General features: G+C 44.6%; 2 protein-coding genes, 1 long non-coding RNA gene and 1 other non-coding gene across 5 annotated transcripts; 1 reads left to right on the top strand and 3 right to left on the bottom strand.

Moving 5' to 3' along the window:
• Positions 1-1,143: 1,143 nt before the first annotated feature.
• On the bottom strand, positions 1,144-55,477 carry CSNK2A1 (casein kinase 2 alpha 1). 2 transcript variants are annotated; one of them, XM_022592784.3, is made up of 13 exons: positions 55,328-55,476; positions 25,014-25,223; positions 22,890-23,001; positions 18,236-18,337; positions 17,671-17,721; positions 15,579-15,638; positions 14,057-14,140; positions 9,433-9,543; positions 8,419-8,520; positions 6,816-6,916; positions 5,837-5,985; positions 4,724-4,810; positions 1,144-2,530 (listed from the first exon to the last, which is right to left on the bottom strand). In XM_022592784.3, the coding sequence occupies exons 2-13, from the start codon at positions 25,112-25,114 to the stop codon at positions 2,415-2,417; spliced, it is 1,176 nt and encodes a 391-aa protein (XP_022448492.1). In that variant the 5' UTR covers positions 25,115-25,223; positions 55,328-55,476; the 3' UTR covers positions 1,144-2,414. The 2 variants fall into 2 exon arrangements, with proteins under 2 accessions (XP_022448492.1, XP_089752792.1); XM_089896666.1 differs by lacking the exon at positions 1,144-2,530 and adding an exon at positions 2,543-4,258 and having other exon boundaries at positions 55,328-55,477.
• Positions 9,658-9,730, bottom strand: TRNAK-CUU (transfer RNA lysine (anticodon CUU)). The gene has a single exon. It is a non-coding gene; the product is annotated as a tRNA-Lys (tRNA).
• LOC149747473 (uncharacterized) lies at positions 55,217-70,505 on the top strand. Its single transcript, XR_016387902.1, has 3 exons — positions 55,217-56,009; positions 62,665-62,774; positions 68,136-70,505. It is a non-coding gene; the product is annotated as an uncharacterized LOC149747473 (long non-coding RNA).
• Positions 70,506-105,431: 34,926 nt separating this feature from the next.
• TCF15 (transcription factor 15) lies at positions 105,432-111,966 on the bottom strand. The gene is made up of 2 exons (XM_022592786.2): positions 110,903-111,966; positions 105,432-106,237 (listed from the first exon to the last, which is right to left on the bottom strand). Exons 1-2 carry the CDS (start codon positions 111,419-111,421, stop codon positions 106,163-106,165), a joined length of 594 nt encoding a protein of 197 aa, XP_022448494.1. The 5' UTR covers positions 111,422-111,966; the 3' UTR covers positions 105,432-106,162.
• Between the last annotated feature and the right edge of the window lie 9,930 nt (positions 111,967-121,896).

The following is a 121,896-nucleotide window of genomic DNA, read 5'->3' as shown; positions in this document are numbered from 1 at the left end:
TTTTTTCATGCTTCTGCAGTGACTCCTTAAGTAGCATTTTAAATACTTCTATTTCTTTTAAAAGGCTCTTGGGTGGCATTTCAGAGTCCTCTGCATTCACCTTACGTTTCTTGCAAGGTCTGATGCATGTTAGGAGGTCCAGCTGTTTGCAGCTCCCCACATCAGCCTCAGCTACACCTAGGTTCTCTGAGCTACAAGGGTGGGATGTGAAGTCTTGATTTACAGCCCTCCTCCCCACCTCAAAAGAAATAATTCATCAGTCATAAGTGTCCTGTTCAAATCACAATCCAGTGCAAACATAATCTCAAACTGCATCTCTGGCACATCTGGTGCTTTGAGGTTCTGCACAAATTCAACATGGTAACCCCCACAGCATTCTAGGGCATAAAAGGGTCGAGAACAATAAATATCCACTGTAAGTGGCCACGAAGAAGAAGATCACCCTGCCACATAGAATGTTTTCCCTATGGTTGAGAAGCACTATAAAAGGAGGCTTTAGCTTCCTCTAAAGTTTACCATTATATTCACTAAAGCCACCACCTTTGATAAAGTTACTAGAGCTAAGATGGGTTACAAAGTTAGATAAGTTCATTAAATTCAACTCCTCAAACAATTATGTTTATCTATGATGCCCAGGTGAGAAAGACGTGTGAATCTATAAAGGTAGGAGAATGGGGAACTAAGACTTCAGGCCTTAAAATATGTTGGAAGAATTTTTCCTAGTCCCCACAAGCAGCTACGGTAATGAAGCAACAGGAGAAAATACAGAGCTGATGGTTTTGCTATTGTGCTTAAAAAACTAGGCTTCCTCAGTGAAGCACCTGATAAACTTAGGTGGCTGGATTACAGTGGAAAATCCACTTTACACACACAAACACACAAAAACTGGCGACTTTTCCCATCCCCAATCCCTGCACTGCTGAGACACAAAATGAATTTATGGCAAAGGATCCTTAATCCCCAGAGACGCTTTGGCTTGTGGAGCTTTTTTAAGGCCTCTCTGCCTGCCCGGTACCATGGGTTGAACGAGGGTTGTATAAAAATGGGGGCCTTGGGAAGCCTCCACGGTACAGGGCTGCAGGCCCCTCAGATGTGAACGTGAGCCACCCACCCAGCGAGACCTTTACACAGGGAACTTAAATCTAACCTTGATAAATAAAACCAAACGTTTATTTACACCAAAGAATTCCAACACTGGATCTTTCACATATGAAGGACAAAGTATTATATATATACACACAGCAAGGGGTGGCAGGGCTGTAACAAGAGAGTTTAGTTTTCCCACAATTACAGGTCTACCATTTCAGTTTCACTGGAGATAGTGGCTCTGCTCCTACCTCTCAGGTACATTTACAAGACTGAGGGGCAGGTCTTCTCAATGGATGGCATGTGAGGGAAGGGGAAGGTAGGAGGAAAAGGTAGAAAGCTTAAAATAAAATGCAGTGGCCACATCTCTCACTAGCTCTTCAAGAGTTACTAGCATGAAACCAACATAGACAATGTTCTTTTCTTTTGTAAAAAGCAATAATTATACCCAGTAACTAACTGAATTCAAAAGGGCCAAGTCAAAGAAAACTGAAAAAGACTTTGCCTTCCCCCTCCTACCAGCTATAGAGCATGTTGGGAGATGAAAGGGGAAGAGGACCAAGGTAAGGAGCCTGGGAGGGACTGTATTAAAGTTTTAAACTGAACTGAAACTAAATTATAAGTGAGTTGGATTTAGGTTAGGTCAATAAGACATGATTCATACTGAACAGACGTTTTCAGGACCTGTCTGCACTTTGGGTAGATTTTCAGCATCTCAGTGTAACTAAGACATATTTCCACTAGATTCACCAGTATAACCCCACTGAAGCACTTTTGGAGTAAAGTGATATAAGTGACTAGCAGTACACTGCTCTTATAGGTTGGGTCCTTCCTTCCTCCTTCCTTCCCACCTCCCTTCAAGAAGCTACATTTTTGTAATCTCTGGAGGAGAGCATGAAATACAAACCCCTCAAAGTGTGGGATGGTAGGGGAGCAATGGTGGGCATGGGAAGAAATCTCCACCCAAACGCAGCAGCCAGAATTGAGGCTGGTTTATCTTTGTTCTTTAGTGATGAGGAACCGAATTTGGAAGGGGAGAAAAAAATTTGTCCGTGAAATATTCCACCTGCAGATAATTTTTCAGGGAATCCCCTGAGTTATGAAAAGTTCGAGTTAAAAAAAAAAAAGAAAGAAAAAAAAAGAAAATCAGCCTATTATAATTTTTTTTTTTTTTTTTTTTTATGACTGAACTACTATAAATCCACAAGCAACGGTTCAGACACGGTGCTTCTGAAGTATTTCACCCCTCCCCGCCAGGCGCAAGCTGCATCAAGGGAGTGAGTGGACTCCCCAACCTCTGCTCAGGCATCAGGAGACAGAAGGGGCCATTACTGCTGAGCGCCAGCGGCAGCTGGAACAGGCATCCCGAGGGGGTTGGCAGCAGCAATCACTGGTGAGCCTGCCAGAGGTCCAAGGGGTGAAGGGGTTGGCACTGAAGAAATCCCTGAAAGACAACAGCTGACAGTGAGCTAGAGACACCATGGAAATCTTAGTCACCAGTTTTTCAGAGCACCTATCGCAAAAGTGACACCAATTCTCATTTTATTAAAGGCCTCTCCTTAGATTTTTACAAAGTAAATCTAATTTCAAATTAAATCTTCACAAATTAAAATGACAAGCTCCAATAAATTTAGTAGACAGGTAAAGAAATCTAAGTTTGGAGAGTTTAAGAGGTTTGTCCAAGGTGCATGGCTAGTAAGTGGCATCTATGCTTAGATTCCAACCCAAGCCTGTCTAGGGCAGCATGTCCAACCAAACTTTATGCCCTGTAATCTGTACTAACGTGATGGCCACTAGCCATATGTGACTACTGAGCACTTGCAATGTGGCTAGTGTAGCTAAGCAACTGATTTTAAAATTTTATTTGATTTCAGTTAATATAAATAGCCACATGTGGCTAGTCACTGTGAACTGAACAGTAGAAGGCTGGAGTCAAAGTTCATGCTCATGACCACATTCCCTTGTTAGCCAGCATTTTCAGTGCAGAAAGGATCATTTCTCAACTGTAAGCTAAAATAGTGTTTTAGGATTTACTTCCATTTAGTTTCTTCCACCCATGATCAGATTACCTGTTAGACTGCCCTCAATCAGCTAGTTCTTCACATTTTCAAAATGTTGTATATTTTCTGAATAGCTAATATAGTTACATGACTTAAAAATAGCTGAAAAGAGTATACAGTGAGAACTCTGCCTTGCCCTGTCACTTGGCCAACTTACGGCACCACTTTTGGGGTGTATCCTTCCAGAAATATTTTATGCATATACTTAAATATAATTTTATAAAAATATGCATATAAGAATCACATATAAGAATGTGATTATATATTCTTGCCCATTCCTGGTCTTGGACATGGTCCTGCATCTTGCTTTCTTCATTTCACATTACTACTTTGGAGTTGAAACTAGACAAGAACACGAAACACTCATTCTCTTCTCTAGCCATATAGCATTCCACTGAATGGATGCCCTGTAATTCATTTTATCAGTTCCCTACTCTACACGGAGCTGTTTTTAATGTTCTTTGATTACAGATAAGGCTAGAATGAGTAACCTTGGACATATATCATTTTGCACGTTGGCATGATACCCAGAGGATAAACTCTAGAAGGCAGCTAGTTCTTTAAAAAAAGAATTCAGACAACAGCAATTCTTTGAGGGTGTCTAAGCACCCTCACGATCACGAGTATATCCATGTGGATGCTGCCTACATATATAATTCTTAGGGGACAGGCCTATGGCTTCTTTTCGGTAACTGTGGTTTCTTCTGGGTAAAAACTCACTCTAAATCATAATGACTCAACAACATTAAAGATAATTTCATATAAACCATTATAATTTACTAGGTACACTGTAGTTGCTCTGGAAAAACTCAGAGAACCATTCTTTTTTTAATTAATTTATTTTATTTATTTTATTTTTGGCTGTGTTGGGTCTTTGTTGCTGCGCGCGGCCTTTTCTCTAGTTGCAGCAAGCGGAGGCTACTCTTCATTGTGGTGCACGGGCTTCTCATTGCAATGGCTTCTCTTGTTGCGGAGCACGGGCTCTAGGCACACAGGCTTCAGTAGTTGTGGCTCGCGGGCTCTAGAGTGCAGGCTCAGTAGTTGTGGCACACGGGCTTAGTTGCTCTGCAGCATGTGGGATCTTCCTGGACCAGGGCTCGAACCCATGTCCTCTGCATTGGCAGGCAGATTCTTAGCCACTGCACCACCAGGGAAGCCCGAGAACCATTCTTATACGCATATATACCCATGTACAAACCCCATCTCTACTCTCCCTCATGTTCTTAATCTTGTTTCTGAGGACAGCATCACCTACTGTCACTCTAACCTGTGAGATGAAAGGATCTCTTTGCTCCTCATGGCTTGTTGAGACTTTCAAGTCCCAAATAATTTTTGTGATTCTGGCCTAGAAGAGACTGTTGATACTCTTACTCAAGGCAGGGCCATTAAGGTATACCAGGTTTCAAAAGCATCCTGAAACCTGGTGGGGAGAGCCATACAGGTCAGTATGTCAATAAGGTAATCATTATAGAGAAGAGGGAGGGCCACAGAAATCAGGTCACAAAGAGGGAGCAAAATTAAGAATGATAACTGACTTCTATCTTTTCTTAAAAAAATAAATTTACCAATGAACTGACCTGACATCATATTGGCGCTGCTGACAGGCGTACTGCCCCCTGGCATGCTAGATGAGCCCATTCGAGCCTGGTCCTTCACAACAGTGTCTAGAAAAGAGACAAAAAGGTTAGATTCTGTTATGCTTGAAGGATTAAACTAATGGGCTGGGGCCTTAAAGCTGTCATCCTCATTCTTTACATTTTATTTGTATTCCATATTATTCCCTTAGTAATAGAATTAAGGTGTCAACTGCCTTCACTATGAATTGAACAAGTAATACAAAATAAAACTATCTTTCCTGTCAAACTGTGGTAAAGGCCAACTACTAAACTAAATAGTAGGAAAAGGAGGTAATTATCACTAGTAGAGCTAATTTAAAACAAAACCAATCCTGTTAGAATTTAATGACATAATACAATTTACCCTTACCCAAACAGAAATATATTATCGGAGTGAATTGGTTTTACTTCGGTTTACAGCTTGGTGCCAAACAGGCCAAAATTACAGGCTTGTGCAAATTAGTGCTATGACCACAGACTTCACTCTACATCTCCATCAGCCTTTCAGTCTGCTTTAGGTACAGGAGACTGAGCAAGAGTGTAATTGATTCACTAAAATACCACCCAACCACTCCCCAAGGAATAACCCAACACAGTGAGGATGGGGTGCAGCTAAGTGGCATTTTCACTCATGACAACAGTTAGCTATACTCACAAACCTAGGTCAAGGTGTTCATACAATAAGGTTTTCAAGCCTTTTTGGCTCTCTCCAACAAATGATTAACAAGAGACGGGACAGATACAGGGCTGTATGTTCTAATCCAACCACTCCAGACTAGCCACTGAGAAGTGTCACCCACACAGTAAGAAAAGCAATTTATTTAGGAGTGATCATAAGTCAGGTACTCTGTTAGATAAGAATCCTCTCAACAATCATGGTCCCCACTGAAGAAACCAAGGCTCACTGTGGGTGAAGTAACCTTGCAGCAAGCTAAGTACAGGAGGTTGGAATTCCAATTCTGTTCTGTAGGGCTCTGGGCCCAGGGCTTTCTTCACAGCATATATTCTCCCCTGCCTGGTACAATCTACTGGGCAGGCCTGCACAGGCTCTGTGGACTGAACAGCTGGACTCACAGAAATAGGGGTGCTCCATGGCCTCTCTTGCGGTGAGCCGTGACTGGTGGTCGTACCGCAGCAGCTTGTCCAGGAAATCCAAGGCCTCAGGGCTGACAAGGTGCTGGTTTTCACTGTGGACAAAGCGTTCCCATCGCTTACGGGAATGTCTGCAGAGCCAAAAGGGGGAATGAGAAATGGACCAAGGGGCAGAGAAGCCCAACATTTCACTCCTACATTTTCCTTAGTGGCTAGGATTCCAGCCAACCACAAGAGAAATAAAAACTCAAGAGACTAGTCTTATACCGCTCTGCCACTGCAGAGACAACAAAGCTAATTGGAGAGACTGGAAATAGCAGTGTTGCAGAAAAGAGAAATCTGGGTCCCCACAATTTTATGAAACATAATTCAGGTTACTTTACAGGACTGAATGCTCCTGCACAGCAAGGAGGGCCAGGTGGCTGGGCTAACCAGACCTCCCTCCCCATCCCCCACACTCCCTTTCCTGGCATCACTGCCACTTGGCCAGGAAAAGCCTTTGTATCAAGAAAGTTCACCTCTTCCTGTTAAGTGGTGAATGAGTTAGTGTTGTGTCTAGTCACTATTTTTAGAGTCTGTTGTCTGCACATCAGTCTTGAAGCATGTACTTATTCTATGACTATTTCTTTCTCTTAGAGACAATTCTGTCATTTAGAGAAGCAAGTTGAATCAGGAGATTTTGATTTCTGACTCAACTGTAACCCTTCTACTAGACTCTACATAGTCAGGAATCTTCTGACTACAACCTCCACACTCAGAATCCTGTAAGTGAATCTGGGGAAATGGCCATTCAATCCAATGCTTTTATCACAGGCCTGCCTATGCAGCATTCTGTAGCAGTGGACCAGAGATACCTCAGCAGTGTTGGCAAAGAGAACATAACTATTCTGGGGATCCAAAGTACCAGTTTACACCCAAACTGCTTAAGGCACAGATGCACAGATTTAATTTTGTGACTTACCTGCCCAAGATATCGTTAAAACGTGGATCTAATTCAATGTTGTATTTGTCAATATAGTCATATAAATCTTCTGTCCCCAGAACCTTGGCTATCCTCACCAACTAGGATTGAAGAAGACAAAACCCACACCAAAAGCATATTACATGATTAAATCAACAATTAACCATGACTGAATTAACAGAACGGATCATCATGGCTACAGGTATGAATGTTACAACCAATTTACTTCAAATTTTTTTGCACAACATGAATGGATTTCCACATAACGTTTCCTAAATTATTACTGATGTGAATGTATCAAACAGAAAAAGCAAACCACTTTATAACCTGCTTCCTTCCTTCTGGTGAAGTCTTATTTTTTTCCCCCTTACAACCCAGCTGAAGATGTCACTTCCTTTGGGAAGCTCCCCCCCAACCCCATATACTCAGACCACTCATTCCCATTACAACTGTCTTTTGTATCTTGTCTACACTTCTACTCTGACATTTACTACTGTAACTTACTTTCTTATATGTTTGGTTCCCTTGCTAGACAGACTATGAAGGACTTTTGAGATGAGGGGCTATTCTTTCTTTTTGTCTATATTCCTCAATTCTGCATGGCACCTGATAAAGAGTTGCTGATTTTAACCGAATTCACACGGTATTCTTCGACTCATATGAAAAATGGTCATCATATGTATATAACATTCTCGAAATGATAAAATTGCAGAAATGGAGGTTACAACAGAGAAGCATGAAAGGGGGGAGGGGAACTTAGTGCGACTATAAAAGGGCAAATGAAGGATCCTTGAGGTGACAGAGATGTTCTGTACCTTGGTTATATTGATATCAACATCCTGGTTGTGATACTGTACATAGTTTTGCAAAAAGTTATGTTAGGGGGAAACTGGATAAAAGGCACACCATATTTCTCTGTATTAATTCTTACAACTTCACATGAATTTACATTACCTCAAAATAAAGTTTAATTAAAAAAAAAAGTCATTGTGCTCAAACAAGGCAACAGTACCTTCCACAAGGCCCTAGAATCATTCCAGGTTCCCTTGAATGAAATGGCCCCTTGATCTACAAGGGGAAGTGCAGCTAGTATAAAAAATACCATCTATATTTCTACTGACATGCATCAACTCAATCTGTATGACGAGACAAAAGGATCACAGAAATACCACATATAAACCAACATGTTGGAGAAAACATTCCTAACCCTAATAAAAGCTCACATTAGGAGATTCTAAGGTAATATCCTACATTTTAAACTATTATTCTTTGAACTGTAAAATATTTCCTAAAACATGTATATACAAGTATATCTCACAATTAAACAAGCAATGCAAAGGAAAAACTCTAATTTCAAAAGCTAAACCAGTAGTTCCCAAGACACCAATCTGAGGATCAATGTCAGGTTGGCTGACAAGCGAATATTTGAAAATTATTCTAGGGTCCCACTCTCAGATTCTAACTTATTAATTTAATAGCTCTCAGGTGGGGGGGCCAGGCATCTGTATTTTAGCAAGATCCACTGCAGTTTCTAATGGGTAAGCAGATCTGGCCGTCACTTGGTAAGACCAGTAAATTTCCTAATAGGAACAACATATATCACCTGATCATAATTGTCATGTCCATGGAAAAATGGCTCCTTCCGGAAGATCATACTTGCCAGCATACAACCCAAGCTCCACATATCCAAACTATAATCATACATCTGCATTAAAGAAAATGTCGTCATCACACATGAAATGACAAGAGTGAATCCTGTCACTTCAAATTTTTTTAGAAAAGCTTTTTATTAAAAACAAACCACTCCACTGACTTAAAGTCCAAATACCAAAAACATGTTTTTCTTCTATGCATTCCCACCCATGCTCCCCCACCCTCTCATTTTAAATCTGTACATACTATTTTGAATTACTTTCTTCACTTACGTAAGAACAACCCAATTGTCAGCCTATGGAAACCTTCTAACGTGTATCATTTTTTTATTGCATGAATGCTTCAGAATTTAATCTTTAACTTCTCCTACAACAGGATAGTGTTCTGTTTTTCACCATTATAAATAATGTTGTAAAGAATATTTTTATGTATAAAATGTTTTTTGAACTCAGGGTTATATCCTCAAGACCCCAGAAAAGGAATTTCTAGGACAGAGTCTGAACTTTTTAAGGTATCTGATAACACGTGGGAGGACTGGGGCAGGAAAGGTATTCCCAAGGATTTTGTTTCCGTGAGAAGAGTGCTTTCTTTTCTTTTTTGGTAGGGGGAAGGTCTTTATATCTAGATATAATTTAAGAAGAGAACATTTTTTTCAGTTTACTTTTAAGGTTGGTTAAATCTAGCTTACAATTCTCAAACTAGCTGTGTAATTTCTGATTAGAAAAAGTGTCTTTCTCTTCAGTTAGGATCAGATGCAGATCTATTCAAATTCTACTGACATTATGACAATACAAACATAAGTTGTGGCAGATGAACTGAAGTGATTCATATTTTACATTCATATAAAAGGGATAGCCATGGATGTGCATAAATGGCCTACTCAAAAGTGCAAAATGACATTTTTTGCAAATTATGTGCAAAATAAACACAAGGACCAAAATTTTATCTGCCCTCCTCTTCTCACCTGATAGTCTACAAGTAGCTCAGGACCTTTGAAATATCGGGAAGCAACTCGGACGTTATATTCTTGGCCAGGATGGTAAAACTCAGCCAAACCCCAGTCTATTAGCCGTAGCTGAAATAAAAAGATAATAAATAATGAGTGACTTTATCTTTTAAGTTACCCCTCACACTGCCATTAGAAGTACTCTTTTTATTTGGCTGCGCTGTGCAGCTTGTGGGATTTTAGTTCCCTGACCAGGGATTAAACCCGGGCCCTCGGCAGCAAGAGCGCAGAGTCCTAACCACTGGACCACCAGGGAATTCCCTAGAGTAATATTTTTAAAAATAACAGCCATGTCACTCTCTATTGAAACCCCTTCAGTGACCACCTATTGCATTTAGGATGAAAATAAAACTTCTTAGCTTGACATACAGGGTTCTCTCCAGGATCTAATTCCTTTGCTCTAGTGAGACTTACAGTTCCTGAAAAATACAATCTCATTCTGTGCTTTTGCAAATTTTATTTTTTAGTGATTTTTTAAAAAACATCTTTATTGGAGTATAATTGCTTTACAATGGTGTGTTAGTTTCTGCTTTATAACAAAGTGAATCAGTTATACATATACATATGTCCCCATATCTCTTCCCTCTTGTGTCTCCCTCTCTCCCATCCCTCTAGGTGGTCACAAAGCACTGAGCTGATCTCCCTGTGCTATGTGGCTGCTTGCAAATTTCTTAAACTGCTCATCTGACTAGAATGTCTCCACTATTCAATATAGACTCCTACTGTGGTGAACACCTCATCTTTTGAGTTACTTAAGTTAGCTCCTTTAATGAAGTCTTTTCTAATTATGCAAATAGAAGCAACTATTGTCTTTGATATGCCCCCCTACCCAACCAACCTTAAAATTTCTTTAATAGAACCTACAGCTCTTTACTGAATATCTGTTTGCTACCTTTTAAAAAAAGATGGACTGGGGACTTCCCTGGTGGCACAGTGGTTAAGAATCTGCCTGCCAATGCAGGGGACATGGGTTTGATCCCTGGCCTGGGAAGATCCCACATGCCGCGGAGCAACTAAGCCCGTGTGCCACAAGTACTGAGCCTGCACTCTAGAGCCCTCAAGCCACAACTACTGAGCCCGCATGCCACAACTACTGAAGCCCACGTGCCTAGAGCCCACGCTCTGCAACGAGAGGTCACCGCAATGTGAAGCCCGCACACCACAATGAAGAGTAGCCCCCGCTTGCCACAATTAGAGGAAGGCTGCGCGTAACAACAAAGACCCAACGCAGAGAAAAATAAATAAATAAATTTATTAAAAAAAAAAATTGAGTAAAGAAGAAAACGTTTTAAAAAAAAATATGGACGGTAAGATCCTTGAGGGTAGGGACTGTTTTATTCACCTTTGCTAATTTTTAGAATTCAGTGTAATGCCCAGTACACAGGAGAAAATCTAAAAACATTTACTGAGTGAATGCAGTAAGAGAAAAGCCACACAAAACAGCTCTTACCAAAATGTATCCTGAAAGTGGAAACAGTAGTAGCAAGGACAAGAGGCAACCTTAGCAACTATACCCCAATTAAAAAAAAAAAAAAAAAAGGCAACCTTATTTGCCCTTTGTGTGCAAACCATAACCATGATTTGAAGTGTGAGCAGTAGGGTCTGAGTAATGCCTGACTGCTCCAGTACTGTCTCCAAAAGTTCACTGTTAATTAGGTTCAGTGTCTTCTTTTAGTAAACAAAGGGAAATATAACAAAAGGTATGAAAGAAAATATAACTTTTTTATCACTTTCTCTTCAACCTCTTAATATCAGTGCTCCAGAGCTGTCCCTGAGCTTCCTGTCTTATCAATAAGTATTCCCAGATGACCATTTCTGGTCTTGTGGCTTCACACACAGTATCTCTGCTTTTCCCACCTATACTCTCTAGCCCACACATATCACCAGCCATCTCTCTGTGATCACCTAACAGACATCTCAAAACTAAACCTCTGATAATTCCCTGCAAAACCTGTTTCTCCCAGATTCCTCCTCCTCTGTTACCTTCCATTTATCCTGTCATTCAGGTCAAAAACTTTTCACCCTGGACTCTTGTCTCCCTTTCACCCCAAGTCTAATCTGTCAACAAATCCTGTTGGCTCTACCATATTCTGACCATATCATCACATCCACTGCCATTGCTCCGGTCCATGCCATCACCAATCTCTGATTTATTGCAAGAGCTGCTTTTCTTAACTGGTCTACCTTTCACTTTTACCCTCAATTCTCCACACAGGAACCAGAATGATCCTTTTAAAAAGTATTTTTATTTAAAAATGATTATAAATTCATAGGAATTTGGAGATGTTCTGTGTACCCTTCACCAGTTCCCCTGATGGCAATATCTTACATAACTATAGTACAATATCAAAACCAGGAAACTGACAATTCAGAGACCTTTCTTTTTCAGCAGTTTTGCATGCATAAGTGTGTACAGTACTACACAATTTTATCACATGTGCAGCTTCACATAGCTTACACCACAAGATGAAGGACATCACCACAGATGTCCTTTGTGCTATACCTTCCTCTCACTTTCTAGCCCCTGGTAACCTCTCTGTTTTCTAACTATCGTTTTGAGAGTATTATAGAAATGGAACCATCAGTTTAACTTTTTGAGGCTGCTTTTTTTCACTCAGCATGAGACCCATCCAAGCTGTTACATTATCAATAGTTCTTACTAATCAGTAACAATACCACATAGTATAGATACACCAGAGTTTGATGAATCATTTATGCACTGAAGGTTTTTGTGTGGACCTAAGTCTTTGTTTCTCTGGGATAAATGTCACTGCTGGATTGTTTATAGCTTTTAAAGAAACTGACAAACTATAAAACAATAGTTTGACATTTTCCAAAATGAGTATGCCACTTGACATTCCCATCAGCAATGTATGAGAGATTGAGTTACCCTGCATCCTTGTCCGTATTTGGAACTGTCACTATTTTTTATTTTAGCTGTTCTAATAGATGTGTAGTGAACTTTTAAATACTCAAGTGAGAACTTACCAACCCTCTGCTCAAATCCTGCAAAACCCCTGTGTCTTCGGAGAAAAGGCCTGACAGTGATCTTCCAGGTTTTGCATGATCTGGTTCTATTTATCTCTCTGATCTCCTTTCCTTCCCCTCTTCCCCGTGTTCATTCTATCCCAGCTCTATCCTTGTGCTGTTCCAACATGCCAGGCACATTCTTGTCTCAGGCGTTTGCATCTGCTATATCCCCTTCCCGAGACTGCATGGTTGATTCCCTTCAAGCGTTCTCCAAAATGTCACCTTCCTAATGAAACCTTCTCCTTACCACCTTGTTTAAAACTGCAACACCCTCTGCCACTCCCTATTCCTGTTTTATTTTTTCTTCCACATCACTTTTTTTTTTTTTTTTTGCAGTACACGGGACTCTCACTGTTGTGGCCTCTCCCGTTGCGGAGCACAGACTCCGGACACGCAGGCTCAGCGGCCACGGCTCACGGGCCCAGCCGTTCCACGGCATGTGGGATCTTCCCGGACCAGGGCATGAACCCGTGTCCCCTGCATCGGCAGGCGGACTCTCAACCACTGTGCCACCAGGAAGCCCCTTCCACATCACTTTTAACTTTCTATCCTACCAGTCTCCCCCAGATGTGAACTCCTATGGACAAGAATTTTTAATCTATTTTTGTCTCACACATATATCCCCAGCCTCCAGAACAATACCTATTACATAGTGTGTGCTTAAAAGAATACTAACTGAATGAACAAATCACCTATATCCCCAAAGCCTACAACAGAGAGCCATCACTGCATAAAAGGTGGGCTTGGGTCACCTTAAAAAACAGAAATGTAACACTGCAGCTTTCATTAAAAGTACTTGTAGAGCTCAGGGGCCTCATGATACTTGCTAATAAACAGCAGCATTTTCTGAATATTTCATCCATTTCACAACTGTACACACTTAATTCTCACAATAACCTAGTGGCATGCAAGACAAATATTACTTGTATACCCACTGTATAGGTTAAAAAAAAAAAAAAAAGAGGCAGATGAGGAGAAAGGCATTTCCCAAGAGAGTAGTTTTTAAGACTAGAAACCAGGTTCCCTGCCAAAACTAATGTTTTACCCACTACACTAATGTTTTCTTTTTGATAGGAATATGAATGAATGAATAAATAAAGTTTTAATCATTGTGATTTTTTAAAAAAATTTATTTTATTCTAGTTGATTGACAATGTTGTGTTAACTTCTGCTGTAAAGAAAAGTGATTCAGATATACATACATTCTTTTCCATTAGGGTTTATCACAGGATATTGAATATAGTTCCCTGTGTTATAGAGTAGGACCCTGTTGCTTATCTATTCTAGAAACTCCCAGTCCATCCTTCCCCCACCCCCCTCCCCCTTGGCATCCACAGTTTGTTCTCTGTGTCTGTGAGTCTGTTTCATAGATAAGTTCATTAATGTCATATTGTAGATTCCACACTGATTTGTTCATTCATTCATTCATCAAATATTTATTAAGTGCCTAACAGGTACCACGGACTATGACAGATGCTAGGAATAAAATGTTGAAGATGGGTTGTTAACTCCATCATGTTGATAAATAAGACTTGTCCATCTATCACTTTACCTTTCTGTGCTCATGATCAATCATGACATTATGGGGCTTTACATCTCTGTGCATAATCCCCATGCTGTGACAATAATCCAGGGCCTGTGGGAGGAACAGGTAAGAAAGGAAAGCGTTAGCTTGCATAAGAGTGATTTTTTAGTTAAAGTCCCTTACCTTTTCCTCCACGGTTTTCCTTCTAGCCTCACAACACTCCTGAGAGTCAAAGTAAGGACAATCACTTCCGCAGGTACTTTTTAGAGACTTGTGCAAACCCATGCATGGCCTCTAAACTTCAAATCCTGTTCTTGCACAGTTGTTTCAACATCCTTTTTGTTAAAAAGACTCAAAGCGTATACCAATTACATGACTTCCAATTTCTCCCCCTTACCCAAAGCCTGGATTATTTTCACAAACACGAGCCCCTCAAAAGAAGAAAACTGATCTATACTACAAACCTTGTATTCAAAGAACAGTAATTCTTTAGCAGCTAAGAGTATGCAGTAGAGGTCGGCAAACCACGGCCCATGGGCCAAATACGGCCTGCTGCTCGTTTTTGTGAATGCTTAATTGGAACATGCTACAACATCAGAGGTGAGCAGTGTGAGAAAGACCCTATGGCCCACAAAGCCAAAAATTTTACCATTTGTCCTTGTAAAGGAGTTTGCCAACTCCTGATTTATGACATCAAACCCAATTTGAAAACCATGTCCAATCTCAAACTAGTGAGTGGCATAACCTCTGGGGCTTGCTAATCCAGGCCCTCAAGTCAGCTGATGTCATTGGCCAAGTTCTTGTCCTTTCTGAAGGGCAACTTGGGTTCCTATGGTTCCCAGGATTAGGCAAACATATCCTTAACTTTCGGAAGTCCTGCTTGCCACAAGAATGCATGAGCCAATGGAAAGATCAAATATTTCTGCTGGCATAGTCTCTTCAGGGTACTTCTAAGGTTCAAATGCAGACTTTATGTCAATCCTCATTTAGTAAGACACTAGCCAACTCTTAGCAATCTTCTTATCTATAAAGCTCATCTTCTGACTACTGGAAGCAATATATTTGGTGATCCCACTTCAGGAATCAAAGTTCATTCTAAATCACCAATCTCTAAGCACAGATTTACATAATCTTTAGGACAATGGCCCTTTGAGGGCAGAGTTAAAGTTTACTGCTTTACTTGTTCAATTTTAAGTGAAATAAAGTACACCAGAAGCCATTACACCAGGAGTTATTTTTTTTTTTTTACAAGTTTTGACAATTTAACTGTAACTTTCGTAAGAGCAAGATACAGATATTTGTTAAGGAGTCCCACCTCTCTTCTAAATACCCCTTTCAAAGCATTATAAATTATATTCTTACTAGACCCTTATTCCATAACCTTTACATCAGCATAAGAATTCTGATGCTACTAATTTATTAAAAATTTATATAAACAGACCCCCAAACCCCATATTTTACAAAGTTAACCCACTGGCTTTTCTAGGGTCATTTCGATTATTTAACAAAGGAGAGATCTAATGATATTTAGTATTCAAGGTTCTCTTACCTTCAGAATCTCATACATGTAAAATCGAATATCATAGTCTGTTAACGTCTGGTACAATTGCTGTTAAAGACAAATGCAACATTTGAGCCATGAAATAGTACTGAAAGGAAGGAAATTTCTCATCCTCATTTGTAGTAATTCAAATCAAGACTGGGCTCATTTACCACTGTTCTAAGATCTGTCTGTTCACCACTCTCTACTTCTCCAATATAAAACGAAAGAGACACTTTGGGTCTTTAACTCTATATATAAAAGTGAAGAATTACTTAAGTTCATATTGCTGAAGCTATAATCTACTTTTGGGAACATACCAATTTACATATGGAACACGCACTGATATACATTTGTAGTTTTTCATTTACCTCCAGATCTTCTCATAAAACACGTGCGCAAACACATAGCCTCCTTAGTAGGGAATTAATTCCCCTTTGGCCTACAGTTACAGGCAATGCAGATCACCAGTGGGTATGCAGATGGACTGCTGTCAAATCTGCTGAGCCAATTTAATAGAACTGTCCCAATTTGCAAGTAAACTCTGAACATGTCATGAAAGTAAACTCTGAACATGTCATGTATCTTTTCCAGTTTCTAAAGAGTTTCGGACTTTAAAAAAATGTACATATCATTAAATGGTCAGTGGTGTCCTCTGACAACATTTTCCTTGAAATTATCATTCTGATTCTAAAACAATTCTTCTTCCTTTTTTCCTCCACTCAGCAAAAGAATTCACTCATTTATTGATACCTAACATTTCTTTTTTAAAAATTTATGTATTTATTTATTTTTGGCTGCATTGGGTCTTCGTTGCTGTGCACAGGCTTTCTCTAGCTGCAGCAAGCAGGGGCTACTCGTTGCTGAGTGCGCGGGCTTCTCACTGCAGTGGCTTCTCTCGTTGCAGAGCACAGGCTCTAAGCACGCGGGCTTCAGTAGTTGTGGCACACGGGCTCAGTAGTTGTGGCTTGCCGGCTCTAGAGCACAAGCTCAGTACTTGTGGCGTACGGGCTTAATTGCTCTGTGGCATGTGGGATCTTCCTGGACCAGGGCTCAAACCCGTGTCCCCTGCATTGGCAGGCGGATTCTTAACCACTGCACCACCAGGGAAGACCCATATACCTAATGATACTGGCCTGGTGCAAAGGCAAGTCAAATACCTTTACAAATTAAAACCCAAGAGAGTGCCTACATTCTTCTGTTGTGCTGGAGTTGAGAATTGTTGAAATTGGCCAGAAGTCAGAGTATCTGTTGCAGAGGTTTGCGCTTTACCAGAATTTACACTACCCTTCCCCACCCATCTCTTTTTAAGATCTAGAACCCAAAGATTCTGAGGAATCCTAAGGTATAAGCAAGCAGTCCTTGCTTTTATATATAGACAATACATTTCTTCTTGAACTTTGTCATTTTAAAGAGAAATGTCCTAAGGCCGGATCCTGACTAAACATGAGCTGTTGCTTTCATTAAGTATGACATCACCGGAAACTGTCAAACGAATGGTAAACTGTCAAATGGTGAGAAATAAAAGTACTGGTCATTAGAAAGAGCACTAAACAAATAAAAAGGCAAAATACCAAGATATGGAAAGTGAGCACTGTTTGTACAAGAGTATGTCTATATTTAAATTTAGCACTGTAAGGGGACTTCCCTGGCAGTCCAGTGGTAAAGAGTCCGCCTTCCAATGCAGGGGACGTGGGTTCGATCCCTGTCAGGGAACTAAGATCCCACATGCCTCAGGGCAACTAAGCCCGCATGCCGCAACTACTGAGCTTGCGTGCCTCAACGAGAGCGCCCACACGCCCTGGAACCCGTGCACCACAACTAAAGAGAAAACACGCACGCCACCAACTAGAGAAGTCCGTGTGCCTCAACGAAGATCCCGCGTGCCACAACTAAGACCCAATGCAGCCGAAAGGAAGGGAGGAAGGGAGGAGGGGAGGGAGGGAGGGAGGGAGGAAAGGAAAAAAAAATTAGCACTATAAGGATGAAAAGCTCTTTTTAAGTAAGTTAGAAGGAAGCTCTTCTAACAGTAACATCCCTGAAAGACTTTCTATGTGGTCTAAAAACCCAACAGCTTGAAATGGTTGGTTATACATTATACCTTGAAGTCTGTGTTGTTTACGTGTTCAAAAACCAAGGCGGGAGTTCGTGACTAGGGGAAAGAAAAAGAAAACACACATTAGTAATAGCCCTGGCAGCTTTAGTGGGCACAATGTTTGCGGACACTACGTGGTGAATTTGGCAGTCCTTGCCTCAGTAGTAGGAAACCCTCTATTGCTATAAGCCCTCCCCACTCTGATCATCACCACACTTAGGTCATATTGGGGATGGATTTCAAACAGAAGACATGGAGCTGAAGTCTCACCAGGCTCTAGGCAGCCCAACAATGCGCCCATCGCCCATCGGCATCGGACCTGAGTTTGCAAAATGGATTAACACATTTCAGTTTCCAGTGCTATCAGTCTCTTAGCCTAGAAGAATAAGAAATAGTCTGTGGGTGGAGATCTCTTTGAAAGAAAGACCCAAGCTAGTTAAGTGGTGTAACTGATTAAGCACTTTTAAAGCAGGACTTAATGGTAGAGGGAGGAACAAACAGAGGCCAGTTGTGCTCAGGGTCAAACACCACCTCAGCTCTGGTGGGCCTTACTAGCACCTATTATACTCACCACAGGGTCTTTTACAATGTCTGCCAGTGTGATGATGTTGGGACCGCCTCGCAAATTCTCCAAAATCTTTATTTCACGCTTGATTTTCTTCTTCTTTACTGGCTGAAAGGGTAAAAGTACATCATTAAAAAAAATTATTTCAGGATATTTCAACAGGTAATGTAATACATGAATGGCTTACTTATGAGCTCCTTGAAGGAAGGAAATGTGTCAGAGTTATCTCTGAATCCCCCTTCTCCTAGCCCTGTACCAGGTATTTTGCAGGTACTTAGCAAGTACTGAATTGAAAGAAAAAAAGATTTCCACTCCAAAGACCAAAATTCTGCAGAATTACCATTTAATTCCAATCATCAGTCCTAATGTGTTAACTTTTAAAAACTATACAAACTAGGAATGTAAATGTAATACTAAGATATATCTAGAAAAATCTTTTTATTAATTAGCATGAAGCATGGGGCTCTTTCCATTCCTTCCTCTAAGTCTTATAAACACCCTACAGAAATGAAGGAGATCAGGACCAACAGCAAAGATGGCCACACCATCTTTTTTTTTTTTTTTTTTTTCTTCTTCGCTGTATGCGGGCCTCTCACTGCTGTGACCTCTCCCGTTGCGGAGCACAGGCCCCGGACGCGCAGGCTCAGCGGCCATGGCTCACGGGCCCAGCTGCTCCGCGGCATGTGGGATCTTCCCGGACCAGGGCACGAGCCCGGATCCCCTGCCTCGGCAGGTGGACTCTCAACCACTGCGCCACCAGAGAAGCCCAGTCACACCATCTTTGTGCAGTATAACCTTTTGGGTTAAATGTGTGCCTAATGTGAATCCTTCTTTCATTGCCTGCTAGCTGTGTGTCTATGGGCAAGTTATATAACCTCTCTAAACCTTTCATTACGGGTAAAACGATCAACAAGAGTACTTATCTCATAATATTATTGCAAGAATCAAATGAGGTACCTGAAAAGACCTCAGAATATGGCTGAGACATAACACATAATATCTGTCTAGCCTTATAACCAATATATCCTCCACATTCCTTTATCTTCACCCATCATTTCCACATCTGCTCTGGTATAGAAATCTTTCTTTTTTTTTTTTGAGAAGGGCTTTGGTCCAAATGCACCTCCTCTACAAAACCTTCTTTCTAAACAGTCTAAAACAGTGCTGGTCCAAAAGAAATACAATGCAAGCCACATGTGTATTTTATTTTTTATTTTTTTGGCCACGCCTCACAGCTTGTGGGATCTTAGTTCCCACACCAGGGACTGAACCTAGGCTGTGGCAGTGAAAGTGCCGAGTCCTAACCACTGGACCGCCAGGGAATTCCCCACAGGTGTATTTTAAATGTTCTAGTACCCTCGTTTAAAAAATATAAAGAAACAGACAAAATTAATTTTAATAATACATTTTAGTTAACAAAAATATAACCAAAATGTTATCATTTCAACATGTAAATCAATATAAAAAATTACTAATGAGCAATTTTATATATATATATTTTTGTACTAGGCCTTTGAAATCTGCTGTACTTTATGCTTACAGCATATCTCAGTTTGGACCAGCCATATTTCAAATGCTCAATAACCACGTGTGACCTGTGTCTGCCACACTGGACCAGGCAATCTTTCCTATTGGTGTTGGTCACCTCAGACTACTGACACACTGCATACGCTTCTTAGAAACTGTTGTAAGTATATACCATCTCTTCATTAACAAGACTACTGGTTACTAAACTTTGATTATCAACCTGGGTTTTTTAATATACAAACTGTAAAGATCTGCTGAATCAGAATCTTGAGAACAGAGCTGGAGATCTATTTTTAGATGCTTCTCGGGTTGATAATCCAGATCTAGGAACTACCAAACAATACTGTAGACTCTTTTAACCTTTTCTTGAGTCCTAAGCACATGGTACAGCAGGAAGCAAGCACATTTTGGAAGGACTGTCCTCAAACCCTGGCTTTGTAGCTGTGGAACTTTGGGAAAAGCACTTAAGTGTTTCTGAACTTCACACTTGCTTTGCAGAATTGTGATGTAAATACTACAGCTACAAAAGGGCCCAATGCAAAGTAGACAGTCAATAAATGGAAGCTGGGAATTCCCTGGTGGTCCAGTGGTTAGGACTCCGAGCTTTCACTGCCGAGGGCCCGGGTTCGATCCCTGGTCCGGGAATTAAGATCCCGCAAGCCATGAGGTGTGGCCAAAAAAAAATTAAAAAACACATTAAAAGTAAATAAATAAATGGAAGCCGTTTTACTAATAGTGAATTCCACATTTAATTCAATCCATGGTCTCAGCCTTGCTTCTATTAGAACTCACTACACTGGCTAGGAAACAAGCTGATCACAAGTTTTCTATTTGCTTTGACTACCAGATCTTTCTGATCTGCTGGAGCATCTAGGAGATGTTTCTACTCTTCAGGAACTAATCCATCAATCTCTCTCCTGTTTTCTACTGAATCACTATATCCCAACTGCTGGTTGATGGCAAAAAGCTACTGGTTTACAAAACTTTTATTCTACAGAATCCTTAAAATCTATAAACTTACAAAAGCTAGACAGACCAGGCAGGTCACTTAAATCCTAATTTAATGTGATCAATGCAAATTTTGTCTAATAAATGGGGGGAAATTAAAAAATTTAAATATAGTTATGAGTGAGCTTTATCTATAATTATACCATCTAGCTACACAGTTACAGTAACATATACAGTACAGTTAGGAAAAGACTGAGCTAGGAAAAAAAATCTTTCCAAACCACCCATCACTCAAGACCATCAATGGCTCCCAACAACCTAGATGAGATAAAAATCACAGTTTGCAAGGCTGGAAGGAAATGGAGATGTTATCTTTTCCCAGGCCATCATTAATTTAATCTCCTTTTCCAAGTTTACTTCCCATGTATGATCACATGACAACTTCCACATGAAACATTTCTCTCACTTATTTCTTCCTCTTTTCTTAATCTTGTGCATTCTAGAGTATGCTTCCCTTCCATGCTCCCATGCACACGAATCCAAATCCTTCTCCCACTCAGGGCCTGAAAACAGTTCCAGGGAGCTTTGCCTAACCATCACTACTCTCTTCTGAACTGTAAGACTCACTATTTATGCCTTTCAGATGACTCTAAATAATATATCACTTCAGTCTATCATATACTTTTCCATAGGAATATCATCTTACAATTACACAGAACTTCCGTTTCCAAAGTATATATCTATATACAATTTTGTATTTGATCCTGGTAACTCTCATTTTCACAGATGAACCAATATGTCTTAAATAATTAAAAGGACTACCATGGCTAATTACTTTTAGAGTTTGGATTAGAATCCAAATGTCCCGATTTCCAGCCTAGTTCTCTTTCTACACAAGATAAGATATAAATACTTAAACTCTGGTTCCCGAAAGGTATGCCAAAACAGGTGTTCTGTGGGATTTTTACTTTTTGAAGGAAGACGCCAATTAATACTTGCTGTCTGTCAGTCAATGAGTGCACAATCAGCCTGAGGTAGTTCAGTTTCAATATTAGATTGCACTATATTCTCTTTAATGGCATATTTTTGTGAAACTGGGTTTTCAGCAATTGCTGTGACAAAAAGCAAGTATTGTGCAAAAATCAATGTGGAACAGGAAATGAGGCTGCTGGTGTCCAATCTGATTCCAACATTTGAGAAGTTGTGCAGTGACTAATAGGTATACATATCCCAATAGTAATTAATTATGGTTATATAAGAATAAAATAAAATTACTTTTTCCACTTATGTGTATAAGTTTTTAAATGGCTACCAGTTGAAACACAAATACTTTTTTTAGTTATCTGGACTTAACTACTTAATAAACAAAACTGTATTTCTTTTGGCTTAGGGGTACCATGAGAGTCACTGAAGCAATATGGGTGTTATAAATTGAGAAAGTCTGGGTCCCTCTGCTTCTCGTGTCAAATATGGAAAAGTTCCTGTGGCAAGGAACTGTATGCTAGGTTCCTGGTATATGGCAGTGTACAGTACAGTTACAACTAAATCACAATTTGCATACAGGCAGCCCATTGGCCAAATCTGGCCTGTACGGTGTTTTAAAAAACTCAAGCCAACATTTAAAAACCAGGGGAATTAGTATACAAATATAAATGTCTAGCTTCTTTTTGCGAAACAGTACCAAAAAACATTAGACTTGCACTACTGCTGGGCAATCATCAGCTGGAGCTGGAGCACATGCCATAGTACCCATCACTCACATCTTCTAATCATGGGCACTTAAATCAGACTAGCTGCATTAATGTGATCCACCTGTCCTCTAAAAGTCTGCATTTGTGGCTCCTCATCTTTACACAGTAGAGCTAACAACTCATTGAAAACAAAAGCATGGATTAGAACTAAAAATGTAAGAAATAGGAAATCAGTGTTAGGCAAGATCTAGGACAGAGAAGACTGAATCTTTACTCCCTCCCTCTGCCACAATCTAGCTGTACGATTTGAGTCAAACACTTCTCTTGCTTCAGTTTCCTGATCTGTCAAATGAAGATAATCTCTTCTATCAACTTCAAAGGAGCAATAAAATCAAGGTGTTAAAGCACTCCAAAAACCCTTTCAAGCGCTACTTTAAAAAAAATTTCTAAACTCCAAAAACCTGTGAAGTTATAATCTCTCTTCTTGTACTTACCTTGAGAATTTTAACAACAACTTTTTCATTATTTGTGATGTTGATGGCTTCAAATACTTCACTGTATTTACCCCGGCCTAATTTTCTAACCAGCTGGTAGTCATCTTGATTTCTGGGAACAAAAAGAGTCAGTCACAATGATTTTAAAAGTTCAAATTATCAAGCACTAATTCAACTTACAAAACTATAGCCAGTAGAGTAAAAGAAATAAAACGTATTTCAAATAATTCCCAATTGGCTTCTTTGTATTTTTTAAAAATTTGGCCAATTTAAAATGTGTGTTCCAAATCCTAGTGTTAAAAAATTTAAGACTTTCAGTTATTCTTTCAAATCCCAAGTTGTTCACATCTCTATTGACATACCACACGCAGATAGCTTGTATTGGGGTTTGTTATGTATGTTTGTCTCCAACAACAGACAGCTTTCCCTTGGAAAATAATTTATATATATTCCTGTCCCTCAGTGCCTGGCTCAGTGTTGGCATCTTACAGGAAGTCAATACAAGAATATTTCAATTCAGCCACACTTTGGGAGCAGCCGATTTCTAATGGGTCTCTTTGCAGATAAGTGGCTTTCAAACATATAGGTTTGACCTCCAACTTGCCCTCCAAAGCTCTGAGGACAGTCCACGTAATGAAGTTTGCAAACCACACTACAGATCATGAACCAGTTAGGTGTCCCTTCCCCTACTTTTACCCATATTCCAAGACTACTAAGCAACATCAGAGGTGAAAAAGAGTAAGGGAAATGCTAACATTTTTCTCCCTGCCTCTGCTTACAACTTAGAGGAATTTGCTCTAAAGAATGACAGTCTTTTCAATAAGGCCTAAATGCTATTTACTCCTGCTGGAGGCACTGAAAATTCAGTGTAAAAAATCAGCCATTCATTTTCCTCAAGCAAAAAAAAAAAAAAAAGGAAAGTGAATGAACAGAGAAGGTAAAAGGTACTAAGGACAATGGACAATGTAATAATCATGGCAGGTCTAGGGAAGGAAGCTCTTAGTTCTGGTTGAGCTCTTTTCCTGTGGGAGGGCACAGAAAACAAATGCAAGCAAGCAAATAGCACCACGCCAAAAACTCAAAGGGTTGTTTAGTGCCATTTAAGCAGAACTAAGCTCAAAGCACTTAATTTGAAGAGAGCTGAAATTTCTGCAGTAAAACTCAGGTATTCCTAGAGTCCAAAGCATGTAAGAGGAAAATTGTTAGATTATCAATAATGGTAACATTTATTGGCACTGTACCATGGTTCTTGATGGTATCTTTGAAGCACACTGTGCCTCCTTGTGCAGAGATAATGTACTTACCGTTAAGAATCATGGCCCAATCAGCATTAAAACACACCCTATGACAAATTTTGAAGACCATTTACATGCTATGAAAATCACATGTGGACAGATATAAAATACAGTGTATGGGAGCTGCAGCTTTACCAAGTTTTCAAATTGCTATCTTTTGCATTTGAATATCAAAATAATTTTATCACAAAAGGTACGACCTGATCAATTAAATACATACTATGTTGGGACAAGAAATGCAAACATCCAAATGAGACTGCACAGAAAATTAGGAGGGCAAACACAGCTGTTCAGGCAGACTGCAACTGTTCAGGATGGAATTTGGGCTGAATTCCACGTTACACATGGCTAGCCTCATGATAAGGGCAAATGTTTTAAGGGTTTAATTTTGCTTCTCATCAGAAAGAGGACACACCTTTCTGGAGAACTGTTTTATCCTTCAGTATCATCATGGGACAACATTCTCTGACCTCAAAAATACTTTATGTAACAGCCTGGTGTTTTCAAAGTCTCTCAAGCATTAATTCTCACCTAACTGCAAAGCCCTTAGCTGAGCAAGCTAATAGATAACTCTTTGTTACCATACAGAATATACACATTGGAGAAAAAAATAAGAGACCGAAATGTTTTTAAAATGTTAAACCCATCAGAACTGTTAATTGACCAAAGCCAATACCCTGTTTCTTTACTGTAGAAGAAAACAAAAATTGCGTTCAATCTTGAGGTTTATAACTGTACAGTCAGGGAAGTTTCCTGTTGTAAATTACTCAACAAATCCACAAGAGTCAGCCCTTTGGGTGAGTACAGTGAAGTAAACGGAAATTATTACCCCCATTCCACCACATGTGACTCGTAATCCCAGTACTCTCGGGGTCTGTGCGTATTAACATCTGTGTAAACTCTGGCCCTGCTTGGCACGGGTCCCGACATGTCAGACAGGTTGGCGGACAAAGCTGGACTTGACGTTTGGAGAGATGGCAATCACTGTATTGAGAGGCAGCTGGGGGTAAGACCTCGTTTCAGAACTGTTTTCTTCAAACTGCAGAAACAAAACACACAAAGGCCAAGGAACCATTTTTAAAAAGCATATAGGAAGAAAAAAAATCATCCTGAGTAATGGCCTCAAACATACCTCTGGCTCTCCTACCTGTTAACCGATGAACATATCCCAACTGTGCCAATCACAGTGTTTCCTGAAACATGGGGAAAAATTAAAACAAAACACCCAAATCCCAAGAAATATACTTAAACGTATACTGGCCCTAATCCTATTCTACAAAGTAGCCTGTTACCTCTTCATCTAAAGTTTGGATGCTCTTTAAAAGATAGCCTGAAAGGGAAGAATGGCATTGTGGATAAACCCATCAGCATTACTACTATTTATACATTCTACAACAAGTATTAGCAAGGGATTCCCTAGTGGCACAGTGGTTAAGAATAAGCCTGCCAATGCAGGGGACATGGGTTTGAGGCCTGGTCCGGGAAGATCCCACGTGCCTCAGAGCAACTAAACCCGTGCGCCACAACTACTGAGCCTGCGCTCTAGAGCCCACGAGCCACAACTTTTGAAGCCCGCGCACCTAGAGCCCATGTTCCGCAACAAGAGAAGCCACCGCAATGAGAAGTCCGTGCACCGCAATGAAGAGTAGCCCTGGCTCGCCGCAAGTAGAAAAAGCCTGCGTGCAGCAACGAAGACCCAATGCAGCCAAAAAAAAAAAAAACCAGTATTAGCAAGAACAGCACTTTCCTTTCAACAGCTTTCTACAGCTCAAGTAAGGGTGCTAAAACACTCTAGAATGGTGGCAAAGTCCAGAGTACAAACCTTAGCCTGACTAATATTTGATGAAACCAGGAAGAGAATAGACTTGTTCTCATACAACAAAGTTCAACGTCATTTTATTATTTGGGTAACTTTACATAATAATACGTAGGCCAGTGATCACCATTTGAAAGATACACTTGATTTCATTAAAAAGAAAAAGAAAGAAACCAGTAGTTTCCTCCTGATTTATTTAATATAGGAGCAAGCTTAATAAAAACTGGTGGTGGTCTTCCCTGGTGGCATAGTTGTGAAGAATCCGCCTGCCAATGCAGGGGACACGGGTTTGAGCCCTGGTCCGGGAAGATCCCACATGCCGCAGAGCAATTAAGCCCGAGCACCACAACTACTGAGCCTGCGCTCTAGAGCCCCGGAGCCACAACTACTGAAGCCCGCACGCCTAGAGCCCGTGCTCTGCAACAAGAGAAGCCACCACAATGAGAAGCCTGTGGACCGCAACAAAGAGTAGCCCCTGCTCGCCGCAACTAGAGAAAGCCCGAGCGCAGCAACGAAGGCCCAACGCAGCCAAAAATAAATAAAATTAATTAATTAATTAAAAAGTAAGTAAATAAAAAAACTGGTGGAATACAGTAATATATATTGGCTGAACTAACGCAGAATTTGACACTGAGGAAAAGCTGGTAAAATTTTAGAAATGTGCTTTCTACCAAATCAGTAAACTAAGTCTCCTTCATCATGCCCCCCCACCCCCCCTCCAATCTCGTTATCTCCATTCTCTGAGATTCCTATAGCATTTGTAGATTCCCTTTACTCTGCATTTAGTTACAAATGTATTGAGGGAACACCCTTCTTCTGTTTGTTTGATAGGATGCTGTCTGATGCATAAATCACAGAATAAAGCCAATCATATTTTAAAAAAATACATTGAATCTCCAGATGTTATAACCTGAGGAAGACACATCACCCATGCATTTTCTGGCCAAGATTGTGTAACCTCAATCTAATTACAAGGCAAAGACAAACAGAAAATGAGGAAGCTTCTATTAAAAAATTCAGGGGTGGGGAGTAATACACTGTGCTCTTCAAACATGTCAATATTATAAAAGATAAAGGAAGGCTAAAGAGACATGACAACTAAATACAATGTCCTACTCTAGACTGTATCCTGTACTAGATGGGGGAAAATGCTATTAAAAATACTATCAGATCAAATGACAAAACTGGATTTAGATTAGGTGTATACAAGAATGCACTCACACATGATAAAGCAAATGGGGTAAAATATAACAGTAAGTAAATCTGGGTCAATGGGGATACAGATGTTTCTTTGTACTATTTTAATTTTGTTGAAACATATATTTTTAAAAATTGTGGTAAAATATAAATATAAAATTTACCAAAATTAACAATGTTTAAGCATACAGTTCAGAGGCATTAAGTACATTCACATTCTAGTACAACCATCACCACATCCGCCATCTCTAGAAAATTTTCATCATCCCAAACTGAAACTCTGTACCCATTAAACACCAACTCCCTCCTCCCCCAGCTCCTTATATAACCATCATTTTATTTTTCGTCTCTGAGTTTGACTACTCTAGGTACCTCATGTAAGTGTAATTGTAGAATATTTGTCCTTTTACACTTGGCTCATTTCATTTAGCATGTCTTCAAGGTTCATCCATGTTTGTAGTATATGCCAGAATTTCCTCCCTCTTTAAGCCTGAATATCTCCATTGCATGTATATACCACATTTTGTCTATCCATTCATTCATCAATAGACACCTGGGTTGTTTCCACCTTCAGGCTATTGTGAATAACGCTGCTATGAACACTGCTGTACAAATATCTTCTGGAGTTCCTCCCTTCAATTCTTTTGGGTGGAATTGTAGGTCATATGGTAATTCTATCTTTAATTTTTTGAGGAACCAGCACACTCTTTTCCACAGTGGCTGCATCATTTTATATTCCCATCAGCAATGCACAAAGGTTCCAATTTCTCCACATCCTCTCCAGCATTTATGTAATTTTTTTTTTAATAGCAGCCATCTTAATGGATATAAAGTGGTATCTCACTGTGGTTTTGACTGGTACTTCTCTAATGATTAGTGATGCTAAGCACTTTTTCAGGTGTTTACTGGCCATTTATTTATCTTCTTTGGAGAGATGACTATTCAAGTCCTTTATTTTTTAATTTTCTTTTCTTTTGCTTGTTGAGTTGCAGAAGTTCCTTATATATTCTGGATACTAATCCCTTATCAGATATGTTATTTGCAAATACTTTCTGCCATTCTGTGGGTTGCCTTTTTATTCTGTTGGTGGTGTCCGCTGATGCACTAAACTTTTAAATTTTGATGAACTCTAATTTGTCTATTTTGTCTTGTCTGTGCTTTTGGTGTCATATCTGTACTATTTTTATTTCTGTCTCTTATAAATTTGAAGTTACTTTCAAGTAAAAAGTTTTTAAAAAATGGGTATAAGGAAAAAAAAAAAAATGGGTATAAGAAAACTGAGGCCCAGAAAGAGGAAAATTTACCTATAATCACATAGCTACTTAACAGGAGAGTTAAGGACTGGAAACCAAACTTCTGATTCTTGTGACGATAATCTTTTTTGCCATGTAATCATAAACTAGTTAGACAACAACAGCTAACATCTACAAGCATTCACTATGTGCTTTATGTGAATTATTTCATAACCCTTACCACACAAGGAACTGATAAGGACAGTTACCATTACCCCCATTTTACAGATGAGGAAAATGAAGTAAAGAAAGGTTAAGTAACTTGCCAAAGGACACACAGCTAGAAGGAGCTGACGACATTTAACCAGACTACAAAATAGAGATAACTGTATTCACCTCTCAGGTTTGTGGTGAGGATTCAATGAACTAATAAGTGTAAAGTGTTCAGAACTGTGCCTATTTGAGACCTCTATGAGACTCACAACCATCTACATGTTCTTTCTAATGCTGTATTTAAGCTGGAGCTTAGCTACTACACCAAAAAGTAAGCCAGAAGAGCTGTCTCCTTATGCCCACAATTTCAGCGGCTTAAAGCTTTTAAAGAGCAAGAAAGACTAGGATGGGGGTTAATGCTATCCTCCAAAAGTGTGACAATGATACTCCCACCTCCCTCCCCAGCAATATATGAGATCAAAAGATCCATTTGTCTACCTACGAATTCTCCAATTCATAAAAGCCCCTATAACTTGCCTCTGTTCAACTCTGGGGTCCCATATGTATACAACTTAAATGGCCAGAACACAATAAAATAATTCAGATTCTTACTAAAAAGTGGACCAAAACTGTCTTTAAAATTATTTCCAAATATTTATTTCTTTGGTTTTATAAAACCACCTGGGTGATAATAACCTAATGTATCTTTACCTAATATCGATTAATTATAAACACACACACACCCCCAAACAAGCAAAACACCAGAAAGCAGACACTTTTATTGTAACTTTTCTTCTTCCCAAAGAAACAAGGTCATTTGTGCTTTAGGATTGCTGGCTTTTTTGGTGACTATTATCACTGCACTAACAATAGCAAAAGACGCTAGGGAGACGGGTAAAGGTGTGTGTATGTGTGCAAACAGCCAAAATGGTATAGACAACAGCATTAAACCAGTAGAAATACTGTCCCAGGAATTTATGAATTTTAATGATACTAAACTCTTAAATTCTTACCTTCTTCTCTGAAACAGTATCTTTCTCTTCAGTCTCTATATTCCTTTATAGGTATTTTATTCTTTCTGTTGATATTCTGTAAGACACCCTGGGTCTCAAAGCTCTTCCCCAATGAACTTAAGAAGTTTGTAAAATCAGCACAAATTGAATAAATGGGATTAGATGCAATATGCAATGTGATGAAGCAAGCAGTGGAGTCCTGGGTTCAAATCCCTATTTGGCTACAGGACCTCTACTGGGGTTCTTCCAGCTTTGATTCATCATTTATAATAACTGCACTTGCAGACTGAAGGGAAGCTCAAGCGAGATGATCTTCCAGAAAGGGCTCAAAAACACCGAACACATGTAAATTATTATTAAATGATTACTATGCCATTGCTCCTTAGTGAAAACGAATAAGCAGAAGCCTAACCTTAAAAGGCTGTGGTCTTCACTCCTAGTTTTCTTCAAAGTACAGAAATTATAGGAGCTGTGGTTAACTCCCAGCCTCTGAGGGCCAACTCATGGGTGGACATGCCATTACAAAATGAGACCTCATTTATCTGTGGAAATCATCTGACTCACATGGAAAATATTCCCCAACTCCCACTTATTAGCCCATGTATCAATCACACTCTTATCACCCAGTCTTCTGCTCTCATAAGGCCTTGGCATTCTCTGAGAAGCGTAGAGCAAGGCTATTCACTAATGAAACTCCTGAGATTCTCAAGTACTTGTTTGACTGGTCCTTGCAGCTTTGTGCCTCATCAACTGGGACCTAATTTATGAACTGGTGAATTTGATTCTCGACTGGGAGGACAACGAGCTATTTTTGCAGTAACCCAAAGAGGTGCTTCACTTTACTGTCATGCATACCAAATAATCTGCTTAGAGTAAGAGAGTCATTCACATGAATTCCAAATAGTTGGCTTTCATTAATTATGCGGGGAGAAGAAAACAGGGGTGGGGGACGGTGGGGTGTGTGTTCTTAAACTATAGCTTAGCAACTTCAGATAAATAAAATGGTGCAGGGAGGGATGAGGGAGGGTGATGGAATGGGGTAAAGAGGGGATGTGAAAAGATAGAAAAAAGAGGGCTTCCCTGGTGGCGCAGTGGTTGAGAGTCCGCCTGCCGATGCAGGGGACACAGGTTCGTGCCCCGGTCCGGGAAGATCCCACATGCCGCGGAGCGGCTGGGCCCGTGAGCCATGGCCGCTAAGCCTGCGCGTCAGGAGCCTGTGCTCTGCAACGGGAGAGGCCACAACAGTGAGAGGCCCGCGTACCGCAAAAAAAAAAAAGGATAGAAAAAAAGATAAACATTATTCTATTCAGAAATACTACTTCACTTGTACTGCTGTAAATGTGTATGTATATTCACATGCAGCCTAACAGGAAGGAAATACAAGGACAAGCCTAAATCTCTCAACCACAGATTTGGTTCTTTCAGACATTCCTTCCTTTGTTCATCCCTTAAATATATGAGCATCTACTATGAAAAAGTATTATGCTAGGCTTTGGGAATACAATAATGAGCGAGGCAGAACAGTGAGACCAATGTGCCTTTAAGATTTTATCTGCAGATTAAGGATAATGGAAATTCATTGAAGAATTTTAAGCAGAAAAGTGACCCATATGTACATTTTGAACAAGTTTACTCTGGCTGGGTGTGAGACAGGCAAGAGAGAATACTTTCAGCGAAACAGAAAGCTATCAACAGTAGCCTATGTAAGACAGATGATAAAGGCCTGACCTATGGTGGTAGCAATGGAGATAAGTGAACTAATATGACGAACAAAATTTATGGTGTAAAATCAATAGCTCTGGGTGGACTGGATAATGGGGTAAGGAGTGGAAGTGACTTTTAGATTTCTGGCTAGAGAGACTGTTGATGCCATTCATGGAGACAGAAAACATTTTGGAAGAGCTCACAAGTCAGGTTTTGAACATAAGGTTAAAATGGCTCTTTGACATATTAAAAAGGGTACTGAATAGGCGATCAGGTATTACAAGTCTGGAGCTAAAAGAGTTTTTCAGTTTTAAATACCTGCCCCCCCACACCTCTCCTCCAGAATTCTATGTGGCAGGCATTTCTTTTCCTAATCTACAGATAAGAAAACAGCCAAAGTAAATTCAGTAGCTTTAGCAAGAATATCCAGTAGAGATGGAGCTGGGATTCAAAGCCAAAATGGCTGGCCCTTAAGGTTCATGTCTTTTCATTCCTATCGAACTGAACTTATCACTTTCTACATCATGCCTTAATTTCCTTATTAGACCCTTAGCTCCTTGAAGTCAAGATCCATTATCTAATTAATCTTTTGATTTTACAGTACCCAGCTGAAGTCTCTGCATTTTGTATGATGTCCAGTAAATATTATTTATCAATCAAATCAATGTTGGTTTATTTTCAAAAAAATGAAATAAAAATGAAGTTGCCTCCAAAAGGCAGAGTACCCCTAAACACTTCAGGTCATCTGGTACATAGCTAGGAAAACTAAAAGACTAACTCAAGAGTTCTTGAGTAATTTTCTCTTCACTCCCCGCCCCACCAATATAGCTTCTTCTATTAAATAAGAGGGCCACAGTTAAGATTGGTATTTTTCTCCCACAACAATTAGAATTAAAAGAATACTGAAGAAACTCTAGTTTAGCAATTTTTATAATGGCTTATCTGAAAGTTGGGAAAAGTGCTTGAGTCCTGAGTATACTGAAGGTCAATTCTCCTATCTACCATTCACAATAGAAGTATACCTTAAAAAAATATAACTTACAGAAAAAGTATTACCATTTATTTATTTATTTATTTGCGGCACGCAGGCCTCTCCCGTTGCGGAGCACAGGCTCCAGACGCGCAGGCTCAGCAGCCATGGCTCACGGGCCCAGCTGCTCCACGGCATGTGGGATCTTCCCGGACCGGGGCATGAACCCGTGTCCCCTGCATCGGCAGGCGGACTCTCAACCACTGCGCCACCAGAGAAGCCCTAATTTCCATTTTAAATGACCTTACTTAGTTCTTACTGTCCTCGTATTGCATAAAAGGAGATGTAACTTTCATGGCTAATAATTTCAGATCACTAATTCTATTTTAAAAGCCCTCAGACTGACTCTGAAGTCATGGCTAAGTTTTGTTTGCTCGATGCTTAGCCTAATAAAAGCCAATTAATCAACTATGAAAAATTATCTTGTCAACAAAATTTTCCCTACTAAAGTCAGACCACACCTGCAACCAAAGCCAATTATTAATACATGGCTCTGCTTGACCTATACTTTAATAAAATGCAAGGAAAAGAAAACTTCACTAAATCATCAGGCTAAAATATGTACTGTGAAAGTAATAAGTTTATTGACATAAATGTAACAGAACTAATTAATTTCAATAAAAACTCCTTTTGTCCTCTTCAGTCAGTCTCTCCCTCTAATCTCTTCTACTCCATGTGATTTCTGTTTTTCAATCTGGCAACTAAAAAAGAAAATCAGAGGCTTAGTGAATGGACCAATATCAGAAAATGCACAATCAGTCATTTGTACTAATGTAGTTTTATAGATCAATTTTCTAGTATTAGAACCAGAAAAGATTATTCTGGAACTCTAAATTTAAAATATTTTCAAATTGTGCAACAGTTTTATTATGTCTTTTAACCCTAATATTTATTAGGGTCTCCATCTTAAGAAAAAAAAAAAGTTCCCCCTCCCATCCCTAGATCAACCATAGTTAATGAACAAGAGCTCATACTCGTCCAGGCAGGACAAAGAGTTCTACAGTAAAGAATGCGAATGTGCTTATATTGCACTGACTGCGTGATTTAGGACCACTTGTTTAGAGGAAAAGCAGTTGTATGAGGCAAAACACCTTTGAAGCACTGCAGCAGAGAATGAACTCTTCTTAGCAATAAGGCAGCAAAAACTGGTAAGAGGATTTGTGGAACAAACTACGTATATGTTTTTGCCTTGTCGTAGAAGCAAAGACAAACATTTAGTCATACAAACTTGTCCTTTCCCCTTTCAAAGTGGCACTGTTTAGAAGGTCAAATGAACACAAAAAAAGCATAAGTAGTTAATACTATCTGAATCACTTGTTTCAAATGTCCATAGTTGCCCTTAATTTCCAATTATCTCCTCCTTTCAAAATCACGAGCAGAATGTTCATTCATTAAGCATTTATCTAATACTTATTATGTACCAGGAAACATGCTTGATTGCCAGGAAGGGATCCTTTCTCTAGGCCCTGGAGAATAAAGAGAAAGTAATTCTGCCCTCCAACAAAGAAAACAGACTATTAAAATCTCTGATCAGTGCTTGAAAGAATTAAGTCAGGGTGCTCTGCAGGAACTGAAGGGAACTTAAGTCACCCACCAACCCATTATCATCCATTCAATAAATATTTATGGAGTACTTCAATGTTTGGGGAAAGGCAGTTAGGGAAGAAATAACATCTAAGCTCAGTTTTGAAGGGTGCACAGGAATTATTCAGATGAGAAACACCAATACAACAAATTGTAAAGCACAATTCTTTAAGTTAGGAATTTTAAAGACCTATAACTTTGTATCCCCAAATGACCAAAAGCTGGCACACCCTGTTATCCTCTATAAGAAGCACATCAGATCAACAACCTTTTAATGTCTACGGTGGAAAACACTAGTGCATTCTACTCAACTGTTACTATATGTGGCCCTCTCCCCCGAAACAATGATTAATTCACAACCACTGCACTTTAGATCTCATTCTCTTCCTTTCTCCACTCCTCTAACAAATCAGTTCTACTGCAGAGGTCACAAAGCAAAATGCCTAGAAAGGACAAGTAGCTAGAGTTTGTAGACAATCCCTGAAAGTGTGACTGCTTCTCAGTTTTCAAAGTGAAGATTTCTGCAGGTAACTTTCCTGTCTTCAGTAATGGCGGGCTAGGTTATTTAGGTCAACTCTCCTAGTGAGAACCAGAGAATGGATTAAACACACACACACACACACACACACACACACACACCCATCTCTCTCTCACATTCTTAAATAAGACCGACAAGCATATAGCCAAAAGTGAAGAGAAAATGAGAGCCCAGAGAAGTAAGCAAGCAAGGAAGCCCAAAGCGTCTTTGTTGATCCCTGAAAATTAGAATTTTGTTCTGACAGAAACCAAAGCCCAGGGCTCTCACAAGGTAAGGAGTCCCTCCTCATAATAAATAAGTTGAAGGTAAGAAAGAAGGGAGGGAGGGAGGATAAAGACAAGGCCCTCATCATAATAAGCTGAGACTTGAGAGTTACAATCTTAGGGTGGGAGTGAAAAGGGAGTAGAAGATCCAGGGAAGAATTATAGCCCTATAGAGGGAATGTCTGATCTGAAGCTTGTTTTAAGGTGGTCCCTGGACCAGTAATGTCCACAGATACCTGACATGAACAAGCTTGCTGTGGGCTTCAAATGAATCCTACAAATAATTTTTCATATACAATATCCAACTTGTAATCAAAGACAACTAGGTGTTGAAGACTCCAATAGTTAGACTGGCAGAAAAAGAACAGACAACAGAAAAAAACCCACAGAGACTTAACAACTATGTTGACTATGCTTACAGAAATAAGTTTCAGAATATCTGCAGGGAACAGGATACTTAAAAAGTAACAGCAGATTTCAAAACATGGAAGAACAAAACAGAACTTTCAGAAATAAGTAACTGAAATGGACTGATTTAACAGTAGATTCAGGGAACTCTCTGGTGGTCCAGCGGTTAGGACTCCATGCTCTTGATGTGGAGGGCGCTGGTTCAATCCCTGGTCAGGGAACTAAGATCCCACAAGCTGCGTGGTAGGGCCAAAAAAAAAAAAAAAAAAAAAGGTAGATTCAAAAGGATGAAGAGAAAACTAAGGAACTGGAAAACAGGCTAGAAATTATCCACAGTGTAGCAGAAAGGTCCAAACTATGAAAAAATAAGAGAAGAATAATACTGTGAAGTGGTTTGATATACTTTTAATTGGAACTAGAAGACAAGGAGAAAATGGGACAGGGCAGAGGCAATAGCTGAAGAGGTTAAGTTGAGAAAGTCCCAGAAGCAATTAGACACAATCACATTCCAGAAGCCAACAAATACCAAACAAGATCAATAAAAAGAAATCACAACTAATCATGCAATAAAACAGAAGAAAAACTGAAGATAAAGAGAAATTTGAAAAGCAAGCAGAGAAGACAGACTGCATTCAAAGAAGCAACATTAGAACAGTTTTCTCCAAAAGCAACAATGAAGCCAAGACAGTTTAATACCTATAGTGTGCTGAGGGAAAAACCCGCTACATTAAAATTCTACATCCACGGGCTTCCCTGGTGGCGCAGTGGTTGAGAGTCCGCCTGCCGATTCAGGGGACGCGGGTTCGTGCCCCGGTCCGGGAGGATCCCACATGCCGTGCAGCGGCTGGGCCCGTGAGCCGTGCCGCTGAGCCTGCGCGTCCGGAGCCTGTACTTCGCAATGGGAGAGGCCACAACAGCGAGAGGCCTGCATACCGCAAAAACAACAACAACAACAAAAAAATTCTACATCCAGTAAATATCTCTAAAGAAAGAAAATAAGGAACAATAACCCCATTTGGAAGGTTTGAATTGAAAGAGAAAATGAAGAGCAAAATTTATGGAAAAGTTCAAAAAAACAGCTTTGATAAGTTATGGCTCCAAGTTACAATATTTACGATGGTATCTTACTGATAGAAAAAAAATACCATGTATTTCCAAACTAGAAAGATTGGCGGTGGGGGGGAATGGAATAAGAAGAATCCAAAGAAAGGTAAGAAAAAAGAAGAAAAAAAACCCAGAACATAAGAAACAGAGAAAAAAGTTACACAAATATGACTAATTAAATATAAATGAAATAAATCATTCTGGTAAAAGACAAAAGACTGTCAGACTGGATTAAAAAAGAAATCCAAATGAACCAGAATAACCAAACCAGTCTTGAAAAAGAAAAATAAAGCTAAAGGAATCATATGATCTAACTTTAAGTTATTTATTGCAAAGCTTACAGTTTTTAAAACTGTGTCATTAGCAAAGGGATAAAAAACATAAATCAATAGAACAGAATGAGGTATAGAAACAGACCCACACAAATATGGCCAAATGATTTTTGACAAAGGTGGAAAAGCAGTTCAAAGAAGAAAGGATAATCTTTTCTGTAAATAGTCTTGGGAAACTTGGACATCCATATACAAAATCACGACCTTCAATCTAAACCTCACACCTTATTAAAAAAACAACTCATAATGGATTGTGGATCTAAATGTAAAATGATCAAACCTTTATAAGAAAATCTTGTGATTTGAGATTAGGCAGAGTTCTTTACATGACACCAAAAGCACAATCCATAAAAGTAAACCTGAAAAATTGGACCTCATCAACACTAAAACATTTCTGCTCTGTAAAAGACACTGTGAACAGAATGAAAAAAATGCCACAGATAGAATATATTTGCAAATCACATACCTGATAAAGGAATTGCATGTATGAAATACAAAGAACTCAACAATAAGAAAACACTCCAATTAAAAAACAAGCAAAAGGGGGCTTCCCTGGTGGCGCAGTGGTTGAGAGTCCGCCTGCCGATGCAGGGGACACGGGTTCGTGCGCCGGTCCGGGAAGATCCCACATGCCGCGGAGCGGCTACACCCGTGAGCCATGGCCGCTGAGCCTGTGCTCCGCAACGGGAGAAGCCACAACAGTGAGAGGCCCGCGTACTGCCAAACAAACAAACAAACAAAAAACCAGCAAAAGATCTGAACAGACACTTCACAAAAGATCAAAATGAGATCCACTACAGAGTTATTAAAGTGGCTTAAAAAAAAACTGACGACACCAAAAGCTGGTGAGGATGTAACAGAAACTAATTCGGAGCAACAGAAACTAATTCATTCTTGATGAAAACGCAACATGGTATAGCAATCTTGGAAAAATTTGTCCACTGATTATAAAGCTAAATAAACACCATGTAACTCAGCATTCCCACTCCTAGGGATTTACTCAAGTGAACTGAAAATCTATGTTCACACAAAAACCTGTATGCAAATGTTGACAGCAGCTTTATTCATAATCGCAAAAAAACGGAAACAACCAAGATGTCCAACAGGTGAATGGATAAATAAATGGTGGTATAATCATACAATGGGAAACAAACTATTGATTTGTACAACAACATGGATGAATCTTAAATATATTTTGTTAAGGAGTCAGATCCAAAAAGCTAGATATCGTATGTTTCCATTTATGTGACGTACTGAAAAAGGCAGAACTATGAAGACAGAACATGAGTGATTGACACATGGAAATGCAACTGTTCTGTTTAATACTGCAGAGGTGGATTTATTACTCTAAGTATCGTTAGAACCCATAGAACTGTGCACCACGAACAGCGGACATTTCTGGATGCAAATTCCTAGCTCTGTCCACTAAGAGCACCTAGAAGTAGTGTCAATGAGTAGCAACAAGAATAACTAGTGTCCAAACATTGGTTTCTCAATACCTTTATCCAATAAAAGGAAGGAGGGCTCTTTAGAGAAATGGCTGATTCTAGGATCGAGGCAGGGAAAATATAAGATAGCCTGGCAAATCTTGTAGTCAAAGGGACATGGGAGCCAACCTGAAAGAGTTCCAAGTGCAAAAGCTTGAACAATTTGAATAAAATATAATGACAGTATTAGACAGTAACCCCAAAGAATAAAATAAACATCCATGAGTCCACACTATATAAATAAATGATTTAATAAATTTAAAAAATCTTCCTTACACAAGAATTCAACTTACACATGTAGAAAGAAAAAAAGAAATAGAAAATTACCATTAGATCAGCACAGTAATTGCCACAGGCAAGATCCACTGACTGATGCTAAAACTGGTTAGTAAAATTTTTAAGAGAACAGGATATTTGCATAGCCTCTAAGTATCTCCTCCAGGATACTCACTAACTACTATGATGGTTTTAACATATGTCCACAAATTATTTGATATGCCTCCCTCGAGGAGGTGGAGCTTAATGTTCCTTCTCTTGAAGGTGAGTTGGACTTAGAAAAAGCCCTTCTAATGAATAAGTATGGAAAGGGAGAAATAGCAACTCTACAGTGCAGAAACCTGGTAGACACTATCTAAACATCACTAAAGATAGGTTATGTTAATATCATATACCCTAAATATGTAATGAGAAGAGCACATCACCTCTGTGGCATTCTCAAAAAGCCATAACCATAATCTAATCATGATTAGAGATTAGAAAAAGATTAGAACCTAAATTGAAGGACATTCTACAAATCTCACCAGTCTTCTCCAAAACTGTCAAAGTTTTGAAAATCAAGGAAAGACTGAGAAACTGTCACAGACTAGAGGAGACAAAACAACTAAATGTAATTTGGTATATTGGACTGGATCCTGGAACAGAAAAAGGACATAACTGGTAAAATCCAAATAAAGTCCACAGTTTAGTTAATAGTACTGTATCAGTGTTAATTTCTAAGTTTTAATAAAGTGTCATGGTTATGTGATACGTTAACATTAGGGGAAGCTGGGTGAAGGGTATATGAGGATTCTATCTTTGCAGCTCTTCTGTAAATCTGAAATTATTTCAAATTAGAAGTTAAATGTGAACAATACTAGGTGCTAGAGAGATCTTACATTGCTAGTAGGAATGCAAAATAGTATAACAAAGCCCTTCTGGAAACAGTTTGGCAATTTCTTAGGAAGTTAAAAATTTTCACGTAACCCAGAAGCCCCACTCACTGTTCATAAAAGCCTATACATGTAGATTTACAGCAGCTCTGTTCATAATCACCAAAGAATCTTAAATGGATAAGCAAACTGTGGTCCATCCATACAATGGAATTCTACTCAACAATAAAAAGGAACTAACCACTGATACACACAGCTCTGATGAATCTCAAAAGCAATACTGAGTGAAAGAACCCAGTTTCAAAATATTATATATTGCTTGATTCCATTTATATAACATTTGTGAAAAGATAAAACTATAGTAACTGAGAATAGAACAGTGAGAACAGAACAGAACAAAATTTGCCAGAGAATAGGGGTGGGAGGCTGGGTAATATGAGGGAGGTGATATAATTGTTCTGTCCCCTTGTTGTGATGGTGGTTACTTGACTCTCTGTGTGTCAAAATTTATAGAACTGTACACACAAAAAGGAATCAATTTTACTGTACACCAATTTAAAAAATAAAATTAAAAAAAGGGGAAAATCCTATCATATGCTGTATCCTAAAACATAGGATAACATGAAGAACACATCTGAAATATTTAAGAGGAAAAAGACTTAGGAAAACTGATACAAGAGGAAATGAAAATCCTGAATATTTAGCCATTTCCATTTCAATCACTTTGTAACTGGCTATCAGTTTTCAACCTCCATTCTATCCTAATGTCTTCCTACTGCACAGCTTAGTATTTCCATAACACTTTGTAAAAAGTTTAAAACTTTTAAAAATGTTAAGCAAATGAGTACTGAACATGCTCCCCTGCCTTTTCTGTGCCATTATACTTTATGCCCTCCACAATACAGCTTGCTAGGGGAAATCCTACTCACCCTTCAAGAATCAGCAACTTTTACGTCCACAATGAAGCCTTCCACAACTCTCCAAAATGAACCAAAATACTTCCTCTATGGTGCCAAAGCACCCCTATATACTCATTACATTATCACATGTGTTTTGTTTACATACTTCTCACTCATTAAACTATCAATTCAAGGACCTGAACCATGGTTTATTTCTCTTGGTATATACCCTGTGTTTATTACGGTGCCTAAGCATGTTGATATGTTCCATAAATGTTTGATGAACTTATATTAAGACAGTAATAGACAATATTTTGGCAAAAATCAAATTTCCTTGCATATGGACCTGCTCCTGTTCAGAACTGAGAAAAGCAGTTTGGCTGTACAGGTATAATGGATATTTGATGTGCAGCCAATTTTAAAGATGCTCTTTGGTCTTGCATGTAAATTTTATCACATAACAGTCATACTATCACTTCCCAATGAGATGTGAAGCCAGTCAGTATGTGTGAGAGATGTTTCTTTGGAACCACAAGTTTTATGAGGCCATGCATTTTACCCAGGTGATGAACACAGTGCCGTACAATCCTTGATAGAGCTACAGAAACAGTTCAGTACTCTATAACTGAAAAATGTGAACCTTGGATTTAAAAGAACAGGAACACTGGAGCCACTAGGACCAAATATGACCTTGGATCTGTCGTTTAACCTATCTGATTACAGTGAGGAAGCTGCAGAATATAAGGCGTAATATCCTCTCCCTCTCCCTCCTTTACTATCATGGAGATAGGTTACCCAGGAGATACTCCCTGCAGGTGATCAATAAGCAATAATTAATAGGGTGGGTTGTCCTAGACTTGCCAACAACAAATAGGCTGGAACAGAGGGCAGCAAACATTTTCCAGCTTCCAATTCTAAAGAAATGTGAACGCCTATGCCTATACTACTCCTTGGGATTTATATTTATCACTTTTAAACCTAACAAGTCTAAGACCTAGGTAATACCTTTCCCATTTTACAGAAGGTGAATCTGAGCAATTTTTACAGTGTCACAATGAGGTGGTGATTTTAAAATATTCTGTCTAGATTCACAGCCTATTCGTTCTGCTTTATAGCAAACATATATGTCCTATTTGGCTCACACAGTATTTTTTCTTCCAATTTTTAAAACAGATAAAATCCACACAACATCACATCCATCATTTTAAAGTGTACAATTCAGTGGTTTTTAGTATGTTTGTAGCATGCAACCATCACTACCATATGATTCCAGAACATTACCTTCACCTCCAAAGAAAATGAATATCCCATAGCAGTCACTCCTAATACCCCCTCACCTCTTAAGAACCACTAATCTGCTTTCTGTCTCTATAGATTTGCCTATCCTGGACACTTCATAAAAACAGAATCACACAATATGTATCCTTGTGTATCTGGCTTCTTTCATTTAGCATGTTTTCAAGGTTCATCCATGACGTAGCTTTACAGTAGTTCATCCCTTTTTATGGCTGAATCCACTGTAAGGATATACCACATTTTGTTCATCCATTCATCAGTTGATGGACATTTGTTTCCACTTTATGGCCATTATGAATAATGCTGCTATGAACATTCTTGTGCAAGTTTTCCACAGTGTTTTTAAAAAGTGAATCAGATATTAAGTTCAATTATTTGTTAAAGATTTTCATAATAAATATTTCTAAGTGTGACTTGGTTGCCAACACTAAAAAATCAACCTTCAGTTTCTCTTAAGAAGGAAGGAGAAAGATCTGTCTTTCTGGTAACAATGATTCTGCATTCCTGCACTGACAAAATCACTTGGATCTGCTAACGGTGATTATCCAACAATGGGCTCTAAAACCAACCTACTGGAAGATGCCACAGGTAAACCTGGACAACTCTATACATTTATCTTACTGGCTCGACTCCTGCAGGTATTTCAGTTAGCAATCCCTGCTCTATACTACATATATAAATTTATAAATACATAAGTAAATTAAAAGTGATATATTTTAAAAAGGTAACTGGGGAAAAATATGGGCAAAGAAGACATTCAGCATTATCAGATGCAAGAGCAAAAGCCGGTTTAAGCTCTCAACTTAACACCATTTGCTCCTTGATTTAGTTTCCATTACTAGTCCAGTTAGAACTTAACAAAAAACACCTTGGAGTCCTTTGCAGTATGCTTTTTGCCAATTAAGAAATACAGACCTAACCACAGATTTACAGAAAATTTCTAATGACCGAGACCCCTCCTCTGTACTCCAACAGCACACTTTGCTTACCTTTTCCATCTAGCAGTGTCACTGTACTGTTTACACATCTGTTGCCCTAGCTAAACAAAGCTCCAAAAGTAGAGAATAGTGCCTTTGTATCCTGAGGAATCTACCACAGAAGCTGACATAGAATACCGTTCAGAAATATTTGTTGAAAGAATACCGTGACACCTGAGGAACAAAAACAAAGCAGGAGGTATAACTCTCCCAGACCTCAGACAATACTACAAAGCTACAGTAATCAAAACAGTGTCCTATCGGTATAAAAACAGACACACAGATCAGTGGAAGAGAACAGAGAGCCCAGAAATAAATCCACACACCTACAGTCAATTAATCTTTGACAAAGGAGGCAAGAATATAAAATGGGAGAAAAAGACAGTCTCTTCAGCAAGTGGTGCTGGGAAAGTTGGACAGCTGCAATGTAAACCACTGAAGTTAGAACACACCCTCATACCATACACAAAAATAAACTCAAAATGGCTTAAAGACTAAGACATGACACCATAAAACTCCTAAAAGAGAGCATAGGCAAAACCCTCTGACCTAAGTCGTACCAATGTTTTCTTAGGTCAGTCTCCTAAGGCAATAGAAATAAAAACAAAAATAAACAAATGGGATCTAATCAAACTTACAAGCTTTTACACAGCAAAGGAAACCATAAACAAACAAAAAACAACAATGAAAAGACACCTTACAGTCTAGGAGAAAATATTTGCAAATGATGCAACCGGACAAGGGCTTAATTTCTAAAATATACAAACAGCTCATATAACTCAATAACAAAAAACAACCGAAAAATGGGCAGAAGACCTTAACAGACATTTCTCCAAAGACGACATACAGATGGCCAGGAGGCACATGAAAAGATGCTCAAAATCACTAATTATTAGAGAAATGTAAATCAAAACTACAATGAGGTACCATCTCACATCAGTCAGAATGGCCATTGTTAAAAAGTCTACAAATAACAAATGCTAGAGAGGGTGTGGAGAAAAGGGAACCCTCCTACACTGTTGGTAGGAATGTAAGGTGGTACACCCACTATGGAGAACAGTATGGAGGTTCCTCGGAAAACTAAAAATAGAATGATCTAGCAGTCCCACTCCTGGGCATATACCGAGACAAAATTATAATTCAAAAAGATACATGCACCCCTATGTTCACAGCAGCACGAGTCACAATAGCCAAAACATGGAAACAACCTAAATGTCCATTGACAGATGAATGAATAAAGAAGATGTGGTACATATATACAATGAAATACTACTCAGCCATAAAAAAATGACAAAATAATGCCATTTGCAGCAACATGGATGCAACTAGAGTACAGTTATCATAGTAAGTGCAGTAAGTCAGAGAGAGGAAAGACAAATACCATATGATATCACTTATATGTGGCATCTAAAATATGGTGCAAATGAACCTACCTACAAAACAGAAACAGACTCACAGACATAGAGATCAGACTTGTAGTTGCCAGTGGGGAGAGGGAGAGGAATGGTTTGGGAATTTGGGGTTGGTAGACACAACCTATTCACTTAGAATGGATAAACAACAAGGTCCTACTGTATAGCACAGGCAACTATATCCAATCTCCTGGGATAAACCATAATGGAAAAGAATATTTGAAAAAGAATGTATGTATGTGTATAACTGAGTCACTTTGCTGTACAGCAGAGATTGGCACAGCGTTGTAAATCAACTACACTTCAATTAAAAAAAAAGAATACTGTGACAAGTCATGCAAGTGTTACTGTATTAAAAATAATAAAAAGGGGAAACTGTTATTTGGACCATACAAATTATTTCAAAATGGAGTTTATCAATGGGGTCAGAGGTCCATTAACTCCCTAAAGTATATACAAAGTAGCGTTGTGCAGGTACATTTTTTTGAAGAAAAGATCAGGAGCTTTCATTACAGGCTCAGAGAAATCTGTAAACCCCAGGAAAATTAAGAATCGCTGAATTAGACAAAAGGAAAGGTAAATTTTTCACACTGCAAAATATCAATTTTAAAAGGTTAACTTGATGGGAATTCCCTGGCGGTCCAGTGGTTAGGACTCCGTGCTTCCACTGCAGGGGGCACAGGTTCGATCCCTGGTCAGGGAACTAAGATCACTCAAGGCAAGCAGCAAAAAAAAAAAAAAAAAAAAGGTTAACTCATAATTTACATAAATACTAAACAATTAAATTTCTCAAGTTACGCATATCCCATTTTTTCCTGAAGGAAGAGAGGAAGACAATGTATCCTAGGCTTCAATTTATATTCCAGCATGAGACCCATGCTCGATGAATGATTAACAAAATGTCAGCTTCAGAAAAGATACAGTGGCATTCAGAGTCAGGTGAGGACACCAGTTTTACACAAGGGAACTTCAGTTTTGCCTTCCATTACTGCTTAAAAAAATAAGAAATTGAATTTCTTTACAAGTGTCCAAACTTTAATCGTTTAATCTTACACTTTAAAGTATATCCTGAGGGCTTCTCTGGTGGCGCAGTGGTTAAGAGTCCACCTGCCAATGCAGGCGACACGGGTTCGAGCCCTGGTCCGGGAAGATCCCACATGCCGCGGAGCAACCAAGCCCGTGAGCCACAACTACTGAGCCTGCGCTCTAGAGCCTGCAAGCCACAACAACTGAAGCCCACGTGCTGCAACTGCTGAAGCCCGTGTGCCTAGAGCCCGTGCTGCACGACAAGAGAAGCCACCACAGTGAGAAGCCTGTGCACCGCAATGAAGAGTAGCCCCCGTTCGCCGCAACTAGGGAAAGCCCGCGCACAGCAGTGAAGACCCAACACAGTCAAAAATAAATAAACTTATTAAAATAAATAAATAAAGTATATCCCCTGAAATATACATGGAAAGAGAACTGCTTGAGGGTCAGAGACTTTAAAATGGTTTTTTCTAAACTTAAAGCCAAGACTACTTTAAGATTGGAATCCCCTAGAGTCTTAAAACTGTTAAGATACTCAATTACTGAACTTTCTGAATTAGGGCTTACAGCTTTTAAAAAGTCAAAACACAAAGAGAAAATATTTATATGGCAGACTTGGATAAAGGATCAAGACCTCTGGACCTAAGATCATTGGCTTGGAGGCCCTGTCCCCTGCACAAATGGCCAGAAGTCTGAGGGGACCAGAATCTCAGCACTTCTGTAACTCTCCCTGATATAGTCCATTGGCTGAAAAATTCTGATTTAATTAACCTAAAGAGATCGTAAGCCCAGTAGTCAAAATCCATGCAAGTAGGCTGAGAAAACTATTATTATTTCATAGCTCCCCTTTATTTCAAGAGATAAGCAATCACCTTTTGCAGTTTTCAAGTATAGTTCACTAATATACTACCATTCCTTCTGGGAGATCATCTATTTGGAGGTCATTGGCACAAGAAAACAAAAAACAGCCTAAACTTCCTAACCCTATAGCTTGAAATAAATCAAAAGAAAATAGATTAGTGGGGAAAATGAATGTAAGATTAAATGAAGCTATCTTTTTTTTCCTCTACTTTATCAAACTAACGCCATATAAATAATGTTTTTTTTTTAATTGGGGAAAAATACACAGGCCAAAAAGGTTAACAATTAGCTCCTTGACAGTTCCCCATTCCCAATCCAACCCTCAAATCCCAAGACTCCAAGTGCACACTGAATAAGCAAGAAAACTACCTGTTCAAAGCCAACAGTATAAGTTTTTTCGGGCCCTGTTAAGGGTCTGAATTCAGAATATAAATATTCACAATAACACCCGATAACTTCATGAAGTTATCAAGTTACTGCTTGCATAACCCTGCAGGATTTTCAAGATGTTATAATCTTAATATATCACTGGGCCTTATGTTTATTCCCATCTGCAAAACTTACAGGATTCTTGCTCTAAAGACAATACACTCAAGCATTTCCATAAAACAAACCAGCAAGTACGGAATCACAAAAAAACATTAGCATTTGGGCCTTCTGTGTGAATTTCATTTCTCCACCTTTAAGCCAGAAAAGGAATCAAAGTGTCAGTGTTACATAAATAACATAGCAACAGTGGGAGGTCTTCCAGTGAAGGGAAGAATTAGAAGAAAACCTAAGCATGGTAAAGAATATGAAAAAAATTATATATAAATAAATATTATATATTATATATATATACATCTCTGAATCACTTTACTGTACACCTGAAACACTGTAAATCAACTACACTTCAATAAACAAAAAAACCCAAGCAGTTTGATTTGAATTAACAGTTATATCTCAAACACTTGACATTTGTTTGAAGTACAGTAGTCTCCAATAATACAAAATATAATAAACGATGGGCAAAGAAGCTATCATCTGTGTATCTTTTTACCAGGCAACACGAGCGAAATAAAGTCACAATCTGAAGCTTTATTCCACTGGCCACAACCCTCTGGAAAAAAAAAATTCATTTGCGACCTAGAGTAATCTAAAGTAGAATCCATCTATGTATGTAATAACTATCATTTGAATGCCTCTTATAAACCAGATATGGTATGAGATGTAGATTCTCTTTTTAGAAATAAACATAGATTCAGAGGTTAAATAACCTGCTAAAAGTCACAAGGATACTAAGTGGCAGAGGCCAGATTTGAACTCAAGTCAAATGTTAGGTTTCAAAGCCTAAATAGGTTATTTTCACTAATTCAACATATTTCCCCAATTCTGCACACTGATTCAACAACAGCTTACCTTTGTAACATGACAATGAAATGGATTGCTTTAAATCTGGAGGCAAGGTGAGGTGTGAGGGATATGAGTTTCAACAATCTGGAGTCTTCATTATTCTCCTATCTGAATGGGCTGGCCACCAGGTCACAGTGGTATACAAAATCACGTTTGAAAAGATGGAAGAACAACTCCCAAGGCAGATGGCTATTTGTATTCATTCTACAGTCATAAATACAGAGTAAAGTACTGATAAAGACAGGTTCCTGCTCTGCCTAAGCAGTATATGTATGATTTAAGAATACAGAGCAAAGAAAGCAAGTTAGTGGATTACCTGAGAGAGCAAGACACAGAGAACATGTTAATGCAGGAAAAAGTTCTCCTCCAAACACACAATACAAAAGTTAATTCCCAAACTGTGATCAAAGAACCACTGGGAATAAGGCCTCTGATCCCAGGTTCACAAGTCTATAGGTGAGCAAAGCTTGAACTTCCCCCAAGTCTGCGATGGGAAGATTCACTTCTCTACCTAGAAGCAAGAGAACCCTAGATTCACCAAGACCAGATAACCACTTTGGCAATGCACACTGAAGGTGAGTAACTGAGGCAATCTACACTGGACATGAGTTACATACTGACCCACCCCTAAGCTGCAGCAATTCAGTACCTCACCCACCCAGCAGGCCACACCAGAAACAAGTACAGGTCAAAAGGCCTCACTGAAAAATAAGAACTCCTGGCAGCAAAAAATGAAAATAGAGTAAAGCGTAGCAGCACTGGCAATGAACACACCGTCTTCACTGACAGGGAAAGGAAAGGCACCTGGCATTTTATAAATTATCTCCTTTAATCCTCAGAGTTACCCTGAGATAACATTAGCTGGCACTTTAGCTATTAATCCTCACAAGAATATTCTGAGGTAAGTACTGACCCCCATTTTACAGATGAAGAAACAGAAGGCTAATAAATAAGTTGTGCCGGGCTTCCCTGGTGGCGCAGTGGTTGAGAGTCCGCCTGCCGATGCAGGGGGACACGGGTTCGTGCCCTGGTCCGGGAAGATCCTGCGTGCTGCGGCTGGGCCCGTGAGCCATGGCTGCTGAGCCTGCGTGTCCAGAGCCTGTGTTCCACAACAGGAGAGGCCACAACAGGGAGGGGCCAGCGTACCGCAAAAAAAAAAAAAAAAAGTTGTGCCCAAGGTAGTTGTTATCCTAACTGCAGAGATGACAAAATCCAGGCTTAAGAGTAAGTTAAATAACCTTGGTTACTCAACCCAAACTTGGTCTATCTCACTCCAAAGCTGGAGCTCTTTCCAACTATCCTGCTGCCTCCTTCCCCCAGTCCTCCCAGTAATCTGTTAAAGAATTCCATTCAGAATGAGGAATTCTCAATCCACTGCCCACCAAATTTCTGCAGCTGTTTCAGAAACTATACCTAAGATACAAAGCCAAAGGAGTTTTCATAAGAAAACACTCCAGAAAGCTACTAAGTTATGGAATGATGCGTTATTACAAAATGTCACTGGACAAATTTACAATGTCTGGGATAATTTAGCCTCAGCACAGCACCTACCTGAAATGTAGCAAGAACTCAAGGCTTGTTGAAAGAGTAACATTGTTTAAAACTGGTTATAAATTCAATAAAGCCAAATGGCTAGTTTGTACTTTCTGATATGACATGATTAAATTTTTAGGAAAATAATTTACACATTTTTAACAAGGTTGCTTTCTTAAAAATTATATAATATTAATGAGCTAGCTAAATTGAGAAATGCCCATTAGTGCATTAGTCATAACTTCAGAAAAATTTCAAGTGTTCACTTTCCCAAGTAGATTAAAATGTTTCAGCTAATAAAAACCTGTCAGAAAATCCACAAGACCAGAAAGTATGAAAAGAAAAAAGTGGCCAATATAAAGGCATTTAAGATGTGACACATAAAATTATAAAACATTATTCTAAGTGTACCCTGGTATTTAACCCTAAAACCCTCACTTCAGATGACACATATTTTCTATGCAAGAAAACACTATCATCATTAATGTAAAAAAAGCTTGCCCACCACAGTAACCATTGCTAAGTACACTTCTTATATCTAAGGCTGAAAGACACAGAATTTGTAGAAACCAGTGAAATCTCACTCCTAGTACAATACTGTTAATTCTTTCACCTTAAACTTTTAAAAAGACTCAGTCTTTGGGCTTCCCTGGTGGCGCAGTGGTTGAGAGTCCGCCTGCCGATGCAGGGGACATGGGTTCGTGCCCTGGTCCGGGAAGATCCCACATGCCGTGGAGTGGCTGGGCCCGTGAGCCATGGCCACTGAGCCTGTGCGTCAGGAGCCTGTGCTCCGCAACGGGAGAGGCCACAACAGTGAGAGGCCCGTGTACCGCAAAAAAAAAAAAAAAAAAGACTCAGTCTTTGATTTCTATGATGTAAAGGAAAAAAAGTTTAGTCAACAAATTGGTCAGCTGCAATCTACCCTGGGTCATACCAAATATTTAAGAAAAACTACCAGTTGTCTATAACCCAATGTAAATATTTGCTACAATGACAAATGACAGCAGTTCCTTTTCTTAATAATCCTAGAGAAATTTCTTCATTTGAAAAGCTAGCTGGCCTAGATTTCTCTCTAATAAGAAACAACTAAATGATATAGTACTCTTTTGAAATTATCCATCTTAGGAGTTCAAAGAAATTTAGGCGTATGAACACACTAACACCCTTGTGAAACAAACTTGGCCCAAGTCACCCAATGAATTGTGATAGACCAAGGATCAAATCCAGTTTCTCATTTTAAACCAAGTATCACAAGCATTACCTTAAAACACTAAGTCCTTACCTAATCCAATGCCAAATCATATCATTCTCAGTTTCTGAACTTGTTATAAATTGTACTGTAATATTTATGTAAAAGCTGTCATACAGTTGTCAAAACAATTACCATAAATGTTATAACAGTGAACATCTTTTGGGCATTTAACTGTGTTAGGTACTCTGCTAAATGTGTTACGTGCACTATCTCAACTAATCTTCACAATGACCCTCATGAGGAAACTGAGGCACAGAGAGATAAGCTACGGTAAAATCTAAAAAAAGGACAAGGCAGGGGTATACAGGGAATATAGTTTAAAAGCCATGAATCCCCATTGCCTGGACCAGGATTCTAGGCCAGCTGTAGGGCTGAGATACTTGGTTTAGTCACTTAACCTTCATGTGGCCCAATTTCTTTTACTCTAAACCTAAAAGTCAAACAGATAATCACAAAAGTCCTTCGTACCCTGAAATGCTCTAATTCTGTAATCATCCTTCTATTCAGGTAACTAACTCAAAGAGAAACTGCCTTATTTCCTCCATCCTCTGAAGTTCTCTTCACTAAAGTTGAGAGTCCACATTTTATAATCTAATCAATAACATACAGATAAACAACAAAAAAGCCTTTCTTAAAAGCTAGAACTCTATTCTGCAGTTATGATCCCCAAACTTTATTCTTTTTTTTAAACTGTATTGGCTTTTTTAGAAATTGAAGTATAGTTGATTTACAATATTGTAATAGTTTCAGGTGTACAGCAAAGTGATTTAGTTATACACCCAAATCTTATTGACCTCAAATGACAATGACAGGGAGAAAAGACCTTACAACAACTTTGGGTTGGGGTGGGAGGTATGAAAGACCAGACAGACTACTGTATATAGTAGTGGTTATCCATTCATAAAAAATAATCACTCATTTCCATCTCTTCTAAAAAAACAGGAATTAAGTCTATAAAGAGTTGTCAAATAAACTCAATGCCTTATTCAGCCGATAAAAATGAATGAAGGAATTATCCAAGACGTTTATTATAGGCATGGAAGAATTATCAATTTATAGAAATTCTACCAGAATGGCCTAGAGCTCTATAATCTACGTTTTACTGAGCTGGTCATTTAGCCCCTACAAATTGCATCTAATGACAGTAACAGGATGCTTAAACATCTAGGGAAGAGGCCTAGGTTCCACTCAACACCATTATTCTGTGAAGTCTTCCAGAACCAAATCACTACAGAATAATCTTTGCTGCCTTTGTTCTCTAGAAAATAATCCCCCAAAGATTCTTAAATAAAATCAGCAAAACCCCTCTAATTAGTTTTCTTTTTCTTAAAATTTTTATATTTTCCAATTGGTTTTCTATTGTTGCTGTAACAAACTACCGCAAACATAAAACAACACAATTTATTATCTTACAGTTTCTGTAGGATAGAAGTGAGGTAGACTTGGCTGGATCCTCTACTTATGGTCCTGCAAGGCCAAAAATCAAGGTGTCCATAGGGCTGTGTTCCTTTGTGGAAATTCTGGGGTGGGGAATCTGCTTTCAAGCTCATTCAGATTGTTGGCTGAATGTGGTTCCTTGCGGATGTAGAGCTGAGGTCCCCATTTCCTTGCCGGCTGTCAGCTGGGGCTGCCAGCACTCCTTCTTGTGCTTTCCACGTGGTCCCCTCCAGTAATGGCAGGGTGAGACCCTCTCCTGCTTCAAATCTAACTCCAGCTGGATAAAGTTCTCTGCTTTCATGTGCATAGACTGGACCTACCCAGAAAATCCAGGATAATATTCCTATCTTAGGATCCTTAAACCACAGTTACATCTGCAAAGTCCCTTTTGCCACAAAACAGTAACAAATTCAGATTCCAGAGGTTAGGGCACATATATCTTTGGGGGATCATTCTACCTAACACAGTCCACCCTATGGGCTCCAAAGACTCATATCTCTCCCAAATGCAAATATATCCATTCTATCCTAAGGTCTCATTCCATTAAAGTCCAACTCAAAGTCCAAAAATCTCATCTAAAGCTCATCAATTCAAAACTCCCAAATCTCACCATCTAAATCAAATGTGGATGAAGCTCTGGTTGTAATATATTAAGTGCAACCCCTGGAGCACAATTCCTAGGGAAAAAAAAAAAAGTTATCTGTTCCCAACATACGACGGTGAGACCGGCATAAGGCAACTTATAGACATTCTAGTTCAAACAGGGAAAATATAAAAGAAAGTAGGGAAAATATAAGAAAAAGCAGATCCATCGGTCCAAAGCAGTTTCAAAATGTGGGCAAACTCCATTCCATTTCAAAGCCAGGGTAAACTCTTCTGCAGCCTTCGACTCCACCTCTTTGGGCTCTTGGTTCCACCCTCTGAGTCATTCTTCTTTTTTAATGAAAAGGAGCACATTCACATCTAAGTAGTTTTTTTACCAGCCTGCTTCCTACCAGTAAAACTGGGGGTGGGGGTTGGGGGGGGGGGTTGAGAGCTCTCCTTAATTTACTACTTTGTGTTTTTCAATCCAAGCTGGCACTGTTTTTGCTAGTATAAAACGCTCAAGAACCTAGTGGGCTTCACATGAGCTCACTGAGACTCACACCCCACAAATAAACCAGGCTGTACCTTCAATACTTTGCTTGGAAATCTCAGCTAAATATCCAAGTTCATCACTTATAAGTATTCTTTTCCACCTGACCACAGGTCACAATTCTAAGCTTATTTGCCACTATGTAACAAAGATCCTCTTTCCTCCAGTTTCCAATGCACACCTCACTTCCGCCTCAGCCCTCACTACTTCTACTAATGATCTGTTCTAGGTCTTTTCTATTATGCTCCTCAAAAATTTGCTGGCCTCTTCTACTGCCGCTTTCACATTTTTAGGTAACAGTACCCCACTCTTGGTACCAAAATCTACACTAGTGTTCTACTGCTGCCATAACAAAACCACAAACGTAGTGGCTTTAAAACAATAGAAATTTATTGTCTCACAGTTTCTGTAGTTCAGAAGTTGGGTGGGCTTGGCTAGGTCTTCTGCTTAGGGTCTCACAAGGCCAAAATCAAGGTGTTATCCTTGCTGGAAACTGGGGAAGAATCCACTTTCAAGCTCATTCAGGTTGTTGGCCAAATTCAGTTCCTCGTGGTTGTAGGACTGAGGTCTCCATTTCCTTGCTGGCTGTCAGCCGGGGCTGGTCTTTGCTACTAGAGGCTCCCCGCATTCCTTCTCATGCTTTCCATGTGGCCCCCTCTAGCAACAGCAAATGGAGTCCCTCTCATGATTCGATTCTGATTTCCCCTTCTGCCCCATCTCTCTCGACTCCCAGCTGGAGAAAGTTCTCTGCTTTTAATGGCTCATGTGATTAGATTGGGCCTACCCACTAAATCCAGGATGATCTTCCTATTTTAAGATATTTAACTACATCTGCAAAGTCCCTTTTACCAAGTAACATATTTACAGATTCTGGGAATTAGAGTTTGGACATCTTGGGGGTGGTGGTGGTGGTCATTCTGCCTACTACAAACCCAAATCCTATGTCAAGTTTTAAACTTAGTTACCAAAGAAAACTTCTCCTTTCTCCAAAAGAGTATGTGAAGTAAAGCTATATGTTCAGAGACAGAGACAATGGTAAAATCAAGTACTCTCACCCTGGAAGAGTGTGGCTAAGCAACAGAACCAAAAATACACTGTAAAAAAGAAGCTACTTGTTTCATCCCCAAACAGCTAGGCAATTAAACCATTAGGTAGAAAATAACCTATTGCTCCCCCTTAAATGTGTGCTCCTCTTCTCTACTGTATTCCATATAACAGGATATAACTAGGCATGTTTGGTTTTTGCATTTAAACAAAAGTTACCCCAGGGTGACCTAATTTTGTAATCAGCTGATAAACCAATCTAAGCAAACTTCAAATATTTTCATTCTTTCTTCAAGTCATACACCCTCCCCCAATAGCAAATGAAAGGCAAGTATTTCAAAGTCACAGAAGGATACAACTACCCAGGTAAAACTGCTGGTGAACTTTTAAAAACGACACAAGGCAGAACTAGTATTGGTCCTGGTCTTTCAGCTCAAGGTCCACCAAGCCAGTTAAGCCAACTGACTTAACAACAAAAGAAAAACACCTCAACAACTACAAATATAATTTTCTGAAGCCTTGCCTATTGTCAGATTATTGACCATAAACTTTACCTAGACTGAAGGAACCCCATATATACCAGCTAGTCCCTTTAATAAAAGTGACAGGTAAGGTCTATGGAGCACTTACTACCTACCAGGCACTGTGGTAAGCACTTGACACAAATTATCTTATTTACTCCTCACCATAAACTTACCATCTAGGAAATATTATCACCCCCATTTTACAGATAGGAAAACAGGTTTACAGAAGTTAGGTCACACAGCTAAATAACCATGGCACTTATATTTGATAATCCAGATATTTACTGCCACTTCTTAGATGGAATGGGGTCTTCCAATTCATAGAAAAATCCTCCCTTTCTAGCTTTCTTTTCATTTCCTCTCCTCACACCCACTTCTCAATAGAATTTAGCAGCTGAAAGGTAATCAGGTCTTCCTCAATTAATTTGCTACCTCCTTTCCAGAACTCTTTCCTTCCCACAATATCAACAGCCAAGAAGCAACTTCTCCTGACCCTTCCTTCCCAAAAACAAACTACATAAGCTCCACCCATCACCTGCCAAGGTTAGAAATGTTCCAACGCTGCAAAAATATAAACAACAACCGAAAAACAAAAACAAAAGTCTTACTCTTCAAAGGTCACAAACTAACATGCACACTCTTAGCCAACCTTTCATTCTACATACCTCTCCTCTTCCGTCCAGGCTCCCAACTAACCCTTAACTCCAACTCCACCCGTTCTGCCCCACTTCATGGTCCCTTCCCCTTTATCCTCAGCGACCTCGCCCCGGGTCCCCTTCACCTTGCACCCCAGGGTGCAGGTGGGAAGCCCAATTTCGCCTAGAGGGGCCTTAGAAGGCCCCCACTACAGCTGCTCTGCTCCGCGGGAGGGTCCACCCCAGCCTACACTGCGGGCACCACTCCCCTAGGCACCCTCCCCCAGCATCCCCCCCCGGCGGCCCCACCCCTCCAGCTCGCTTCCCCCTCTGCCGACCTCCTCCACCAACTTGCCCCCTAGTCCCCGCCCCAGCCCAGCCCTCTCCCCCGCAACAAGCTGGACTCTCGAGAGCCAGTTCCCACCCTATCAGCCTCTGCCACCAAGCCTCACTCCCCGCCCTGGGGGTTAGCCCAGGGCCTCCCCGATGGGCTGCAAGAGCCTCGGCTAGTGTGTGTGTGGTGGGGGGGGCAGGGGAAGGCGAAGGGCCGCTCGGGAGTCTGCTGGAAGCGTTAGAGGCGGCCGCGCCCCGCTGCCCCATCCTGGGCCCACCCGCACCCCCAACGACCTCGCCTGATGGCTCCCACGGTACCTGTGGTGGAAGCTGCAGCGGCGGCAGCCGCTCTCCCCACTCTTCACACAGACAATATGGCGGCGGCGGAGCAGGAGACACACGGCTCGGCCGCCAGCCGCAGGGACCAGAGCGAGGCTGCAGCCGCCGCTGCCGGAAGCGGAAACCCCCCTCCGACCGGGAGGCGGGGTGGGACCGCTTCCGACTCCTCCCCCAGCGGAATCTCGCAGAGTGCGGTGCCATGCTGGGATGTGTCATTGTATCCCTAGGAGTTCAGTTCCGGACTGGGGCGCAAAATGGAACAAGTTCTCAACGTAAAGCGTAATAAGGAGACTTGCAGTAATTAAGCGCATTTTATTTCAGTACCTGTACGAACTTACGAGAGAGAGAACACGAACCTCCCACTAAGTGTATAATTGGTTTGACCCAAGGTAAGATGGCGGTCCCTAGGTTTCCCGCACTTCACCCAGCTGGCGAGTTCTACCAGTCGGCAAGCCGGCCCGCCTTATTTGGAAAGAAGCATGCGCGACCTTCAGAGCTGGAGAGCGAAGCGTTTTGGGAGTTGAAGTCTGCTGCTCAGGCCCCTCGTCTAGGGTTGGGGTTCCAGCAGCACGTTTTTTTCTGCTCAAACTTCGAGTTCCGGAACAAGTGAACGAAAGTTGGACCCCGGGAGTGGTGTGGCGCAGCAGTCGAGGAAGTGACGGTACTAGCCCTCTAGAGACTGAGACCCAATTCATGCCTCTTACAGGAGCCCTTTGCAGAGCTGCCCATCTAGAATAAACTGTTTTCTCCCTTCGATCTGCCTCCCTCCACCCCGCTTGCCTGGGCAACGGCTCCAGGGCAGCTATAGGGAAGTTTCTGTCGTGCAAAACTGATCATGACGTCCTCTTGGTTAAAACCTCCCAAGTCTTTCCTTTGTGCACCAAAGATAGCCCAAGCTCTTCTCTTGACATCCAAGTTCCTGCATAATTTGGATACTTCCTTCGCCCCCAAGCCGCGTTTTCTGCCCCTCTCATTTCAGTTTCATGATGCTCCCACCCACTAAAACTGCAGACTATTCTTGGAACTTGTCAGCCTCCCTCTCATTGCACTGGCAGTTACATCTGTTACTGTCACCTCCTGGACTGGCTAACTTCTGTATGTCCATCGGGCTAATCCTTTCCTCTCGGGATCTTCCCTACCTTTAGTTCCCTCAGACCTAGACACCATCCCTCAGCAACCTGACTGGTCCCTAGCCTGCCTGTTGCATCAGACTATGAGCCCCCAGTGGACAGGGCTGAGTCTGATGATCACCCTGTTCCCTGCAGGCCCTGCTAAAAGCTTGTGTGTGTGTTACTGAGAGGAATTAAAGTGTTAGCCTCACCTCTGGTAGGGCAGAGGTGTGAGGTCTGGAACAAGTGTTAGAAGGTTGGGTTATTTTGGTACCTGCTTTTATCCCTGAGCTGCCTCAGAATAGCAGCTACCCAGGATGGGCCTCCCCACCCTCTCTAGCCCTCCTTTCACAGTTCATCAGCTGACTGGCACCTCTGCTCCCAAAGAGACAATCTCCTCCCCTGTGGGATGAGGTGGTGGCAGCTGCAGACATATAGTGATGGTCTCAGGGAGGTGGCCATGACCTTTTCTGAGCCTCATCTGTCAGGCATGTCTGTGGCATTTGACCCCAATGGGCTGAGAGTCCACAGAAATGGCTCTCTGGGTGCCCACAGGCTGGTTATTTCTCCATTATGGGTCTTGGTTTCCCCACTTGTGGACTGAGAAGGTTAGACAAGATGATTCCAAGGTTTCTGTGAGGCCGTCTTCCAGGAAATGAGGCCTTCACTTAGCTTTTGGATAATGTCTTTTCAGCTCTTATGGCTCCTTTTCCCCTGTCTTTAGTCACATTTATTCAATTCACAGCTGTTGATCACTTGCCATGAGCCAGACAGTGTGCTAGACGCTGGGGATGTGGCATGAGCAAGACAGATAACAGTTTCTCATGAAATTCACCTAAAGTGATAAACATAATGCACAGATAGAAAAATGAATAAGTACTGTGAAGGAAAAATATAAGTAGCTGTGAAAAAGAATGAAAGAGGGGAGAACTTTAGCTTGAGTGGTTCAGAAGGTCCCTCTGAGAAAAAACAGTAAGAACAAAGGTCCTGAGGCAGGAAAGAGCTTGATAAGTTTGAGGAAGGAGGCCATGGGGGGCTGAAGCACTGTGAGTGAAGGGAAAAAGGGTAGGAAATATGGTGGGAGAGGTGGCCAAGGCATTCAGGCCATGATTAGGGGTCTGGAATTTCATCTGAAAAGAGTGAATGTTCTTTCCTATGATCTTGGCCCCTCCTACAGCCTCAGTTCTTCATTCTTCTACCCAATTCCATCCTCCATCCCTGACATCATTCAGAGGGCTCACCCAGGCACAGACATACAACCCTTTGCACTTTGTAGGACACAGTTGAGACCCAGCCCCTGCCATTTCTCAGGCTAGCCTGGTATAGGTCTCTGGTTCCAAAAAGCTATCAGTCTCCAGTGTTCATTAGTTATGGAGCCTCCAAAGACCAGCTCAGTTATCTTTAATACTAACTTCCTGACCCCCATAGCACAACTCTCAGGCTAGACTTCCTTCAAACAACAATAACAACAGCCACAACCACAGTTAAGATGTTCACAGTACTTGTCCTGTGCCACACATTGAATGTTCATCTCATTTAATCCTCACGTCAGCCGGATGAGGTAGGAACTAGAAGTATCCCACTGTACAGACCAGGAAACTGAGGTTCAGTCAGATTACAGGACATGCCCCAGGTCACATACAAAAGATGGAGCTTGCATTCCAACCAGGGCCATAGGCACTGCGTAAGAAGAGCCTCAGCATATCAGCTTTCTGTTATTGCTCAACAAATCACCCCAAAACAGAGCGGTTTAAAACGACAATAAATTTTTGGTTATGTTTGTGTGGATTGGCAACTTGGACATGTCTCAGCTGAGACAGCTCTTTTCTGCTGTACATGGTCTTGCCCAGGCTTACTTCTGTATTTGCAGTCAGTTAGCAAGTCGGCAAGCTCACTGGTCCTATATGGCCTCATTCACAGGTCTGGCAGGTGGCTGGGCCTGCTGGCTTGAGTGCCTAGGTTCTTCTCCATGTGGCTTCTTCAGCAAGCTAGCTCAGGCTTCCTCATGATGGCGTCTGAAAGGAAAAGAACGAAGGCAGCAAGGCCTCTTGAGGCCTAGGCTCGGAAGAGCTGTAGCATCACTTTCACTGCATTTTATTGATCAAATCCTGTCAGATGGCCAGCTCAGATTCAAGGAGACTAGTAATAGACTCCATCTCTTGATGGAAAAAACATCAAAGTCATATTGCAAAGAGTCGTGTGGGGGTGGGGGGATCATTGTGGCCATCTTTGTAAACAACATAGCACACTAAGTGACCATGGGTACAGAACTGGTTAAGTAAGTTATGGTACAGCTAAACATGGTGCTATTAACAGGGAGAGCACTTAGTATGTGTCAGACACTATACAAGATGCTTTATGTGTGTTAACTCATTTAATCCTCACAATAGCCCTATGTGACAGTTACATGTTTATCCCCATCTACAGATTAAGCATACCAAGTCTCAGAGAGGTTAAACCATGTGTGCAAAGTCACACAGCTAGTAAGTGGCAAAGCTGTTAAAAGTGATGAGGATCATTTAATTTCTGGACATGGAAAGCTGGCCTTGCCATACTATTATGTGAGAAAAAGCAAGAGACAAAACAAAAGTTTGGTGAGAACACAGTTTAAAAACACTTAAAAATGGGTATATGTAAATGTATTATATAGTTTTAGACAAAGTTCAGGAAGGATTTACCACAAACTTTTTTTTTTAATATTTATTTATTTGGCTGCATCAGATCTTAGTTGCGGCACGCGGGATCTTTAGTTGCGACACGTGAACTCTTAGTTGTGGCATGTGGGAATCTAGTTCCCTGACCAGGGATCGAACCCAGGAGTATGGAGTCTTAGCCACTGGACCACCAGTGAAGGCCCCACAAACTCTTAATGGAGCTTATCTCAGGAGACAGGAAGAGAAGAGAACTTTAAACACTTCTGTCTGCCCTGTGTGAACTTTTTGTTTGATTTTTTTCTTTTTGCAACACACATGAATTTTTATTTCAACACTGAACAAAGAAAAAAGCATTTTTTAAATGTTCTTCAACTTGTCTCTCACTTCTGTCTATTTGGTTTTTACATTTACTGTTTTTTTTGTTTTTTTCTTTTTGACACTACCCCAGCCCAGCCCCTTTTCAATTCTGGCCTGAAGTTTTGTGACTACTGTAGGGGCCCCCTCCTTTCTCCCCCTCCCATGTGCTCTGCACACTGCTACTGGAGGAAAGTTTATTAACCACCATGTACCTTTCTTGCTCAAGAGTTTTCAGTGGCATTGCATCACCTTCAGAGAAAGTCCAAACCTCTTGGCCTTGTGTATATGGCATGTGTAAAGTTGACTCCAGCTTGGTTGGATTCCAGCTCTGTCATTTACTAGCAGTATAATCTTGGAAAAGTTATTGTATTTGACCTCTCTGAGCCTTAGTTTCCTTACCTGTTAAGAAAAACAGAGAGGGAGAGAGAGAAAAAGAAAGAGAAAGAAGAAAGAAAGGGGAGAGGATATGATACTGAATATAGTTCCCTGTGCTATACAGTAAATCCCTGTTGTTTATTTTATATATTTTAGTGTGCATCTGTTAATCCCATACTCCTAATTTATCCCTCCCCACTTCTCCTTTGATAACCATAAGTTTATTTTCTATGTCTGTGGATCTGTTTCTGTTTTGTAAATAAGTTCATATGTTTTATTTTTTAGTTTCCACATATAAGTGATATCATATAATATTTATCTTTCTCTAACTTACTTCGGATCCATTCATGTTGCTTCAGATGGCAATATTTCATTCTTTTATGGCGGAGTAATATTCCATTGTGTGTGTGTGTGTGTATACACACACACACACACATACTATTCACAATAGCCAAGACATGGAAGCAGCCTGAGTGTTAGGCTGCCTAAGTGTTAGGCTGCTTCCATGTCTTGGCTATTGTAAATAGTGCCACTGTGAACATTGGGGTGCAGCATGACCTATCTTGCAGCAAATTAGATTACTATTCAATGACTCAGTCTCTCCTGCAGTCAGGACTGATTGATACTCCCTACTCCGTTGATAATAGATACAGCCATGTGATTTGCTTTGGCCAGTGGAATGTGGATGAAAGTGACAGTGTGCAAGTTCAGCCGAGGCCTTAAGAGATCTCTCATGTTTTCAATTGCCCCCTTGGAATTTCCACCTCTGCCTTAAGGATGGGGCTGTCATTAGTGCATTCCATCTTTTGAAACAGAGTTCCCATCAAAGTTTCCATAGCAAAGTCTGGGATAAAAATAATTTTGTAGTTTAGTGTTTAGTTTGTATTATTATTATTTTGGCCAGCTGCACCACGTGGCTTGCAGGATCTTAGTTCCCCAACCAGGGATCGAACCTGGGCCCCTGGCAGTGAGAGCGCAGAGTCCAAACCACTGGACTGCCAGGGAATTCCCTGTATTAAATTTTAAATTGTATTTTTTTCATGAACTCTATCCCTTTTGAATGTCAGGAAGCTAAAGAGGTAGGAATAGAGTGCTCTGTGTCAATTTAGGGAAGCAATAGCTTCCATCCAAATCCCCAACATCAAACAGGCTGGTCCAGAAGAATGAGAGACACACGGAGTAGCCAAACCCAGCAGAATCCAGGCAAGATCAGCCAGACCCCAAATGGTTTGGGGGAGGGACAGGGAGAAATCAATATTTGCTGCTGTAAGGCACAGACATTTGGGGTGGTTTGTTATGTAACATTATTATTATGATACACCATCTCATAGGGTCCTTGTTGGGATTAAATAAGTGATACGGTAAAGCCCTTAAAAATATGCTGGGGGCTTCCCTGGTGGCGCAGTGGTTGGGAGTCCGCCTGCCAGTGTGGGGGACGCGGGTTCGTGCGCCGGGCCGGGGTGATCCCACATGCCGCGGAGCAGCTGGGCCCGTGAGCCATGGCCGCTGAGCCTGTGTGTCTGGAGCCTGTGCTCTGCGGCGGGGGAGGCCGCAGCAGTGGGAGACCCGCGTACCACAAAAAAAAAAAAAAAAAATGCTGACATAGAGCAAGGGTACAATCAATGTGAGTGATTATTATTGGGGGTGCAACTGTGAACAAAACAGTCCCTGTTCTCACAGGTCTCATGTTTTGTGGAGAGATGTGTCAGATGGTATCACATCTGACATGTGGAGAGTTGTTATGCTCTGTCAGATGGCGATGAGCGCTATGGAGGAGGATGAAGCAGGGAAGGAAGAAGGGGATGCTGTGGTGTAAATTCAAATAGGTGGTCAATGAAAGCCTTGCTGGGAAGGTGATTCTTGAAGAAACACCTGGAAGAGGTGAGGCAGGGAGTCATGAGGGTATATGGGAGAAGATTGTTCCTAGTAGAGGGTGGGCAAAGACCATAAAGTAGACTCATGCCTGGTGGGTTTAAGGAACAGCCAGTAGATAGGGTAGCTGAGCTGAATATGACATCAGGGAGATTCCCCTGGGACTAGTTCATGTACAGTTTGTGGGTCATTGTAAGGACTTTGGCTTCTGCTATGAGTGAGGTGGGCCGTATTGGAGGGTTTTGACCAGAAAGAGGACAGGACCTGCTTTGCATTTTTACAGGATCTCTGTAACTGCTGGGTGTAGAATAAATGGAATATAAATGAGGGCTGAAGCAGGGAGACCAGGTAAGAGGCTACCGCCACAATACAGACAAAAGATGGTGATGGTTTGAACCAAGGTTAGACTTTGGGGTTATTTTGAAAGTAAAGCCAAAGGGACAGATTGAGTATGGAGTGTTTGAGAAAGAAAGGAATTGAGGATGACTCCAAGGTTGTTGCCCCGAAGAATGAAAGAAGGAATTTGCCATTCACTGAGATGAGGAAGGCTATAGGAGGAGAACTTTGTTTCAGGGGAAAGGAGGGGAGAATTACCGGTTCCATTTGGAACTTGTTAAATTTGAGGCACCTATCAGACTTCCAAGTGGAGATGCCTAGTTAGAAGCTGCGTGTATGAATCTGAGCCCAAGCTGGAGTTGTAATTTTGGGAGTTGTTATGGACTGAATTGTGTCTCCCCAAAATTTATATGTTGAAACTCTAACCCCCCAATATGACTGTGTTTGGAGATAGGGCCTATAAGGAGGTAATTAAGATTAAATGAGGTCACAAGGGTGGGGCCTTAATCCGATAATCCTTATAAGAAGAGGAAGAGACATCTGAGTGCCCCCCATCTCTTTCTTTCTCCCTGTGTGTATGTGTGTGTGTGTGTGTGTGTGTGTGTTTGTACAGAAGAAAGGACATTTGAGGACACATGAAGAAGGTGGCAAACCAGGAAGAGAATTCTCACCGGAAACCAACCCTGCTGGCACCTTTATCTTGGACTTTGAACCTCCAGAACTGTGAGAAATGAAAAATACATTTCTGTTTTTAAGCCACCCAGTCTGTGGCATCTTGTTATAGCAGAGTAGATTAATACAGGAGTCATCACTGTGGAAATGGTTTCTAAAGCCATGAGTCGGGGTGAGATCTCCAACAGAGTGAGCATAGACAAAGAAGAGGGCAGGACAAAGGACTGAGACCCCGGCCCCCAACGTTAAGAGACAAGGCAGTGGCCTGGGAACCAAGTAAGGAAAACATTTCAAGGGGGGAGAATTGCTGATCTATGTCAGGTGCTGCTGAGAGGTAAGGGAAGATGAGATGAGGACCAAGAACTGACTCAGCCAAGTGGAGGGCATTGTTACTTTGACAGGAAAGAGTTTAGGTTAGAATGGTGGGAGCAGAAGCCTGATTGGAGTGGGATTAAGAGAGAGTATATAAAGATTAAGATATAAATACATACATACACACATAAGGGGAAAGGAAAGCTCTTAACAGTAAAAGGACAACTAATAAATACAGAAAAAGAGGAATTAGAAATTTACCATTTGGCAGCCACCCTAGTAATAATTGTTTCAGGAGAGAATCATTAATGGATGCTGCAATAGTGGATTAAAGTTTGACAAGAAACAGGATATCTGCATAGTCTTAGAGTATCTCCTCACAAGATACTTATTAATTACAAAGAGTAAAATAGTAACTTTACAGTGGAGAAACCCAGCAGACACCAACCACATCAACCAAGTGATGAAGTGAGCATGGCCAGTAATGGGGCAAATTGACCTCATGCCCCGCCTCATGTGATGCACTGAGGGGATCATAGCATCCTTTCAGTGGTGTTTCTGCCAAAAATGTATAACTGATTCATGAGGAAACATTAGACAAACCCAAATTGAGGGATGTTTCTGCGGAATGACTGGCTTGTACTCTTCAGAAATGTTGAGCTCATGAAAGAAAGACAGACTAAGGAGCAGTTCTAGATTAAGGAGACTAAAGAGACACAAGAACTAGAATGTGATGTGAGATCCTGGACCAGGAAAAAATTTTCACTTAACTGTAGAAGATATTAGTGGGACAACTGGTGAAATTTGATTAAGGTCTGTAGATTAGATAATTGTATCAATGTAAAAATTTCTGATCTTGATTATTGTAAGAGAATGTCATTGCTTTTAGGAAATACACACTTGTTTTTATGGGTAAAGGGAATCATGTCTGCAACTTACTGTAAAAGAGTTCAGGAAAAGGAGGAAGAGAGAGAGAGAATGATACAGCAAAGGTGGTAAAATCTGGGTGACTGGTATTTGGTTATTCTTTGTACTATTTATGTACCTTTTCTGTAATGGAAGGAGAGACATGGAGGCAGTGGTATGGACAATTTTTGAGGAGTTTTGCTGTGGGACTGAGGATGGGGTGGTAGGTGGAGAGCAAACTGGGGTCAAGAGAAGTTACTCAAATGCAGAAATACTAGCATGTTTTTATGTTGATGAGAATGATTCAGTAGATTGGAAATGATGAAGCAAGAGGGAGAAGAGAGTGGCTAGAAGGGAGGAAGATGGTGGGATCTGTACACAGTGGAGGGTTGACCATGGCTTGGAGCACAGGTAGTTGGTCCCTGGTCACAGAAGAGAAGGCAGAGTATTTATAAGTGGGTACCAATGAGGGTAGGCAGGTAGCTGTGTAGTGGAAGTTTGTGGAAGTATTTTCTAATTGCTACAGTTTTCCCTGTGGAATAGGAAGCAGGGTCCTCAGCTAAGAATGAGAACGGAGGAGAAGGTGATAGAGGTTTGAGGAGAAAAGAGGAAGGAATTGCCTGTGGAGAATTAATGGACAAGGGAACTCTAGCGTAATTGTCTGGCAGAGCTAAAGACCTCATTGAGACTAGCCATCATGTAAGTAAAGTCAGACGAGCCCACGTGGTGGTGTGTTGATCCCTAGCCACATTCTACCGCAGGAGAACAAGCACAGACGGACAGAGGGTGTCAACTGGTGGGTGTTTAGCCAGAGAGGGGCAGGGCCATCTCGGGTGTGCAGTGCATGGGAATGATGCTGCCCTGTGGCTTTACTCAGCAAGAAGACAAATGAGGACACAAGGGAAAAGGTGATAGGCTCAACGGATCAGAGCTCCCAGTAGGGCTGAAGGGTCGTTGGCATTGGGGTACTGGATAGAGTGAGCTAGAAAGATAGGAGGCAACTGTCATTGAGCTGGCTGCTAGAAATTGAGATAAAGGAAGGGGTGCAGGTAACGAATGTGACACATTGCCTTCCCTGGGCCACCATGGTAGAAAAGCCACCTGTTGGTGCTTCCAGCCGGCAGCCAGCCACTGAGCCTTCGGATAAGCATGGCCCCTGCCAACATCTGACTGCAACCAAGCAAGAGCTGTCCAGCTGATCCTTTCAAACTCCTGATTCACACGATAGTGAGGAAAAAATGGTTGTTTTAACCCACTAAAGACTGGAGTGGTTGTGATTCAGCAATAGTAACCAAACAGAACTGCTGGGTCCACTGGAGTGTCAAGGGCGTGTTAAGTTCTAATGCCCTAAGGCATGGGTTTTCTGTAATCAAGTAACTTCTCCTCTTTGGTAGTTGGGGACACCAAGGTTCAGAGAGGTTTAGTGACTTGCCCAAACTTGCACAGCTAGTGAGCAGTGAGTTGGGCTCTGAGCCCAGGCATTGCAGCTCAGAGCTTGTTCTCTCACTAACCCAGCATACATACTGTCCCCAGCACACAGCATGGCATCTGGCACACGTAGGCTCATGCTGAACAGTAGACTGAGCTGTGCCTGGGATTTCCTCTGCCTTCCATCCCCAGATTCTCTCTCCTCCCCCACATTCTTCTTCAAGTTGTCCTGGGTGTCTTAGTCCACTTGGCGGAGGAGATGGGCAACCCTATCCTTTGGGTGGCCATTCATGCCTGCACTCTACCATTCAGCGGGTTTTCCTGAGTGCCAACTCTGGGCAGACACTTCTAGGTTCTCAGTACACAAGGGAAACAAGTCAGTGTCCTTGGCCTGGTGGACCTAAGTCAAGCGGGGAGAAGATAACCAGATAAATCTACCATCACAAACTGGGCTTATTGCTAGGCTATGAGTGAATGGTGTCTGAACATGCACAGCAGGAAAAGCTGTCTTAGGTTAGGGAGGGAGGAAGAGTTTGCCCAGTGAAGGCAAGGAGGGATCCGTGACTGGGCTGATCAAGGAGGAGGAACAGCTTGGCCACAGATCCTAAGAGAGGATCATGCTGTTGCATTAAAGGCATGTGGAGGTGGCCAGTGGGACCTGAACATACATGAGGCAGGTGGGAGAGTGGAGGGAACATTGGGAGAAATGAGATGAGGGAGGTGGGCAGAGGCATTTGGCTTAAGAACAATAGGGAGCCATGGAAGGTTTAAGCAAGGGGGTGATTTTATATGATTTTTCACTCATAAAAGATCTCCTTGGCTTCTAGGTGGGGAGCAAGGAGGAGGGGAGCAGGGGGTGGGCTGTGTGAGAAGTGACGGTGTCATAGACTTGAGTAGAAGCAGTAGGGGAGACGGAGAGGAATGGATTGATTTGGGCTGTGTTTTGGAGCTGGAGTCCAGCACAGGGAAACTGAGGTCCGGTGCTTCCACAGACAGCCCCCCAGCTCTCCCAGCCCATTGGGGGCTTTCAGATACTTTTACCTTGTGGGAATCACATGTGGGTTGTTGGATTGGGGAATGGGTGCCTAGGGCAGGTGACCCTGACCTTTGCCTGGTGACCTGTGAGTCTTGAATTGGGCTTTGAAGGAGCCATGGGGACCTTATGGGGCAATGGAGTGTGTCCTTAGAGGACAATCCCATCATCCCTCATTTCACACTGGGTAGGTCACTTCTCCTCTATGAGCCATAGTTTCCACATTGGTAACATGGAAAGGGACAGTACCTACCACACTTTGGTGACATTACCCCCATTTTACAGGTGAGACCACTAATCCTCAGAGAGGGGGAGCGACTGTCCAGGGTCACACATGAGTAAGTGACACAGAACCCAGGTCGTAACCTGTTCTCTTGACCTCTCTGCTGCCCCGTGTGCCTCCACCCTTTCCTGGGGCCTTAAGGCCTGAGGATGATTAGCTCGCACAACGTGGTCTTTCCAGGAGGCCAAGGAAATCCACTGCTGGATGCTGGGGGGTTAGAAGCATGGGTTTGGATTGAGTTTCCAGTCCCACTGAGGGACCTTATTCTGCTTGAACCTCAGTTTCTCCCTCTGTAAAACGGGGTAAAACTACACACTGTGTAGCACCTGGTAGGGGAACTGCAGATGTAATGATTCATACATGCAAGTCGCTTTCCTAGCACAGTACCTTTTGAGGGGCCGGCACTCCTCAGTGCTTGCTGCTGCCATGATTGTCATGCAGTATAACAGTGGGTTGAATCCGGAACCCAGTGTTCCTTTTAACCATAATTATAACGCTTCTTTTCTTTTCTAAAATGAAATTCGCAAATAACATAACCTATTGACACACGTATTTTTAAACATAAATAATACCTTAATTGTAATATAAAAGAAAGTAAAATGAAAGTAATTTAGAATAAATCAACACATAAATATTTGGGCACAATATTGTCACAGAGTAGTCAGTCCTCCATATCCAAGGATTTAACCAACCTCAGACTGAAAATATTAGAAAAAAAAAATTTTTTTTAGGAAGTCCTAAAAAGCAAAACATGAATTTGCCACATACTGGCAACTATTTACGTGGCATTTACATTGTATTAGGTATTATAAGTAATCTAGAGATGATTTAAAGTATATGGGAGGATGTGCGTATGTTATATGCAAATACTACATTGTTTTATATAAGGGACTTGAGCATCCGCGGATTTTGGTATCTGCGGGAAGTCCCGGAACCAATCCCCCTCGGATACCAAGGGACGACTGTAGTCGGGAAGGCATGGATGACTGTAGTCGGGAAGGCAGCCCACTGTGAAACTGTGGGCTGAATCAGGAGTTCTGACAACTCAAACCCACAACTGCATGGCCATGGTGGTCCAAAATGTGAGTGGTTCTAGGAAAGTTTTGAACCAAGCACAGCCTGGTCTGTTCCCAACTAATATGGTGGTTGCTTTCCTGGCAGATTCACTGTATATTAAAACCAAGCAAATACTATGCTGGAAAAGGCAAAATTATAGACAATAAAAAGATCAGTGGTTGCCAGGGATTTGAGGGGGGAGGATGAATAGATGGCGCACAGGGCATTTTTAGGGCAATGAAACCCTTCTGTGTGATACTGTCATGGTGGATACAAGACATTGTGCATTTGTCAAAATCCACAGAACGTTGCAACACAAAGAGTGAATCTTTTTTGTTTGTTTGTTTTTTCGTGGTACACGGGCCTCTCACTGTTGTGGCCTCTCCCGTTGCAGAGCCCAGGCTCCGGACGCGCAGGCTCAGCGGCCATGGCTCAAGGGCCCAGCCACTCCGCGGCATGTGGGATCTTCCCAGACCGGGGCACGAACCCATGTCCCCTGCATCGGCAGGCGGACTCTCAGCCACTGCGCCACCAGGGAAGCCCAAAGAGTGAATCTTAATGTAAGCTATGGACTTTGGTTAAAAATGATGTATCAGCATCAGTTCATCAGTTGTAACAAATGTATCACACTAATGCAAGGTGTTAATAATAGAAGAAACTGGGTGTGTTGGGGAGAGGAAGTATAAAGGTACTTAGTATAATTTCTGCATAAATTTTCTGTAAACCTAAAACTAAAACAAAGCCCATTAAAAATTAACAAAACAAAACAAGCCCCCCCAAATTCCCTGGCAGTCCAGTGGTTAGGACTCCGCACGCTCTCTCTGCTGAGGGCCCAGGTTCAGTCCCTGGTTGGGGAACTAAGGTCCCACAAGCTGCGCATTGCAGCCAAAACCACCCCCCCAAAACAAAAACACAATACACACACACAAGCCCCCGCACATTGTGTTTGCTGTGAAATAGAATTTGGTCCCAGGCTCAGATCATTAAAAACAAGGTTTTCACCTACGTTAATTAACAAAGGGACATTTGAATACCACGTACAACTTGGGATCTGTTGCAGGATGTCTGCACTCCTGCTCCCCTCCTGCTCTATGCTCGGGGCACCCCCAATCACTGGGGGCTGCCCAGTGCTCCTGGAAGTGCTGCCCTACTTGGGATTTCGGCACTGGACCCGTGCCCTCTGTCCCTTGACCTTGGAGAACATTCTTTAGAACTCAACCCCCTGCTTGCCGAGTTTGGGTGATGGAGGCATCGTGGCCAGATTGAAAAGTCTCCCTAGCCTCAGGAATCCCAAGGTGTCACCATGAACACAGATCACACCTCAGCTTCCAGAATTCCTACTTCAAATATGGATCCCAGCCCCTTAACTCATTGTGTGAGCTTGAATGAGTCATATCACTTTACTGAGCCTCAGTCTCCCCATTGGTCGGAAAGAGGGTGATAACACCTGCCTCACAGAGTATATTCATTTGTTCAGTAAATATCTACAGAGCACCTACTGTTTGTATTGGGGCTATAACAGTGAACAGAACAAACATCCCTTATTGGAACTCATGGTCTCATAAGGAGGATAGACAAAAATCAAATAAATGTATAAGATAATGTCGAGGAGGAAGAAAAAGAAGACAGGGTCATAGACAGAAAGAGAGAAGGGCCAGAGCTCCTTGGTGAGTATAGTCACAGAAGGCTTCCTGAAGGAGGTGGCATTTGAACAGAGATCTGACTGAAGTGAAGGAGTGAGCCTTGCTAGTCTGAGGGGAGAGCTTTCCAGGCAGAGGGAACAGCAAATACCAAAGCCCTGAGGTGAGAATATGCTTGGTGTGTTGGAGAAGCAGCAAGGAAGCAAGCTGGCAGGGAATGCATGAGTGAGAGGGGAGAGGAAATGAGGACAGGAAGATAGGCAGAGAGCCGACTGCAAGGAATCTGGGTTTTATCCCAAGTGTAGCAGGGAGAAAACTTGAAGTTATTCACTGAGGAAGCCCTCCTACGTTGTGTGTCCTTGCATATGAGAAAAGTGGGCAGGAACACACTGAAGCCACCCTCCTGTCCATGACCCTGTCTGTGTCCCTTTGGTGGAAAGTGTCCTTCCTCTTCCCGTGCGCTGATGCTGGAAGTGGTGGCCAGGTTGTAGTTCCCATAAAATAACACAGGGTGGCGACCCTGGGTCATGTTTCTAAATGGTAGGTTATTGATTCCAGAGCGGTGGTTCCCAAACTTGGACATCATCAGAATCACCTGGAGGGCTTGTTGAAACCCAGATTGCTGGGTCCCACTCTCAGAGTGTTTGATCTGTAGGTTTGGGGTGGGTCCCAAGAGTCTGTGTTTCTAACAAGTTCCAGGTGGTGCTGATGCTGCTGGTTCAGGGACCTCACTGTCAAAGCCCCTGGTTGGAGGCCTGAGGTGGTAGCTAGGACCGCTACCCTCGTTTGAGGTGGGGTGGGAATTCCCTGGCGGTCCAGTTGTTAGGACTTCGTGCTTTAACCGCGAGGGCGCAGGTTCAATCCTTGATTGGGGAACTAAGATCCTACAAGCCATGGGGCACGGCAAAAAAAAAAAAAAGAAAGAAAGAAAAGAGGTGGGGCATCAGAGGTGTCTGACCAAAACACTCCAGTGCCTTCTCATCATATTTAGAATTAAATCTAGGTCTCTGACCAGGTCCCTCTCCACCCCCATCATGATTCAGGTCCTGGTTTCTTTCCTTACCTCATCTCCTGCCTCTCTCTCTCTCCCTTCCTTCCTTCCTCTTTCTTTCTTTTTCTTTCTTTCTTTCTTTCTTTCTTTCTTTCTTTCTTTCTTTCTCTCTCTCTCTCTCTCTCTTTCTTTCTTTCTTTCTTTCTCTCTCTCTCTCTCTCTCTCTCTCTCTCTCTCTCTCTCTCCCTCCCTCCCTCCCTCCCTCCCTCCCTCTCCTCCTTCCTTTCTTTCTTTCTTTCACAAGCTGTTTATTCTTCATATTATAAAACTGCTTTCAGGGCCACATTACAGTAACATGCACTTGGACAAGAGAAAGAAGCCATCACTTGGTACAGACAGAATAGGAGCTTTCAGACAACCAGGAGAGCAATGGAGAGCTGTCCCCTTTCGAGGTGGTAACAGAAAGTAGAAATTCTGTTTCAAAGGTCAGCACTGCAAATACAAAGCACAAAATTGGTCTGTCATCTGCTGCTGCTTCTTAAACAGTGGCCACACTGTTTCGCTCAGTTCCTTGAAGCTAGTTCCTGCATCAGGGCCTTTGCACGTGCTGTACCTCCCACCTGGGATGCCTTTCCCACAGCCTGTTCTTTGGTTGGCATCCTTTCATTCCTCATGCCTCAATTTGAATGTCACCATTCAGAGAGCTTTTCTTCTGCTGACGAGGAAGCTGTTGGCCCTGCTGCTGTTCATCCCTGTTCTTTTCCTTTTGAGTGCTTGTGGTGATTTGTAATTGTTTAGCCCAGTGGTCCCCAACCTTTTTGGCACCAGGGACTGGTTTTGTGGAAGGCAGTTTTTCCACGGACGGGGTGGGGAGGGATGGTTCAGGCGGTAATGCGAGCGATGGGGAGCAGCAGATGAAGCTTCGCTGACCTCCTGCTGTGCAGCCCCGGTCCTAACAGGCCACAGACCAGTAATGGTCTGAGGCCCGGGGGTTGGGGACCCCTGGTTTAGCCTCTATCTTGGTTAATTTTCTCCTGTCTGGATTCTAGGCCCTCGAAGGCAGGGACTGGATCTGTCTTGCTTTCTGCTTCATCCCAAGTACCCAGGACAGTAGGCCCCCAGGAAATAGTTGTTGAATAAATAAAACCAAAGACTTTTCCAGAGTCTACCAGAGAGCCAGTGGGTGAGTGTGGACTCCATGTAAAGGATACTTATGGATTGTGTGATGTTCAGCATCGCCTCACCCTAGTCTCAACCCTGACATTCAGAGTGTTCTGGAAGGAAATAAAGATGAGTAAGACGATGTTTGTAAATAGTTTACAGCCTTGTGAGTGTTCCTAGCTCACTGTCTACCTCATTTGGTTAGCGTAGGGGCTGCTGGGAGGGACTCCCTCAGAGTTCTGGGTTTGGTGGGCAGAGACACTGCACAAATAATAAATTTATAAATCCTTTCTACCTCTATTACTGCATTGCACCCTCAGGTTAAAAAAAAGTATCCCAAACTTGGCAATAATGCAAAAAGAGAGCTGCATGTCCTTTCAGAAATATGCTGGAGCATTGTCCAACAGGCCCACCCAAGGGTTATCTAACTCTCTAGGGAAATAGATCTTTATTTGACTTGTCATTTACTTACTTGTTAGGGCCCAAACGCAGGGAAGTTATGTAATCACTTGTAGATTTATCTTGCAAATGATTTTTGTCCAGTAGAAAAGATCACCCTGAAGTTTACAGTTCTTTTGCCAGTTTTACTCTGTAGTCATATTTCAGCATTTTGTCTTTCATTGATTATAAACATTTCAGACTCTCTTATCCTCTTTGAACCAGCTTCTCTGTGCTCTGACCAGTTAAATGCTAATGAATTACATATAATTTTGGCACATGCTTACTTTTTATTTCTATGAGAGCTATGTTTTAACTATTAAAAAATTAAGCTTTTGGGACCAGCACCATCTTTATGAGAGGCACTGATCATCCCTGTTTTCCAGATGGGTCTAGTGAGGCTCAGAGAGTTAGAGTATTTGTCTCCACAAGCAAAAGTGATGAAGCTGGGACTTGACCTTAGGTCAGCCTGACCTCAGAGCTCCCGGTCCTTCAGCGATGCCACACTCATGTACCCAGTGCTGTTCTGGGCACTTTATAAACTCTTCAAATTTAATTCTCACAACTCAGCAAATGACATGTTACTATGTCCATTTACGAGATGAGGCAACTGAGGGCTAGGGTTGGGAAAGAAGTCACCCAATGTCACTGAACTCTTTGAAGGCCAACATCCAGCCTTTTGGAGTCAGAGAGACCTGAGTTTCAACTCTGGCTCATGCCCTCTCTAGAAATGTGACCTCAGGCAAGTTGCTCACTTAACTTCCCTGAGCCACAGTGCAAGATGGGAAGAAGAGCCCCTTCCATGTGGTGGCTGTTGGTAATGTTTGCAAACAAATCTAGGCCCAGGGCCCCCAGGCTCTCAGTGACACCAGCTTCTCTCGTTCTGGAATCAGGAGGGAAAGAGCAGTTGATCTGGTGTTGGCCGTTCCCAGGCTGACTGGCATCAGAAAGATCCTGGAAGGACAGGCCAGTGCCTGGGGAAAACTGGAGGGAGGAGTTGCTGAGCAGGAGTGTTGGGGGAGCTCAGAGGAGTCCTCAAGGAGCTCAGGTGGGCACAGGTGTGGACCACTGGGCAGGGACTCCAGTCAGTCTGCTGGGGACAGCGATGGAGCCTGGGCTTTAGAGTCAAGCAGCCTGAAGCTCTCTGGGCTCTAGCTTCCAGATCTGTAAAATGGAATAATAATGACTCTTCCCTGTTTTGGATTATTGTGAGGCCTCTGGGGACAGTGGGCTTAGCTGGAGGGGTGCTATTCTAGAATGTTCCCTAGAACCGTAACCCTGTATAAAGGAGACAGACCCTTGACTGTGGCCTTTCTGAAACCTGAGGAGGTTATTGATCATGTACTGATAAGGATAATGACAGTAGAGAACATCTGAGATAGACTAGGGGCCACTGGAAGGTTCTTCCTCAGAATTTTGGGTCCGTTAGGTCAGAAACATGGCACAAATACACAGCCAAGGGTCGTTTAGGGCTTTGCAGTTCACAAAGCCCTTCCACGCTGTGGCATTGCACCCTTGTGTTAAGACAAACTCACTGTGTCAAGCCCTCCAAGTGCTTGACGTGCTTTATTTTACTCTTCCCGAACACTTGAAGTAGGTGGTGTCTTGACCCCCACTTTTCAGCTGAGGAAACTGAGGCACAGAGAGGTTAAATGACTTGCCTAAAACTACACAGCTAACAAGTGACAGAGTGGGGACTGGAGCACAGACAGCCTAGCTCCTGAGCTGGCCTTTGAGTGGAGAGACCACACAGGAAGTTGGAGGCTCAGAGGCGTTTGGAGGGACCTGAGGCTCCTCTGGCCACTCCTGCCTGGCCTTGTTCCCTGCTATGCCCCCTGGAAGTGGCTGGAGGTGAGGAGGGAGGCTGGGTGGGGCACTGAGCCTGAGGGGGAGGCTTTAGGGCCCAGGCCAGGGAGGCAGGGAAGGAAAGGATGGAGGGAGGGCCTCTGTCCCTCCAGAGCAGCTGAGGGGAAGATAAAGGCCTGAGGAGATGTAGCTAGGGCCCAGATGAGGAGGAAAGGAAGAGTCTGGGAGGCGGAAGGTACAGCTGCAAGGGAGGAAGCAGAGTCTGGAGCCTCAGGGGAGAGAGCTGGGGGTGAGCTGGGGATAGGCCAGGCCCTTGGCCCAGGGTTCTGGACCCCTGTCACTCCAAGTCTGGAGTCCCACAAGCGGCAGGACCCAGGACTGGGCAGAGGCGTTCCCTCAACAGATGCCCCTTCACTCTTGCGCTAGGCTATGCTGGGGCTGCTGAGGTGAGCTCAGGGTCCCTGCCCTTGGTGGCTCACACCCTCTGAGCTCAGCTGAGTGACCAGATGGGCACTGTCTAGGGCATTCATTCATTCAACAAATACCTATGGAGGGCTCACCATGTGCCAGGCTGGGCTCCTAGCAAGAAACGAAGTCCCTCTGAAGAGACACTGAGGTCCTCTTCAAGGAACCTCCAATCTCATGAGGAGATGAACTAAACACAGAAAACTAATCCATGTACAGTATCACGTCAGACTGTAAAACCTGTGAAGGGAGCAGAGCTGTTTTATGAGGGTAGTCAGGGAGAGCCTCTCTGAGGAAGTGACGTTTGAACTGAAGGAGGTGAGGCAGCAGCTATGTGAATCTGGGGGAAGAGTAGTCCAGGCAGAGGGAATAGCCGGTGCAAAGCCCTGGGGCAGGAGCGTGCCTGGCACGGCGGGGGGTGGTGAAAGACAAGGAGGCCAGCGTGGCTAGAGGCAGTGAATAAGGGGGTGATAGAAGATGAGGGCAGACGGGGTGGCATCAGGGGCAGGTCATGTAGGGCCTCGAAGTCTCCTGTAGGTACTTTAGCTATTTCTCATGTGACACGGGGAGATTGTGGAGAGTTTTGAGCAGAGGAGTGCGCAACCTGACTTGGGTTTTAACAGGATTCCCCCATCCCTCTGGCTGCTACTGGAGAAAAGAAGGGGAGGTGGGGCAGCAAGGGCTGAAGTAGGGAGCCCAGGAGGAGGCTGGTGCAGCTGGCTGTTCAGCAAGGATGGCCGCCTGGCAACAATCGGGGCTCTAACTTTCAATGGAACTAAAGACGCATTGTAATGTGGGTCAGGTACTATCCTAGGTGCTTGATATTTACTGCTCTTTTAATCCGCACTACAACTTTTAGACAGGCAGGTTTTTTCTTACTGTGTATGTCCATTTATATCTGCACACATTATCTCTTTTTTCCCTTTTTTTTTTATTGAGGTGAAATTCACATAACATAAAATTAATCATTTAAAGTGTACAATTCAGTGGCATTTAGTACATTCACAATGTTGCACAACCACCTCTATGTGGTTCCAAAGCATTTTCATCACCAAAAGAAAACTGTGACCATTAAGGAGAAATCATATTTTGATTCTCGTTTTACACATGAACACACAGAGGCCTGGCAGGTAGAGGCACTTGCCCCAGGTCACCAGCCAGGAAATGAAACAAGCTGGCTGCAGGTGTGGGAGAAACACATCCACAAGCTCCCTCGGATAGACTGGAGCCCCTTCGGTCCCCTTCATTCACCCCTAGGTGACAGCATCAAACTGCCTTCTAAGGAGGGTGCGCCTGTGCCCCTCCTAGGCTTTTGTGGAAGGGGTGGGGAACATCTGAGGCCAGAAAAGAGGGAACCACTGAATAGTGGCCCAAGCACCCTCTCCCACATGGCGTAGGGTAGGGAATGCTGGCTCTGGAGCCAGGCTGAGTTCAAGTCCTGCTTCCCCCGCCCACCAGCTGTGTGATGTTGAGCAAGACCCCTCTCCCTCCACCTTTTTCCTTTTCTGTAAAGTGGGGACAATAAGAGCACTCACTTTATTGGGTATTGGGGGAAGTGAGTTACCGAGGACTAGAGCTCAGCGCTGCCCATAGTATGTGCTCAGTAAACAGCAGCCTGCCTTCCCTTCTCAGCACCCTGTATTCCCAGAAATAAGTTGAGCAAATCCCTAAATGAACCTCAGTGTTGGGCCCTGTGAGCCATCTAGGAGAAGGCACCCTCTATTACCAGAAAGAACGCAGTCCATCTTGTAAGCAATCATTAATTCTCAAGGTTGAGAGAATGGTGCAGACTTTTTATATCAACTGTATCAGGATATAATTAATATAAAATCAAGGGTACCCGTGTTATCCATTTAAAATGTATCTTTCCATGACTTTTGACAATGTGCACCCTGTGTAACCACCACCGAATCAGGATGCAGAACATTTCTATCACCCTAAAACTCCCCTGTGCCCCTCACCTGTCACTCCCACCTCCTGGCCCCAGGCCGCCACTAGTCTGATTTGTCACTGTTGTTTGGTTTTTCCTTTTCTAGACTGTCATAGAAGTGAAATCAGCCAGCATGTACTCTTTTGTGCCTGGCCTCTTTCCTCATTTTATGTCTCTGAGATTCTTCCATGTTATTGCATGTATCAGCAGTCTGTTTCTTTTTATTGCTGAGTAGTATTCCACCAAATATTACCTAAACATTTCCAGCGGGTCATTTTTCATTCTGTGCAGAGTCTGCCCCCAGTGCACGTCCAGAAATCCTCTGCTTTCCCTTCCTGATCCTTGGGTGAAACTCCATCCCACTGAAGGAGAACCCAGCTCTGCGTAGGTCCTGGGAGGGCTGGCGAAGCCCTCAGTCTTGGGGCAAACAAACCTCACTCTTGCCATCGTTGATTGCTCTCTTAGTAACTCTGCCATCTTCTCTCCTCTGTGGGCTCACTTCCAGGTGGTGTCACCCTGCCCTGTGACTTTAGTCCACTCGTGCCCTGATGACTCTTTTTTTTTTTTTCGGTACGCGGGCCTCTCACCGCTGTGGCCTCTCCCGTTGCGGAGCACAGGCTCCGGACGCGCAGGCTCAGCGGCCATGGCTCACGGGCCCAGGCGCTCCGCGGCATGTGGGATCCTCCTGGACCGGGGCACGAACTCTCAACCACTGTGCCACCAGGGAAGCCCCCTGATGACTCTTAAATGTAGATCTAAGATGTAGGCGATTCCCTCGTGGTCCAGTGGTTAGGACTACACGCTTTCACTGCCGAGGGCACAGATTCAATCCCTGGTCAGGGAACTAAGATCCCGCAAGCCGCACAGCATTGCCAAAAAAAAAAAAAGATCTAAGATGTAGATCCAGGCTCTCCCCTGAGCTCTAGACACTGATATTTGGCTGCCCATCAATGTGCCACACCTGTTCCTTCTGCAGTTCTCTTGGACTCAGTAAAGGGCTGTCCTTCAAGCCACTGCTCAGGCCCAGTACCAAGGAGGGACCTCCTTGCCTCCTCCCATCTCACCCTTGCTTCTTGTCCATCAACTGGTGCTGTTGGTCCCACTTCTAACCTACCTCTGGAATCCCATCCCATCTCCCCAACCCCACCGTCACTTTCATCTGTCAGCTGGACTTTGATGTCAGGAACCCCATGCAGCTGCGTAGACAACATCAGTTTCACACTTGAGAGCTGATGGCCGGGGCGGTTGTGGGCTTGTGAGGACACAGCTGGGGACCCCAAGGTCTAGATGTGAGTCCTGCTTATGTCGCTATCCATTGTATGATCTTCAGTAAGCTGCATCCCCTCCTGGTCTCAGTTTTCTCCTCCCTGAAGTGGGTATGAATGTGTCTGCCTCACTGGGCAGTGGAGAAGGTCCAATGAGATAACTTTGTCCGTGGTGAGGGGAGGGGAGGCCTCCAGCCGGAGGCAAGGATTTTATTCCACAGGTATTTATTGCACACCTACTTTGTGCCAGGCACTGTGCTTGGTTCTGGGGATGTGATGGCAGACAAGGATGTCACTGTCTTTGCTCTCAGAGCTTTACTGGTGGTAGGAGAATGGGGAGACAGAGGAGGGCACCCCTGGCAGGGGGCATGGCATAAGCAAGGGTGTGGAGGTGGGATGGATGGCAGTGCAGGGGTGGGAATGGGAGACACAATCTCCTGCCCTAAGCCGTGGGAGAACCTGTGAGAACCTCAGACATCAAATTCAGTTCAGGGCCCCCACGCAGCAACACTGGAGCCCCCTTTGTAGAGGCCAAGGAAGGAGTCCTCACTGCCAGGCTGTGGGGAGCACCTTCTTGCTCCTGTTGCACAGTGCCCCCTTGACTGGGAGCCCCAGGCTAGGGCCTTCCCCAGCAGGGACGCCCCTCCCCAAGAAGCCATGACCTGGCAGAGTCTCTGGGATGCTCATGATGACATTTCCCACCTGGGCCCCCAATCAACTCCTGGTTGGCCACTGTGGGAATCTCACCTTTTGAGTCCCCAGGGCCCAGTTCTCTGCCTGAGGCTGGAGGTGAGACCATGCCCTGGCTTAGGAGTTAGCAAAAGACCCGTGTGTGTGTGTGTGTGTGTGTGTGTGTGTGTGTGTGTGTGTATGTGTGTGTGTGTGTGTATGTATGTGTATGGGTGAGTACACGTGAGAGAAACAGGCGGAGACAGAGAATGAATCTGAGTGTGAGAGAGAGGTTAAGGTGAGTGTGTGTATGTGTGAGAGAGAATAAATTATGTGTGTGTGAGTGTGTAGAGCATGAAAGATCACCCCTGCCCAGGCCAGGCAGCTGGACTAATGGTCCATTTCCCCCTGGTCTGGAGGCCTCCTCCAGGCCCCCAGCTGCCCTGATGGGCTAGGTCAGCCCCCCCACGGGAGCCCCCAGCCGCTCCCCACTCGGCTTTCCTTGTATTGTGCGCAGCCTGGTTCCTCGAGGAAATGGGGCGGCTGCTGGGTGCGGGGGCGGCCGCCAGCAGCCCCACCCCCTTCCCCCCATTGTCACTCCTGGCTTTGGCCCCTAGCCCCTGCTGCTCACACTAAAAATAGTCTTGTTCACAGGGAGATGGCCGCACCCCTGAGCGGGCTTCCAGGCTGGGTGTGAGGTTGGGGTTGCCAAGACAGAGCTGTCCCCGGGGGGTGATGTGCCCCCATCGAGTGACCTGGGTCAAAGCACAGTAGGACTGTGTGACCTCAGGTCACCTTCGTCCCCTCTCTGAGCCTCAGTTTTCTCATCTGTCAAATGGGGATAAGGACCCCTACCTGCTGGTGTTGCTCTTGAGAGTGAACAGAAGTGTGGCTGCATCCCGAGGGCTCTGTTCTTGTCCGGTCGGGGGTTGGTGCTACCTGAGTATCTGGAGAGCCTGAGGCGAGAGGGCATAACATGCCTTTAACCTTGTTCCATTTTCAGTGGCTGGCAAGGGCCTCCAATTTCCCCCCAAACAGAGGAGCTGAGGTGCTGAAGAGCCCTCCTGGGAGTCTAGAGGCATCTGCAGGTGTGCCGTGTGAGACCTGGCAGGTGCCTTCTGTCTGAACCTCTGAGATCTGTGTGAGCTTACACTGTGAATTTTGTGGCCGGGCTGGGACTTGAACCCATGTCTCCAGCTTCTGAGGGTAGTGTTTTTTCCGCTTTGGGGGGCTGCCTCCATGCTGATGATTCTACAGACTTCCTGGCTGCATCACCTTGTTTTTCATCCACAAACATGATTCATCGCGAAGGAAGATGTTGGGCAGTGGGTGTTGAGCCCTGAGCTGGGGGCTGGGCAGCTCCCCTGGAGCCCGCGTGGGTGGACAGCTGCCCTCACTGTCCTGTGGCCACTGAGATGGGCCTGCAAAGGAGGGGTTATCTGTGTGTCTGTCTGTATACTGGGCTCTTTCTTTCTTTCTTCCTTTGTTCTTTTTTTTTTCAACCATGATATATTTCAGACATGGGTGCTGTTATATACTTTCAGGATCTGGAACTCTTAGAATAGTCTTGTCACAGTTGCAATTTTATACGTGTTTCTGTGATTATCTGCGTCTCCCACTAAGCCTGGACCTTAGGGCAGAGGCTGAGACTTTATTATTAATTCATGTATCCCTCGAGACAAATACAGAGTGAATGTTCTCCTATGCAGACCCTGATCCTGTGCAGGTTTGTCTCCATCCACTTGTATCTGGGGATTCGTGAGGATGCCTTGTCACCTGGTTTTGATGTAAATCTTGTCCATGGGGTTTTGGTTTGACAACTAGTTGCTTTGCCTGTTTTGATGTGGGGATTTGGGAAGATTCAAAAACTGTGTTTCCACCACAGTCACAGCCATCTTCCCAGAATCCTGACTCTTTCTGAATATTTATGCATATGGAAAAAAAAATCAGTACTCAAGGTGTTGAGCGATGGGTCTCCCTGAGACCCTGGAGATAACCACTGTCCCAGTTCGGGGCTCCTTGCACATCAAGCAAATGTAGGTACTCAGCCTGGTTCTTACACAGACACCGGTGTATCCTGGTTTTTGCATTGCACTTAGCACTGTGTTTTGACATCGTTCCAAGTCCGTATACAGAGTACTTCCCCATTTAAAACTAAAAATGGCTGCATATAAAGCAGGGACTTTTTGTACCATGGACCCCTTTGGCATCTGGTGATAGGATGGACCCCTATCATAATCGTGTTTTTTTAAGCACATAAAGTAAAGTGCATAGGATACAAAGGAAGCCAGTCATACTGAGATGCCATTACCGCAATAGCATCAAGGGTTTGTGATGCAGTAATAGACAAGCTTCTTTATTAACACATTAAATAAAAGGTGTGCAGGCAGGTATGGGGTCTCAGTGAGCTTAAACAATACATGGAGGGGTCTGCAAGTGCTGTGACTTAAGTGTCTCCAGCTTCTACTGTGACAAGGTCACTGCTGACCCTGCCAGGGCTCGTGGTCCACATTTGTACTTGAAGGAAATGCTGCGTTTCAGTTAGAGGTTATAGTGAATATAAAGTTGTTATTTCGTTCCTATCCAAGTTCACAGAGCCCCTGAGTTCTGAACCCCAGGTCCAGAACCCCTGCTAAAAATTGTGGCTTCCCTCACTTTATTCAACCAGTGTCTTATTGAAAAGTCACCGTCTCAGCATTTCTCCAAGTCCCGTTGTTGCACAGATGGGGAAACCGAGGCCCAGGCTGGTGAGTGGACTGGGGTGGCAGAGCCCCAGGTCCTGACTCTGGGCCCAGGCGCTTGCCCAGCTCCTCCCCCACCACGCTGGTGGCAGGGAATCCACCAGGAGCAGGTTGGCAGCTGGTGTCCTGTCCTGAGAGTGACCTGGCCCCGCCTGCGCCCTGCCCCCGCCCTGGCCGGCACAGCTGTGGATGTGACAGGAGGCTTGGCTTCGGTTCACCCAGGCACATTCCTGGCCCAGCCACTACTTTTTTTTTTTTTTTTTTTGGTGACTCTTTCTCCCACACCCCCAACCCTCACCCCCCTTTTCCTCAAAAATGCTCTGTCTCTCCCCAGAGGGTCCCTTTGGGCGGTGGCTCCTGGAGGGAAATGCGGCCTGGACTTCCTGGAACATGCGGAGCTGGAGTCCCAGTGCTGGGAGGAGGGAAGCTGCTGGCAGCAGAGCAACACCCGCCCCCAAACATAACTGGGTTCTCTGGAGAAAGGGGGTGAGCTGGAGCCTCAGGGTTCCCATTTCATTGGGCCCTCCTAGAAGAGGCGCCTCCTGCTGCAGTGATGGGCTGCTGTGAGATGCACCCCCCCCCACCCTCCGGGAATCGTGGCTCTGTGACCTTTGGGGCTCTGTGACCTTGGACAAGCCACACATTCCTGCTGAGCTCTGGTCTCCTCGCTCCTTAGTGTGGGGCCTGTGATCAGGACCTGCCAAGGCCTGTGGATGGTCCAGTGAGGGGATGGCACCGGCCCTTCCCAAACCCAAAAGCCCAGCACCAGCAAGCTAGGTGTTTGGGGGATGTCGGGGATGCAGGTTTGGGGGATACACTGGGGCAGGGGTGGGACTGGAGACCCTCTGTCCTCCTTCATTTATTCATGTGACAAATACTTGTTGAGCACTTACCATTGTGGGGCTCAGCAGTGAACACAGGAGACGGAGGCTCAGACAATCAACAGACATTTATAAAAACCCCCATACAGTCAGGAAGAGATGAGTACTGTGGGGAAAAGTAAAGTAGGGAGCAAGGGTTGGGGGAGGGCCTCTGCTGGGGGACAGGAGAGCCGAGGCATGAATGAAGGAGGCCGGGCTGCAGAGGGAGCAGTGGGTGCAGAAGGCTCTGAGGTGGGAGCAGGTGAGGGAGGGAGGAGGAGGCCTGTGCAGGGTGACGAGATGGACAGAGAGAGGCTGGGGGCTTGTAGCCCAACAAGGGCTTTGGCTCCATCCCTGGGAAGCCAACAACGGCTCTGACACGTGCAGTGACATGTCTATAAACTAACCCACAGGGGTTGGGGGGCGTGGGGTGGGGCTGCAGGAGATGCTTTGAGACCAGGCAGGGCTTCTTCCCAGCTCTGCAAGTATGGGCAGGGAGCTGTCCCCCTCAAGCCTCAGTTTCCTCCTCCGTAAAGGGGGGCTCATAGCACTCAGATGGCTAAGAAGAAGGACCATGAAGGGCATAGCTACAGCTTTCCATGGTGGGAACTGCTCTTTCTGTGAGTCTGAAGCCACTCGCTTGGGCAGAGCTGAAGGCTGGCTTTGAATGTGAGTGTAGGTGTGGCTTTGAATGAGACTGCTCAGCTTCTGGAGATGTGTGGGGTCATGACCTGGGATGAGGATACCCCTGAGTTGTCTGCAGCCCCTCTCCCTTTCTGGGTACAGAGCTGGATTTAGGGGAGCGAGGGTCAAGGAGCTGCCTTGAGATGTGTAGGCAGAGGAGGCTAGGGGTCCTCCTGGGTGTCTCTGAAGTCTCAGGACGCTCTTCCAACTCTTCCCCCTCCCTAGAGCGGGCTGGACCCATTGGTGTGCTCAGTCAGACTCCCTCTCTCCCCTGTCCTCAGCCTCAGTCTCCTCATCTGTGAGGGGAGCACAGCAAATCCCAGCCCTAGTGGTGATAGAGAGGGTTGGAAAGCAGTGGTTTGTCATGGCTGATGTGCTTGGACAGGACCCCCTGTCGAGGAGGAGGGACCCCACCTACCTGGGCACAGTGCTAAGTGCTGCCATGCATTAGCTGAAAGCCGGTGGGACCGTTTCACTCCGCTGCAATCTTCAGTGACCTCCTTTTGCTCTCCAGATGAGGAACAAACTCCTGTCACAGGTGCCCAGGCCTCCCGGCTCTTCCTCATTAATGCCAGCTTTGTTCCAGCATCCAGGCCTTTGCATTGATTCCTATACCCTTCCCCCTTGGCCTAGTAAACTTCCACGTCCTGTTCAGCTGAGTTTAACTGCCTCTTCCTAGAGGAAGCCCACCCTGACCTGCAAACTAGGTTGGGTCTCATGTTCAATGGTCCTACTGGTGCCGCCTCTTGTCCTGGTAACACACATCACTGTTGTAATTTCATGGTGTGATTGTTACTTGGTTATTGACTGTCTCCATATTAAGACTGTAATCCATGAGGGCAGGGACGCCTCTAACCTTATGTGATTCTCAGATTGAGTGACTTCAGAACTGTAGCCCCAGCATCCAACACAGTGCCTGCACATAGTAGATGCCCAATAAATGCCTGTGGGGTGATAGAGGAATCCTCTTGACAACCAGGGGAAGGAGGTGGTATTATTCCCTTTTTACAGATAAGGAACCAACGGCACAGAGAGGTTAAGTAACACGCCCTAAGGTCACAGCACCAGAACAAAGCCAGAACCAGATGGTGTCTGTCTGAGGATGTCTCCCGGCCAGCAGGGCTCAGAATGTGGGCAGATGGGGTTATGCAGGGAGGAACTAGGACCATCTGGATAGGGAAGGGGTGTGGGGGTGAGCCCCACCCATCCGTGTTTTCTCCTCACTATGGTGGTTCATGGCTGTTTTCCTCAAGGGCGACTCAGGTGACCTTCAGGTTGGTCCCAGGGGCCGGCTGGGTGGAGGGCCCGGTCTGGCCCAGGCTGCTTTTCTCGCCGTTTGCCTGCTCCTGGCTTCACGCACAGATTACAACTTCCCCTCCACGGCTGTCTTACGCAGGCCACCTCCGGCTCGCCATTGTCTCATTGTTTGCCGAGGGAAGCTCCAGGAGGAAATTAACCTGCTGCTCACCCCAAGCAGGGAGTTTCACCCCCAGTCCCAACTGGGAATGCCTGAGGCCTGGGCAGGAGGGGGTGGGGGCAGGTAGTAGACAATACAACAGGCAGCCTTGAAAGGAGTGAGCTTCCAGGCAGGGAAAAATGCAAGCGGAGGCTCCATTCCCTGGCAGATTTATTAGGCCCTATCACGGGCCAGACTGTGTGTCAGGGAACTGGAGATACAGATGCGAGACAAAGATCTTCTTAAGGACCCTGTAGCTAATGAGAGGCCCTGTGCAGGGGCCTCAGCGTCAAATGCCTCTGAGGGCTGGGCAGCTAACAGAAATTTGAAGGCATGTGGGCAATGGGGAGTGGTGGGGCATATAGCAAAATGAAGACTGCGGGCATCTCCTAACGGGCTTTAGATTCTGATTTCATTTTAACAAGGTGCTAAAGAAACAAAATGGATCCCCCAGACTGGTGTAGCCTGCAGACTCCCAGTCTAGACCTTTAGAAGGGAATTCTTGTGTTGGGGTGAAATTAGGGTATTAGTTGTTATTGGTGTCCCACACCTCATGCCCTCAGCTCACCACTGATTTTAGCTGGAGCTGTGGTGGGCACTTCCCAGCATACTGACGTTATACCATTTCAAGCACCTCTCAGTCATTTGGCTTCTCTGAAGCCTTGGGAACTCTCAGCCAGGACTTGGGAGGAATTGACCCACCCAGGGGCAACCCTCCATCACAGGGTGAGGGCTGCGGGGGATGGGAGTTGGTAGATAATTGTCTCAGCCTCTTATCCACTGGAGGTGATTCCCTTTGGCTGCTCAGAAGGTTAGCGGTGAGATAGGGCACCTGTCACCCATGTCAGAAACTGACTCAGTCACTCCCTTTTTTTTTTAAATTTAATACATGTATTTATTTATTTTTGGCTGCTTTGGGTCTTCATTGCTGGGTGCGGGCTTTCTCTAGTTGTGCCGAGCGGGGGCTACTCTTCGTTGCGGTGCGCGGGCTTCTCACTGCAGTGGCTTCTCTTTGTTGTGGAGCACAGGCTCTAGGCACACGGGCTTCAGTAGTTGTGGCATGCGGGCTCAGTAGTTGTGGTGCACGGGCTTAGTTGCTCCGCAGCATGTGGGATCTTCCCAGACCAGGGCTCGAACCTGTGTCCCCTGCACTGGCAGGTAGAGTCTTAACCACTGCACCAACAGGGAAGTCCCACTCCCTTTTTTTATTGCTTTTCCTCCCTTCCTTGTTTCACTCTCCCAGATCCCCCTTGCTTCCTGGGCTACTTGGCACCCAAATCCTTGTCTCAGGTTCTGCTTTTGGGGAAATCCAAACTAAGACAATCTCTAACGTTCTTTCTGAATACATAATATAAGGTTATGATTCTAACCTTATGTGATTCTCAGATTGAGTGACTTTAACTCTGTGATTACAAGTTTTCATAAATTGACCCATCTGTGATTCCAGAATGGCATCATTCTAATGTGGCCAAAACACACCTCTTAGCCATGTACTCAGACATGCAAAAAATGTTAACACTCCATTTTCTATAAGGATTTTGCTTCTCCTGAGCTCCTATTTTTCCTGATGTCAAAAAATGCAAACTTCAATCAAATCTAGACAAAAAAATAGTCATTTCAGATTTGAATGAAATTGAGTGAGTCAAGATTTCCCCTTCCTCCCTTTTTTCCTGGGTTGATTTAAGTCCTGGATGGGTGGGAACATCTTGATATTGGTTGGGGTTCAAGGAGAAGGCCTGTGACTGGTATTTCTCAAGATGTAGCAGCCCACATGGCCCTCCGACGTGCCTCCCCCACTGCCACTGGGAAAAACCCCACCCATGTTAATACTTTGACTTCTAGGGTCAAAGAAACGTAGTTCTTCCTGGGCCACTAAGTGTAAATACAGTTACAGCCACTCCATTCTTAGTCACCTGGGAAACGATTTGAACATTTTTTGCTCCTCACAGGGCCCTGATATGCAAATTCATCATTCAATCTAATACACTTGCTGAGCATCTACTGTGCGTTGGGCATTGTGCCAGGCGCTGAAGATACACAGATGAAAAGACAGGCATGGTGTCATTCACAAACCAAATAAAGTGTAATATTTATAACTTACATATCGTGGTGTCTGTTAGGAAGGAAACAAATAGGATGGGCAGAGAACGCCTCCTTGAGGAGTTATCCTTTAAGCCAAGACTAAGAGTCTAAGGTCAGGAGAAGCCACCAAAAGACCTATCAGGAAAAGGAGATGTCTGAGTTGTATCTGTAGCTGCAGACATTTTGTAATGTTGAAGGCATCTCCTGTATTTTACACCTTACCTTTCCCCTGTTTGTTAGTGGCTCCATACCTTTCCCCTGTTTGTTAGTGGCCTCCATCACCTTAGAGAGGGGATAATGAGGCAGAAATGGAAGACATTTTTTTCTGAGTCTCAAAGCCTAAGCTTTTGGTTTGGAAAAATGGTGGAATTTAGTCAAAGCCCTGAGGAATTTGAGGGTATGCCATTTATACCCTCAAGAGAAGAATAGATGAGTCAGAATTGGTTTTCCTCTTTAGGAAATGAGATAAAGATTATCTGGGAGGTGGGGAGAAAGGCAGTGTAGCAGAGATACTTAGTCGTCATGCAATTATCGGATTTCCCCTTCTTCTGTAGCTGCAGATGGCCACATAGCTGAAGACGACATTTCCCAATGTCCTTCGTGATTAGATGTGGCTGCATGACCAGGTTCTGACAGGGATATGTGAACCCAATGGTGTGTGCAACTTCTGGGTCATGTATTTAAAGAAAAAAGGGACATTCACCACTCCTCTTCTACTCCTGCCAGCTGGAGTTTGACATGGTGGCAGAATCTGGAGAGGCCATCTTGGACCACACGATGGAAGCCACATGTGAAGGACGTCAGGGCAACAAAGTGGAAGGAGCCAGGGTCTCTGACACCATGGGACTCCATATCAGCTGCACTTCTTACCCTCTACTGGTTAGTGGGAGAGAAATCAACTTCTGTCTTTTTTAGGACACAGTGTGGCCTGTGTTACACTAGCTGAACTAGCATCCCACGTAATACAGAGGGTCGGATATAGGAAGCTAGGGAGTGATTAGATACTGGTGTGTGACCCTGAAGAAAGAATACAGAAACCTCAGGTAATCTTAAGGGATCAGAGAGCAGGACTTAACGGTCCCACTCCTGGGTTAAACCTAAGGAAGCCATGAACCTAGATGTCTGAGTAGGTGTGCAGGCCCCCTGGACCAGGAGCCTTTCTGCACACACAGGGAGGTGGGGGAGTAGGTGACCTGAGAGGAGAAAGTGAAAGAAGGCACCCAGAATTGACCAAGATTAAGTTTCTACCACTCAGTGGAATGGAGGCTATTTATTTTGGATGTGGCCGGAGAGTTACACCTGCTGTACTTCTCCTCCCTCCTCCTTTCCCTTCTCCTTCCTCTTTTTCTTCCACTCCTCCTCCTATTTTTTTTTTTTTAAAAATTATTTTATTTATTTATTTATTTTTGGCTGCATTGGGTCTTCATTGCTGCTCGCGGGCTTTCTCTAGCTGCGGCGAGCGGGGGCTACTCTTCCTTGCGGTGCGTGGGCTTCTCATTGCGGTGGCTTCTCTTGTTGCGGAGCACGGGCTCTAGGTGCGTGGGTTTCAGTAGTTGTGGCGCACGGGCTCAGTAATTGTGGCTCACGGGCTCTAGAGCACAGGCTCAGTAGTTGTGGCGCACGGGCTTAGTTGCTCTGCGGCATGTGGGATCTTCCCGGACCAGGGATCGAACCCGTGTCCCACTGCATTGGTAGGTGGATTCTTAACCACTGCGCCACCAGGGAAGCCCCCTCCTCCTCCTCCTTCTTCTTTTTCTTCCCCTTCTCCTTCTCCTTCTCCTTCTTCTTCTTCTCCTTCTCCTTCTCCTTCTTCCTCTTCTTCTCCTCCTCCCAATACATTTTTGGCTGAGCACCAAGGCTCAGGTTCAGGTCCTAGCTCAGCCATCAGCCTGCTGTGTGGCCTTGGGCATGTTGCATCATTTCTCTGACCCGGGGTGTTCTCACTGGGAACATAAAGGGGTTGAACTCCAGGATGTCCAAGGTGGCTCTTTCTTCATTAATGTTCTGTGGATCTTCTCTGTATCTGATGCTGAAGTAGGTTCAGGAAAAGTGTGAGAAAGTGTCTGTCTTCCGATTCATGGAAGAATTGGACACAAACACATGGGCATACAGGTATATACACACTTAAACAAATTCATCTGGATAACCAAACATCACAGTAGCCAAGAAGAAATATAGCATCAAGGTTTAAGATGCAGGCTTTGGAATTGAACGGACCAGAGTTTCACCCCCATCTTCATCACTAACTAGCTGGTGACCTTGGGCATGTCACTGTACTTCTCTGCGTCTTGACTTCCTCACATTTAAACTGAGGGTAATAATAGCTACCTTTAGGGCTCTCATGGACAGGAAATGAGGTAATATATGTAGAGCACCAAGCTCAATGCCGAGCATATGGTAGGCACTCAACAAATGGTTGTATTGATGAAAACTATGAATCATGGTAGGAACCAGTGAAATGTAGAAAAGGGCAGGGCAAGGCGGTCTCAAATGTAGAATAGAAGGCTCCCTGGGGGCAGGGTTGAGGGGCTGTTGGAGGAGGCAAAACATGAATGGTGCAGGGATGTGTAAAATTGTTGGCAGAGGGGCTGAGGTACTACTAGAGGGAGAAGGAGGAAAGAGACACAGAAGCAAGGTGGAGCCAGGCTTGAGGAAATCCCTTCCTCCCCCTGGACCTTATTTTACGCGCTTGTAAAGTGAGCATAACCCTATCTGCCTTGCAGTGTTGCTGCAGTGATCACCAGAGATGACGTAAGTCAAGCGCCCGCGAAGAGGCCTGGCTCATGGAAGCTTGTCAAACAGCAGCTTCATTCCTCTCCCGGGAAAGAGGGAGTCACAAAATGTCAGGGTTAGAAAGACCCTCAGAAATTATCCACGGTAACACACATGCGTGTACGTGAACTGTTCGCACGTCATCAGTCTGTCCAGCTATCATTTATCCATGTTTCATACATCCGTTCAAACACCAGCGATTCATTTATCACCCGTCCACCATCCATCTAGCCAAACGTCTATTCATCCTTCACCCACCAGCTATTCCTTATCCATCATCATGCATTCACCACCAACCCACTATCCATTTACCTATCATCCATTCTATATCCACCCTTCATCAATCTGTTTATCACCCATACATCCATTCAGCCAGCCACCAGCCAGTCGTCATAATTCCATCTACCCATTTATCTATCACCCATCTATCACTCATCTGTCCACCATTCACCAGCCATTAATAGCCATCCACCATCTTTCATGCATTCATTAGTTCCTCATTCACCCATTCGTTATGCACCTACTTATCCCTCATCCATCCATCCGTTATTCCATTTGTCATTTATCTTTCCACTGTTTCTCATACATCAAGTATCCACCCAACATATATTCCTCATTCACTTCTTCGTATCTATCATTCACAAGCCAATCATCAACTCACCAGTCTATTCTTCACCTATTCCTCTTCCATCTACCATCCATCCTTCATTCACTCTTTTACTAAATATCTATCATTTATTAGGCACGTCTATCATTATCTATGCAACTGACATCTATAAAAACACAATTAATTTAAACATTTCATCATCCATTTGTATCCATCTATCCAGTTGTCCATCCACATATGTTTCATTTTCCGTGTTATCTGCTGGGTAATCTGCACTAGGGATACGGACTAAATAAACTACAATCTGTCCTCAAGTAGTTCAGACTCTAGTAAAGAAAGACAGACAAGCCAGGAAGTAGTTAAACATAATGTGTTGATGTGATGGCTACTGTTACAGTGGAATGATTGTACCAAGCACCGTGGGGGAGAAAACAGAGGAAAGAGCCATAAACTCTGTCTGAGGGAATGAAGGAATGATTCACAATAGGGGTGGCTGTTGAACTGGGTCTTGAAGGATAAGTAGAAGTTCAACTGGTGTTTTTGTGGGGGGGGGGGAACTGAGTCCTAAAGCAGGGAAATGAGTGCACAGCCATACTGAGAGCAACAGGGTAGAGACTTGTAACTAGGCCTGCAGCCTCCTAGACGAGTGTTTCCACGTCCCAAATCTGGGAAGACATGTAAGTGAAGAAAGCCCACCTCAGAGTAGGGGAGAGGCTGCTATTTCAGAATGGGGTGGTGAAGGGGACTTCCTTAGACATCGGCTCTCCGTTCAGGGACAGGCGACAGCAGAAGCACCAGGAACTGGCACGGATTTGACAAAGGGAAGAAAAGAATGGCTTTGGGAGGGAGTGAGGTGAGGTGAAGTTGGATCAGAAAGGAGACCCCTAGCATCTCCTTGCTGCCTTTACTCAGGTAATTATTAATAATGTTACACGGCAATATTGTTACACTCTCGCCGCCATGTTTTATTCAGCACAGACTATGTGTTAAGCTTTCCATGTGTTATCTCAGTTTGTTCCCCACCTGCAGAAAGCCTAAGGAGTAGTTATTACTTTTATTTACATTTTACAGATGAGGAAACTGAGTCTCTGAGAAGGTAAACTAGGAGTTAAATCTAGTTCATGTGGCTACAAATTCCATGTCTTTCCCACTCTGCTTCCTCTCTCTCATGGTCCTTTGGGCATGGTATATTGTCACGCTAGTCATTGAGCATGGGGGACGAGTAGGGAAGGAGGAGGGGTGGTAGGAAGAGGAGAATCATACATGACTTAGACAAAATTACTTATGTACTAAAATGTATGCTCCATCACAGTGGAGATTCTCTCTGTATCCCCAGACTTTTAAACAGTGCCTGGCACATAGTGGACAATAAATATTGGTTCTTGTTTGAATTCTATTGCAAAGAAAATGGGTGACCAACTAGAATATAGAGCATATAGGCTCATTTGTTCTAAGTAGTCCTAAGTAACACAAATCCTAAGTAATGATAGCATAAAGAAGATAGAATTTTATTCCTCTCAGGTCTGGATGTAAATAATCCAGGACTAGCTCGATGGAGTTGGGGTCCCAGGCTCCTCCTATCTTGTAGCTCTCCCATCCCTAGGGTGTTGCCTGGCCCCTATGGTCTCAGATGGCTTCCCCCATGTCTACACCACAGCCAGCGGGCAGGGGGTGGAGGGGTGGGGAAAGGCACCATTTGCGTACCATTGGTCAGAATTTAGTCGCATGGCTAGAACTAGCTGCAAGGGGGAAGCTGGGAAATAGAGGCTGTTTTGTGTGGCTAAGTGTCCGGCTAAAAGTCAGAGGTTTTAATTCTATATGAGAAGGGGAGAACGGGTATGAGGGGCAACCGGTGGCCTCTGTCACAAATAAGGAGCCTATGTGTGGGCACCAGTGTTCTTCATGGTGTGAAGACTCCATAGGGACATATATGGTCTCTCCCACTAGACTGCGAGCTCCCTGATGGCAGGGGGCTACATTTAATCACCCTGATATCCCTGGCAGCTTCTAGCTCAGACTTAGGAAAAAGGACCTCTCAGACCTTGGATAGAGTTTTGATGATATGATAGAATCAGAACAAGTGGGTTAGAGGGCTTTTGCTTGGTGATGATCAAAATGGAAAGGACTAAAGGTCAGGCTGGGCGTCTGGGAGGCAGCCAGCAACAGTGGAAGGACTCAGGAAGGTGACTTACAAGAGGGCTGGATTGGGTGAAGGGTCAGAGAAGAGTCTGGGAAGGAGGAGGCAGTGTGGGGGGTGGAAGAGACAGCACAGTAACCGCAGCTCTTCCTCAATAAAATGCTCAGCGGCCCACAGAGCATCTTGGCCTCTGCTACCTCATCAGTGAGGATAGGTGGTGCCTGAAGTTGAACAGGGGACGTGCAGTGTGTCTTGAATGCCACCAGCTCATCCCGTTCCTATCAGAGAACCAGCAATGGTTTCCTCCCTCCCTCCCTCCCCTCCTTCTTTCTTTCTTCCTCCCTCCCTCCCCTCCTTCTTTCTTCCTTCTTTCCTCCCTCCCTTCTTCCTTCCTTCCGTCTTTCCTTTCTTTCTCCTTCTGTTTATTTAGTTTATCTCAGAAATTTGAAAGCATTCCATCTTGTACTAGGAGCTTTACAGAGGTCTATTCTAAACTGGGCAGCACATAACACATTCTCTCTCTCTCTCTCCATATATATATATATATATGACATATACATGTGTATATATACATATACAAGCACCCAAGCATACGTATATATGTGTATATAATCACCTACTGTGTGTCAGTGCTAGCCACCCTGCTAGTCTCTGGGGAACACAGTGGGAAGCAAGTCAAACAAAGTCCTTGCCCTCATGGAGCTTATGGTCAGGAGAAACAGATGATATACAAATGAATGCACAAATAACTATAAATATTAAATTATTAAATCAGTGCTATGAGAAGTACAAAATGCTATGAGAACATATTCACTCCAGCATTCACTATATAAATATTTAACAAGAGAGATTATATATGTTAAAAGATAATTTTTGCAATAGAATAAAATCATTCTTCTTGTTCAAATCTAAAATGAACATGTATCAAAGTTTTTTTTAATTATTAATTCATAAGGGAAACAATAAATGTTAAAAACTAATTCAAAGGAGAATCCAAAGCATACATATGCTGAAATTAATTTGCTAAAGATGCAAAACTATTTTCTTCCAAGAGGGATGGGAAAGGGAGTGGGCGGTGGGGGGACTGTTGTACCTCCAGCAGATAAAACTTATTTGCTTCTCTATGACCAAGAATTATTTGTATCACTATCAGTCTTGTTACAGCTTACAGAGATGTACAATAGCTCCCAGATAAGGAAGGGCATCTACCACCATAGAATCAGTTAACCTGAAATGAGGTGAAGGCAAGGCGTAGCATTCCATAGGACAGCCTGTTGTGGGTTTTGTTTTGTTTTGTTTTGCTTTTCGCCATTTCAAAGTCTTTTACAATTTTCCTTGATATGAGTCAGACCTGTACTAGGTACTGGTAATACAGAGGTAAACCATACAGTCATAGTATCTCCCTCAGGGAGAATGTTATAGTGTTCCCTTATGTTCTAATAGTGGGGCAGAGGGCTGGGGAACAGATAATTTTTGGAAGCCAAACTGGGTCTTCGCCATTTTTGTCTAATAGGTCAGATTATAAAAGCACTTTATACCCTGAGAAAAACCAGGGCTCCTCTGTCTAGTTCTAAATCCCCAAATAATCAAAGCCTTGAGGATTTCCTGTGAATTACTGACTCCCTAACAAAAACAACTTTATTTCTTACTTCTGCAAAACTATGTCCAAAAATATGTGATTATCTTTGCAGGTATAATAATCAGGTGAGAACATTGTTTTTTCTACCTTGGGCAAACTAATCCTTGGTAATTTTTTTCCCTGGAAATATCTTTTTTTTTTTTGTGGTACACGGGCCTCTCACTGCTGCGGCCTCTCCCGTTGCGGAGCACAGGCTCCGGATGCACAGGCTCAGCGGCCATGGCTCACAGGCCCGGCGGCTCCGCAGCGTGTGGGATCCTCCCGGACCGGGGCACAAACCCGCGTCTCCCACATCGGCAGACGGACTCCCAACCACTGCGCCACCAGGGAAGCCCTGTTGTATCTTTTATTTGGTGATTTATCATTCTAAAACCTGGACCCTCTTGTAAAACTTCTTTTCAGGTAAATTTTTGTTTGCTTTCTAACTGCTTTTGTCTCTTAAGTTTTCTTTGAGACAACAAACAATTATACACACACACACACACAGAACAACCGGGATAATTATAAACTGTTGTAAGCGCCATGAAATAAATAAATGTAGTGATCAATCAAGATGAACTGGGGACAACAAGGTCCTACTCTATAGCACAGGGAACTATATTCAATATCCTGTGATAAACCATAATGGAAAAGAAGATGAAAAAGAATGTATATATATATAATGTATAATTGAATTCTTTGCTGTACAGCAGAAACTAACACAACATTGGACATCAACTATACTTCAATCAAAAAAAAGAAAAAGGAAAAAAAAAGAACTTGGGAAGAGTGAAAGATTGCTTTAGATCAGGGGTCAGCAAACTTTTTCTGTTAAGCGACCAAATAGTAAATATTTTAGGCTTTGAGGGACATCCAGTCTCTGTCACAATTCTTAAGTGTGAATTATAATGGGAAAGCAACCATAGACAATATGTAAATGAATGTGCATGGCTGTGTTCCAATAAAACTTTATGTATAAAGACAAGTGGTGGGCCACATTTGGAATATAGGCCATTGTTTGCTAATCTCTGCTTTAAATAATGCAGTTTAGCAAGGACTTCCTGAGAAGATGATGTTTAAGATGCAGCCTGAAGAATGAGAAGAGGCTAGCACCCCAAGCAGCGTGGACAGGATGTGCAAAGGCCCTGGGGTAGAAAAGAGTTTGGCGTATCTGAGGAACAGTAAAGAGGCCAGTGGCAGAAGCACAGTGATAAAAGAGTGAATGAGTGAATGTATGAATGAACTCAGTGACTAACACAAAGTCTGCTTACATAACAGGTGCTAATAAATGTTTGTTTTTATTATTTAAAATTTGAGTCAGTAATATATTCATATAGTTCAAAAAGTATAAAAAAGGGATCCTGTGAAGAGTCTCATTCCCACTCTGTTTCCCAGCTGTCTGGTTCCTACCTTTATTAGTTTCTAATCTTCCCAGAGTTTCTTCATGCAAATTTATGCAAATGAAAACTACATCATTAACCCCAGGCCATGCTTGGTGAGAGGAGCTGGGACTGAGCAGGCAGAGACTCCTCTGTCCATGAAACATGAACCAGAGCTCCAAACTTGAGCTCTAGCCAGGCTGGGCTCTGACCCCTCCCAACCTGGCCTGTGTGCAGGGGAGGCACGGCCCCTCCGTGGGAGGGACAGCTTCCTAAGACTGGGACAGGTCCCACCTGAGCTGCTGCCAGGTGGAGCCACTCCCAGCTTAAGAACAACTGAGCCCAGAGTGGAATTTTCCTCCCTTTCCCGCTTTCCTTCAACTTGTTATTGAGGAGAAAGTCTCTGTTGAATGCTGGTGTGTTTTTAACACCTCTCTTAACACTTACTTCCCTTTTTAACGGAGAGCAGGCCTCCACCTCTGAGCCTTCGGCAGGCAGCCGGATCTGGCAAAAATTTAATGACATTGTTTTGTTTTCATTGTACTTATTTTTATGGTTACCTTCTATTTATGGCACAAGATACTGGTTTTCCATTTATGGAGGGATCTAAAGTTCCCTTTTGAAAGGAATATATCTATGTTTTTAAAAGACAGTTCATTTAAAGAAAAAAAATTATATAACTGGCAGCACAGGTGGTACCCTGACATGGAAAAAATTGTAAAGAGGGACTTGATGGGCTGAAAAGGAGGAAATGCCTCTCAGGTCAAATGCCTCTCCCAAACCCTATTGAACAGAAAGGACCACTGAGGCTTAGCGAGGGGAAGGGACTCTTTCAAGGTCACATAGATGACATGGACTGAGAACTGGGCCTCTCAATCCCCTTGTGGTGGGGACATTCTGTGCCAGAGGGATAGGGCAGAAGTCAGGGATCACGTGCACTTCCACGGGCCTGGCCACTGCACTGGCTAGGGTCGGGGTCTTCCCAAAGCTGGCCAAAACACAGACTGAGTGCAAAGAGGGCCCGGGTCATGAAGGAGAGGGGGGGAAGCATGCTGGTGTCCATCAAGCTGAGTCCATGTGCTAGACCCTGGGCTGGGACCTTGCCCCAACGGAGCTCACAGATTCGGGGGAAGACACATCCTACAAAAATAACTCAAGTTCCTGGTGGCAATGTGGCCAGTGCTCCAACAGAGGCATAGCTGTTACATCTATAACTAGTGACATCTGGGGCTTTTGCCTGTTGAGTGGCCATTTCTTTTGTAAAACCACCCCTCCCCCACTCTCTGTTCTTGTAGCTCAGGCCAGGCAAACCCCCACACCCACTTCAGAGATGAGCACAGAACTAGGCCTGGCTTTGTCCCTCTAGCCATAGGCGTTGGCACAAGGTTGGGCATGTGACCCAAGGTAGGCCAGTGGGGGTCTTCTCTTGGACTTTTGCTGGAACTACTAAGGGAAGGGGCCGCTCCAAAGGGGTTTCTAAAAGGATAAGTCATGATCTAGAGTTGCTGGCAGCATCTTTGCCGCCAAGAGAGGAGAGACTCTCTGAGAATGAAGAGAATGAAGCAGACATCGAGGAAAACAGGCATGAGAGATGGAGAAAGTTCTAATTATATCATAACATCACTTGGATTCAGCCATGAAATCAGTGCCCTGAACTCAGTTCTGGAAACCAATAACTCACTTTTTTTTTTTTCCATTAGCCACTTTTTAAAAAAAAATAAATTTATTTATTTATTTTTGGCTGTGTTGGGTCTTCGCTTCTGTGCGAGGGCTTTCTCCAGTTGCGGAGAGCGGGGGCCACTCTTCATCGCAGTGCGCGGGCCTCTCACTGTCACGGCCTCTCCCATTGCAGAGCACAGGCTCCAGACGCACAGGCTCAGTAGTTGTGGCTCACGGGCTTAGTTGCTCCGCGGCATGTGGGATCTTCCCAGACCAGGGCTCGAACCCGTGTCCCCTGCATTGGCAGGCGGATTCTCAACCACTGCGCCACCAGGGAAGCCCTCCATTAGCTACTTTGAGCTGGATTTCTGTCACTTATAACCGAAAAGAGACCTGGCCAATTCCAGGCAGAAACACAGTGTCATGGGAAAGTTGGAAAGGGAGAGTGGTTGGGATGATGAAGACTTGTCCGGGAATCCTTTCTTGTGGAGGTGGGATTGAGCAGGGTTTTGATAAATGAAGAGGATTTTGATGCATAAATAAGAAGCGATCTTTCCAGTGAGGGGAGCAGCTCAGGCAGTGGGACAGTGCCCGGAATGGCACGGTCAATGCGGCTGGAGAGAGGAGGGGGCTAGAGAAGTGGTGGGCAAGGGGCTGGCAAGGAGGGATATGCCTGAATTGTACAGAAATTCAGTCTATTCCTTTGCCTGTGTCCTCCTTCTGTGGAAGAGTGCCCTTTATCAGTGAATTTAGTGAGCACCTACTACGTGCCAGGTGAGGTAGCAGTGGGAAACACAGGCAAAGTCTATGCCCTCCTGTAGCTTCTGTTCTAGTCAAAAACTCTCTGCAGAGTCTTTCCTGACCATCCCCACCCCAAGGTGCCTTAGCTGCCTCCTCTTCTGTGTTCCCTCAGCCCCCTGCCTCTTCTACCATCAGAGCCCGGAGCACGCTGTCACACATGGCTACTTGGTTTGGTTTGATTTTTTACAAGTCTCTCCCTCTCCTCAACTCCCTGAACCCCCCAGTTCTCTGCTCATAATATGTTCTCAATAAATATTTGTTGAATTAATGAATAAGTTTGGAATGCATCTTTCAGAAACAATAGCTAACCTGGGTTAAGGACTTGCTATGCGCCAAGCTAAATACTTCAGAGTCTGGATCTAATTTATTTTTCACAATCCTAGGGGGAAGCCACTATAATTATCCCCATTTTAGAGACGAGAAAACCAAGACTTGGTGAGATTAAGCAATTTTCCCACAGCCCTGTAACTTAGAAGCAGCGAAGCTGGCAGTGGAGAGTGCCCAGTTCAAAGCCATGGGCACATCACACAGCCAGCGGGAGGTGTCTTGGCATTATTGTGACCATGTTGGGGTTTCCAGGAGTCTCTGAACTTCATATGAAGCTCAGTTGCCCATGAGCTGTTTTTAGAGAGCAGGTTCATTGCTTTCATCAGCATCTCAGAGGGGTTCTTGATAACCCCTACATTCAAGAAGCCCTTCTGCATACAAGAGAAAGGTGGAGAATTTTTGAATATTGGACTGATGAGGTCCAAGTCATGCTTTGGAAAGATCACTTTGGCAATTCATTGCAGCATTATTCACAAGAGAAAACATTGGAAACATCCTTAATGTCCACCCAAGAGTGGACACATTAATTATATTACGGTAATCCTTCCATAGAAGGGAATACCATGCAGCTGTAAAGATGAATGAGGAATCTCTTTATGCACCAATATGGAATGATTCCAATACACATTTTTAAGTAAATGAAGCGAAGTGCAGACCAGGGTGTATAATAAGCTTCTATTTTTAAAAGGAGTTAGCGGGTAAGATTATAGATCTAGATATGCTTCTCTGTGCATAGAATATCTTTGGCAATATTCACAAGAATATAGCCAATGGAAACCCTACCTCACATGATTTTTATGAAGATTAAACGAATTAATATTAGATAATTGCTTAGAAGAGTGGCACTAGTAAGCACTAGAGGAGATTTTGTTGAATAAAATAAAAGAGGGATTGCCTCAGCGGACAGACAGGAGGTGATGGAGGCTGGGGGAGAGGCTTACTTTCACCCGATGCTCTTAGGTAACTTTTGAATTTGGTACCATGGGCAAATATTATTGATATATTTTTTAAAAGTTAAAATTAAATGTATCTAGATAGATAAAAGATAATCTGAGGGAATCAGAGACTGGAAGGAGGTCCCACCCAGAATCCCCGGGAATGAGCTGGAATTGGTCAAAGGCTGCATTGTGTGGTGTGAAAATCAGGACGTGAGGAAAAACGGGAGTGGGGGGGGACACCAGAACACCCACGCCCCAGGGCCCACTATAAAAAGCACATTTAAAAACACCAGACTGGAAACGTTTTTTTTAATTATTATTATTATTTTTTTAAATAGCAAAAGCTCGTCCCCCCAGGAGGCGTGTTGCAGCTGTGGCCGTGGCAGTTCCCAGGTGATGTCAGTCCTGGCCCCATGCCAGCCCCGGCCCCTTGGAGACGGTCTTGGTGGGTTCAGCTTGACTGTTTTTCCTTCCTGAGACTTGAGGACACCTTCCTGTCTCAAAGAAAGCAGCCTTTCCAGGGCTTTCTGAGAGCCAGGGGCGGGGGAGGTGGTGGGCCTGGGCTGAGAGGAGAGGGGGAGGCGGGGGAAGATGGGGGAGGGGTGGGCAGGAGGGGGAGGCAGCGTCGAGGAGAAGAGTGAGGGTCGGGCGAGCTGCACACAGGCCCAGATCCGGGTGACTTCTTAACCACCCCACAGGGGACAGGAGCGGGTGTGCTCCTTGGGAATACGAGGCCCGCCTCCCTGACCCCTTCCTCGCCCTGCCCTGGTTGCTGCCTGGGGGGATGCGCTGGGATGGGGTGGGGTTGGGGGCAAGAGACGTTCCCACGGCGTTCCCAGCTGGTCAGCGCCTTCTCTCTTCCCTAAGCTCTAAGCCCGTCCCTCTCTCCTTTATGGCTAAAGGCCCGTTGCCAGTATCTTCTGAGCTTCCAGGCGTGGGTTTCTACAGATGGGATGAATCGCAGAGCCGGGTTCGAGGTCTAACTGCACTCATAGCTGTGTGACCTCAGGCCAGCCACTGCTCCTTTTTGAGCGCCATCTATGAAATGGGTAAAGCCCACCTTGTAGGGTGGATACGAGACCACATGATGTGATGCAGGTTCATGGACCCAAACCCAGACGCTGAATCCCCCTGTGCGGGCTGGGGTGAAGACACAGGCTGGTGGGGTGACCTTTTCTGTCTTGTTCTGGAAGCCCAGCCTCTTGGCCCTTCAGCACGTACCTGCTGAGCACCCACTGTTTGCTGGCACTGCGGGAGGCCCTGGGATGCTGCCGCGTGGTGGCAGCCAGAGGTGTTGTGAGCAGGGGTTCTGACCCGGCTCAGTGGCCTGGGGAGGGTTGCCTCCTGCCTCGGAACCTCGACACTGAGCACATGGGCAACGGAGGAGGGAGGTTAAGGGGGCGGCTTTCGACTCTGCATGCCTGGGTCCAAATCCTGACCTGTCATCGAGTGGCTGTGTGCCCTTGGGGAGCCATGAGGATGCTAACAGCCCCTGCCTCACGGGCTTGGGAGGAGTAGGTGAGTTATGGGGCTCACACCATGCCTGGCACAGATGCAGTGCTCTGTGAGCCTTCACCATTATTTTCTCCTCTGTCCGCAGAGGCTCGCCGTGCTTTGACTTCTTCTCAGAGCAGCTCTGGGCGCTCAGAGGAGACGTGTCAGGGATTATCAGGTTACGTTCAGCGGAGATCCAGGGACTCCCAGGTGCCACATCACTCACCTCATGCAGGGGTGGCCTGGACAACTTTGCAGAACCTTTCACACTCGGCAAAACCTTTTCTTGCCTCAGAGCCATCATCCTTACGTTTCCTCTACTCTCTCCCACTCACACATCCCAACGTACCTTGGAAGCACCCGTCATACTTTTACTATTTGCTCAGAGCCTGTTGTTCTGATAGACCTCAGCCTCCGTGAGAGCAGGCACCGCATCTGTCTTATTCTCTGGCCATCCCTAGAGCCTTGCGTGGTCCACAGAGCAGTTCAATACACGTTTGTTGACTGACTGCCTGACAGGCTAAGCCAGCCACCTTAAGTAGGTCTATGATGTTAAACTCTATCCTGTGCCTCCTGCTGAGGTTTACCTCCTTGCTGTGGCTCAGGCCTTGGGATCCGGAGCCAGACCCTCTGGGTTTGAATCACATCTATGCCACTGCTGAGCTGGGTGACCTTGGGCCTTGTTTTCTAGTCTATGAAATGGCGATGACAACAGTACCAGCTTACACGGGTTGTTGCAAGATTAAGTGAGGCCATTTTTGTGAGTCACCCAGAGCGGTGCCTCTGACTCTCGTGCTTATTGCTGCTTGGCGTGGGGACGAGGGGGTGTGGTGTCACCAAGCAGTGAAAACGGTGACTGGTTCTGGCCCATCTCTGACTTGCTATGTGATATTGGGGATGCACCTTGCCTGCTCTGGGCCTCAGTGTCTCCATTGGTAACCTGAGGGGTTCTAAGGAGATGAACTCCAGGCCCTTCCATTTAAACCTTCCAAAACCCTGTGTTTGAGCCTCTCCTGTTCTGGGAGTGTTGGCAAAGCTGCAAGCCCGTGGGAGATGCAGGTTCCTGGACCCAAACCCAGACTCTGATTCCCCCAGTGCAGGCTGGGCCCTGAGCAGAGGTGAAGACCCAGGCTGGGGGAATGACTTTTCTGTCTTGTTCTGGAAGCCCAGGTTCAGTCAGGCCCTTACAGGACTGGGTACATACCTGGTGAGGGGGTGTTGGCCAGTGGTTGAAAACTCAGTGGGGCTCTGCAGCCAGAACACCTGGTTCAAATCCACTTGCTTACCAGGGGCCAGGTGAACGTGGGCATGTTCTCAGTGCCTCAGTTTCCTTATCTATAAAATGGAGCAATAACTTGTTGAGCAGGCTACGCTAATTAACTTATGTAAAGTGTGCAGACCAAGGCCTGACACCTTGTAGGCCCTCAAAAAAGTCAGGCACTTTTCCAAGCCTAGAGGATCTGGGCATTCAGAAAACACCAACTCCAAAATTTTACCAGTCTTCCCTCCCATAACGCCAGTCTGTCCCAGTTTACAAAGCCCTTCTGGTCTACTGTGTGCAGGCTGTGCTAAAATGAGGAAAACCAAGGCCCAGAGAGAGGCAGACACCCACCCTTGGTCACACAGGAGCAGTGACCAAGCTAGACCAGGCCAGGTCTCCTGCCTTCCAGCCAGTTCACCCTCAGCACCTCCCCAGTTTCCAGGCCCTGCTGGCCTACCCTCTGACCCCGGCCCCCTGGGAGCCTGATCACAGGCCCATGGGGTCTACAAGTCTGGTCTGGATTAGACACGCTGAGAGGCAAATGCTGGCCCCCCCAGCAGGCCGCCTGGCGGGACCCGTGCTCACAGCTGCTGAGGCTCACAGGGACATAAATCATGGTGGCAGGAGGCTCTGGGGCTGGGACCACCTTAGCCTTCTGAAGGGCACAGGGGCCTGAGAGTCATGGGAAGGGATGCCTGGGTCCACTGGGGGTGCTTTCCATCCTCTGTTGGGGCAGCTGAAACAGGGCAGGTCAGAGGGGGCCGGGAGACCATTTGGCAGGCCTCACATCTTAGGGCCAAGATCTTGACTTTGTTCTAACTATTCACTCTGCAATCATCTACAAACATGCAGATAAGTGACAAAAAGTAGTACAGAGAACTCACATATACCCTTTACCTGGATTCACCAAGTTTTAACAGTTTGGGACATTTGCTTTATCCTTCTCTCGCTCGCACAGATTATTTTTTTCTGAGCCACTTGAGTATGTCATCTACATCATGTTCCTCTACCCCTTAATACTTCAGGGTGTGTTTCTGAAGCACAAGGATATCCTCTTACATAACCATACTGTTAGTAAATTCAGTGAATGTAACATTGATATAATACTTTAATCTGTTGCTCTTAATCCAATTTTGTCAACTGTCCAGTAATGTCCTCTATAGCATCAGCCCACTGCAGGACAGGATCCAGCCCAGGGGCATGTTGCATTTTGCTGTCCAGGTCTAGGCTTTTCATATCAAGTCCAGATGAAGTAAAATACACAATAGCAGGAGATGCAGACAGGGTTGAACAAAGATGTTCAACCGTACATGTGTGTCCCGTGGACTGATGTTTTTGTAAATCCTCTAATGTTCTCACGATAATGCATCATACTTGTGATTGTATATGGTTGCTTAAGAGTTAACTTGCTAAATATGTTAGAGGTTTTGGAATTCTATTCTGTGGGGTTTTTATTTTTTTAATCTAATAGGAGCCTCATAAAATGCAAGTGGCCTGGGCCAATGAGGGGAACTTAATGTGGTGGAGGAGCCCTGGGCTGCAGGGAGGTACCTTGCATTCTCAGCCCAGCTCAGCTCCAAATGTTGTGCAAATCTGGCTCATCGCTGTCCCTCTCTGGGCTTCAGTTTCTCCATTGCCATGGGAGACTTCTGAGTCCTTCCACTTGCAACTGTGGAATTAGAGAAGAGAGTCCTGAGTGGTAGGCAGGAAGACCTGGGTTCCCGGTGGCCCAGCAGAGTCAGGGACTCACTGGGGGACCTCGGGCAGGTTGCTTCGTCTGTACTGGCTCAGCTTCTCATTGTGAAATGATGGAATCTGAGATACTTCTTGTGTTGATGCTCCTTGTGTCTAATAAGGTTTGGGTGGAGGGTGCAACCTGATATTTAGGGCTCCTGTTCAGGGTCCAAGGTGGCCTGGTTGAAGTTGCTCATTCCACTGCCTCAGCCCTGGGTTTCTTCTCCCTGAGCTCCTTTAAATCCTCTGGCCCCGAGTCGGCCCTCGCTCAGGCAGCCTGGAGAAGCCTGGCTGGGTTGGCCCATCCTGAAAGTGGAAAGCTTGTGTGTTGGGGACAGTGATGTTAGGCAAATGGCCCCCAGAGGTACTGGTCCACAGCTGTGCCTCTCCCAAGTCATGTGTGTTGGGCTGGCCTTGTCGCTCACATGGGCCCCGAGACATTAACTGTCCATTACCCAGGAATGAGGCCCCAGGAAGGCAGCAAGCAGCAAAATGTGCAGAACGGAGCACTACGCAGCTGCGCAAAAGCATGAAGCGGCTCTTTAAACACTGAAGGTGTATTGTTAAGGAAAAAAAGAATCCAAGTGCAGAAAAGTGGGTAAAATGCTACCTCTCGTGCAAAAACAAGATGTATGTGATTTGCCTGTATCTGCAAACACTGTCTCCGAAGGAACTCTGAGACTCTGGTTACCAGAATTGCCTCTGAAAACTGGAATTGAGTGGCTGGAAGGAAACTCATTGTCAGTTTATTCTTTTGTGTCTTCTGAACTGTGAATACTGTGTGTTGTCTATTTCAAGGGGAATACAGCTGAAGGAACCTAGTGTGAGTAGGTGTGCAAGAGGGGCTCCTGGGTTGCTGCTAATTGCATTTCTTCATCTGCACGCTGGGTGCGCAGGTGCGCTCAGTCTGTGAAAGTAACTTAATGGCATGTGCACTGTCCTGCAGGTATATTGTACTTCGATAAAAAGTGTTAACTCAGTATGCCGCAAATGATTAAGTGTATGTGTTTTACAAAAACCCTTCAGGATTACTACAATGTTAACTGTAGTTGTCTTTGGGATGGGTGATATTTCTAGGGTCTTGCAGTATTTCAATTTTTTTTTTTACAATGAAAACATAAGCAGAGAAATCTATAAATACTTTTTCAGAACCAGTAATCAGTATAGAGCATTTCTGGAAGGACACACAGGAAACAGCAGAAGTGCCTTTGGGGAGGAGCCTGAGGGAGGTACATACTTTTCACTGCATACTATTGGATACAACTTACATTATTTACCCAGTGCATAGTCTATTAAAAACGACTTAAGGCAAAACAAATAATTATTTTTCTGTCCCAACTGTTCTCGCTGATTAGGGATTAGGCCAGGGAGGGCCAGAGGAGTCAAGCAACTTCTCCGGGGTCATCCAGCTAATCTGGTGGCAGAAGTGGGCCTCCAGCCCAGAGCACCCAAGTGTCTGCTGTGTCCCCACTTCCAGGTTTCCTGCCATTGACAAGGTCACAGTCCTTTTCCCGTGGCTTTGCCAGGGGCTGCCTGGCCCTGGAGCTGGGTAGGTGCAGCGGGTACACTGTGCTTTCCTAATTAGCTCCTGAAGGGGGATTGTTTGTTGATCTGCAAAATGGGCAGCCCCACTTCAGGCTCTGTCCGAGGGTCAAATACAGGGGGTGACAGAGCAGAGTGGATACAAGCATGGAATGTAGAGCCAGGCTTCAGCTGGTAAACACTAAATAAGTATCTGTTAAAAAAAATAGATTAAAAAATAGGCATATGAACGTACCTGGAGGAAAGGGTGGCTGCCTGGCTCTGCCGCCTCTCCTGGCCTCTCCCTGTCTCCCCTGCCTCCAGCCTCTACAGCTTCTCCAATCCTGGCCCCACAGGGACAGATCTGTGAGATGGGGAAACACCGGCCCCCACCTCCCAGGGCTTCTGGGAGAATAATCAGGGTCACAGGAGCTGGCACCCAATCTGGGGCATCTCCAGGGCAAGGGAAGGAGCTCACTTTGGGCTTTATAGGAGGACAGACCTCACATTGTCACCCTGCCATGTGCCAGCCACGTGCCTTTGGATGTCATTGTTTCTTTAAATTTTTTAATTTATTTTTGGCTGCGTTGGGTCTTCATTGCTATGCTAGCTGCGGTGAGCAGGGGCTACTCTTCGTTGCGGTGCGCGGGCTTCTCATTGCAGTGGCTTCTCTTGTTGTGGAGCACCGGCTCTGGGCGCACAGGCTTCAGTAGTTGTGGCTCTCGGGCTCTAGAGCGCAGGCTCAGTACTTGTGGTGCATGGGCTTAGTTGCTCTGCAGCATGTGGGATCTTCCTGGACCAGGGCTTGAACCCCTGTCCCCTGCATTGGGAGGCGGATTCTTAACCACTGTGCCACCAGGGAAGCCCTGTCATTGTTTCTTTAAATCTTCTCAGCTCCAACATGGGCAAAAGTATCCCGTCAGCACACACGCATTTGCACATGTGAAAAACCACGTGCCTACCTGGCCCTGTTTGTAAAGACGTGGATAAGGGATGGGTTAAAGTATGGTATGTTCACAGAATGGAATAAACAGCTACTGAAGGAATGAAGATGCCCTTTACCTCTATGTACTGACTTGGGATAACACCCAGGCTAGATTAAGGGGAAAATGCACGGAGCAGAAAGCGGGTACACTATGCTGCTGTTCGTGTAAAGAGGGGGAGAAAACATATGTGCATATTTCCGCATTTGCTTGGTTATTCACAAGGAATAGGGATGTCACAAAAAAACTAGTGGCTGAGCCTGCCTGCGGCGGGAGAACTGTGGCCGGAGGACAAGAGGTAGGGAGACTTTTCACCACATACCCTCTTGTACCTGTTGAATTCTGAACCACGTGGATGAATATATTCCTTATTCAAAAATAAATAAGATTAAGATTTTTTTTTTTTTTTTTACCAACCACACCAGACACCCAACAGTTGTTCAAGAAGACAGTGAGGAAAGATTGGTTATCTCGACTTCTAGAGAGGGGGGTCCCCTGCCTTCCCCCAGCTCCACCCCCTCCAGGGCACAGGGTGGCACCTGTGACACCTGTGTCTGTTCCAAGGTCCTGGAGAGGGGCCACCTCTGACCTCTGATGTTCCCAGGCCCCTCCCTTCTTCAGCTGGGAACATTTTTTACTTAAAAATACCTTTTATTTTAAACCCATCAATTCTCTGTCTCTCATACACACACCCACACTCATGCACAGACACGCACACATCCTCTGTCAACAACAGTCTTTGTTTTTCCAAAAGTTCTGCCTTGTCTCTGACCAGCCAGGGCTCAGGCCGGCTGCATGGGTCCTCACGGCTCTCCAGGGTGGGGTGGAGATGTCCCAGGGGGCCTGCTCATAGGGTCATGGGCCCAGGCCATTGTCCTCTGGTCCCTACACAAAGAAGGGACCTGGGTTCAGCTCCTGGGGTCTTCCCCTGTTCGCCCAGTGGTTGGCCTCTGGCCTCCTTCTCAGGGTCCTGCTTGGAACAAATGACACAGGGGTCCAGGCTCATCTCCGAGGCACTCGAACTGGGGCCACCCCCCTCACCTTCAAGCAGCTGCCCCCCAGGTCACGACGGCTACCCTGCAGGAAGAGAGAAAGAGGTATTAGGGGCTTCAGTTGGGTCATCATGAACACTGGAACTAACCTCTGTATCCAGCAATAGGGGACTTGATAAAAAAAAAAAATCAGTTAGCTGCACAATCAAGTTCTTGCAGAAGGCAGAAGAAACTCTATATGGACTAACAGGGGATGACTCTTTGTGGACTAATATCGTTTGAGGACGAAAGCAAGGACTGAGTGCATGTTCCTGTGTGCTGAGATGTCCAGAGAGAAGGGCACACGGGAAATCACTAACGGGTTTCCTCAGAGGAGAGGAATGTGATGAGGAGACAGGATGGGAGGAAGCCTTTTTTTTAACTCTATATACTTTTTTACTTTTTTCATTTCTTCCTCGTGTGATTTGTTGCTTTTAAAAAAAATCCGATATAGTTTAAATCATAGTATTTTACAATCAAGGGCAGAACACACCCCACAGTGGTTCTCCCACTGCCTGGCTGTATACCCAGTGGCCTACTCGTCAACCTCAAAAGTAGATTCTGGAATTCCGGCCTCCCTGCCTTCATTCAGGGTGTTCCCTCTGCCAGGAATATGCTCTCTGGTCCTATCCTAGGAAGATTTCTCTATTCCTGCAATTCCTAGCACTGCATGCCTTTCTGGGGCCAGGATAAAGCCCAGAAGGGGAAGATGGGGTCTCTCTTGTGTTCTCCCATCAGGCTGGGAGCTCAAGGGGGTGGTCGGGGAAAGTCTTTCACTCTGTAGTCCCAGTTCCAGCCCAGGGACTGGCGTGGAGCAGTTGCCAACCAACGCTGCTTGGATAAGGGTGTCCACTGGAAGACAAGGTAATGGTGGCTGCCCTGGAAGCCGCCTGCCCCTCACGCTGCAGGGGCAGTCTCTACCCACTGTCCTGAGGTCTGATGTGTGGGTTTCATCCTCACTGTTAGCCAGCGAGATCACAGGCCTTAGCGTACCCCCTCTGTTGCAGCCTCCAGCGTTGCATGGCTGGCTCAGAGGCACCCAGCCAGTTGGTAAAAAGGGCTGGGCTAGAAAAATCCATGTTGTCCCACAGTCTGTCCCGTTTCTAAGACACAGTGGTGTCTGAAATCCCACTGTAAATGCTCACCCCCGAGCCTGACTAGGAGATAATGGGACCGGCATTTTTCTCAGCCATCTAGAGAAACAGCTGACCATCTCGGAGCTCTGCCCGCTACCCCGCTCCACTCCTGGGCCCAGGTTGGGGCAGATCCATCCAGATGCGAGCCCAGCCTCCCTTGAGGCTCTCCGGGCCCAGGGACAGTGTGTTCATTCACAGGCAGGGCTATTTTGAGGGCTGAGGCCACAGTCCCAGCAGAGCCTGGGGCTTGGGCTTCTCAGACAAACTCTGGCAAGAGTGGCTGAGAAGGGCGGATGGGGGTGGGGGGTGTAGTGTTGAGGTTGGAGGACAGAAAACCGGCCTCCCACCTTTTCACTCTAAGTCCTCAGGGTAAGGGAGAGCCACCTCCACCCCAAGTCTGGCAGTCATTGCGAGACCTGTGTCCCCTGAGGATGCTGGGACTGTTCAGCTCCCTGAACCTCAGTTTCTTCATCTATGAAATGGGGACAAAATGATTCTACTTGCCACCCCAGGGTGCAATGAAATGCAACTGCAGCTGTGAAGGAGGCTTGTAAACTGCCAAATGCATTTAGGAGAAGCCTTGACTAGGCCCCAGCTTCTTTGTCTCTTTGTGCCTCAGCGCCAAGGGCTCTGGGAAGCACTGTAGTTAGGAGGTGGCTAGAGTGAAACAGATCTGGGCTTCAACCCCTGCTCTGCCTTGGATTACCTGTCAGACCTCAGGCAAGTGACTTCAGCTCATTGAGCCTCAGTTTCCCCATGTGTAAAGTTAGTTACTGTGAGGATTACACACGTTAACGCAGGTAAAGCCCTTAGCACAGTGTCAGGAATATAGTTAAGTGTTCAATGAATGTTCACAAGTATTAACATCAGCATCATCTGGTGATGGCACCTCCTTGCCCCACTGCCCTCTGTGCCACCTCTGCTCCTGAGCTGGTACGCCAAGTGGGGAAGGCCTTACAAGACGATCCTATCTGACCCCCACCCCCAGGTGACAAAAGGGAAAACAGGGCAGAGACAAGAACCTCCTTTCCACCTCCCCTTGCTATTTCTACCACAGAGGGCCACACCTAACCCCTCCTTAAACAGGAAAATGCTACAGGGAGCTATTTCTATGGTGACCCCAACCCCAGACCAGCCAGCTGGGAACGAGGTGGTGGCTCAGGGTGAAGGGATAGGGTCTGGGGCCTTGGAGCTCTCTGGTCACCAAAGCTGAGAAGGAAGGCTCCCACAGGCTCCCCAAGACAGCCAGTTTTCTTCTAGTCGAGTCCTCAAGTCTTTACGGGCCAGAGCCAGCCAGGATCACCCCTTTTGCTTATTCCCAGAGGAGCCTGTGTGCTTGAGAGCATGGCTTCCACAGCCAAATTTGGCTGGGTTCTAGGTCCTGTAGACAGATCCCAGGGAAGCAGCCAGACCCAGGCGAGGCCCTGTGATCTGTGGGACAGGCCTGAGACCAGCAGAGAAGCCCCCAGCCTACCTGCTGTGGGGGGCAGGCACCTGATGGACACACCCTCTCCCCAAGGGCCCTCCCACACGAACCTTTCCCACGTCCCAGTTGGGCAGGCCTGAGTTCGAATCCTGACTCCATCATGGGCCGTGTCTCTGAACCAGTGACAGCATCTCTAAGCAGTTGGGGATAACCAGAGCACCTCCTTCCCCAGCTGCTGGGGGGTTTTAATGGTAACACGTGGAGAGCACTTAGCACGAGAGATCAGTGCTCATCAAGACTGCTGACACTGATGTCACTGGCCAGTCTTCACCTTCCTTCTATGCGTTGCCACCTTCAACGTCTACCCTTTTCCTTTTCTAGGCTCTAGCTCTCACTGTGTCCTGCTCCTAGAACATCTTCCCCTACTGCCTCAACCTGCCTGCTTCCAACCCCAAGCCTCTGTCAGGAACTTAGCCACTGGGTCAGGGGCTTCCTCTGGCCCTGACAGTCCCTTTGTGCACATCAGACCACAACATCGCTGTTTTCACCTCCAGGCCCTGCCCTGGCCCAGCACTGGGAGTTCCTGACAGTGGTGGATGGGCATCCACAACCTGCTTCTCTGGGAATGTTTTCAGAGTCGACAAAAAACAGCTGTCGGGTAGTTAAGGTTTGCCGAACTGAGTGAATAGGTGAAAAGCGGTCAGGGGGTATTGCCGAGGGCCCAAAGACCAGGGCCCACAGCTGGGAGGATCAGGGACCCTGGAGAGAGTTCAAATCGGAACCGAAAAAGACTGACTTAGGGAAACTGAGGCAGCAATGGCAGGTGAGAGGCCAGAAGGGGGTGGTCTGAGGCCAGGACACAGAGGCTTCCCCAGAACAGAGTGAAGAGGGGAGCCGGGGAAGTTGTGAGAACCAAAGACTAGGGGACCCAGAGGCGTGACTCCAATCCCCCATGACTTTTTTTTTTTAATTTTTATTTTATACTGGAGCACAGTTGATTAACAATGTTGTGTCAGTTTCCGGTGTACAGCAAAGTGATTCAGTTATACCTATACATGTATCTATTCTTTTTCAAATCTTTTCCCCATTTAGGTTATTACAGAATACTGAGCAGAGTTCCCTGTGCTCCCACACTCTTTCATTCTCCAAAAGGCCCCAGGGGCCAGTCAGGGACTCTCTCAGCCTCAGTTTCCCCGGCTGTAAATAGTAGCCGCTAGAATCCGAAGCTGTCACAAGACAAGCCTCCTTATTCTAAGAAAAGCCCGGGCCACAAAGGGCAAAGGCTGAGGATGAAGCAGGCTCCTTGGGGCCCGTGCAGGAGGGCCAGCTTTCAACCAGGAGCACCCCCCCAGCAACCTCTGCTGCTACTCAGCCCCGTCCGTCCCCTACCAGCCCGGTTCTCATCCTTACTTAGGACAGACCACAGGAGCTTACCTCCAGCTCTGCCCGGCTGACTCAACAGTGCCCTTCCCCAGCACTCCATCTCTTTGGGGGCTGGGTATCCTCAAGAGACCCCCTGCTTCACACCTACTGCTCATCAGCTGGGTACCTCAGGCTCTTGACTGGGGGTGTGCACCCCCTTTTCTTCTCAGTCTCCTGCCCTTGGGTCAGTCTCAGGATACGGGACAATTATTTTACGGTAAGGGCAGCTCAGGGCAACACATACCCAGCAAAACCCAGATCCTGCATTCTGGCTTTCGAGCTGTGTAATATGGGCACCCCTCTGAGCCCCAGGTCCTCACCAGTGATAAAACGGGCAGAACTACCTGCCTGATGGGGTTCTTGTGAAGGTAAAAAGAAAACCAGGAACGCGCGCCCATACATAGGAAGAGCTCAATAAATGACAGCCTTTGTTATGATTTCCCCACACGCTCTTCCCAGCACACTCCTAGTGGGAGGGGGTGTCCTTCGATGAGCAATCTCCATCCTCTAAATCACGCCCGAGCTCTGGGCTTCCCTGCACCCCTTGTTTGGGGAACACTGTGAGCGGTTCTGTTCCACACCAAACTCTGGGCCTGGAGGGCTGCACCCCCGACGACTCCACGTCTCTTCCCCCTCTCTTCATTGGGGTCTCGGCCCCTCCTTTGCTCCGTAAGAGGCCCGTTCCCTGACCCTGCGGCCGCAGTACTGGAGCGCCGCGCGCACTCACCCCCTTGCGCTGGTTGCTGAGGCAGAAGGTGCAGATGGAACGCGGCTGGCGGCCGCCGTCGGGGGCGGCTGGGACCGCGCTCTTGGCGGTGCCCGCCGCTCGGAAGCACGGCTGCCCGTCGTCGGCCGCGTCGCCCAGCAGCAGCACGTTGGCCAGGTGCGCGATGTAGCTGGACGCCAAGCGCAGCGTCTCGATCTTGGATAGCTTGCGGTCCACCGGCTCGGTGGGGATGAGCGTGCGCAGCGCCGTGAAGGCCGTGTTCACGCTCTGCGTGCGGTCCCGCTCCCGCGCGTTGGCCGCCTGCCGCTGTCGCACCACCACCACCGGGCCCGCGCTGCTGGACGCCCGCCGCCCGCCCCCGGGGCCCGGGCCGCGCCGTGCCGCCTCCAGGCCCTCGCAGCAGCCGAACGACTGGTCGGAGGCGTCGCTCTCGCTGCGGTTCTCCTCGTCCTCGCTCAGTAGCCGCACGTCCGGGTACAGCACGTGCGCGCCGACGGGGCGCAGCAGCGCGAACGCCATGGGCGGCCGGCCGCTTCCCTTGGTGCGCAGCGTCCCAGCGTCTGCCGCGCCCCGCCGTGCGCTCCCGCGCGCTCCCACGGCTCAGCTGGCCACCGCCTTATAGCCGAGGGAGGGGCCAGTCCCGAGGCCGCCCCGGCCGGGGCGGGGGATTCCGCCCTGGCCAATGGGGAGGCGCCCGCCGCGCCCCGGCCAATGGCTACGGGCCCTTCGCCCCAGTTCCCCAGGTTGAAAGCGGCCCGCGATCTGGTGGCCCGCCCTGAAGGCTCTGGATCCCCACGGGCGAGCGGGGCAAAAGCCGGGGGTCGGGGTGGGTTGGGTGGGTGGAGTGGGCTGTGCCCAGATCCGGACTCATCTTCAGCCTAGACCGCAGGGAGGCTGCGGGCAGGTCCCTTCTCCTCTCCTGGCTTCAGTTTCCTCATTCGAAAAGAAGATTGTAGAGAAAGCAACTCGGGTTTTTCCTCCCTCAAATTCTAATACTGTGGTTCTGCAACTCTCGTGTAAGAATTAGGTAAGGGGGGGCTTTTGACTTGATAAATTCCCGGATTCCCCCCAATCCGATTCAGCCGACCCAGGATTTTTCATTATGTACAGGATGGTGGTGTCAGTGGAGAACAGTTGGAGAAACACTATAAACTTTCCAAATAAGGACTCGATGGTGTCACATCCCTGACGACAAACTTAAAAAAAAAAAAAAAAAAAGCAGAACAAAAACAAAACACACAAACGCCAGTTAACTCCATTCGTTCATTTATTCAACAAATATTTATTGGGTCCCCGCTATGCCAGGCACGGTTTTAGGTGAGAATAGAAATGTGAACAAAACAAACTCTTTGCTTTCACAGAGTTGACATTTTGGTTGAGGTCCTACCACCAAAATGGTTGTGCCAGACACAGTGCTGAGTGCTTTACTGATCTTTACTTTCCTCTGCTGAAGTTGTGGGGAAGAACCTCTGATTTACAGATAAGAGAGCTCTGGCCTTCAGGGTGAGTGAGGGCAGTGGTCCCAGCCTGTTTGGGACCCACTATCACCCCTGTCCTGTCTCCACCCCAGTAAAATACAAGTTTCTCTCCCTTACTCCCCACAATCCCATCCTGGACTGCAGCAGCCTCCCTGGCTCCAAATCCACACACTCCCCTTCCCTCTGCCTGAAATGCCAACACCACCCCCTCAAAAAACTCACACTTACGAAGAGAGGGGGTGGGGGGAAATATCTTCCCTCATCGCCTTCCTTCCTTCTGGAAACCTTAGATTGTTCAGCCTGACATCTGACATGTCCTCTTCCTCAGGGGCCCTGGAAGAATTACTGAGCTGATGGTTGTTGGGGTCCCCAGGTCGCTCATGCCCCTTTCCCAGCTCCATCCTGGGGACCGGCCAAGCCTGTGTTTGCTTGGCCTTGACAATAACTTTCTCTTTAGCCCAAATGGCAGCCCGTGCGGCAGAAGGAGCACAGGGAGTGAAGTCGGAAGGTTTCTAGGTGCGTTTTGGCTCCATCTCCCTTCTGGGCATCAGTTTTCTTGACGATGCCTCCCAGCTCTGCCATGCTGTGCATTCCTGTCTCCCAGACCCAGGCCAGAATGGGGGAGAGATGGGGAGCTGGCTGCTGGGAGAGCAGTCCCTGAAGTCTTTAGGCCCTAGGGTCTTCAGGAAGGTCTCTTCCCACACCTGGCTCTCCCCCCTTCATTTGACCGTGACCCCAGCCAGGCTGGGCTTTGGGAAGGAGGAGAAGGAGGCTGCGAGGCCCCCTCCCTGCAGGGCCAGCCCCACGCACAGCCCCAGGCCAAGCTGCTGCTTCCTGAGCCGATGAATTATTACCGGGAGATTTCCTTCCCTGTCTGCGCCTCCTCACAGGGGCTCTCGTTCCCTTCACTTTCGCTTCCCCCCCCTCCCCCTCTCTTCTGCTCTGGACCCTCAGGCGGCTTGAAATTCCTCAGTCCAGCCCCTCCCATTCCAGCACGACCTGGAGGAACCAAATAGGGCGTGAACTGGGCCCGGAAGGTGGGGAGGGGGCTTCCTTGGAAGGCGCATTCATTCATTCGCTCCTCAGGCAGGTTTTGACACAGGCGACCCTGGGAGTAAAATAAAACCATGAATGAGACTCAGGGCCTTCTGCAGCCCAGAGGGGAAGGCGAGCTGTAAACAAAGAATTCCAGGACAATGTGGTCGGTGCAAGCCAGGGCCTGGCATCAGAGAGACCCGGTTCCGGCCCAAGGTTAGCAGCCTCTTGGAGTCTCAGCTTCCTGCTCTGAAAACGGAGGGGTAATAATAGTACTTATTCCCAGAGCTGATGGTGAGTTTATGCCAGGAATGCCAGGGCCTGGCACACAGAGTGCGAAACACCCGAGAGCAGTTTGTGCTAGTGGTGCCAGGGGCTGGGGCCCGCCGCTGAGGAGCACCCTGCCTGGGAAGGGACTGAGCAGCTTGGACTCTTCTAGGACTTGTCCCTGGGAGTGGGGAGGGGGCTCCTGCCACAGTCTCAGCCCACCTGCACAAGGCTTTCAGCTCCTCTCCTCCTCTGTTCCTCACCCTGCGGCAGCCACACGGGCCTCCTTGCTATCCCTGGAGCCCACTTCTGCCCGGCACCCACTGTCCCCAGATATTCCCATAGCTAATTCCCTTATTTCCGTCCCATCTTCCCTCAAATCTCATCTCCTCAGGGAGGCCTCCCCTACCCCTCAGCACTCCTCTGGCTCTCCCTCTCCCCTTCCCCTGCTCCACTTCTTTCCAGAGTATTCATCATTACTTCCACTCATTCATTTATTCATTCATCCACAAATGTTAATTGAGTACCTACTATGCACCAGGCACGGTTCTGGGTACTGGGAATACGGTGGCAAACACACTACGTATTTATTTGTCTGCCAGCTGTCTATCTGCACCAGAAAATAAGCTTCTTGGGGCAGCGACTTTGTATCAATATTTTGCTCTTCTCACTTCCTCCTCACCACAGCCTTCTGAGGTAGGTATTGTTATTCCCATGTTACAGATGAAGAAACTGAGGTTCCGAGAGGGGAAAGTGACTCGCCAAGGTCACTCTGGGGCCAGCGGAGGAACTCGGCTCAGTCTTCCTCAGCCACACGGCCTCTCAGGCAGCCCAGAGGCGTGTGAGGGCTGAGTAGGAGTCCACCAGGTAAGAGGAGGAGGGTCTTAACCGGGTGAGAGAACAGCAGCTGGCCCCGGCCTTCCTGACCAGGGCACCCCGGCCTTCAGTCCCGCTGAAGCACTTGCAGTTCCTCCGAGGCACCAGCTTTGCCCTGTCTGTCCACCTCTTCTGGAGACCCATCCCTTCAGGTCTGACCAGACAGATGACCCTACTCCTCCACCAAAGTTCAGTGTAGCTCCTCAGGGAAGCCTGCTTTGTGGCTCCTCCCAAACCTTGGTGCAAAGTCTTGTGCTGACACACTGTGTTTTGACTTCTCTCCCTGATTCCCCACTCCATTTCCCTCCCCCCACAAGTGCACCCACTCTATTTTTTTAAAAACAATTTTTTAAGAGCAATTTTAGGTTTAAACAAAATTGAGAAGTACAGAAATTTCTCATAGACCCCTTGTCCCCACAAATGAATAGCCTCCCTGTTATCAACACCTCCCAGCAGAGTGGTACATTTGTTACAATTGATGAATCTGTTGTACATTGACACATCATTATCACACAGAGATTCACTCTTGGTGTTGTACATTCTATGGGTTTGGACAAATGTATGCTGACATATACCCATTATTATAGTAGCATACAGAATATTTTCACTGCCCTCGAATTCTGTGTTCTGCCTGTTCATCTACACCCCAATCCCTGCAACCACTGATCTTTTTATTGTCTCCATAGTTTTGCCTTTTCCAGAATGTCATAGAGTCAGAATCATACAGTATGTAGCCTTTTCAGATTGACTTCTTTCACTTAGCAATATGTATTTAGTGTTCCTCTATATCATTTCATGGCTTGAAACCTTTTTTTTTTTTCTTTAGCACTGAATAATATTACCTTGTCTAGAGGTACCACAATTTATCCATTTACCTACTGAGGGACATCTTGGCTGCCTCCAGGTTTTTGCAATTAAGAATCAGGCTGCTATAAACATCTGTGTGCAGGTTTTGGATGGATATAAATTTTCAGTTCCTTTGGGTAAATACCAAGGAGTGCAATTGCTCGATCATATGACAAGAGTATGTTTAATTTTATGAGGAACCACCAAACTGTCTTCCAAAGTGGTTGTACCATTTTGCGTTCCCACCAGCAATAGATAAGAGTTCCTGTTTCTCCACATTCTCGTCAGCATTTGGTATAGTCAGTGTTCCAGGTTGTGGCCATTCTCATAGGTGTGTAGTGATATGTCATTGTTGTTTTAATTTGCATTTCCCTGATGATGTATGATGTGGAGCATCTTTTCATATGCTTATTTGCCATCTGTATACCTTCTTTAGTGAGGTGTCTGCTAAGGTCTTTGGCCCAATTTTTAATAGGGTTATTTTCTTATGATTGAGTTTTAAGAGTTCTTTGTATATTTTGGATAACTAGTCCTTTATAAGATGGGTCTTTTGCAAATATTTTCTCCCAGTCTATGGTTTGTCTTGTCATTCTCTTGACATTGTCTTCTGCAGAGCAGAAGTTTATAATCTTAATGAAGTCTAGCTTCTCAATTATTTCTTTCATGGGTCGTGTCTTTGGTATCATATCTAAAAAGTCATTACCATACCCAATGTCATCTATGTTTTCTCCTATGTTATATTCCAAGAGTTTTATAGTTCTGTGTTTTACATTTAGGCCTAGGATCTATTCTGACTTATTTTTTGTGAAGAGTGTAAGGTCTCTGTCTAGATTCATCTTCCTGCATGTGGATGTCCAATTGTTCCAGCACCACTGGCTGAAGAGACTATCTTTGCTCCATTGTATTGCTTTTGCTCCTTTGTCAAAGATCAGTTGACTGTATTTATGTGGGTCTATTTCTGGGCTGTCTATTCTCTTCCATTGATCTATTTGTCTATTCTTTCACCAATACCACACTTTTAAAAAATATATTTATTTATTTATTTAGGCTGCTCCAGGTCTTAGTTGCGGCATGCAGGATCTTTAGTTGTGGCATGTGGACTTCTTAGTTGCGGCATGCGGACTCAGTTATGGCAATGCAGACTCTTTAGTTGCGGCATGTGGACTCTTAGTTGTGGCATGTGGACTTCTTACTTGTGGCATGCGGATTCCTAGTTGCAGCATGTGGACTCTTTAGTTGCAGCATGCAGACTCTTAGTTGCAGCACACGGACTCTATAGTTATGACACGTGGACTCTTAGTTGTGGCACGTGGACTCTTAATTGTGGCACGTGGACTCTAGTTGCGGCAGTGGACCTCTTAGTTGCGGCATGCGGACTCTTAGTTGCAGCATGTGGACTCTTGGTTGCGGCATGTGGACTCTTAGCTGTGGCATGCGGACGCTTTAGTTGCGGCATGCGGACTCTTAGTTGTGGTATGCAGACTCTTAGTTGCATCATGCATGTGGGATCTAGTTCCCCAACCAGGGATCGAACCTGGGCCCGCTGCATTGGGAGCATGGAGTCTTACCCACTGGACCACCAGGGAAGTCCCTCCCACACTGTCTTGACTACTGTAGCTTTATTGTAAGTCTTGAAGTCAGGTAGTGTCAGTCCTCTGACGTTCTCCTTTAGTATTGCATTGGATATTCTGGATTTACTCTAATATTTTTGATGTATGTCTTTGAATACGTGGGTGTCCTTATAAAATATAATGGTGCTGCTTTGTGTGAGTGGGTTATTAACTTACACAAATGGTAGTTTGCATAGATTTGTTTCTAGGTTGTTCTGTTACTTGTCACTGTGCTCTGTGTGCGGAGTCTAACTGGAGTTCGTTGCTTCTCCCTGCTGCTCAGTATGCGTGGTGTTCGTGTATCCACCATATGCCTCCTTTGTTTACTCCCTGAACAACGGACACTGTAGTTACCTCCAACTCCCACCTCCCCAAAGCTATGATAACCTGTGGTGCATGACTCCTGTGTGTGTTTCTCTGGCATATACACCCAGAAGGAGGATTCTGGAAGTGGAGAGGATACACATAGCCTAAGTGCTGTCTGACTACATTTCAAGATGGGTGCTGCAGTCCACATGTCCAGCAGGGCATGTGGGACCACTTTCCCCCACATCATCCCTGGCACTTGGAATTATCTGACTTTCTGTTTTAATCTGAATTTCTCTGAAGACAGAGAAGTGGCTTGTTTTCTATCTCACTGTGCTTGCGTTCCCAACTAGACTATGAATTCTCCAGGGCAGGGAAGTTATCCCAGAATCTTAGGCCAGATCCTGGATATTGTGGACAATAGTGAATGCTTATTGTATGAATGAATGAGTTAAAAGGCTGATACACAGCCTCCCAAACCTACTTTGTACCAAACCTTGACCTAGATGGTAGTGGTACCAGTGTTTGTGTGTAAACAAAGGGACACACAAAAGAGGACAAAAAGTCCTACACCTCAATCTACTTGGAAAAAAAGACTAATGATAGTTAGCATTTAATGCAGGCCTACTTTGTGCCAAGAGTTCATAGATATATTAATCACGATCTTAAGTCCAGTTAGGCAAAATAAAAGTGTATTTCTCTTTCACATTCAAGGCATTTGCAGGTAGGGCTGATGTGGCATTCTATAGTATATATAGCCTCTGATGATCCTTGTTTCCTGGTGTTACTCCCTTGTGTAGATACCTCCCCCCATTGAATCAGATCTGACTTGTATGGCAGAAATGACAGCATGTGACCTCTGAATCTAGGTGATAAAGGTATAGGCAGACCTCAGAGATACTGCGGGTTCCATTCCAGACCACAGTAATAAAATCAATATTGCAAAAAATTGAACCACACAAATTTTTTTGTTTCCCAGTGCATATAAAAGTCATGTTTACACTATATTGTAGTCTATTAAGTGTGGAATGGCATTAGGTCTAGAACATACCTTAGTTTAAAAATAATGCTGGGCTTCCCTGGTGGTGCAGTGGTTGAGAGTCCGCCTGCCGGTGCAGGGGACACGGGTTCGTGCCCTGGTCAGGGAGGATCCTGCATGCCGCAGAGCGGCTGGGCCCGTGAGCCATGGCTGCTGGGCCTCGCGTCCGGAGCCTGTGCTCCGTGATGGGAGAGGCCACAACAGTGAGAGGCCCGCGTACTGAAAAAAAAAATGCTTTTAGAAAAATGGCACCAATAGACTTGCTTGATGAAGGGTTGCCATAAATCTTCAATTTGTAAAAAACGCATTATCTGTGAAGTGCAATAAAGGGAAGTGCAATAAAACAAGGTCTGCCTGTATTTAGTTTCTGCCTTGTTCCCTTGAATCACGGAGATGGGAGCCACCATGCTATGAGACATTCAAGTTGTGCTGAGGAGAGACCCATATAGAGAGGAACTGAGGCCCCCAGCCTACAGCCAGCACCAACTTGGAACCTTCTGAGTGAGCTTCCTTTGATGTGGATTCTGGATTCCTGACCTGCAAGAACTGTGAAAAATAACAAAGAAAGAAATATAAAGATAATAAATAATCATTGATATTATAAGCCCCTAAGTTTAGGGTATTTTGTTATGTAACATTAACTCACTAAAGCAGATGGTGTCAGGGACCCAGGCTCTGCCTATCTTTTTGCTCTCTCATATGTGACTTCCACTCCCTAGGTTGTCTCATGGACCAGTATGGCTGCTGGAGTCATTCTGTCTGCATTCCAACTGGCGAAAAGGAGAAAAAGGCAGAGGAAGGAAGGGCACACTTCATCAGTTGAGGACACTTGTCTGGGAGTTGTAGCCTCACTTCTGCTCACATCCCATTGGCCAGACCTTGTCATTTGACCATACTTTACTGAAAAGGAGGCTAAGAAGTGTAGTCCTCATTGCTGGGTTTCTTTTAGTGTAGAAGAGTGGAAGGACAGATTCCAGAAGCAACTAGTGATGCCTGCCAGGGGTGTTATCTCTGGATATAATACAGTGTCACGTGGTTAAATTTGCAGATTCAGGAACCTGTCTGTGTTCAGCTCTGCCACTTACCATCCCTGTGATCTTGAAAAATTTACTGAATTTCTCTGTGCCTCAGTTTCCTCGTCTGTGAAACATGGGTTATAAGAGAGCCTGCCTTTAGAGGGTTATTGTGAAGATTAAATGACTCAAAATACGTAGCGTTTGTACCAGTCCTGGCACTTGGCATGTGCTGTATAAGTGTTAACTGTTACCATCATTTAATCCTTATAAGAGGTTTTCTCAGTTTGGCCTGATAGCAATTTTTCCCACTTTCATCATCCCATTGAAATTCTTAGAGAGCAAGATACCCAGGGCAGTACCCGGCACCTTATATGCGTCCAGAAATATCTGTTGAATAAACATTTAAACTGTCCTTCCATAGAGATGCCAGGTTTTGTTTTGTTCTGTTGTTCTGTTCAGGTTAATGAAAAGTGCCATTGACCCCATCCATGTGGTTCCTCTGGTGTGGAGCTGATGTCTTTGATTCTATCAAAAGAGCTCAGTCTATCTAAGGTCCCTCCAGGCCCCTTTTTTTTTGCCATGCTGAGCAGCATACGCGGGATCTTAGTTCCCCGACCAGGGATGTATTTATTTATTTATTTGGTTGTGCCAGGTCTTAGTTGTGGCAGCGGGCTCCTTAGTTGTGGCATGCGAACTCTCAGTTGTGGCATGCATGTGGGATCTAGTTCCCTGAACCTGGGCCCCCTGCACTGGGAGCACGGAGTCTTAACCACTGGACTGCCAGGGAAGTCCCCAGGCCATTATTTTTAGGAGTGAATTCTTGGGAACTCTTGTTCTGGAAGATGCCCAGAGTTCCATGATAAGAAAAAGTCTGGGAAACTGCATTTTGCATCTGCCGTCTAGAGAGGTGCAGACATTAACATATTAAACGAGAAACCCTGCACAAGTAACCTCCTTAGGTCTCATTTCAGTTTTCATTTTCTAGACTTATTTGACCACAGACTCTCCCCCACAACCCCGCCCCCCTGCCCTGCACAGACACCCAGTAGAGAACACAGTTTAGTGGACATTTCTCCAACTGTTGTCAATAACAACCACCTTGGTGTGAGGGGGTATCCCATTCTTTCTTGAGAGCTCATTGAATAGGGGTGACAGGGGAGTGAGAAGGTGGGTGCTGTACCAGGCAGAGCTGCGTTAAGAGAGGGATTCCAGGCATTTTCCCGGAGCCCCACTCTCTAGAGGACACCAAAACATCATTAGAAATGTAACATGTTGTGGGGGAAATGTGTTTCTTGGCACTTCTATCAGGGAAAGAGCAATGAAAATGGAAAGAATAATATTGAGGGATTACTATATGCCAGGCAGTCTTCTAAACACTTGTAGGCATTTTCTCATTTAATCCTCAAAGCAGCCCCGTGAACTAAGTGCTATTAATATTCCCACTTAACAGATGAGTAGAGTCAGGAACAGAGAGATTAAGTAACTTGCTTAAGGTCACACAGCTAGCGAGTGACAGGAATTCTTTGATAAATGGCTTATGTTGGGGATGAGGAGGGAAGAGCTGCACTCTAGGGTAGTTTAAACTCAGATGCTCACAAAACTCCACCCCGGGGGGAATCAGCCTGTTAACGGCAGTGTTCTGGTTTTGTGGAGTAGGGGATACAAATTTGGGGCCAAGGTGGAATTGCTCAATAATAGAGAAGAGGCGGCTGTGGCCATGGGTGTTCTCCTTCAGCTCCATCCCTCTAAAGGAATATCAGTCTGATGTTTAGAGACCATCAAGTTGAAGAAAGTACTAGATAATTTAGCCTGCCCAGGTACCCGCCTGGTTCAAGTTGGCCCTAATACCAGTGCCAGGTGACACAGAGTCAACAAGATGATGGAGAAATTCAAGACTTGCTGAATGAAGCCGCTGTTTAGTGAATCCTTTGAAAATTCAAAGAGTCCTATTAAAAATCCTCAAGGCTGAGTGTCAGGGGCAGGGACCCTATTCTCAGCTCAGCTGCTGACTGTGCCTGTGGGCACTTCTCCTCCCCTCTGCAGGCTACATGGTGCAGGGGGTGCAAGTTGGGGAGTGGGCCCCTGAGAACTCTGATGTAGACAGATCATGCTAACCCCAGCCCAGCCCAGCCATTAGGATTTCAGAGAATGAAATCAGAGACCCAGTGCTGTCCAGAGAGGCTTCCTGAGGGTGGTGGCCTGGATCAAGTTTAGGGCACCACAGCTACCTTAAATAAGGGAGTCCCATGATGAAGTTGTGTTTCAGTCTAACCTCAGTTGTCAGTAGCGATGCTGGCACAACAGGTGCATTTGTGGGTTGTCCTCCTGGACTGGCATGCAGACTCCTAACTGCTTACACAATATCTACCCCATTCCCTATCAATAGAACCTCAATTTGTCTGGGACAGCAATGGGCCTCCTTACTTATAATCTTCTTCTCAGGCTTCACTGCAGCTAGGGGTGGCCATGTGGCTCACTCTGGCCAATGAGATGAAGAGAGAAGTTCCTAGGGAGGGCCTAC

This window comes from Delphinapterus leucas, chromosome 15 (genome assembly GCF_059928025.1).
Source record: "Delphinapterus leucas isolate spDelLeu-1000000601 "Yukka" chromosome 15, BTC_Dleu_Yukka2, whole genome shotgun sequence".
Taxonomy (NCBI): Eukaryota; Metazoa; Chordata; class Mammalia; order Artiodactyla; family Monodontidae; genus Delphinapterus; species Delphinapterus leucas.
Note: the sequence above shows the minus strand (reverse complement) of the source record. Positions and strands in the feature narration are given on the sequence as shown.

What these genes read in the sequence shown, in the direction of transcription:
- CSNK2A1 (XM_022592784.3), bottom strand. Translation starts at nt 25,114, where the DNA reads ATGTCGGGACCCGTGCCAAGCAGGGCCAGAGTTTACACAGATGTTAAT. An exon ending in ACATGTATGAGATTCTGAAG is followed by an intron (nt 14,141 to 15,578) that starts GTAAGAGAACCT and finishes TTCCTCCCACAG; the next exon opens with GCCCTGGATTATTGTCACAG. An exon ending in TTGATCATGAGCACAGAAAG is followed by an intron (nt 9,544 to 14,056) that starts GTAAAGTGATAG and finishes TTTTTATTTCAG; the next exon opens with CTACGGCTAATAGACTGGGG.
- TCF15 (XM_022592786.2), bottom strand. Translation starts at nt 111,421, where the DNA reads ATGGCGTTCGCGCTGCTGCGCCCCGTCGGCGCGCACGTGCTGTACCCG. An exon ending in TCAGCAACCAGCGCAAGGGG is followed by an intron (nt 106,238 to 110,902) that starts GTGAGTGCGCGC and finishes CTCTTCCTGCAG; the next exon opens with GGTAGCCGTCGTGACCTGGG.